This window comes from Polyodon spathula, chromosome 2 (assembly GCF_017654505.1).
Source record: "Polyodon spathula isolate WHYD16114869_AA chromosome 2, ASM1765450v1, whole genome shotgun sequence".
In the NCBI taxonomy this organism is placed as follows: Eukaryota; Metazoa; Chordata; class Actinopteri; order Acipenseriformes; family Polyodontidae; genus Polyodon; species Polyodon spathula.
Genome location: NC_054535.1, coordinates 89,469,502 through 89,585,982, shown reverse-complemented (window position 1 = coordinate 89,585,982; position 116,481 = coordinate 89,469,502). Strand labels below are relative to the sequence as shown.

Below are 116,481 nucleotides of genomic sequence, written 5' to 3'. Positions count from 1 at the left end.
ATAAGCAGCATCTGCCACGATCTCAGGCTTCCTGCACTGGCTGCCTATACCAGAACCTCCCAGCATCTCCATAGCTGCAGTCTGAATAGCTGCAAGGAGCACAGTGAGCAGGGTTAAACAAGGCTACAGGACCCAACATACCCATAGACAGCCTACTGCACAAATGACCAATGACAGAAGTCAAACATCTCGCTGTGAAAAATAGTAGCTTAACCCCTAGGCCTATAAATCCTTGTGTACTTTATTAGACAAACTGGTCATTTACAAAAAATACGTTTTCAACACCACAACCAAACAGCCTAGGTCCAAAATGGAAATAACACAGAAAAATGGCTCCAGCAGCACACTATGCTACAGATGTCAATAAAGGGCCTATTTTTAAGGAGTTTGATCTTTTATAGTTTGATAAAAAATCTGCTATACTGTACCTGTTTTGGGCCATAAAGCGTTAACCCCAATTTCACCTCTGAATTCCTCCGCCATTCCCAGGACAGACATAGACATTCCATATTTTGCTATTGTGTACGCTATTGAATACAGGAAAAAAACAAACAAAAACACAACAACAATAAATACAGATTACCACGACTGAGAAAAGTTTAGGTTAACACGTTTTTGTCAAGACTGTCTATCGCTATTAATTTCAAAATAGTTTGCGTTTTTTTTTTTTTTTTTATGGAGGAAGGGTCTTAAAGCAGTAAAGTGAAGTGGTGAAATATAAAACAGAACATATTCTTTGTGGCAACATTTCATTAAATTACAAAACGGGTCTCTGTTAGCCGAGCCATCAGTTGTTGCTCTTTCCGTCTGTTTTTTTTTTTTCTGGTGTGACAAATTAAAAAATAAAGAAGCGGTTTCAAAAACTGAAGTGTGTTATATCAAGATTTTCCAGCATATTTAAAAAGGTATCATAAGCTGACATTCACACCATAAACAACAAAAAAATCTGAACTATAGGATTTGGTTAGGTGATTCATGTGCTATTCATGTACTTTCTAGATTTTATTTGAAAAATGCAGCAGGGCTACTGGTACCTACCAGTGTGGTTCTTGAACCAGACAGGGTTCATGTTGAGTGGAGGACTCAGGTTGAGTATGTGTGGGTTTTTACTCTTCTGTAGGTATGGGATACAGAGCTTGGACCTATGAAAACAGGTGTGTGGTACTTTAAAAATCATATATGATTAAATTAGCAATCTGTGCCTACTTGATAGCCGAAGTAGGGTCTTTATTCTCAATGACACCATTAAAATGCTCCTGTATGCAATTACAACTTGAATGGTCTGGTCTTCAAAACTTTTTTGTAACCAAAAAGTAAACTTCTAGTCAAGACGTTGTCCAAGTTTGAATTTGTGGCAAAAACCAAATTTGTGACAGTAGGTAGAGGACCAGCTCCTGTGTTGCTTTCAAATGGAATGATCCTAAGCAAAGATGTCCTGTACTAAATAGAAGATGCTTCTAGACAGTACAGTGCAAAGTCCAAACAGTTTGACAGTAAACCAGTAATCCCAATGCTCCTGGTCCAGTCTCATCCTGACTTCCACATGCTTTGAAATGATCACGGGGAAATGAAAAACGCACACTTGCACCTGCCCTTCAATTAGATCCCTGCTGACATTCCTGAATGTGATTATGAACCCATTAGAGCAGCAAAAGAGCCACTTTCAAATTGACAAGGCATCCCTGTGGGCTGATGGAAACCATACGTGGAATATAATCAACTTGGTCTGGCCAGGTTGTGCAGATACTTGTTTGGATATAAAAAATTGGTAGATCAATTTAAAATGTTCTATTCCAACCAACCTCTTCCCTTTTTAGAAGTCTCCCTCTAACTTACGTAAGAAATTTTTTGTATGGGAACCGTTCATATTATCTTAGTTCATAACAGCTCTAAGGTCTGATAAGACATCAGTGGCCTGACCAACCTCCCCTTCTCTCTCTCAAACGGATTACACACAACAGTCATATCATTTTTATAAGGTTTAAAGTGACCCCTTTTCCTTTGAGAAAATGAGAAACTGATTGCAAGGCAGTTCAATTTATGAACTCAAAAGCCATTGCTGTCTAACATAACATATAACATGCAAACAACTGTTAAAATGTTCACAAAAATGGTCTGCATTAGAGCCGATTCATGATAACATTTTAATATACATTTTTAGCTGAAAGCCTGAGCGGGGATAAAATAAATAAATAAATTGCAGCACACACACTATTTCACAGTACAGATGTTACCAAAGACTACATATCAAGAGCAGACCACAAGATTTATTCTCTTGCATAACACATTAATATATATATATATATATATTATATATATATATATATATATATATATATATATATATCTAGATATATATATTACCACACTGTTGTGTTGTGCGTTTGTGTTTTTGACACAAACAAAGGACGCACCAATCAGATACCTGGACCACCACATTCAGGGACTCGGTGGTGTTTGGCTAAGAGAGCTCCCAAAACCGAGACAAAGGTTTTGTGTCTGTTTTTGGTTATTTGAGTTGTGTTTTAAAAGTGCACGCAAGCGCTGTTAAAAAAAGAAATTTCCTGCGTCCTGGGGCCGTTCTGAAAAGGGGGGGCAAATCTCGGTGTGAGGATCTTTTACAATATATATAAAATTTTATTTATTTTGACAGTATTGCTGCTGGAGGGAGCATGGCTGTGATGTACTAGGATGTGACCCTTATAAAACAAATCCTCCGTCATGTGGAGGACTCTTCAAAAGCTGAAGTTAAGAAAGGTTTAAATATTTATTCCCAATGATGTACAAGTAAAAATATCAAAACAATCTAGAAAACAGCAAGGGAAAAAAAGTGTTGCTTGTACATGTGTCAACTTCAAATTACTTTAATTATTGTTACAATTATTTTTTTAAACCACCATCATATTTACATAATATCCATAGTAGTAGGCCAGTAACATACCCCCCACCCCCCCACTGTAAATTCTAAAATTAGTGCCATCATCGTGATAAAGTTGAGGACCATGACATAGTGCCAATAGAAAGTCTACACACCATACTCCACACTATTGAGGGAAAAAAAGTTTGAGAAAAAATTATATATTAAAAATACAAAACTAAAAGATCATTATTGGATAAGTCTCCACCACCCTGAGTTAATACTTGGTGGAAGCACCTTTGGCAGAAATTACAGCTTTAAGTCTGTTGGGATAGGTCTCTACCAACTTTGCACACCTAGATTTGGCAATATTTGACCATTCTAGATTTAGGTTGTGGCTCTGACTGGGCCCTCAAGGACATTTACCTTTTTGATCCTTAGCCACTCCAGTGTAGCTTTGGCTGTGTGCTTTGGGTCATTATCATGCTAAAAGGTGAACTTCTGTTCCAGTTTCAGCTTTCTTGCAGAGGGCAGCAGGTTTTCCTCAAGGACTTCTCTGTACTTTGCTCCATTCATTTTCCCTTCTATCCTGACAAGTGCCTCAGTCCCTGCCGATGAGAAACATCCCCATAACATGATGCTGCCACCACCATGCTTCACAGTAGGGATGGTGTTCTTTGGGTGATGCGCTGTGTTGGGTTTGCACCAAACATAACACTTTGCATTTAGTCCAAAAAGTTCAATTGTAGTTTTGTCAGACCACAAAACTTTTTGCCACATGACTACAGAATCGCCTGAATGTTTTTCTGTATACTTCAAACGGGATTCAACCGGGGTATCTTGAGTAATGGCTTCCTTCATACCAGCCTCCCATACAGGCCAGATTTGTGGACTGTTTGAGATATTGTCACTGCACACTTTGGCCAGTCTTGGCCATAAAAGCCTGTAGCTCTTGCCAAGTTGCCTTTGGCCTCTTGGTAGCCTGATCAGTCTCCTCCTTGCTCAGTCATCCAGTTTGGAGGGACGGCCTGATCAAGGCAGGTTCTTGGTGGTGCCATACACCTTCCACTTCTTAACAATTGTCTTGACCGTGCTACAATGGATATTCAAGGCCATATTTTTTTTTTTTTTATACCCATCCCCTGATCTGTGCCTTTCAACAACTTTGTCCTGGAGTTCTTTTGAAAGTGCCTTGGTACTCATGGTTGAGTCTTTGCTTTGACATGTACTACCCTGCAGAGGGAACCTACAGGAACTGCTGAATTTATCCTGAAATCATGTGAATCACTACAAGTTAACACAGGTGGAGGCCACTTACCTTGGTGTGTGATTTTGAAGGCAATTTGTTACACCTGAGCTAATTTAGGATTGCTATTACAAGGGGGTGGACACTTATCCAACCAAGCTATTTCAGTTTTTATTTTTATTAAATTTCTACAAATTTCTAGAATATTTTTTTCACTTGGAGTTGTGGGGTAAGATGTGTAGATAAGTGAAAGGGGGTGTAGACTTTCTATAGGCACTGTATATGAAAAGTATGTGCAGCATGGCATAAATTAAGAATAAGCAATTAAATATGTCATCACAATCTGTGCGACTCTCCAGATATAGGAGACATTGTAAGTGTGGCATAGACTGATGGATGAACGGACAGACAGAAGCCTCCATGTATTCCAAGAATCTGATACACTCAATAACTTAAGCTAAATAATGTTAATACCAATGTTCATGATAATTGAATAAGAGGCTCTCCAGCTCTATAGACAATATCATTCCCAGCAGTGGATAACAATGTTAAGTACTGTAATGTTATAGGTCAAGACAAGCCAGGTCAACAGTGTGGAAATGCACACTGACCTAAAGCAATAATCACCACTGAACCCCAAAAGACATCTTTAATTGACTGCACTTCTAAAAATCCAATTAATTTTGTTCAGTACTCACGTGAGATAGGTTCCCCTCAAGTTAATCCCCAACATGAGGTCCACTTTCTTCATGGGAGTCTCCAAAGTGCCAGTTAAGCTAATAGCACTTGCATTATTTACCAAAATGTCTATACCTGACAAAGAAGAATAATTGAATGGAGAAATTTTATAAGCGTTCTAGTGAGGCTTTGGGAAAAAAAATTGTTTAAATATACAACTTTGACACACTTTCAAGAACCAATTTGGCACTCACTGTTTAAATTATTTACGCTGAAGAGACAGACGTCAAGATGTAGTATGTAGATTGCACATTCTTCTGTACTTTTTAGACTAGATTTGAAAACATTTATAACTATTTTTTTACTTTGCGTTTGAAATTATGATTTTTTTTTTTTTTTTTTTTTTTTTTTTTTTAAACAATCCATTATAGATTACCAGGTAAATGTATAAGAAACTATGACAGATAAGATAAGACAGATGTTAAGGTTAAACTAATATGTTTCTTATAAGTTTTACCTTAAAGATTTTAATTTTTTATTTTAAATGCAGCTTGCTTTAGTGGTTTGGATTAAAATAAAATCATGTCTGCCTTGGCTAAGTCCCAATACTAATGATTCGTAGTAATGGCTCATATTCTTGTTGCTGACATGCTTTCCACTCAGTTGTACCACCTGTGACTGAGGATATGCAGAAAATGTTTTGTTGTTGTTTTAGACTGATGTGGAGTTCAGATCTGACCACAAATGAGAAACCACCCTCCTGGAGGTCTTTGCTGACACTATGATGGTAGTCTGAGATATCACTGTGGTACAGTGATAATCTACCCTTGAACATCCCTGTATTTGTGTTGGATATAGTTAGTGCTATCTTGTTAGTGATTGTGCCTTTATTGTTAAAAACGCTCACCTATAATTAAGAAGTGTTGGTAATACTGTATATATGTACGGTGAATAAAGATGGTAAGAAGTACTTTTTTTATATTACTATTCTCTTTGCAGATTTTTTTGTTGTTTTCACATTAACTGTGAATATTCGTGTTTTGCTTATATTGGATCATTTGGAATTTACCTTATTTCATTTTGTAGCATACAATGTAATTTTTTTCTCTTAAATGTACACATTTTTAGCAACATGTGATCCTTTTAGTTGGTTTTTATGGTATATTTAAGCCAAATTAAGTCTTTTCTGACTGGTAATTATGGCTGGTAGGTACAGTGAAAATAAATGATTTTGGCCCTGGTATACACAGCCAATATCTGGCACTTAATTTTCGTTTTTTATTTTTGATCGTGTCACGTCCCTTTTATTGAACCCGCGCTGTTCAGTTAAACTCTTGTGAAAGTGTTGATTGTGAAACAAGTTCACTGTAGTTTTTTTCTCCCAATAACTTGATTGTGACTTTGATTAATGTAAAAAAATTCAGCTCCTTAATTTTAATTCAAACTGAATGCAAACAGCGAGTAAAGTTAAATTGATTGATTTAATTAAGAGGAAACTTATCTGCAAAACATCTAGCATTTTTGCAATGAGTCATTAAGATTTTAAATCCAGGAAAAGCAACTGAACTGAACTCGCTTTTTGTGTTTTCAGTTATCAATGAAAGAATCATAGTCTCCATCAGGTTACGGAAAAACAAACGAAAGTGATCTTGTGTCACAATCGACGCTTTTCCAAGAGTTTAATTTTCCAAGTCAGCTCAATATAACTTTAAAAAGGGCCATAAAAAACTTAAACGAAGAGCCCTGCATATACAGTATATACTCTACCGCACTGTTACCGTACCATACTGTATAGATGCTGGTTTGACTGCATGGTAAGTTACAATAATCAGTTTCTGAAAGCTATACATTTTACAATAACTTGACATATGGTTAAACTTATTTACTGGCAAGTCAGCTGCCAGTCTTTTTACCGTAAAAGTGTACTTGCCTCCAAATTTCTTCACAGCTTGCTCCACTGCGTGGCTGACCTGCTGCTCATCTCTCACATCTACGATACACGGAAAGGCTTTTCCTCCAGCAGCTTCAACTGTAACAATTCAAATGTGGTTGGTTAAGCTCATTATATATTTGCTTTAACAGTTTAACCATTCCCACCATTAGAATTTATTAGAATCTATTGTATTTTACAGCACTAGAGAATCCCTGTGAACTGAAATCAACCATCTTGTGGTTATCCTGGGATTATCCTTAAAAACAGGAGGCTGATGTAATCCACAGGGACTCCTGGTGCTGTCAAATTTTCCAGTAAAATTCAGCAGTAGGTTGATCAAATCAACCCCTAAGAAACTTTACAAAAAAGCTACTCCAAGATAACTTAACGGTTTTCAATGTCTTATACTGGGCATATTATATAACCAACATTAGACATACTATAGTACACTGTTTCAAGCTCTCTTTTACATCCCATTAGTGGGCGAGTCTTACTTTCTTCTGCAGCTGTGTAAATTGTTCCTGGCAGTTTGGGATGAGGCTGTGCCGTCTTGGCTGCAATAACCACATTGGCACCATCTTTGGCAGCTTTTAAGGCGATTGCTTTTCCGATACCACGGCTAGCACCGGTGATAAACAGGGTGCATCCTGCCAGTTTACTGGAATTAAAAGGACAGAAAATAAGATTCTTAACTTGTTAAATAGTGCTCATCTCAGATTTAACTCAATGCTCCACTTGGAAGTTGTATCCTAAACTAAGGTCATATTTCCAAACAGGGGCAAAATCTTGAAAGATATTTGTTTAAATTGCAAATATGTTAGCATATATACAATATTTCCCCGACAATATAAATAACTCACACCCCTCCTGCAATTTGATGCTGTCCAAGGTTCACAACCCTCCTCTTGTGTCCATCACATTGGACAGTCATTTAGTAACTTCCTTTATCAGTGTAACTTGCCAGCCAGCAAGCCTAACTGGGGCGGACAGAGTCCCAATTAAAATCAGTCAGATCTTCATCTGCTGCTGGTGGAAACAAACAGGAGTGCATTTAAATCACTCAGTCAGTCTCAACGGAAGTTGGAAGCGTTGCATAATTGCCAAGGTTTACAAACGCAAGACCAATGGCATTCCAACATTTTTATTGACAAGGGATTCACCCGCAGTGTATTCTATGATACAAATGCAAAGTTCAAGAATATTAAATAGGACAAAATATATACCTCATGAGGTTAATTAAGTTAGTCCTTCATGCACCAAACGCTCTTTATAGTTCTGCAACATTAAGTTTTGCAGATTGTTTCTATTTTAAATGCTACAAACTGAGCAGAAGGGGTTTCTTTTTTAATATGGCCCACAGAGTTATGAACTTTGGCTTACATTCTACCAGGGAGTATGAAGTGTGGAGGCGTTTTTATTTATTTTTTTAAAACACACACGCACATATATATATATATATATATATATATATATATATATATATATATATATATATATATATATATATATATATATATATACACACACAAAAAACCATGAATAACCGTCCCAGACCAATGCAAACTAGTAGTTTTCATGTGCGGCAAATCTTATTAATACTGCACAATATATTTGTAGAGATAGCTACTCACCCCGTATTTGGCAACATCTTCAACTTTATTCTGAAAAACCGAACAACTCGCAGAACACCTTATTCTTCTGAATGTATTACACAAGGGCAGCCTTTCACAATGACAGCGTGCAAACAGCCACTGTGTTTATATATTTGCAGATGCAATGCCCTTTGCTCTACTTTTCTGCACCAGGCTACGATTCCGCCTAAGGTCAGACAATGTCGTGTTGCGTTTTAGGATTAAGAAATAACAGTATTCATTTAAAAATCACATGTGAATAATCAAATACCTTATAATTACATTGTATTAGCACAGTATTAATAACATTAATTTAAAAAAAAACTAATTAAAAAAACACTGAAATCGCTGAACAGGAAGTATTTGTAAAAATAGGCATGTCTTCGGTCGCTAGGATTTGCTCAACGAAATGTCAATCAAGTGTACATGCAGGACTGTACAACGATTGTTGTAGTGAGGCGGGATTTAAGTCAAAGCTGTTCAACTTCAAATTTACTTTTAAGTCTTAGGTGGCAGTACATACATTCTGTGCACTACAACGTTAAGACATGTTTGGTGAAATGTTTATTCTGTATTTATTTAAGAGATGTTTGTTTTTATTTATTTTATTTTATTTTATATAAGCGACTTAAAAAAAATAAATGGTAAAAATTACAGAAGTAGATCACAACCTGCTGAAAATCCGGCACTATACTGGTGGACTAGAGACCAGTAAAATATAAAATTGGAAGAAATACTTACTGATACCCAATTGTAAAAGGGAGCACGTCTACAACAACTAATGTAATTAAATAAGCATTAATTAGACCACGACCAAGCCTATAATTCTGCTTTTCAGCAACATAAGCTGTTTATTTTCTTTTGTAACATGCTCCATAAATTGGTTTCTGACTGGCAACGTGTAGTTGTCGATGTGTCATAAAATACGGTTTAAAAATAAAAAGGAAAAAGAAAATTGCGCTGCCTGAACACAGCATTGATCAACAAGTGTCTGCCCTGACTGGACCAGTCTCCTAAGAAGGAGGGTGCGCTTCTCCATCCCCGTTCAATCAATTCGTTAATACTGGCTGCAGAGTTGCTGAGTTGTTGAAGTACGTGCCTTTTACAATGTTATGATTTTACCTATTAACTTTTAAAAAATACATATGTTGACATTTGGGTTTACTGAGTATTTTGAAGGGGAAAAAAAGAGAGAAGCTGTAAGTTCCTAACAAGTTATAATTCTAAATTAACTGTATTTTTGTTGTTGTTTATAGTTACATTAAATTCATCATTTGTGTTCATAGGTGTCGCTTTTTATTGATTGAGTATTCATTTTTTAATTGACGTACCTTCGGCTTCTATACTTAAATACATCCGAGTTCCACACATTTTATTTCTTGTTAAGTGGTTTTCAATCCACAATATTAAGGTAAGTTTAATTGACTTATATTTAACTTCAGTGTATAATTAAAATATTGTCTACAAATGTATGTTGAGGCTGAAGTTTTAAAAACAAATATATTGTACAATACATTTTGTAACATAGTACATTATATTTCTCAATATATTTAAATATATTTTCGTTCCATAAGGGTATTTGTTGTTTGTTAAAGTATCAAGTAAGGTACAGGTGCAGTAATGGTCTGTACCTAAAGTTTGTATTTATATATGTAGATAATTATTTTTAAGTGAAGAGCCTGGATTAGCTAGTTTTTTGGCACCATTGTAATGTATGTTCAATTTATTTTTCTGTTAGTTACAAAAAATACTGAGAAATAATGTGGGCTTTTTGAAAGTTTATTTCTAAATTTTTATTTCACTTCAAAGAAAGTGGAGCATGTGCAAAAGATTAGTAAATCTAATCCTACAATGTATCACTGTTTCATGAGGATTGCAATGTTTTTATTCAGAATTCATTGATACATTTACACTATACAGTATGTCAAAATGAATGTACATACATGAATTTAATCTAAGGGTGTTTCCCTAACATGACAAATCACGCCAATATGTAAGCACACACAGATATGCTCATAGATTATTAAGATATTAGCCAGCAGGTGGGGTTTTGGAGGAAAGCTTTCTGTTGGTTTTCTGCATCATTATGACAGTTATATAAAGTTTCATAGAAACAAACACACATTAAAAAAAAAAAAAAAAGTTTTTTTTTTTTTTTTTTTTTTTTTTTTACAGCAGTTCCTGTAGGTTCCCTCTACTGGGTAGTGCATTTCAAAGCAAAGACTCAACCATAAGCTCCAAGGCGCTTTCAAAAGAACTCTGGTACAAAGTTGTTGAAAGGCACAGATCAGGATGGGTATAAAAAAATATCAAAGGCCTTGAATATCCCTTGGAGCACGATCAAGACGATTATTAAGAAGTGGAAGGTGTATGGCACCACCAAGACCCTGCCTAAATCAGGCCGTCCCTCCAAACTGGATGACCGAGCAAGAAGGAGACTGATCAGAGAGGCTACTAAGAGCCCAATGGCAACTTTGCAAGAGCTACAGACTTTTATGGCCAAGACTGGTCAAAGTGTGCATGTGACAACAATATCCCAAGCACTCCACAAATCTGGCCTGTATGGTAGGGTGGCAAAAAGAAAGCTATTACTCAAGAAACCCCACCTTGAATCCCGTTTGAAAAAATACTCAGGATATTCTGTAGCCATGTGGCAATAAGTTTTGTGGTCTGACAAAACTAAAATGGAACTTTTTGGCCTAAATGCAAAGCGCTATGTTTGGCACAAACCCAACACCAAAGAACACCATCCCTACTGTGAAGCATGGTGGTGGCAGCATCATGTTATGGGGATGTTTCTCATCGGCAGGGACTGGGGCACTTGTCAGGATAGAAGGAAAAATGAATGGAGCAAAGTACAGAGAAGTCCTTAAGGAAAACCTGCTGCCCTCTGCAAGAAAGCTGAAACTGGGACAGAAGTTCACCTTTCAGCATGACAATGACCCAAAGCACACAGCCAGAGCTACACTGGAGTGGCTAAGGATCAAAAAGGTAAATGTCCTTGAGTGGTCCAGTCAGAGCCCCGACCTAAATCCAATCGAAAATGTGTGGCATTACTTCAAGATTGCTGTCCATCAATGCTCCCCAAGGAACTTTACAGAGCTTGAACAGTTTTGTAAAGAAGAATGGTCAAATATTGCCAAATCTAGGTGTGCAAAGTTGGAAGAGACCTATCCCAACAGACTCACAGCTGTAATTGCTGCCAAAGGTGCTTCCACCAAGTGTTAACTCAGGGTGGTGGAGAATTATCTAATTATGATCTTTCAGTTTTGTATTTTTAATATATAATTCTTTTTTCTCAATAAACTTTTTTCCCGTTACCAGTGTGGAGTATGGTGTGTAGATAAGTGGAAAAAAATCCTCATTTAAGTGCATGAAACTCTGAGGCACTGTGTCACAAAGAATGCTGTAGTGGGCGACGTCAGACCAGAACCAGGGACCAACAAATAAACAACAGAGAGGTGGAGTTTGGTGAAGCTGAGCGATTGCTTTTGCTCAGCATTTAATAATTGAACAGAAAGAAAATAAAAGGTTGTAAGACAAACAAAACACAGGACACGGCACTTTAGCCAAAAGAAAGAGACAAACAAAATGGACTACACAGACAAACACGGTTAGCTGATATTATTATTACCTCCGTCTCCAATCCAGTTCTCCACTCACCAAACACACAACTCAGAAAGTGAGTGAAAACATGCTGCTTTTATGCAGCTGTACCGAGACTCGATTGCTAATCAATCATTCAATTGGAGTCTTGGTACAACTGCACATGAATTAATAAGTGAAATTCTCCGAAATTTCTGTGAAATTACTGTGAAATTACTACATTTTACCAGCAGGTGAAGTGCTGTGCAATCCTCGTGACTAAATACAAATATACATTTTAAACACTCGTGCTCGTAACCCATATTACATCCCATGTACCAATGACTATACACCCACATTAACACACAACATGCAACATACAACACTGAAATAGACACAGGGGCAGGGCAACATTGTCACACACTGACACAACAAAATGTGAAAAAAGTTCAAAGGGGTGTAGACTTTCTATAGGCACCGTATATATATATATATATAGAGAGAGAGAGAGAGAGAGAGAGAGAGAGAGTAATCTGCAATTGTTTTCTCCCAATTTGGCATATCCAATTATTTTTAGGCTCAGCTCATCACCACCTCTCATGCGTTGCACCATGCCAGTACCATGGTATAATGTGTCATGCCAGTGCAATGCTATTATCATGGTATAATGTTCCATGCCAGTACTGTGGTATAATGTTACATGCCAGTACCATGGTATAATGTGCCATGGTCCTGACCAATTTACCATTAAAGTACCATGGTACATTTTCCATGGTAATACCATGGTCCTTTTTGGTATGGGTGGCTTGGGAGTGGTGAAAACAAACACATGCTGTCCTCCGTATCGTGTGCCGTCAGCCGACCACTTTTTTTCACACTGCAGACTCACCATGCAGCCACCTCAGAGCTACAGTGTCGGAGGACAACACAGCTCTGGGCATCTTACAGGCAAGCCAGCAGGCGCCCGACCAGACTACAGGGGTCGCTGGTGCGGGGTGAGCCGACGACACCCTAGCCAACCAAAGGCCCCACCCACCAGGCAGCACTAGGCCAATTATGCACCGCCACCTGAGAGCTCCGTCTACTGTCGGAAATTATATTAATATATTTTATAACTGTACTGCACAACATTGTGTCTATTGCCTGCTTACCAGCCAATCGTACAGGTAGAAAAACGTACTAGGCAATACAGAGGAATACCAGCGATTACTGCTTGAGAGGCAAGTTACTTGTTAATTTTTCATTATTTGTGGCATAAAAATTATATAGATTTTAAAACAAGACTACAGGCAACAACTTCATTTTGTACAGGAAATCAGTCTTGGAAATACCTTCATGTGTTTAAAAAAAATAAAAATAAAAAATCTGCCACCAGGGGCACCACATTTTTAATGGGAATGGCCAAGGACATCACATTAGATCCCAACTCCTAAATTAGCTGTTTAACATGTATTCTCAGATGTGACATGGCTAGAGGCCACACTGAGCAAGTACAGTAGTAACATAACCAGTGCCATCTGGTGGCAATTGTTTTATACCATGGAACCCTGTTCCCTCTGGTCCAGTGAATATATATTTTCAGTACAGTAAATGGTTGATGCTGTCCAGAGTGACCAAGAAGCTTTATGTTAATCCCCTGATTGTTACCTCTGGCTAGCCCCGATTAATGAGGTGTTCACAGTGTGTATACAATTCAAATAAATAAATAAAAACATACAAAACTACAAAACAAAGGCCTTTCACTCTACTATAACAAGCCATCATCCACAATCACAGTGCAATGGAAAGGTTATTGATTCAATTTACTAACATATAGACTTATTAGCTGTTCAACAAACCCCTCATTCATTTATTGAGATTGACTGTACAGTAAGATAAAAAGAACACAATGACACCAGCGCTATTTGAATGGTCATGGCAATACCTTATTACCGGTAATCCATCACATGTTGGTTCTGCCTATTGTAACCATATGATGTCTTAATGTGCAATACATAATTTGTTACTTGGCTCTAATGGAATTATGTACTAGACAAAGGATGCTTCCCTATCAGAAATCCAGTTAATGATTAACCAAACTGGTTCTTACTGGTGACCAGTGGATAACTTAACTCTGAACCCATACTGTTTATGCTAATATTTCCCCCTTTCAAATTAACTAAGGGGCTCAACAAACAACAGTTTAGCATGGCAGCCTCTAGTAGTCAGTGTGTGTTACTGTTTTATCATCTGCCTGAGGAAAGGTACAGGAGAAGCCATTTTGTGTCGAGTTTTGTCTAGGCATATCTGTGTATTGCTGTGATCACGTCAACAGCAGGAAGCGCGTCTCTGTGCCAATGAGAGTATAGTGAGTGTGTGTGAGTTTGAGAGCTGACCGCTGTAATGTGAAATACCACCACCCTAATCCATGTCCTCATCTTGCTGAACCAGTACTGCAGCTTCATTCCAGCCACTGTTCCTTCTTTCTGTGCAATGGATGGGTAAGTGCAATCTCATTCCACACTCTGACAACCTAAATTTGATTTACAAAATAAGTAATTATAATATATCAGTCAAGATAAACTGTACAGCACCTTCGTCCCTTCAACTGCACTTTTGTTGTAATCGGTTCCCGCAATTCTTTTTTTCGCGTTTGGCCGCTGTTGAGACTTGAGTGTTGATCGTATTTTTTATAATTGAAGGAATGGAAGAAAAGAAGAGTGGGAGCTAGCATTAATAGTTTCTGATAGTGCGTGTTTTCTTTCAAGAGTGGGGTTTTGATTATTAATAAATACCTACGCATGTTTGGTTAAGAAAAGGGAGGTTCCAAACAAAGTAAAGAAAGCCGTGAAGTGCCGCACCATACGGCAGTGTTCATTGTTTGAAGGGATTTCTGGAAATCTTTGGAAACTTTGTGGAAGTGTTGGTCTTTTGTCATTGTTGGTAAGACGTGTTTATGTTAATGCAAAGTGATTCGAATATTTAGCCACTTCCTTCATTACAAATCTACAAAATTAAATTTCCTTTCGTTTTGTTGTAGCGGATATATTATTGGTTTTATGTTTTGCTGCCATTTTGATTTTGTGTCTTGGTAGGGGCGTTACTGTGTACCGTTCCACAACAAAAGTATCAACACTGATACATAATTTCATTTTAATATATATATATATATATATATATATATATATATATATATATATTGCAGGTACAGTTTAGTGATAAGCAGCTTAAGTAATTTTTGTAGGTTTCATTGTTTTCTCTTGCTGTGTAGTATTTAAACAAACAAAATATTTGTTTAAATACTTACAGTAAACAGAAGGGCTTGATGGGCGGGGGATCGTCATATAAGAATACTTAAAACTATAAGGTCATGCTTGCATATGTACCAGTAAATTTAAACAATTCACATGAATACATCGTATTTATCTATATGGACAATGAAAAGAAGTTGATGGGTAAATGTTATATTTAACGTGGCAGCAATATATAGATAACGCCATTCCTGACACGAAAGAAAGTAGCTTGCCACTAACACAGCAGTCTCTGTGTATAATGAAAACATGCCTTATGTTCCTAAAATTGGTGACGTATGTTGTTGTGCATTAATAGATTTGAAAAACCCTTTCCATTCTTCGGGATCAGGGAAGTACATGTGATTGTTTTAACTTCAGAATTCTAGTGGATTTAGCTAATCGCTCGAAATTAATGTTGCAAGGATGAATATTCCATTTGATTAATTTGTAAAACATGCATCAATATTTTAGTACTTTCTGATAGGTTATATAACCTGACTCAGTATGTGATAATGACATTTACCACACATCTGAAGATGGTCTAATAACACAGGCGTTTTATTTCAACCTATCTGTAATGTTTTGATTCATTAAGTACCATTCCAATTCCAATCTCTTGAATTATGTTTGTGGGGGACAGAGAGTTTGTATTTGCATTGGCTTGTTTTGGCTCACCAGTTCCAATAAATCGTCTCATTGTGGCACCTGATCAATCCAACCAGGGTCCATTATACATGTATTCAAGTTTGAGGTTGTGTGTCTACTCTCCACTTTGGAATTTGTTTACTTAAGGTTTCCCAGTCCTGCTACAGTATCTGTAACTGTATATGTAATCACATGCATGTACACATGTCCTCTGGCACACCTTGATGTATAATAAAGCAACAGCACCAGAGGGCTTTTCATGATGACTTTTCCCAATATGGTCAAGTTTAAATTTTTAAGAAAGAAAACAGAATCTAATAAACCCTACCTGGGCAGTCAAAACAAAAATAGATCCCAAAGAATAAATGAAAATAAATACATTAAACAGACTCCTGTTTTATGATGTTTGATAATAAATGGAGTGTCTGATCCAGCTGTTTGGATGGTCTGCTCTCGTTCCAAGGCTGAAAACTGATTTATTATTGGTTAATTATAAGTAGTCTGGGGTCTTTACAGAAGGAGTTGTGAGATCAGATTCTGTGGGGGAGGCAAACAGTACTTCTAACCAATGAGATTCCCTTAAGAATCCCGGTACAGAAGGACATTACTTTGAATTCAACATTCAGTTGTAGGAGTAAGATTAAACAAAGCTTTTTGGGCAACTAGCATTTTGAAAACATCTGCTTATTCATTAATCCATGCAATGAATCAAGTGTGCCAGATGTTTAATAAGAATGTGCTTGGGTCAAATTAAATTAGTGTTGATTATATGGGGAAAGTTTTTTTTTTTTTTTTTTTTTTAACAGAATACTAATGTTTCTCTTTCAATATGTCAGCAGTTTGGGGGACATTGGTGCACAGCGCAGATGAGAATGACTGTCACTCCACAGAGTGATTTACCGCTGAGTGGAATAACATGACATTTCCTTAGCCTTTAACTCCCTATCATCTTAATTGTTGCTTATGTGCAGGGATCCTAGGAATCCATTTGCTGAGGAATAACGTGGAAAACATGGATTTTCTATGCAGGTGGAGAATGTTTTAGTTTTACACAAGGCGGGGCAAATACCATGCAAGGATTTTTTAATTTGTTTGGTAATGGATTCATTTATCATATATAATCATCAACACAGGGAATTTTACTTACGTAAACAGACTTGTTCAATAAAACTGCTTCTGGTGTACAGAGGTCAAAGTTGAATGAGGCACACTGTCACATTCATGTTGAAACATAGCTGCAGTTTACTTCAGCATCCAGTGTGTTGTTACTACTGAACATGCTGTTTAACCCTTTCAGGACCGAGCATTTTTCAGTGGGATGCTCTGCCAGGACCAGGGTTTTTTTTTTTTTTTTTTTTACTGTATTTGACTTTTTAATAAAAATTCGCTAAAAATCTTTTTTTTTTTACAGTAGCGTCTTGGAAATGTTGTCCTTTTTTCAGAACACCCTGGGGAACATAAGTACTTCAAAAACTATACAAACCTTTCGCTTTTTTTAAAAATGTTTTAACACAATTTAAAAAAAAAAAAAAAAAAAAAAAAAAAAAGTATGTAAATTATTTATTATGTATTCTGCTCAGAGATACATGTATAAAAATGTGTTATTCTATGACGCGAGGGACCTTACAATACTTTCTGAAAGTTTTGTTGAAATATTGATGTTTGGGCAGATTACAAGACATTGTTTCACCTGAGTGATTGCAATGACATAATACACGTTTATTGTCAGGGTCTTTATAAGCAATAATGGACACTACTCTTGATTTATTTTCTCACAATAAATGTTTATAAATAAAAATAAGTCATTCCTTCTATTATTGTCAGTAATAAGGAAAACAAAAACTTCAGTTCAGTTCATGAAGTAGTATCTGCTTATATCCACTCATTTCTTGATATTTATAAATGTTGTATTTTAAAACTAACTTGGAGATAAACTAATATGTAGGGCTGCCCGAAGGTTTGTTCGCTAGCCAGGGATTTGAAGATTGTTTTAAACCTTCGAAGGTTCGTCAGGCGGGTTCACGCACTGTTTGTTTGGTTTTTTCTTTAGTTTCTGTAAATGGGAAGAAAAAACAATTTGACAACGTGTGAATACTATAAATTGCACGTTAAATGTTACTCGCATGCAAAATTCGATCTTCTGATTTGTATAGTGCAATTACGTAAACAAAAGTTGTTAAAAAATACGTACAACTGGAGCAGGGTATAGTATCCAAAGCAGTGGGCTCGTACCTCTAGTATTGCTTAAATAAAATATGTACTTAATACAGAGTGTACAAGATGGTGTAAGAGAAGTGCTATGGCAGAATATGTTTGAAACATACAAAATATACGCTAAGCCAAACCTTTAATTTTTTCATTCTCCATCTCGACAGCAAAGTGTGTTGTGTAGCTTAAGCTGTATTTAAAGAAATGTCTTGAAACCTCTCTGCTGTTTATGATTTTTTTGTTAAATGCCCAGACAACCAAAAAAAAAAAAAAAAGTTGAATGCAAACTGTGCAAGCAACTCATATCATGGAAGCATAATCAATCTCTGGGGTCACTTGACAAGCATAAGTTCATATTATTAGTGGTATTATTCATATTTTTAGTAGGAGTAAAATATGACTGATAACCTTCTTCTAACAAGTAGCTGTGGTGACGTCACCAGTAAATTATGCAAATGATTACCATCAAAGGTTTGAACCTCCTTTGGTAATGTGTTCAAACCCTTTAAAGGTTAAAATGTACTCTTTTGTTGCAGCCCTACTAATATGAATACAATTTAGATTTTTATTATTAGGCCCTACTAGACAGAAGTATTTGTAATGTGTAAAGTAAAATGGTAAGTTTGTTTATATTATTGATTGATGGCACTGGTGAGCTTGTATCTTCTTTAGAATTTAAGTGTACCAATAAATACTTCCTGTGTTAACTGTTATTCAATAGTACTGTTTGTCTGCAGTGGCTCTCAAAAGTATTCACCCCCCCCCTTGGATTTTCCCACATTTTATTGTGTTACAACATGGAATCAAAATGGATTTAATTAGGGGTTTTTGCCACTGATCAACACAAAAAAAGTACATAATGTCAAAGTGAAAAATAAAATCTATAAATCATTCTAAATTAATTACAGATATAAAACAGAAAATAATTGATTGCATAAGTATTCACTCCCTTGAGTCAATATTTGGTAGAGGCACCTTTGGCAGCAATTACAGCCATGAGTCTATTTGCATAAGTCTCTACCAGCTTTGCACATCTGGACACTGCAATTTTTGCCCATTCTTCTTTGCAAAATTGCTCAAGCTCTGTCAAGTTGGATGGGGACCTTTGGTGAACAGCAATTTTCAACTCTTTCCACATATTCTCAATTGGATTGAGGTCCGGGCTTTGACTGGGCCACTCCAGGACATTGACCTTTTTGTTTTTAAGCCACTCCAGTGTGGCTTTGGCTATATGTTTGGGGTCATTGTCCTGCTGGAAGATGATTCTTCACTCAAGTCCCAGGTCTCTTGCAGACTTCAGCAGGTTTTCCTCCAGGATTTCTCTGTACTTTGCTGCATCCATTTTACCCTATATCCTCACAAGCTTTCCTGACGTAGAGAAGCATCCCCATAGCATGATGCTGCCACCACCATGCTTCACGGTAGGGATGGTGTTCTCAGGATGATGTGCAGTGTTAGGCGTGCGCCAAACATAACGCTTAGTGTTGAGGCCAAAAAGCTCCATTTTGGTCTCATCAGACCATAGAATATTTTCCTCTTGGTCTCTAGCCGAGATTTGATGTGAGATTTTTCAACAATGGCTTTCTTTTTGCCACTCTCCCATAAAGGCCAGTTTTGTGAAGCACCTGGGCTATTGTTGCCATATGCACAGTGTCTCCCAGCTCAGCCATGGAAGACTGTAACTCCTTTAGAGTTGCCATAGGCCTCTCGGTGGCCTCCCTGACTAGTGCCCTGAGGATGGCCTGTTCTAGACAGATTCACAGTTGTGCCATATTCTCTCAGTTTCTTAGTAATGGACTTTACTGTGCTCCGGGGGATATTCAATGCCTCAGAAATGTTCTTTTTTCTTACCCCTGATTGGTGCTTTTGAAGAACCTTATTCCAGATTTGCTTTGAATGTTCCTTCGTCTTCATTATGTAGTTTTTGTTAGGAAATGTACTAACCAACTTTGGGACCTCCCAGAGACAGGTGTATTTAACCTGAAATCATGTGAAACACCTTAATTGCACACAGGTGGACTCCATTTAACTAATTATGTGACTTCTAAAGACAGTTGGTTGTACCAGAGCTTGTTTAGGTGTGTCATAGCAAAGGGGGAGAATACTTATGCAATCAATTATTCTCTGTTTTATATTTGTAATTAATTTAGAAAAATCTGTAGATTTTATTTTTCACTTTGACATTATGGACTTTTTTGTGTTGATCAGTGGCAAAAACTCCTAATTAAATCCTATTTTGATTCCATGTTGTTACGCAATAAAATGTGGAAAAGTCCAAGGGGGGTGAATGCTTTTGAGAGCCACTGTATCTTATGATGGGGTTCGATTTTAGCTTTTTATTTTAATTGCGAAGTAACGCAGATTTTTGTTTATTATCTGAGAATTTTTTTTTTTTTATTGCGGAAAACTAGGATGCCTACTTAAGTGTAATTTTTCTGGACCTTACTGCTTTGTTGTGTGATTGAAATTTAAAATGTATTTCAATCCAGATCATTAACCAAGAGGTGGCTGGGGAGGCTGGTAGCCTTCACGGTCGGATGTTTGAAAAGGATCCTCGCGTGCAGTAAAACAAAGGGGTCTTGCTTTGATCTTTTAGCAGATCTTGCATGGCCCACATATTTAATTCATGAGAAACACCCGGCTTTAAATTAATTAATTCTCTCCTTGAAGATTTGCCATTAAAGTAAGTTGAGTTGTTTTTGGTTGTGCGTTCCCAGTAAAAGTAAGTCATGTTGTGAGATGGAAATTTAGTAGTATCATGCAAATAGGCTGTGTAAAACAGATGCACTATTAAATTTAGACCCCAAACACTACCTTTTTAACAATGTGTGGTTTTTTTGTTTGGTTTTTTTGCTGCTTTAGCCCTGTAGCTCCTTTTTTAGAAGGGCTTTGCAGCATTCTGTCATTAAAAAGGTTCTTGTAAAACAGAAGTTCCTGTGGGTGGAATTTTGCTAAGACTCCAAGGTCACTATTCCAGTTTGACAATAATCAATGCACCTGTGTTTGTTATTTACTCTTAGGTTGCAATTGATTACTCGCAACAAAAAAAAACAAAAAAACAAACAGGATTCACAGTGTTCATTTGTGATCTGTTAAGTTTGTAGATTTCTTATGGGAGAGTAGTTCTCTTCTTGCAAATCCTATTTTAGCGTTAAGTATTTTATCTGTGTGATTTATTTATGTTGCCTTTCAGAATCTGCAATGTAGTGTAGTCAGCCTCAATGACCCCTCTACTTTTGGGACTATGCAGAATTCATACAGGTTTAAATGTATGAGCCCAGCTACAGTAGTCATGCCTACTACAAAGCATTTGGTTTCACTTCTTTAACCACTGAACAGTGGTACTGTTACAGGTTGTGCGTCCGCCTAACCTAAAGCAGGATGCAGACCTTTCATCTTCTGGTTCAGAGGCCAATGTGCTACTACCTGCTGAGAGCACAATGTGCACTGTCCCCTACTATAGTAAGCAACCAAATTCAGCTTTTTAACAAGGTAGCACAAAACTCTTCTCGATGCTGACTTTCAGTGAAGGGTGGTTACTGCTTGCTTTTCATAAGCATTATTTCTGCTTGAGAAATGTAATGCACTTTATAGTTACTGCACAGCAATTTGATCAACTGAAATGTACATTTCTAAAGAAACTGTTGGCCAGTTTATTTTTCCCTGTCTACCCAGTTGGCTTTAGGGATTCTGCACTGGAATGGCTGGTTTTGCAGAACCTGATGAGCACTAGACTAATTTACCTGAGGTAACATTGCAAAAGGGTTTGAGTGTTAATCAGCACCTGTAAAACTAAAGTAGACTAAAATACAGTAAAATGCACCTTTTTAAACATATTGATGTTGCAGATTCACAAAGGAAGAAATCGAAGGGCACAATAAACCCACACAGTAAAAAAAGCTAAACTAACATTTAGAAATTGTGTAATTAGATTCTGCACTGCTAGAAGCAGGGATACACATTGTGTAAGCAATATACAGAATGTTCAAAATGAGCCATTCATTGAAAAGCAATTAAATAACACCATGATTGAATCAAAAAATCTTGAGTTTAGCTTAAATGTTTGGTAGTAATAAACTACAGTTAAGTGTGTGTACGCTAAAATTTGACACCCCCAGGGTTCTCCCCAGGCCTCTTCAAAACCTGATCCGACTGTCTTGCAGTTACTACTGTGTCTTTAAGAATAAGGATTGAATGCGCTCAGGGTTGCCAGATTTCTGACAGAAAAATAGCGACCTTGTTCTTCAAAACAAGCCCAAAACGAGTGCAACACATGTTAGAGTATGGGCGTTTATGCAAATTGCAACCGTGACTAAAAATCAAACCCAATCCCGCTTATTGTAAGCGGACCTGGCAACTGATTGTGCTTCTAGCAGACCAGATCACTTGCGCATTGCTAGGTGAAAAAAAAAAATCTTGGAACACATGACAGCTGTGTTACATCTTGACACAACATTTAACCCATCAGGGAGTTGAAGTGGCGGGTTTTCTGTGTTAAGCACATCGAGAGGCTAAAACGTTTAAAATGACTGCTAAAAAACTAACCAGTTATTTTCAAAGCAAAAATAGTGACAATGAATGCAGGGTTTTGAAAATAAGCCGACGATTGGCGCAATCCACCGCCTAATATGATATTTGCGCAGGCTACTTTATTAAACGATATTAAGATTATTTTCGGATATTATCATTGTCCCCCCCCCCCAAAAAAAAAGAAAAACGTATTCCTTTTGTTGTGATATTGTTAAAATATGTACCCAGGCGCTTGTGAGAGATGGTGGTTGTTCATGTATAGAGGCTGTACACCTTTAAGAAGAAAGGCCTGCTGGGATATCAGCTGTTGTCAGCTGATATACAAATGCTTAAGTGCAGAGGTGCTGGATTATTGCACTCCGGTTTCATGAAACAGTTACGATGGTGACCAAATGTGAGTACTGTTGTGTAAAAAAAAAAAAAAAGTTTAAATGAACAGTGGTATTCAAAAAATGCAGAACAGAGAAAAACAAAAATAGACGTTCATTAACAAAACGTCCTGAAAACGTAACATAAAGAAAACATTTTAAATGAAGCAATAAGCTCATTCATTAAGCTAAAAAAAAGTTAGATTTTTTTTTGTTTTGGGTTTTTTTTGGGGTGAATTCCAATAAACTTTTATGTTATCTTTCCCCAGTCAAATACATTTTTTTAAAAAACTGGACAGAATACATGGGGGGAAATCTGGGTAAAATCATACTGCATGTACATTAAAATTCTGATCAGAAAACTGAAATGGCTGAAAATCCATTACAGTGGTGCCCTCCAGATACAGTAAAAGCTGTTTTTTTTAATGTTGTAGAGTGTATGGTAGACAGAAGTTCAGTTCATTTTCACGCAGCTGTAAATAACCAGGGATTCAGTTGTTTAGATCTCCTGGCTACTGCAGGTTTTCAGTAGAACTGATGAAGACTTCCTTGAAATTGCAGTTAGCTGCACCAGTGCAGTGTTGGCTGCCCATGGGAATATTCCAATGCCTTACTTTTTTAAAATTCTTAACATGTTTGTGTTTCAACAAAATATGTGATAATTTTATCAACTAAATATGGTTGCCCCAGCAGAAAGATGTTGCTGCTTTTAGTTGGAAATTTACGCTGGGTCCAAAAACGTATCATGTGAGGCCTACATGTAATGAGGACCCTCTGTTGGTGGCTTATTTAAAACCACTGTTTTGTTCATTGAATAAATGTATATTTGGGACAATTAATGTCATTTTGCATAATGTGGCAATTGCTTTTATGACGACACTTTTATTTGTATTCAATACATACACTTATTTTGATTACGTGGAAGGGGATGCAAAGTAATTGGTTGTTTACAGTGTACATGCTACAACAAGTTGTCAGGAGTCTGAATATTGTAATTTAGGTGACGATGTAAAAAGTGGACAGGATGATTTTGTGTTGATTTACAAAACCAAATCCACAACAGCTGTAGGTCAGAACTCACTAGAGTTGTACCCTGTTTAAGCTTGAAGAATTAAAGGCACGGCATGTTAAATGATGTACTGACTTTATGTAAACCTAGCGTGCTAAAAATAGCCTATGCAATCTTGTGCAGTCAGTGGTTTTGAGAAATAATGAATTGCATAGCAGGGTACCGTGTGCCTGAGCACAATAACTGAGGCTAAGTCTTTGTTTAATTATTTATGTAGAGCTCTTGGTGCTTTTGATCAGTTAAACGCAATACTGTGACATTCACTTTACAAACAGCCTTCTCTCTTTCTTTCTCCGAAAAAGATCTTCAGATGCGACTTGAGCTAAAACGTTTTCATCTTCAGCTGGTAAGTGTAAACAGGGTATCGGCTCTCCTCTTGCTACTGCAGCTTGAACTTTGCAGTCTAACCCCTTTCCATGTAACTCTTACTACAGGAAACATTTCACATCTCATAGCATTCTCTATTTATTAACCTTTGTTTTTTTTACACTGAACTTTTATTTTGCTGCTGGCTGTGAAATAACCAGCTTTCTAACTTCTGGTTTCCCATTGTCTCTCTTCCTTTATTCCACACAGTGTCGTTACAGATCTTTTAACAGTCGGTTTAAAGGTAGGAATCTGATTTCTCCTCCTCACACTATTTTCTTTTTTCAGTTTCTGTTTCTTTCTTTGGTAAGTTTTACCCTGTCATCTCTAACGCAACTAATTGTATTTTCCATACAGTGTTTGTGCATTCAGTATGTTTTTCTCTTTTTCTTTTTGTACACCCTGAGATTATACAGCTGTATAGTGTTGGGGGGGGGGGGGGGGGGGGGTTTGCTTGTTTATGATGTCACAGAACCCCTCCATGAAATGCAGCCCATACATTACTGAATGTCTATCTATCTATCTATCCATCCGTCCATCCATCCATCCAGTAGTTACCGATAGGGGATTATAATAACCGAATGTAAATCTTTTCCCTTTGAAAAACTAGGTAGGAACCTCACAACATAACAATAAATCATTTTTTTTTGTTTGTTTTTTTTTAAATGTGGTAAAATAGCTCCAGTCAATGATAATCTCTAAAATCATTAAAGAGGGGTGCAGTGTTTCACATTCCTGAATTCCTGACGAGAATCTAAATTGTTCCTACAAGGCAGTCTACATTTGCAGTGTCTAGGTATATTGATTTGTAGGTGATGTGAAAACTGTCAAATAAGCGAAAATCAATTTCTAGATGGATATTTGGAAAAGCAGCCAAATTAATGATTTCCACCTTTTGTTTTTTTTGCTGCTGTTTATCTAAAAAGGGATGAAATACACCGTAAAATAGAAGAGCTTTGTTGGCAGGGAAATTAATTGGTATTAAATGATAGTCGTCACTTTAGCAAACTATGCTGTGAACAGGGGTGTTTCTTATGGCCGATTACTTAAACCACCATTTACAGTACAGTGCATCATATGAGTGAAATAAGTGGAAGTCATAAGAATACTTTGAAGATAAAACACCAAATAATGTATATTTAAAAAAAAAAAAAAAAACACCACAGTTGTTTGCGAGAACCTCACTTAATGGGAAAAAAAAAAACATTGGGTTATTCAGTTGAATTGCTAAATAATGCCACTCTTTATTCTTAAATTAGGATGCTTTGTGTGCCAAGATTGTAAAAACCAGCATTTCTAACTTTACATAGTAGTCACTTTTAGCCTGTAACCTGCAAGGGAGAGCCCTGTTTTTATTAATCAAACAGCAGTAGTATTTGATTCCTCTGTGGTTTTGGATTAGTTTAGTAGATTCAGAGAGAGTGTCCTTTTTGTCTGTGTTTTATTTATTTTATGTTGTATATGGTGTTGCACTGTATCTGACAGAGTGAACAGTCGTGTCTAAATTGTTCACAAAATAGATTTGGATGGACAGCCCAGCCGTTATTGATAGTTGCCATTCATTTTAGTTGAGGCAGGACAAGGATATGGAAGGTGTCGTTGTATTTGTAGTCCTCCATTGTGTAATTGAGTAAAGGAAGCCTGCAGCTGCTGAAGCCCTGTCAACATCCTCTTCAGTAAACAGATTAACAATAACAAACAATAACATCAGCATGTATGATTTGCATAGAAATTATGTGAGGAAATTGGAATTAAAGGTAAGCACTATGTTTGGTATGTATTCATTAAAAAAAGACGAGAGAACCAGTCATTTTTTTGTGTGGGTGTGTTTTTTTCTCCTTTTTTTTTTTTTTTTTTTTTAATAATAAGGAAGGTTTGTGTTGCTGCGGGGCCATGAACGGATTTAAGTTCAGCACCAACTCTAAGTAAAACGTTGTTACTGTTTATTTAGCACTAGTAATAATCTGCAGTGGTATTTCAAAATAACAAAATCATGGTTTCACTTTAGTGAAGTACGCTAGAATGGTTTTATTATTAAAAACGTGTTCTTTATTCAAATTTATTTTCAGATTTCATATTAAGCTTTTTGTGCTCATTCAATCAAACCAAGTAGGAATTTACTTGCACCATTTAGTCATGTAAGACTGGCAAAAGTAAACAAAAATTATTATTATTATTGTTATTGTTAACTTTGTATAACATGCACATGTGTAAGCCTGACTAAGGCTAGCTATTTATTTATTTATTTTTATTTATTTATTTATTTTTTCAGTTACGTTTTAGACGGACTTGCAAAGCATTAATCAAAGGCATACAGTGGCTCAAAAATATTTACCCCCTCCTTGGACTTTTCCACATTTTATTGTGTTACAACATGGAATCAAAATTGATTTAATTAGGAGTTTTTGCCACTGATCAACACAAAGTGAAAAATAAAATCTACAAATTGTTCTAAATTAATTACAAATATAAAACAGAAAATAATTGATTGCATAAGTATTCACCTCCTTTGCTGTGACACACGTAAATAAGCTCTGGTGCAGCCAGTTGTCTTTAGAAGTCACATAATTAGTTGAATGGAGTCCACCTGTGTGCAGTTAAGGTGTTTCAGATGGTTTCAGGTTAAATACACCTGTCTCTGGGAGGTCCCACAGTTGGGTAGTACATTTCCTAACAAAAACTACGTCATGAAGACAAAGGAACATTCAAAGCAAATCCGGAATAAGGTTCTTCAAAAGCGCCAATCAGGGGTAGGAAAAAAGAACATTTCCGAGGCATTGAATATCCCCTGGAGCATAGTAAAGTCCATTATTAAGAAATTGAGAGAATATGGCACAACTGTGAATCTATCTAGAACAGGCTGTCCTCAAAAACTGAGTATCCGGGCAAGAAGGGCACTAGTCAGGGAGGCCACCAAGAGGCCTATGGCAACTCTAAAGCAGTTACAGTCTTCCCCGGCTGATCTGGGAGACACTGCATACGGCAACAATAGCCCAGGTGCTTCACAAAACTGGCCTTTTTGGGAGAGTGGCAAAAAGAAAGCCATTGTTGAAAAAAACTTGCATCAAATCTCAGCTAGAGTTTGCCAGAAGGCATGTCAGAGACTGAAACCAAGTGGAAGAAGACTCTATGGTCTGATGAGACCAAAATAGAGCTTTTTTACCTCAACGCTAAGCGCTGTGTTTGGCGCACGCCTAACACTGCACATCATCCTGAGAACACCATCCCTACCGTGAAGATGGTGGTGGCAGCTTCATGCTATGGGGATGCTTCTCTGCTTCCAGGGCCTGGAAAGCTCGTGAAGATACAGGGCAAAATGGATGCAGCAAAATACAAAGAAATCCTGGAGGAAAACCTGCTGAAGTCTGCAAGAGACCTGGGACGGGAGAAGAATCATCTTCCATCAGGACGATGACCCCAAACATACAGCCAAAGAAAGCCACACTGGAGTGGCTTAAAAACAAAAAGATCAATGTCCTGGAGTGGCCCAGTCAAAGCCCGGACCTCAATCCAATTGAGAATATGTGGAAAGAGTTGCAAATTGCTGTTCACCAAAGGTCCCCATCCAACTTGACAGAGCTTGAGCAATTTTGCAAAGAAGAATGGGCAAAAATTGCAGTGTCCAGATGTGCAAAGCTGGTAGAGACTTATGCAAATAGACTCATGGCTGTAATTGCTGCCAAAGGTGCCTCTACCAAATATTGACTCAACGGAGTGAATTCTTATGCAATCAATTATTTTCTGTTTTGTATTTGTAATTAATTTAGAACAATTTGTAGATTTTATTCTTCACTTTGATATTATGTACTTTTTTGTGTTGTGGCAAAAACTCCTAATTAAATCCATTCTGATTCCATGTTGTAACACAATAAAATGTGGAAAAGTCCAAGGGGGGTGAATACTTTTGAGAGCCACAGTAAATATGGAAGTCAAAGTTCATTTCTGGTGTCTAATTGCTTCCACCGCACAGGATGTGATTATTGTAAATAACGGTCAGAAGTATGATTTGTATCTACTGTGTTGTACTTGGCAAAAATGCATATCCTAAATTAAAGTAATAAAAAAAAAAAAATCAAGAAAAAGATCAACACACAAAGAAAGATAATAAGTTACAAAAAATGTCAGTGCCTTACAGTAGTTAATGTAGCTATCTTTTAAAGGATTTTTTGGTGAGATCCATCACTGTTTGGGCAAGACTTGCAATTTGAGTAACTCCAAATGACCTTTTCTAGTGAGAAATATCTTATTAAAGCTGATTGGATATTAACTCGAAACTGAAGAACACTGTTTATGATTTTGGCATGTAATATTTGACATTTGTCATTGTTCCCATTTATGCATTAGTAATGTGTGACTTTCAGTCCTGTGCTTGTGGCAGGCTCCCTTATTATGTATCTGTATCAGTTTGTATTACTTATATATACGTAATTTTCTTAATGAAAAAAAAATCCAAGCAAATCTAGTGAAAGTGTGTTTGTTATTTGTTGGGCCTGTGTTCCATGTTTGCATTCTCTGCCTCCCCCTGAAATTAATATGTTTAATCTGGTTCCTTGAATGAACTACTTCTTCTTTTGCAGTTGCTAGGAGTTACTGATTAAACTATTTTTGTCTAGATAAAACCAATCAGGAGTTTTTGCTCGTTCTGTTCAGAAGATCCTGGATTCCAGGCCTCAAGAAAGCAGCCAGGCTTTGTTTCAAGTCCAGTTTAGGCCTTTAATAATCTTTGTTGTGTCTAGCATTTGTGCACCTCCATGACTTTTTTTGTACCTAAACATAATAAAAACAAAATATTTTCACACAAAAAATAAATAAACTAGAGAGATGTGTAGATCTATCAGATACTAGTTCTTCACGGGTGAATTGCAATGAACTAAAAAAAGCGTACTAACTGGGGATGATCCTGTGGTTAGTACAGAGGACAGTAGTCTTCTAGACAGTCTGCAAGTTTTAGGATGTTCTCAACTGCAGCGAGCGTAACGTGTCTTCTGCTCCTAGAGGACTGTAAAACAAGTTTGAGTTAGTCTCGTGGTTCTTTAGACCAGGGGTGCCCAATCCTGGTCCTGGAAGGCCGGTGACCCTCCTGGTTTTTGATCCAACTGTACACTAAATTGCTTAATTGGTCCAATTAAGTAATTTAGGGGACAGTTGGATCAAAAACCAGGAGGGTCACCGGCCCTCCAGGACCAGGATTGGGCACCCCTGCTTTAGACTAAACTGCCCCGATGCTACTCTCAGAAATAAAACCATTTGATGTGTGTTTCAGTGTTATTACACAAAGTGGTATTTGTCGAATTGAATTGAATTGAGTTTGAATAATTCTGAATGTGTACATTGACATTAATTTGTTCTAGAAATTTAATTGACACCTATAGCTCTCTCTCTTCAGTTCTGAAAGGGTAACTTAATAGCATATTTTATAATATGTTTTATTTGAAAATGTGCTGTAAAAAGTGGCTATTTGCACGTGAAGTGTACTATTATAATTACAGTATGAACAAAATGTAAGAATATCTAAAGTAGATCTTAAGAATGATAGTTGAAATGTGCAGTTGAGAATGCAGCAGTCCACTTACTCCCTTCCCCTCCCCACTCATTACCATTATCCTGACACAAAGTAGAAATGATCATTTTAACCCTGAAGTCTGAAATATTGGGGTTCAACCGATCCCAAACTTTTGTACTTGTATTTTTTCTTTGCAGTTGGTACAGAGTTGGAGATCATCCGCAGTTAGTACAGAACTAAGCAATAAATTCTGAACTTTGTTGCAGTTGATCACATTTGACTGTATTTTGTTGTATCTAACCCAACAGTGACACAGTAAGTTACAATGTAGATATCTAGTCTATTTGTGTATTGAAAGATTTTGTAAATATTAATGTCAGGCACAACTCCATTGTAAACCTTTATCCATATGCTGCGAATTGAAGATGTGAACAACCTAGATGAAATAGGACTCCATGTGGCAATGAAATGACAGTGTTGTGTATTGTTATTTTTTGCAATATTTGCAGACACTAAAAAATAACAGCTGTCTACATGGTCACTGACACATTTTGTGTTTTCTCTGGTATGGCAGATGCAGTATGAGACCAAATGTAACGACTTGTGCTGTTTATAGAAATTTAATTTAAATAATTTTGAAGTGTGTGTGTATATACATACAGTTTGCAAATTAGAGCAGATCTACTGGGACAATCCTACCTCATTATTGCAATATTGAGGATACTGTCTGTGTGTTTTATTTTTCTAAATTTATACTTTGCATAATAATTTGACAAAATAATGTAACATCCTGGAACCTTTTGCATAATGTAGTACATATGTTTTTCACACAATCATAGAAAACTTGTTTAAGGACAGATTATTGGATTTCCAATATTAATATTTTTACACTGTTAACTCTTTCAGCACAGAGGAACTTTACAAAAAGAGAACCCTTAGAAAACTTAAAATACAAATAGGCATGTATATAGTGTATATGGACATACAGTACACACGATTTAGTTTTCTGGTCTACTGTATAAATGTTGGTATGCTTCTTATAGTACAGCAGCGGTGAGCAGTTTTGAGTGGAGTTACCTTTCCTAGGCCTGTAGACATGGTTTTATGTAGAATTAGATTTTATTTGCATTTTCCAGCTGTTTATTTAACATATATTCATTGTGCTGTATGTGCGAGGAAAGGTTTTCTTGCAACATGTACTGTATTTGGGAATTTCACATGATGACCTCATTGAACTGAGTGAAAACTGATCAACAGAGGTCAGCCGGCATACTGTAACCACGTACTGTATTTAGAATTACAAACTGAGATCTGTAAATACAGAAACAACAATTGCGCAATCCAATAACCTAACCATCAGAAGCATTCTAGAGCCCCCACTTGAAAATCTTCCATACACTGGCCTGCTACGGTTTTAATTAAATTTTATTTATTGTGTACCAAGGTGGTTTATCTTTTTTTTTCTCTGTTTGATCTTCAGTAAAGCATGAAATCTGTTAACAAAATACTGTGCATTTTTACTTTCATTTTTGCTGTTGTACTGTCTTTGTTGTCTGCTTGCTTTTGATCTGTTCTTTTTCCTTGGTTTGATGAGTGCTTGCATTTTATGGAAGAAACTAATTATTCAGATCTTCATAACGTTTGCTGCCCCTGCATTTTACACACTTTTTTTTCATACAGTGCTGACATGTTGGAGGTAGCCTAACAATTTTGAAAATAAAAATGTACTGAACAAAAAAAAAAAACTCTTAATGACAGTTTCTATAGCAACCTAAAAAAGCCCTTGGTTATATACCAGTATTCCTTTCTAATTAAAATTGCTTGAATGTAAAGACCACCTCTTGTAGTAATCAGATTTGTAATGGAGGTACACTTATTGTTATATCTTTGTTTTGATTGAGGTCTGTTCATCTGATTGTGATAACATGTGATGTTATGGTTGTTCCTTTATCAGGTGTTTATTGGAGCGTCATTATCTAATGGCCATGGACCTAACCTATTAATACTTTGTGTTACTCAGGAGTGGGGAATAAATTGTTAATTGTGTTTTTACATATTTTTTGCAGACAAATACACAAAAGAACCCTATTTTTATGATACAAACTATTGTATGTTGGTATCAGTGTTCAGTCCAATTCAATAGACGTCTATGTCTTCAGAACCACCACATTTTATTAAATGTTGGTTGCAAGTTATTCCACATGTTGTGGGGTTACAGTATGTATATGGTTGCAATACCATTTTAATCAATCCAAAATGTTGGATTTTGTCATATCTCGGTATTTGTAATAGCTGATCAATTATTTCACATTCTTGATGCACATCAGATGTTTGTGTGTAGAAAGAAAATGTGGAAAATAGAACTGATGTTGAAAGTTTTAAGTGTTCCTTATTTAAGTGTGCTGTTACTGCTAGAGTCTGGTAATACATGGTATTCTCTGTGAGCCAGTCTGATTTGTTAAAGGTTTCAAATTGGAGAGCCCTTTTTTATGAAGAGAAGAGATGGGTGGATAGGTGGCAGCTGCTAATCAGCACTAAAGCTTACATAAAGCATATGTTTGAGTCAGACTCTCATTTTCCGGAGAAGATAAGAAAAAAATAAGCTTTGGTTACAGAAAGATTTGCTGCTCACCGTCAATCTGGGATTCCATTTTTTTCATGTAGTAGAAGTAAAACCAAATGCCTTTGGCTTCTAATTACAAACAATCCATCTGAGTGTAAGACCCAGGTTGCAAGCCAGTGGATCTGGACAAGCATTGTGAATAAGCTTCTTCAGTGAATTCTGTAGTGGTGGGGCCTACTGCTGTAAAGTACACCCCCAGTAGACCTGCAAAAAGGCCTTTCTTTTTGATGTAGGCAACGCTGTAACCTGGGATCACAATCCTCTTCTACTTGTGGTTTTTGAAATATGCGTTATGAGGAGAGGTGGGGGTGGGAATGAAACCACTTTCGGCCAACTCCTTTTTCCATGATCTTTAATCTGCTGAGATTTCCTGCAGCGGTCCTCCTAACCAACTTCCTGCTGTGTCAAAGACCAAACACAGTCCCTTTCCTTTTTAGTTGTCTGGGGCCGGACCGGCAGTATTTTCTCATTGTAAAACCTACTGTAAGCGTCGCATGATAGAATCATCTACCCCCTCCGCTGTGGAGAATGGATGTCACTGCCAGGTATTGTAACAATCACTCTGCCAAGGCATTGTCTAGGAATTTCTGCTCATTTTGTTCAATTGTGACCAATGGTGGGAAAACTCTAGTGGTTTTAAATGATGGCACCCTTCCAGATTGTCTTGTAGCCTGAAAGTTAAAACTTAAATGTATCTTTTGTAAGTGTTACTTATTTGGTAATGTTGGTTGGCCAATGCACAGGAGTTGCATATATATATGATTTTAACAATGGAAGATACATGATCCCTGTGACAGGCTGGCGTTGCGGTGACATCAGGCCAGAAGCAGGAACTGAAAACATACAGGCAGTACTGCAGTTCAAAAGACACGTTCTGCGCCTTTTATTAAAGAACAGGAAAATAAATAAAATATTTTAACAAAAACAAACACTGCTCACAGAGCAAAAATAAATAATTAAACAAAATAAATCACAAACACAAATAATACTTAAGGTCCGGGTGGGCAGTAGCCTTCACGGTTTCTTTATATTATTTTTCAATTTCTCTTTCGCGCCTCGCTCGTTCCTCCTCTGAACACCACACCTAGAGAGCTGCAGGTTTATATACAGGTGACCACCTTCTGCACAAGGTTTACTAACCTCGCCTCCTGCCAGAACATATTGCAAAATAAAACAATAACAAAAACACACCTCACTTCACCGTATACATAAATGCAATAAATAATAAATAAACAAACACAAAATAACACGGGTGGAGGGGGAGACCCCGTTCTAAAAATAAACACATTTTTAAATCATAATACAAAACTACATTTTACAGCAGGGCTTTGCCCTGCCCCCTTTTTAATAATGTGCAGGGCTCTCTACCACCCTGCTACAATCCCATTTACATGTGAACACTCCACCCTTGGTGTTAACTATATTTCAGTAGCAGCAGCAGTATTTGCCGTTGGTGTCTGTGTGAACTTTATGGTTTTCAGTCTCTGTATTTTCTTCGATATTTTACATTGGGAAAAACTACAAAGCCAGTTTTAAAATTCTTATATAGAGAGGTGTATTTGTGTTCCAGATTTACTTCAATATAGAGAACCGCTTATTCAGTTGTGACAAAACTTGAATCTGAGGATACATGCAGAAATCTGCCTGTCTCTATTGCAGGGATGCAATTTTAATAGCCTGGTTTTTCCACAGTGGGCAAATGTAGGCCACTGTCTGTTTTAGTTTTTCTTTCAAAATACAATTGAAGATGAAACCTAACACACAGTCTCAGTGTAGTGATATACAAAGCGTGAAATTTAAAGGGAGTTAAAGTTGGCGGAAAACCTTATGTGCTATTTTCAGACATAAAAAAAAAGACAACGGTAAGAAACAAAAGCTGTGCCTTATTTATTTATTTATTCATTTATTTTTTTAATATCCGGCAGTTAACGTCTTCTGGATGCCAAAAAAGTGGAATTTTGGAATGTCGGAAAAAGCAAGTCTTCTGCAGTCTTTAGAGAAAGTACAGGAGACCAGGCACAGACCAGGGCAAAGCTTATGTAATGCAGCCAGATCAATGGGTACCCTGAACTGTAACTCGCCCCAGCAGAAAAAGCAGTATGTTTGGAGTCCGAATAGTTTAGTCTTCTGTGCTCTCTGCTATATTAGAAGAAAAAATCAGATACGTATTAGCATTTTGGATATTTTATTTGGGGAAAAATGTGGATTGAGGTGTGCTGCAGATACTAGCCTTTTTGCATTTGTTAATCGTGTGATGTACTACACCTTTTACAGTTTACCTAGGTCCTGTACAAAATTTGAGCAGTATTTACAGCTTCCTTTCCTAACCTGTTTATGTAATTTATTTTATATTTGCCATTTTTCATGCAAAACTGCAAGCAGTGTGGTTGTTTGTAAGTTTAGTCGAACCTGTTCTTTGGTGCTTTCTCTCTTGCTGGGTTTGTTTCCACAGATTGCTGTTGCTTGGTCTTGCCTCCGTTGTTTTGCTCTTCACTGTGTGTTGAGCTATTGTCCACAGGGTTTAGATTTTAGCTAAATTAGGTGTTTACAATGAAGCCCTTTTCGCACTTTACAGAAAGATAATCCTAGTAGGGCTTTTAATCTTCACATTTTCTGTTGTTCAATTTATCATCCGATCTACAGTACAATCGAGTAATCACACCTGTTTGCTAGTGATGTGAAATTGTATTGAAAGACAATTGCATGTAATACAAAGTAATATGATGCTTTTAGTGCAAATATTTCATAATGCCAGCTAATGGTTTAATATACAGTAGTTGTCATTTGACAATTTGAAAATATTTGCACAATAAACTTGTAGTACTTCCATGAAAGGAAAGCACTGATGAGCAAATTGTCTTTTTTTCAATATTGTGAAATATAGACAATATTGTGAAAGATATTGTGAAATATTATACCTTCCAGTTGCCCCTTTCCCAAAGTCTTCTGAAGTACCTGATATTCTATATTACCTAGATACTAGATACTCAACTCCGTGGATTCTCTATGAGGACTTCCATCGCACTGCGCGCAAAGGGTTATGGGATATAAAGAGAGTTCAGGAGAAGTTTTCTATGAAAGTCAATGGCGCGGTGTCGGATTGAGCTGATTTATATCATTGTTTAAAAATCTGAAAAAAACTTATAAATATTTGGCAATATTTGACCATTCTTCTACAATATTGTTGCCACATGCACACTTTGACCAATCTTGGCCATAATGAAGGCGATTGGTTACACCTGAGCTAATTTAGGATTGCTCCTACAAGGGAGGTGGACACTTATCCAGCCAAGCTATTTCAGTTTTTATTTAATTTTCTACAAATTTCTGGAATATTTTTTTACTTGGAAGTTGTAGGTAGGATGATGTAGATAAATGAAAAAAATATAACTATTTGAATGCATTTTAATTCCAGGCTGTAAGGCAACAAAAGGTGAACATTTTGAAAGGGGGGTATAGACTTTCTATAGGCACTGTGTGTGTGTGTGTCTGTATATATATATATATATATATATATATATATATATATATATATATATATATATATATATATATATATATATATATATATATAATGTAATTAATGCTCACCCTTTATAACGCCATAGTTACAAGACTCTGCTATTTGAGTGTAGAAAGGCTACTGTGATGGCATCATGGAGCAAATGGGAGCCACAAGGCACGTTATAACGGGGGTGTGTGTGTGTGTGTGTGTGTATAATATATAATTGTGTGTGTGTGTCGACTCCACTTATTTTCATATTGGATAATTGCATACATCTTTTTTTTATTGCATAGCATGCAGCTGGTCCTGTTTTTTAGTGCATCGTTTTCTATGATGTATGATACGGCTAAATGCATAATTTGCTTAATTGCATGAAGCTGTGTGGTCCTGAAGTCCATTGTCCATTGTACATTGCATTGCAATATCAGTGATATAGCGCGCATAGCACCGGCAAGACAGCTGGAAAAGCCGGCAAGAAAGACACAGAAAATGGCAAAGCGAATCTGTAAAACTTGATCTTCAGCACACTACAAGCCTTCATGGAGGCAAATGGTTGTCAGTCTTATAAAGGTTTTTTACAGTTGTTTATCAGCTCAATCAGCCGAATACTGTCTACGTATTTTTTTGCTACATTGTAGTCAAAATCTCCAACAAGTTATAGTGTATATGTATGTATTTAAATTTGTGAGAAATACCAAATACCATCTTATTCAAAATTTAAGGATTAAGTTGGGTACATTAGGTTTTAATGGTTGGTGGTATTCTTACAAATTTAAACACATATACATGGTAACTTGTTGGACAATCCAACACAACAGCTAGTTTTTTTTGTTTGTTTTAAACGGTAGATCCTTTTTGCTTCAAACCACTATCTTCGCTAAACCAATAGCAACCTTAGACTGGTAATATTGTATTATATAAAAATATAAATGTGTGTGCGTGTTGAAGCTTTAGTATATTTTAACTGAGAAAAGTTTGTGCTGTACTTAATCTTCATCATAAAGTAAATGTCCTCTTCCACTATGTTGGACGTTATTTTTATTTATCACAACAAACTGCTGTAGACTTGTTGCCAAGAACTAGGTGTTGGGGGTTGTATGCTTAATAACTAATGCACCAGTGAACCAGCATTTGTAATCGCAATAACGCCCTTCTAAGTTATGACCTCATTTTTGACATGGTCTGACTTTGACATTGTCTCATAGCTGTGTTCTATGATTCTCTCAGCTCCCGGGGGTCTCCTGTAACTATTTCAGTGCCACAGTGTTTTGACCTCATTACTGCGTCTACAATGGAGACAACATACTTAGGGCCTCATTTACTAAGCAGCGGTAATTTAACCAGAATTTCAGAAGCAAAAGTGCAGAAATTGTAATTAGCATACAAACTGTGGGTGGCAGCAGGTCTGAAGTTGTGCACGGTATTTATTGTATTGACAACAGGTGAAGGAGCTTGCTTACTGGTGGCGGCAGGGATAAAAATATGAGACGGATCAAAGAAAATAAGCTGAAATAATTTAGTTTCAATTTAAAATAATATTGTATTATCTATCTGTCCTACAGCAATGAAGCAAAAAGCCAGAACCCTAACCACTACTCTGCGTACATGTACAATGCGTAGCTCTCAGGACTGCAACTCCAGATCACAGTTGTAGATCGGACCTCTGTTTTTTTTTTTTTTTTTTTGAAGTTAAGACTATATTAACCTAATTTTTTACTATTTTTTAAAAACATGTACATGTAGTACACAGGTGTATTCAATGATTTTCATAAAATTCCATTCCATTCACTCCTGCGTTGACATTGATAGGATAGATTTTTTTTATATGTCCATTTTGCTTATGAGAGTCACCTTGTGTCATGCCCCTGGCTGTACTTCTGTTTTTGTTCAAGTTCTACTTCTAGTTTTGTCTGGTGTAATTGAAGACACTCTGTTTATAAAACCGCTACAGGTGTACAAATGATTGGTATTGCCTGTATCACATTCTCTAGGCTTCCAGTTAAGCCTTCTGCATTGAGTGGTTTGGTATGGAGGAGAAATTACTTTTTTTTTTTTTTTTTTAATCAACCTACTGTAATTACTTACTTTAAAGATGCTGTGTAACATTCATTTGTTTACCTTTCCAGTTCAGTTTTTTTTGTTTAGTGCAGTGGTTCCCAACCAGTGTACAGTGAGAACTGTCCAAGTGTGCCGTGAAATTTTGTGCAAAGGTAATGAAAATCAATGTAAAACAAACACGTTGTTTCATCTTAAACCATATTCAATCCAACCAAAATTACAACTCATAAAACTTGTGAAAATTAATCCTCAATTATTTTAAAAGCGAGGTATCAGTCTTAATTCTAAAACATGATCATTCTAAACGCAGGTGTTTGCCGGATCTATTTTATATCCCCTGATCTAAGAGAAAATGGATAAGTTTGTTGTCAAAAGAGGCAATTCCTCCGCATATTCAATCGCTGTTGAAGACTGTGTATTCTGTGGTGGGTTTGAAACATTAATGCATTTGATCCTTGTTTAGCTTGTTGTATGCATTATGTTGCAAACCTCTCTAGTAAGACCGTAACCTAGTAAATGTGATGTTTATGAGCAATCTATTCAGCTGAAAAAAGCCGGTGTGCCGTGGAATTGTTTGTCTCATTGAAATGTGCCGTGTTACTGAAAAGGTTGGGAACCACTGGTTTAGTGACTCTTCACTGCACACCTGACAGCTGCATACGTTTGGTGAAGCGGCTTATCCAATTGCTATGAATCTGGACTTACTTAGTTCTTTCTTGAGTTTGGTTTGGGCAATGAATTGTAAGTAGTCTTAGGCCCCAAAAGTCAACCAGTGGCCCTTGCATATCAGCCCACAGGGATTGCAAATTGAGTACTGCAAGGAATCACACGTGGCTTACTTTTATTCCTTTATTAGATCATATTATTAAAATAGTTAATTTTACAATAATACTGGGAAGATAAACAATATTTTAGCCAGGATATGATTTAAAAAAAAAACATATAAAAGTAAATCTCTTATCAAAAATAGTAAACTAAGTGTAGCTGACCAATATTTAAGGTGCAACACAGAAACCAGGATCAGAGGACCAGTTGGAAATTAAGTGGAGATGGACTAGGGACAGAGGGTAGGAGACACTTCTTTGCACAGAGGGTGGCAAAGGTATGGTATGGGTTACCTAATCATGTTGTTTATGCTGAATAACTAGGATATTTTAAGACTCAACTTGACAAAGTTTTCAAATCAATCAACTACAGTACTAGGAACCAGACAAGTCTCTTGTTCATACAGTTTCTTATGTGGCAGGTAGGTTAGCTGAGGTTACACACTCCAGAGCTAGACTAATGAAGGCAACCATACACCCAAGGGACTGGTAACCTGAATATCATTACGTTCTGCATGTTTATTTGTTTGAAGAAAGAATATACATTTAAACCAGTATATCTTGGCATCCAAATAAAAAAATAAAAAAAAAATGTAAAAAGCAAATTGTGCAAGCTGTATTTACAGATTGCTGCAGCTCGAAGCATTCAACCTAGCAGGTGCAAACCCTTTCAGTTGGGTTGGTCTTGTGAGCTCTTTTTGTTATTCAAAAATAGTGAATAAGGTTATAAGTTTTAAAAAGTTTCCATTGCAGATGAACTGCACTTGAAACCTGCATGTTCCCTTCTGATCACAGGCATTTTTAAACCACAAAAGCAAGGTATTGAGAAAATTGGAAACACTGATAACTTGCATTAAGTTTGCTGTTCATAAGCCTGTATTATTGTAGCCCTGTTTTTCAGAGTGTGATTTTTGTTTTATTTAAAAACTAAATAAATAAATAATCCCCAGGGGGCTCCAAAATAATTAGCACTAACAGGAAATTTGTGTTAATTCGTATTATAAGAAGTAATTTACAATAAGCGACTGCTAAATTTGGCTGGAACCATGTAGAACATTTGTAGCATCAGGAAATTTGTGTAATCCTAGTTGTTTTAATGAGAATGGACTGTGCTCTGATCCCTTGATGACTGTTAACTACATTTGTAGCTGAAGAAACTACCATAAGGTGATAAACAAAGGCTTCTTGCATTTCCCCACACAGGTGGATGATAAGCACTTGCTCATACTGTATCACCCTGTCAGCACAAACCAATCAGCTACTGATCTCCCTGTGCTTGGCTTCTGTCTTGGTACAGCAAAAAGTCTCAGGAAAATGGTATGCAGTTAAGGAATGTATTCCTGCAAAAACAAGTACTGGAGAAAACCTGGGGGTAGGAATGTTTTCAGCGTCGCTGCTAGCTGTATGCGTGAGAATTTGTCAAGCAGCTGTTTTTTGTTGTTTTTGTTTTGTTTTATTACATGGCCCTTAAGGAGCAGCTTGGTTGTCCTGACCTGCACTCATCGTGAGTCACTAGAAATGTGTTGGCCTCTGATTTACTGGTGACGTCACCATATCTATTTTATATCGTTTATATTTTATTGAAAATTGTATTATTTTACAGGTAATCCATATAAATGAAAACAAATATTTTCATGTATTTTAAAAATGTTATATAGAACAATAATCAGGTTTTTATAAATAAAAATACCCATTGTTTTAGCTTGCGTTGCACCAACTGCAGCTGACTTGGACAAAACAAAGCTTTATTTAACAGTCTCCGTTCCAAGCAGGTTATTGGTCACAGTCATATTTTACTGCTACGACTACTACTATGACAACTTTTTTTTGGTTGTCTGGACATTTAACAGAAAAATGATATACAGCAGAGGGGATTCGAGACATTTTCTTTCAGTACAGCTTACGCTACACAACGCTTTGCTGTCAAGATGGTGAATGAAGAAATTATAGGTTTGTCTCTGGATAACATGAGCTGGAGGAGGAGGGGCGGATGGTGCTCAGTTTTTTTAAATTAAAATGATTAGTTTATATTTTGTATGTTTCAGACATATTCTACCATATCACTTCTCTTACACAGTCTTGTACACTAGGTATTCAGTACATATTTTACTGAAGCTGTACAACTGCTATAGGTACCGCCCCAGTGCTTCGGATACTATGCCCTACTCCATGCACTGCAGCGGCGCCATGTAGAGTTGCTACCGCACGTAAAACGATTTGAAACAAGTGGTAGTGGATTTTAGTACAACAACTTTTGTTTACATAATATGCATTATACAAATCAAAAAATCCAATTTTGCATGCGAGTGACATTTAATGTGTGATTTTATAGTATTCACACATTGTCAAAAAAACACACAGTGCGTGAATCCTTTGAATTCCTGGCTAGTGAGCCTTTGATCACAGCCCTAATATCTATCTATCTATCTCTATCTATCTATCTATCTATCTATCTATCTATCTATCTATCTATATGTATACATATATATATATATATATATATATGTGTGTGTGTGTGTGTGTGTGTATTTTTGAAAGCAATGGCCTCCACACAGGTGTGGCTCATGCGTTAATTAAGCAAGTAACATCCCAGCATGCTTGGGGTTATGTATAAAAATGCTGGACAGGCCTGGTTGCCTGGCTGCAAGAGGAGACCTCGGTGACTTTGAAAGCGGGGTGATGGTTGGGGCGCGTTTGGCAGGCGTTTCAGTGACCAAGACAGCTCAACTTGCTGATGTTTCATGCGCATCGGTGTCTAAGGTGATGTCGGCATGGAACTCCGAGGGAAAGACATCATAAGCAAAGGACAATAGTGGGCGGAAGCGCATAGTCCAGGATCGTGATATCCGTGCATTCATTTAAAGTGCAAGGCGAAACAGGTGAGCAACTGCAGATGAATTGACTGCAAATTTCAACCTGGGGTGCGAGCAGCCAGTTTCATAAAATACACGGTCCACCGAGAACTCCACAGGGCAGACACCATAGTCTGGTTCCAGTGTACAAATCGCTCATCACACCTGGCAGTGCATGTTTCCGAGTCGAGTGGTGCAAAGAGCACAGGCAGTGGACTACCAAGCAGTGGAGAAATGTGATATGGTCAGATGAATCATCCTTCATCGTGTTCTCGACAAATGGACGAGTGCACGTGTGGCACCAACCTAAAGAACTCCCTACAGCCCTGAGTACTTGGTTCCAATAGTGAAGGGTTCTGGTGGTTCTGTGTTGTGGGGTGCATTTTCCTGGCATGGTTTGGGTGCATTCATTCCCTTAGAAGGCAAGGTAATGTTAATTGCTACTTAATAGTACTGAGTGATCATCTTCACCCCATGTTGCAGCATTTCTTTCCTATCGAGGGGGTGTCTTACATGATGACAATGCCACCATCCACAGAGCACGTGTGGTCGCCCAGTGGTTTGATGAGCATGACACGGATGTTATCCATATGTCATGGCCTTCTCAGTCACCCTATCTGAACCCAGTCGAGCATTTATGGGTTATTCTGGAACGACAGCCGAGACAACGTTTTCCACCTCCATCAACCAGGCGTGAGTTGATTGACTTTCTCTTCGCAGAATCGTGCCGCATCCCTCCTGCAGAATTCCAGAGGTCGAGAGGCTGGTAGGCTCTATGCCACGGCGTACTCAGGCCGCACGTGGTGGCCCAATTCCGTATTAAGTGACTTTACGTTGGTGTTTCCATTATTTTGTCCACTACCTGTACATACACACAGACATCTGAAATTAATATGTAAGGTTGACAGGCATTTTTATTGCATTTTGTTTTGAATCTATTTGATGCATCCAATAGCAAACCTTTGAATTGCTTGCTACGGACATCCCTTTGGTAGACCTTATGTGAGTAAGATATATTAATCTAACAAATTTAAGTGTAATAAGAGGATATGTAAGGTAACTTTGTGAAACTGTATTTGTCAGTCTTTTTATGTAGAATTGTAATACAGCTATATTGCTTCCCATCACAACACACTTTGCTTTTCTGAGATCACAAATGCAGAATGTCTTGCTGTATCTGCCTTAATAGGAGGTTTGGTTGGGGGGGGGTACATTTGAGGGGAGGACCCTCAATTCCTGTACATCTTAATTGTATTCTTTTATGATTTGATTAACTTTTGCAGCACAAAATATAAATGCTTAGAGAAGCTAAATACTTGTTCTAATACAAGACAATGCCATTTGGCGTGTTTTGGGCCAGAATATAAATAAATGTAAATATTAGCTATGCTAATGGAGCTGAAGGGAGACAAAAGTCTCTATAGATGAGGTTTTCAAGTCAGTCTGAATGCTGAAAAGTGCTTCTGGTTAAGTGCTTCATCATTGAACAAAGGAAGTGCCAGTTCAGCATAATAATGCAATTCCATTGCTCAGTACTACAGTAATCTGTAATGCTGTAAAGAAACTATTTTTGTTTGTTTTTTGTTTGTTTATATTGTTATATATATATATATATATATATATATATATATATATATATATATATATATATATATATATATAATAACACATAAGGTATTGTGTTTTATTTAATATAACGTAAACTTTCAGTTTGTTTTTTTTTTTTTTCGTTCACAAAGAGCCAAGTAAGGTCGAGTTCACTTGGTTTGATTCCACTCCCCAACAAGACCACTTAAAAAACTACGTTCGCAAGACATAGCTGTCCTCCTTTATGACTTCACAAGGTTTATGTATGCAGGGAAAAAATAACTTGCAAATATTATAATTGTATGGGGAAGCAAATCTTCCAGTTTTTACCTAACCTTACACAAACACATACTCAAAAGGGGTTTCATGTAAAAAGATTGTTTTCCTACATCAGTGAATCTTCTCCGAGGTGGAGGTGGTGGTGGTGGTGGTGGTAGTAGTAGTATAAAAAAAAAAAAATTAAAATGATGTTGCTTCTCCTGCTGTGTTTTTATAGGTACAGTGTTTGAGAAATATGAAATAAATATAAAGTGCCTCTAGAAAGTCTACACCCCCTTCAACTTCTTTCACATTTTGTTGTGCCTCAGAGTTTCATGTGTTTAAATTAGGATTTTTTCCACTTACCTACACACCATACTCCACACTGTTAAGGGGGAAAAAAGTTTTTATTGAGAGAAAAATTATATATTAAATACAAAACTGAAAGATCATAATTGGTTAAGTCTCCACCCCCTTGAGTTAATACTTGGTGGAAGCACCTTTGGCAGCAATTACAGCTGTGAGTCTGTTGGGATAGGTCTCTTCCAACTTAGATTTGGCAATATTTTGACCATTCTTCTTTACAAAACTGTTCAAGCTCTGTGGACAGCAATCTTCGTAATGCCACAAATTTTTGATTGGATTTCGATTAGTGCTCTGACTGGGCCACTCAAGGACATTTACCTTTTTGTTCCTTAACCACTCCAGTGTAGCTTTGGCTGTGTGCTTTGGGTCGTTGTCATACTGAAAGGTGAACTTCTGTCTCAGTTTCAGCTTTCTTGCAGAGGGACTCAAGGATTTCTCTGTACTTTGCTCCATTCATTTTCCCTTCTATCCTGACAAGTGCCCCAGTCCCTGCCGATGAGAAACATCCCCATAACATGATGCTGCCACCACCATGCTTCACAGTAGGGATGGTGTTCTTTGGGTTTGTGCCAAACATAATGCTTTGCATTTAGTCCAAAAAGTTCCATTTTAGTTTCGTCAGACCACAAAAATTTTGTGCTTGGGGTATTATTGTCACATGCACACTGTGACCAGTCTTGGCCATAAAAGCCTGTAGCTCTTGCAAAGTTGCCATTGACCTCTTGGTAGCCTCTCTGATCAGTCTCCTTGCTCAGTCATCCAGTTTGGAGGGATGGCCTGATCTAGGCAAGGTCTTGGTGGTGCCATACACCTTTTACTTCTTAATAATCGTCTTGACTGTGCTTCAAGGGATATTCAAGGCCTTTGATATATTTTTTTTATACTCATCCCAATCTGTGCCTTTCAACAACTTTGTCCCAGAGATTTTTGGAAATGCCTTGGTGCTCATGGTTGAGTCTTTGTTTTGAAATGCACTACCCAGCAGAGGGAACCTGCAGGAACTGCTGAATTTATCCTGAAATCATGTGAATCACTACAGTTTAACACAGGTGGAGACCACTTAATTTGGTCTGCGATTTTGAAGGTGATTGGTTACACCTGAGCTAATTTAGGATTGCTATTACAAGGGGGGGTGGGCACTTATCCAAGCAAGCTATTTCAGTTTTTATTTTTAATTAATTTTCTACAAATTTCTAGAATACTTTTCACTTGGAAGTTGTGGGGTAGGATGTGTAGATAAATGAAAATAGCTACTATTTTAATGCATTTTAATTCCAGGCTATAAGGCAACAAAAGGTGAAAAATTTGAAAGGCACTGTACAACGGCAACGCATAGGCTCGTAGAAATTCAAAAGTTTGTCTAAAGATATCCGCACTGTGGGACGTCTCGTTTTGGAAAATTTCAACATTGGTCACGGGCACGGTGCGGGGGACGTAGAAATTCAAAGTTTGTCATATTTATCTGAACCACATATATATGTAGCCTAAATGTGGCCCAGACGTCAACGTTTTTGCAAATAACTGCAATACGTGCTCCTAACAGTTCGTAGTAAACACAAAGAAATTTACACATTTAAAATGTATATTATCTGTTATGTGTTGCGTGTGGTGTGTTGGTGTAATGTTGGTGTACGGGAGTTAATTGGTAACACGGGATATAAAATGGGTCTGTGTAACACACGAGTGTTTACAAACTTCACGTATATGTGTAGCACGGGGAATGGCACTTTAGGATTGCACAGCACTTCACGTAAGTTTGTAAAATTTGTGAGCACTTTCTATAGGCACTGTATTTGCCGTTGCGTATCCGAGCATCTTTAAGTTTCAAACAGATATGCTTATCTGACAATATATATGGAGCTCCCTGCAGAGGCAAAACCTTTTAAGTGACCCTGAGCATGAAAACGTAGTGATCTTGCAAACCTGAACAGTGACTTTGAATATGTATGTAGGCTAGCCCAAATAATTCTCTTATAAAACAAAAGCCCTGCATAAAGGTTAGTGAAACAAGCAATTTCACTTGTTAAATATCCAATTTTTCCTTTACAGCCCCCGTGTTGAATTGCAGTGCCACCATGTATCTATTTCGGTTCTCCATTCTTTATTACCCCTCTAGAATATTAAAGGTAATTCTGCACCTTGCTTGGTCCTCCCATTGTAATCCTAGTTTGCAAGTTTCTGTTACTTTTCAGTTATTATCCTGCCTAAAACTGGAGTGGAAAATAAATTAAGAACAGCACACGAACCTATACCTTGATGACTCTTACTGTTTTTATTTATTTATTTATTTTTCCTCAAAACACAAAAGATTACAGCATTCAAGCTCAAGTGGCCAACAGACCTGGTTAGTACTGTGTTGTAAGCTGAGTAATACATTCTCTAGGCTTCTCTTAGCAGAAAACAGTGCGCAGTAAAGGCTCCTTCCCAGCTGTGTTTCAGGAATTCGCATGTCTATAAAGCTTTAAAATGGATTATTTGTCACTGGTAATTTTAATTCAAACTTATACCAGTAAAAGAAGTTGGTCTGGATATTAGAACATGATGAATGCAGGATATTAAACAATGGATGGGGCCTTATTTAAATATGGATTTTATGGTAGTGCTGTGGGTAGAAAAGCAGAGGGGTGATGTGTGACCAAAGTGGGTTTTTTTTTGTTTGTTTGAGACCAGCCACATAAAGATGGAATATCAGAAATAAGTTTCAAAACAATTCAAACAAGACACAAGGCCAACTTGGGCTCGTTTCATTCGTGAACGCAAATTTCACAGCTCTTCTTCACTGATGTATGTGTGTATATATATATATATATATATATATGTGTCAACTATGTCCCAATTTTGGCTGGTCCTAATTTTATTTTGTAACTTGACCCTGTTTGTAGATATCCCACCTTTTTCCTTTTTATAATTATATTCTGACTTGGCTGTGTTTGTGCATGTGAAATTTTATGTATTTCCGTTTGCACCTTAGTGCTACAACGTCAACTAATAGGCCACCCTTGGCTTCAGTCACTCCATGAAGATGATAATTATAGTATGGGCTGAAGGCACTACCTGTTTACAGAGATGTAACTTGTTAGTTATTTAAAGAATGTTTGCATTCTGTTTTTGGTAAGATTAAATCAAGTAGCCCTGTAGCTTTTGAATTTAAAAAATAATTATTTAACTTGTTGTTATTTACAAAATGCCCATTTCCTAAGTAATATATGTATCATAACATACGTACAGTAGATGCCGGTTATTAGCAATCCTGATAGACTTTCAGTTAGTAACAATATTTTCACTGGAACCAATCCCATCCCAAAGACTCTAGTGTTAATGGATTTTGGAGATAGCAACTGTCTGCCGCTTAATGACAATTTTTTTATTTTTATTTTTTTACTATTTCTATGGCTATGGCACACACATTAATGCACTGCAGCGTCTATTTATGTGTCGGTTTTCATAACGCAGCTGTACATTTATCGAGTCTGACTGTCGTCTGTCATCATGGCTTCAAAAGGTGTAGACCTTGCTTAGATTCTGGAGGCAATATGTGAACCCGGTGCTAACAAGTACAGGTAGTAGAAACGTATGGAAACTCAAAATCTGTTGTATCCTGCATTTTGAAATTGTCAACGAAGCTGCACGCAAATTTAGAGTGATTTACAGCAGGAGGTGGTGAATCGTAAAAAAACAAACAACACTGGACAACTACTTCTACTAAAATGATACTTCTGTATTAAATGCAAGTCCTGTATACCAAGTCTGTTTACTGTATTTAAGGATACTGATAGTACGTTGTTGTAGTACTATGTGTACAATACAGCACTGTGTACTTTTTTGTTTCACACATCCATGTAGTGTTAGTAAACAGTTGTTTGTTCTGGTATTTTGTGTTTTTCGTGTTTATTTTTTAACACTGAAATATAACCAAGACGTGTATTTCAGTGTGCTGTTTCTACAACCACAGTATACATAATTTTTCCATATACATACACTTAAATGTAGCTTTTCGCTTTTATAACAATGTTTGGTTAATAGCAACTTTTAGCTGGGAATCAAGGGGTTGCTAATAAGCGGCATTTACTGTATTTATGTGCTATTGTATTGCCCCTTTTCACACGGACGAGTTATGACAGCTCAGAACCGGCACTGATGTGGCATTTTGGCCTGTGTGAATTACCTACACCATCACAGAGCCATCATGTTTTATGCCATCTCTGAAGCACCTCTGTGACTGTACAGACTAAAATGCCGACATGACACTGAAGCATCTTAACTTCTGTGTGAAGCGCTATAGTGCGCATGGATTGAAAGTCAACATCCCACATGACTGTATACCAGACATGTTGGGTATTTTTGTCATTGATGTTGCACACTTTTGTTCAAATACAGTGGCTGATCAAGAACGAGATAGTAATTGGAGACGGGAAGAAGTTAAGGAATTGTTAGCTTTACAGTAGTGACAGCTACTAAACACATGCAGCACTTTGAACTGTACAGTAGAATTTTTAGTGCTTGGACAAATATCCGAATACTTGAACAGATATTTTTTTACATGTATTTGGATACAAAAATCAGATGTTCATATTTGCTAGAAATGACAAAAATACTTTTCACTTGTTTACTGCCTCAGCAGAAACTGCGCAACAGTTTAAAAAATGGCAAATGAAAAAGAGCTCTGTGTGATATGTGAGATTAATGTATAAATAAAAAAATAAAACACAGTATCAACACAGCAGCCCTTGTGCCTCTATTTAAAACATTTTAGACAGCAGAAAGTAAACAAACCAGATTATGTGTGCACACGGATAGTGATCTCTATGGAAAGCCGTCTGGGTCATAAGGAAGTGTTGTGCTGCTTTAGAGCTAGTCAGAATCTCATGGGACAGAAAAATGGCAAGCACCTCATTCTGAAATGTGCTCAACTTGATGGAAATGTTGTGTAGTGATTTATATAGATTGTATACATTCTATATTTTTGTTGCCAACATAAGTTGCCGTTATGTGGAACGTAATAAATGAGAAACAAGTGTTTTATATTTTACAGCACCATTTCCATGTTTTGTTTTATTTGAAGTGTTTAAAGTTACATTTCATTTTTTATTTACTTGTTCAACAACAAAAAGCCACTTTTAAACCTTATGTTATTACTTTATGAAAATGTGTCTATGGCCACTGTTTACTGTGAAGAAATGGCAAGGAATGCGATGTCAACTTTGTATGTACGATTTATTTTGAGACAATGTTTAACAACGTAAAACAACGTTTAACTTGAACAGATATTCACAGATATGCCTTTCTATATATACACATTGTCTATAGAAAGTCTACACCCCCTTGAACTTCTTTCACATTTTGTTGTGTAAGTGCCTCAGAGTTTCATGCATTTAAATGAGGATTTTTTTCCAGTATTCTATACACCATACTCCACACTGTTAAGGAGAAAAAGTTTTGTTGAGAAGAAAATTATATATTAAAAATACAAAACTGAAAGATCATAGTTGGATAATTCTCCACCACCTGAGTTAATACTTGGTAGAAGCACCTTTGGCAGCAATTACAGCTGTGAGTCTGTTGGGATAGGTCTCTACCAACTTTGCACACCTAGAATGGTCAAATATTGCCCAATCTTCTTTACAAAACTGTTCAAGCTCTGTCAAGTTCCTTGGTGAGCGTTGATGGACAGCCATCTTCAAGTCATGCCACAAATTTTCGATTGTATTTAGGTCGGGGCTTTGACTGGGCCACTTAAGGACATTTACCTTTTTGTTCCTAAGCCACTCCAGTGTAGCTTTGGCTGTGTGCTTTGGGTCGTTGTCATGCTGAAAGGTGAACCGCCGTCCCAGTTTCAGCTTTCTTGCAGAGGGCAGCAGGTTTTCCTCAAGGACTTCTCTGTACTGTGCTCCATTCATTTTCCCTTCTATCCTGACAAGTGCCCCAGTCCCTGGAGACGAGAAAAGATCAATTTTAGTTTTGTCAGGTTTCTTGAGTAATGGCTTTCTTCTTGCCACCCTACCATACAGGCCAGATTTGTGGAGTGCTTGGGATATTGTTGTCACATGCACACTTTGACCAGTCTTGGCCATAAAAGCCTGTAGCTCTTACAAAGTTGCCGTTGGCCTCTTGGTAGCCTCTCTGATCAGTCATCCTGTTTGGAAAGACTGCCTGGTCTAGGCGGGATCTTGGAGGTGCCATACACCTTCCACTTATTAGTAATCATCTTGACTATGCTCCATGGGATATTCAAGGCCTTTGATATTTTTTTATACCCATCCCCTGATCTGTGCCTTCCAACGACTTTATCCCGGAATTCTTTTGGAAACGTCTTGGTGCTCATGGTGTAGTCTTTGCTTTGAAATGCACTACCCAGCAGAGGAAACCTACAGGAACTGCTGAATTTCTCCTTAAATCATGGTAATCACTACAATTTAACACAGGTGGAGGCCACTTAACTTGGTGTGTGATTTTGAAGGTGATTGGTTACTCCTGATCTAATTTAGGATTGCTATTACAAGGGGGGTGGACACTTATCCAACCAAGCTATTTCAGTTTTTATTTTTAATTAATTTTCTACAAATTTCTAGAATATTTTTTCACTTGGAAGTTGTGGGATAGGATGTGTAGATACATGAAAAAAAATATAAAACATTTTTAATGCATTATAATTCCAGGCTAAAAGCAGGAAAAGGTGAAATTCAAAATGTTGAAAGATGGTGTAGACTTTCTATAGGCACTGTTTGTGTGTGTGTGTGTGTGTGTGTGTGTGTGTGTATATATATATACAGAGGGTGGCGGCCTTTATACGAGGACGACCTTTATTAATAATACTACGAATTTCAAAAGCTGCAATATTTTATTACATAATTTATGACATTTTTTGGAAGTGTCGCAGTTGCTTATTTTCTGTAATACGGTAGCCTACCTGTATGTAGCAGCATGTGGCTAACCTACTTTGACTACAGTAAATTTATCAGTGACAGTTACCGAGAGCCTGTTAGGTGGGAGTTGGAAGGGGAGAACTGTACAGCGACTCAGGAGTGTGCATTGGTTAAGGGGCAGGACAATGCTGGTGTGGCAGTTAAATCCAAGAGTGTGACCTAGATTTTTTTTCTGCCAGAATTACCTCAAAATATCAGTCTGAGTTCTGTAAAAACTACAATGTATCCTGCTTGATTATTTATTAATTTTTTTCAATGTAACTTGTAAACTTTCTTCAAGAGAAACCGAAACTAAATCTTCTTATAGATAGTAAACACATTGTTTTTATTTGGACGGGATTGAGTATGGGAATTACAATTGAACCAAAAACAAAACAACAAAACCACCTATAAGAACTTCAGAAGGACTGCTGTTCTGTATGTAGTTTATCTTGCATTTTCTTTCAGAACTGTACTACCATAAAATAATATGTGCTTACTATGTGTGTGTACATTAGTTTGTAATTTACATGCTAGATTGAGGCTCCCGTCTCTTTGGGGCATTACATGTATATAGTGTTGCACGTTTATTATTTTACTGTGTTTGTTTTTTTTAGTAGGGTAAAAAAAAAACCTTTCTTTTATTGATAGTGGCGTTTATTCGAGGGCGGCCTCTTACAAAGCTGATATATGACTGGCGTCAATACGAGGGTGTCTTTAATTCAAAGGCGGCGCCAAATTGAAGTGTGTGTATCTATATAATATATATATATATATATATATATATATATATATATATATATATATATATATATATATATATATATATATTATATATATTTTTTTTTTTTTTTTTATTTTGGGCTGCGTTTTTCACAGCTGCAATCCAGCCTTAAGATATGGTTTACCTTGTTTTCTTAATATTAGAGTCACAAGGCAACTCAGTGTTTATAGGTGCTGTTTGTTTCCAAAACGTAGATATTGCATTTCAACTTTGAAAAGCATTCTTTTTTTATGTTACGTTGTTGATTTTTGCTGAATCATTTAAAGTGTATGCCGTTTGCGGAAGCATAATATGAATGACGTGCTCTGCGCGTATCCGTGGAAGATTCAATATTGCCGGGCACGTATTGTGACAAGTGGAAGATTGTTTACCTCACAACAAACGGGGGAACTGAATTAAGTACTACACACATTCCTTTGAATTTAGGACGAACCAATTAAAACCATAATTTTCTTATAACAAAAGCCCTTTAAGGGTGCTTAATACAGGTTTGAGTCCATTGCTGGGTAAGAGAATTGTGGCCGCTGGTCGCGTTAGACAGGTAGTTGCTTAATTCAGTTAAATAAAAGCACAAATATCATTGGGAGGAATTTAAAGTGGTCACTTAGACCAGGTTGTCGCTCAGTATAGGTGGTCGCATGAGCAGGTGTGTGTGTGTGTGTGTGTGTGTGTGTGTGTGAGTGTGTGTGTGTGAGTGACACACAACGTATTTTTTGTACCTGTTGACAGTATATACAATAGGTAGAACTTTTTTTGGATGGTCGATAAGACCACAACTTTTGATACACTGCAGTTGGTATTAGGCGGCTGAATGAAAATAATATTAATAATGGATCCCCACTTAAATATTTTAGAGAGAGAGAGAGAGAGAGAGAGAGAGAGAGAGAGAGAGAACAGGGAAGTTTATAGTACACTACAGTTCTCACTACAGGCGCTAGAGAAATGTGTACTATAAACTTGCCTGTGCTCACTTTGTCCTCTATTTTATATATATATACTATAAACTTGCCTGACTTTGTCCTATTTATTATATATGGTTATTTATATATATCATAATATATATATATATATTATATATCATATAATATATATTATTCGATAAAAACCCGTGCGTTATTTCGATACACGAGTAAACAGGAGTATATATATATATATATATATATATATATATATATATATATATATAGATATATATATATATTTAATTTGGGGCATGTTATTAATACCCAAGTGGTATTCATTTACCTTTCGTGGAGTCACAGCTTCTTCACATATTCCAAATTGGACTGTTATTATATTTTTTAATTTTATTTTTTCACACAAGTGCTTTATTATTTGTATTTATTTATTATTATAAATTATTATTTACAGTTTTAAGTGTCCTTCCATTTTTTACATTGAAGCAGCCCTTATAGAACACTAACTGCAATGATATTGCCACTCCCTCACATTCCAGAATCTTTCTACTTTTTTAATGCAAGCAACCTGTTACTGTTGCTCACCTCTGGGCGTGCTGCATTGACAGTGTGATAGGTCACTACAAAAAAAAAAAACTTACAGGATTAGAACATTTTCCAGGCTTCTACGGCAGTTATTTTCAGAGTTTCTGACCTTTCAGTTTGGTACACTGCAGTTCTGAGAATGCGTTGAGCAAATAGCAATGTATAGTCATGTTTGTGCTGTTGAATTCTATTTGAAAACAAAGTTTTTCTCAATGGTTTAGTTGTCCAAACTTTTCAGAATGTTTTAGGTAAGTGAACAAATATTTGCTATACACACTATAGATGTGTAATAAATATTTGTAACTGATTTGCCTAACTATACATTCAATATATGTACGCTATGTTATTGTTTTTCTGAACAATATTTATATTTATTTTTTTAATGTAGCTATATTTAATTTGAAATATAGCTACATTAAAAACACACGTTTATTATTATTATTATTATTATTATTATTATTATTATTATTATTATTATCACAGTCAACAAAATGACTAGTTAAATAAAATTTATTCTGTTCGTTAAATATATCGAATGATAGTACTTTCGCGAGGGAAGTTGGTACCTCTGAGACCATTGAATTTCTCGCGTCTTGAGCGGAATTACCTTAGGTCTTCAAAAAGTTCAGCAGTCAGAATCAGCTGCTTTGTCACGGCAGAAGCGTCTTATCCTCAAAGAACGCCGTCTTTATTTGCTTTCTTATTCTCTACGTGTTTATGGCATTGTGATATTTAATGGTATTGACTCGTACATGATCACATAAATTACAGCAAAACTTTAAGAATACTATCTCCCCATCCTCATGGAGTGAAGTCACATGATGAATAAACTCGGAAAAAAAATGGACATGGTATTCTTCAATTACTATACACTTAAATGTGTGTTTTTGACTAATGTGCTGATTACAATTTTACAAGTTTCAAAACGCTTCAGATGATTTCTGAAATGGTCATTTTTTTAAAAGTGAAATAAAACAAAAACCATCAGTGTGAATATTGTGATTTTTTTTTTTTTTTTTTTTTTTTTGTATGTTTACCAGAGAATTTATACGTCTAAATAATGCATGAAGATAGTTCTTCACTAATTGCTAGTATTCAATTATACGACGACTTAAAAACTGTAAAGTTTATGAGCAGCACTCTCTACAGAGGCAGAATCGCCAGATGCCTGCGTCGCCCGCCTGCCCTGTACCAGTAGATTCACTGGTGCCCGGGTAAACTCTGCACTAATGTGACATGCATTTTTACAGAGGGAAATCAGAGACTCAGCTGCAAGACAGTCACAAATGTGCTTATGGTAATGCTTTGTAAGAATGGTCTCAAAATAACAGGTTTACTTCGAGAGGCTGGAGTCTCAATTTTGAGATTCATATTTATGATAATAACTTGCGAAAGTTAGTAAACTGTGTGTGAAGGTTGTTGCCAGTTACTGTGAAAAATGCGTGCATGTTAGCCTTAGAGTGAATGCTGACCACTAGTATTCTTAAATCTGTCATTTTCATTTTCAGAGGTTTTTTTTTTTCTAAATAATTATACTATTAAGGCATTTGGAAAATGTTAACTTAATTGAGCCTGACGCTGCTGGTATAACTGACACCTGACTGAAGGCTGTTTCTTGCAAAGTGCTTTAATGTGTTGTCCTTGGCAGGAAATTATGTTAGTTCTTGCAGTTAAAGCTATTTGAAATACCTTTTAAGGACAGACCTATTTAAGCTCTTCTGTACAAAAGCAGTATGAAAGTACAAATAACAATGAACTAAAATTAATTTCTTTCAGATGCTTCAAAGTATGGTGCACATACGTTATATATTGTATCCCTCTTGATAAAAACAAACCTTGTGTTTTTTCCTTACTGGTTCTGCTTTTACATAAAGGTACTTGTGCTAAACAGGGTTTTACATTCGTGATCTGCAATAACAGCACGCTAATAAAATACCTGAAAAGCAATATTTCCAGTGGGAATACCATAAAACCATTTCAATAAATGAAATGTACATTTACAATACAATCATCCATTACAGACTTATTTGTGTGTTGCTTTTATGGATCAGCATAAGCATTGTAGGAAAAAATTCAATGGTTTTAGTCTATTGGAAATCTGGGAGGAAACACACTTATTAGGACACAAATAAATGCTGCTATGCAGACGATTGGGGTTCAGAAAGTCTGCTATAAGTGTTAAGTTGTGGACGAGTACCTGCCCTGAGCTTTTTATTTATACTTGGTGATTATTACTTAAATATATGTAAGTAGGAATTCCCAAACTAAATTTCTAGACTGCTGTGGCTTGTAAAATCAGGTTGCAAGCACAGTCACCACATAGATAATGATGAAAAGAACAACATCATTAAAGAACATCTTTTTGAGTTGTCATGCAGCACTACACAGCTAAAGATATACCTTACAGGACTTTCCCCTACATACTGTTATAAGGGACAGTATTTGCCTCAAATGTAGTGTGGAGGGCTTAGGAGAGTGCTGTCTGCCAGAGTCTCCCTCCTGCTCCCTGTCAACAGGCCAGATAATTGGAGTGCAAAACTGCTTTTGTTTGGCTAGCCGTATCTGGTTGCCAATCGAGTGGAGAGCTTCAATAATTGATACAGTAGACAACAGAGCAGGCGTAGGCACAGCAACCCCCTGCTCCCAGCCAGTGAGTGTGCCTGCCTGTCTGCAGGACAGCTGTTCACAGTGTAATCCAAAGACGGTGGTGTTTCTAGGGAGATTGCTAATCAACCTGTTGAAGCAGTGGCTGTTTTTTTTATGACGATGATGCCTGTATCCTTTCAGGCAAGGCTATTGGGTTGCGTGTTCTAGTGACAGATTGGCTGTCTCCTAAGGTGAATTTGTTTATCTACAACAAAGGTGTTTTTTTTTTTTTTTTTTTTTTTTTCAGTTTATTCCACTGTCAAGCTCAGTCTTTACTCCCTCCTGCCCTCTTTATCTCCCTCCCTTTGTCCTTGATATCTTCCTCTTTCTGCCTGTCTCTCTCTCTCTGCTTCACTATCATACTTGCTTCTCTGGGGCAACCTTCCTCTCTTGTACCCTCCTGGCCTAAATCCCCCCCCCCCCTTTTCACTGCATGCTTAATTTGCGTATTACTGCTGTACCCCTCTTCAGCTTCTTTGCTGTTCTATTAATGGATGTGTCCAGAGCAGACGACTAGACTGCAATGCTGTTGAAGTGTAACAGGTATTCACTTTTGTGTTATTTCAAACTTGTGGTGTTCAAATTAACGCTGTAAAGGTTTAAAGGTGTAATGGGAGGGAAAACCAAATCATTGTAAATAAAACATTGAGAATATTTTAACTAACAAAAAAAAAAAGTCATTTTGAATTTCTTTTTTTAGTCTTTAGAAGTTAAAACTGCAGCACTGGCAGTTCTCCTTTAAACTACTTGACGAGGCACGGTGTTCATGAGGGGATGGCTTTAAAAGGAACATTCTTGTATTGACTGTTTTTTTTATTACATATTCACATTTTGGGAATAAAAAAGCGGATGCCTACTGTTTAGCATGACGTGGTATTTTAAAACAGATTAATGTGAAAGCTTTACTAGGTTCCTGTATTTCTGTCATTCTTTCTTGAATTGGTAATTAGCCTTAAAGTAGTTTTTCATTTAGGTATCTGGTGACTAATGCTGTCTGTCTCAAATCAGTGTTTGTTAAAAACACTTACTATGCTGTTTGAGCCATATGATGTTTTGAACTAATTCCACAAGCTGTGTAGCACAGTACAGTAATATCATTTACACTGAAAGATTGGCTTTTTGCAGAGCTAACAAACATTTCATACATAACTTTTTATTTATTTATTTTTTAATATTGTGTTTATCCACAATATGACCTTTTAAGGCTAGCTATGGTAACTTAGTATACTCAGTTTAATTAGAGTGGATATACTTTTTAGAGAGAGCTGTCAGAAAACACATTTCCCTACACCTGACGACAATGTTGGTCATGCGCTATGCCTGTGAGTAACCAAAACTGGTTTGGTGCCCACAACCCTGACGTGATAAAAACGAAATGCATCTGTTGTAGCACAGCACACAACCCTTTAAAGTGTACCTGAACGTATCTTGAAAGCAAGTACATTTACATTGCTTTAGAACCTGTATTGATCCACACGTTTTGACAGCAGTGACCAGACTGGATTGAATTTTGTTGGTGGTAAAGTTTTCTGTGTGGCAGGATTGAATTACGTGAGTACAGTCAACTCTCGATTTATCTGGGGTAATTTTGGGGGGGGGATTACACGTATTAAAACATGGAAAATGCAAAACATATTAAAACGCATTAAAATTATTCTAGTTCATTAAAATAGTCAGTCACACTTGTTTTTGTTTAATCGATTGGCTTTCCTTTTTTTGAATATTTGTCCGTAGCACTTGTAGAAATAGTTTGTCATTCAAGGGGGAGTCATCTTGCTGCTCTGTATAATCCAGCAGTGTTTCAAATCCTCGTATGTTGCGTTTGTCATTGATTTCCTCGTAGACAAACTGCTTGAAGAATCAGAGCTACTTGCGTAGGAAATTAACTCCTCCTCCCCCTTCTTTTTTAAATCACGAACCGTCTGTTCACTAATTCCACACTTAAAGTTGTTTAGCAGAACTGTCTGTTTTCAGCTTCTCAACTATTACTTTTTTTTTTTCTTCCTAATCATCAAAACCATGTGTTTTAGGTTTACTTGCAGATCATATTTGCGTCCACGACGGCGCTGGGTGATTGACATTGATCTAATAATAGAAACAGCGCATGTTACCTTTTTTTCTGTCACGGATAATCGACAGTTGACTATTTGACAAGACAGCTATAGAAAGTGACTGTTTCTATCAGGTAACTAAGAAAAACAGATATTGTTTTCTAAACAGTGAAATAATAAATACTATTAAATGGTATAATACTATTTATTTTTTTATATCATATTTTATATAATTATTTATTTCAGCAAAAAAGCATTGTCGATTGTTTCGTGTGCAAAAACACACAAAATTTTGCTGACAAACTTGTGATCCCGAATAACTTGAGCTTTAAAGCCAATTAAACGAGAACTAATTTTTCTTTTACCATACCATTAATAAGTGTCGAGTTACAAGTAAAGCGAATGGTGTAGAGGTAACTGGGATTGACTGTGTATGTGTGTCTGTATGTGTTTGTGTGTGTATATAGATGTATATATACAGTGGCTTGCAAATGTATTCAGACCCCTGACCAATTCTCTCATATTACTGAATTACAAATGGTACATTGAAATTTCGTTCTGTTTGATATTTTATTTTTAAACACTGAAACTCAGAATCAATTATTGTAAGGTGACATTGGTTTTATGTTGGGAAATATTTTTAAGAAAAATAAAAAACTGAAATATCTTGCTTGCATAAGTATTCAACCCCTGTGCTGTGGAAGCTCCCAGTTTGCACCGATGAAAGAAATTGCCCTAATGAGAACACAGTTACCTTACCATTGACCTCTGCCTGTGAACCATTAAAGTTGCTGTCACATTTTCTGGATAAAAACCCCACTGTTGAAGGATCATTGGTAAGGCTGTGAATCTGAAGGAAAATGAAGACCAAAGAGCATTCTACAGAAGTTAGAGATAAAGTAATACAAATGCATAGATTAGGGAAAGGGTACAATAATATTCAAGTGTTTGGATATCCCAGTGAGCACAAATAGAGTGGCAGACATTGATGTAGCAGCAAAGGTCATCCAAAATGATCTAGACAGCATTCAGAACTGGGCAGACACATGGCAAATGACATTTAATAGAGATTAGATAAAGGGGCATTCGGAACAGAAAATAGGCGGCACATTTTTACACCAAGAATCGTGGGAATCTGGAACCAACTTCCCAGTAATGTTGTTGAAGCTGACAGTCAAGAAGCTGCTTGATGAGATTCTGGGATCAATAAGCTATTAACAACCAAATGAGCAAGATGGGCCGAATGGCCTCTCACTTGTAAACTTTCATTCATGTGCTGTGTGTGTGTGTGTGTGTGTGTGTGTGTGTATGTGTATATATATATATATATATATATATATATATATATATATATATATATATATATATATATATATAATATAGGAGAGGGAGAATAATAGATGGGCTTCAGTGAGTTGCAGGAAAATAATTCCATCTAGGGTTTATGTAACGTCAAAAACTACGAGACCGTTGGGTTGAGTAGTTTATAAACTGCCTATTTTTTATAATAAATGGGTATTATCTGTAATAAAAAAAGACAATAAACAGATGTTAAGGTTCAAATTGCATTTAATGAATAACATAAATTAAGTCAATATTAAATCTTAAATACGATTTTTGATAATTCAGGAACGCTAAATTAAATTGGGTAGATATTGAACTGCAAAAAATAACATATCTTTTAAGGAAAAGGTGTTTCAGTGGGGTTTGCTTTTGATTTTTTTTAGTCACTGTCAGAGTTGGAGATTATTTGTCTCGTTCGCTTGGTTGGTGCTCCCCTTGGTGGACAATGATTGTAAATCTTCAGAGACAGATTTGTTAAGTGCCTGAAAACCACAAATTGTTGAGTGATTTAAAACGAGACATTTTGTTTGAAAGTGGTCAGGGTGCACAGGAGTTAAATATGGGTCAAAGGTCATGTATAATCTTCTAGACCAGTGGTGCACAACTCGGGTCATGGAGGGCTGGTGTCCCTCCTGGTTTTTGTTCTAACTGTACCCTAAATTAGTTAATTGGACCAATTAAGCTTCTGATAAGGTCCAGTAAAGTACTTTAGGGTGCAGTTGGAATAAAAACCTGCAGGGACACCTGCCCTCCAGGACTGAGTTGTGCACCACTGTTCTCGTCAAATGTGCCATTTCGAATGGCGCAGGATGCAAATATAGCCTTCATCCATGTATTATATATATTGTGACAAAGTCCGGGGAAAGATGATAGAGCGTAGATATATAGGACCATGAGTAACGCGTAGCTTCTACCCTCTATAACAAGTACAGAGAAAATATGTAGTCCTGTGAGTTTCTTAATGAGGCAGTAGTTAGTTGGTCTGTGGGAAGGCTATGTTTTGTGTGTAGTCCTGAGAGAAAAAAACTAAAGAAAAAAAGGTATAAAAGTTCAGCTCCAAAAGTTAGGACTTTGTTTTGTTTTGTGTTACTGCGGTGCTCCACTGTAAAAAGGGAATGGACGCTGTGACAACCTATTTGCTATCGTGAGCTGTGTTTTATATTGAAATAACACAGTGCTGCTATAATTGTGGGCAGGTCCCTTCATGAGTTGGAAATGAGAACAACTCTATCTTGGAATTTTCTTTTCCCCACAACCACTTACACAGCACAGACGTGTTTTGTTTTTTTTATGTGTTTTTCTTTTTGTTTTGTGTTTTGGTTTTTTTCTCTTTATTGAATGCAACATTAATCCTAATAATAATACATACAAACACAACATGTACAATGTGAAAGATGTCTACTACACAAAACGAAAGCAGGTACAAGTTCCTTCCTTGTGGCAAATTTTAGACAGACCATGTTTGTCACACAGACTAGTGTGTTTCCACACAGAGGTAATATAGCTTACACAACACTTCATTGAGCTTGCGCTGGTACATCAGACAGTATATGCACAAGCCAAGAGATGCTCCAGAAGAATGATTTTGGACTTAGCAGAGTGGCATTATGTAAATGTTGGGACGCATATGGATTATTATACAATTACCAAATACATTCGGAACAGCAAGGAGGGATAGTTTTATTTTTCATGTAGTGCTGTGTACCCTTGAATTGACTCGTTCATTAAAATAATAGTATTGCTTCACTATGGCTGTTTAGCAAGTGCAGTTACAGTTTTCCAACGGAAGGGCAATACTAAGATAACACACTCTCTGTAGCAAGGGTGTATTTTCCATTCACTAGAACATTTTCCATCGTGCCATTAATTTGGGCAGCTCTGAATGCCAGGTGTAGAGCAGACAATGCTCCCTGGACCATTTTATATTTACAGTACTCATACGATTCACACAATGGACTACATGAAGAAAACATTATTGCTGAATTGGAAAGGTTTTTGGAGCACAATGAGCACTTTGTTCATGAATTGCATGCACGTACATTAATTATTTCACACATGCATTGACAATTAGTGTTCCTGTCCACCACCACTGTAAACCTGAAACAAAAGGCTACAGTACTGATTCTATGGAGTGCTGTTTATTATTTGCCATAGTTGACGTTGACCAATTAAGTTCTGCCTGAATTTTTTATTAACTAGTAGCATAAGAAAAACAACTTAACACAAATCAGTAAACCAATGCTAGGCCTTGCATGTATATTTGTATACCATTTTAAAAATGTATTTTCGGTATACAACACTGACATAGTTTCCATATGTTACTTAGTACTGAAAGAATTAGCTGTACATTCATTTTAATAAATGCTTTTTATAAATCGCAACCTACTATATTGCATTTCTAGCGTGCCTTTGTGTGAGGAGTTAAAATCAGGCTTATTATATTGTCATGAAGGGTTTTGGTACAGTAAGTTCTGATCATTGTTATATTATACTCGCATCCAATGTGAGATACCATTGTTTTAACAAAGGTTTGTGTTTCCTTGTCAGCTTTAAAGTCTTAAAGCCTTATTTACATGTAGTATTGCAGGCAGGCGCTGGCTGTGTAATGGGGTTTCAGCTCCAGAAAGAGGAAATGCTGTTCACTGAGCCAGCTCAACTGGAATTTGGTGGATCAGTCTGGCTGGACCATAATCTGAGCTGAGATCTCTTATCAGCTACTTCAAGAACAGGGTACACTCCCTACATTGGATGTCTTTTACATAAAGAATACATTTACTTTTGTTTTTTTATTTATCTTGTTTTTTTTAAATAAAGGTATTTCTTCCTCTGTGTATTTATTCACAAACAACTTGATAAAATAAGCATTAAAACATGTGTTGATACAACAAATACTCCTGCTTTGCAGTACGGAGTAATTGATTAAAATCCCTTAATTACAGTTGTGTTCATTTACTAAAACATATTTTCACGTGGGATTGTGGCTGGAGCCATGAATTGAATAAATGATGAATTAAGGCTCCAGCCTGTATTATTGTCTCAGACTGTATTATTGTGAGTTTTGTAGACCTTTTGTTTTGGTCCTTGTTCCTTTTATTTTGTTGATGTGCTTTATTTGTTGTGAATAAACGTGTGCATTTGCACTTCACTGCAGCTTTTCTGTGTCTGTCTCCCTTTCTGGTCAAAGCAGCATTGCCAGTGACACTGTCCTGATATTAAGTGGAGTAAATTCAGCTATATGGCTGATTTAAATGTGAGTGATATTAATTAGTGTGATACTGTAATAGCCAGTGGTTTTATCAAGAGCTAGTCTCCATTGACCGCTATTGTTTTTACATTTAAGAAATCTTTGCTACACAAGCACAGTTAGGCTTCCAGTGTAATTTGAATGTGTGCCCTTGCTATATGTGTCACTGTGAAGATGTACATTGAAGCATAGGTATGTGTTGAAAAAGTGTTTGGTTATTTACTAAATTTTATAAATGTTGAATGTATGTACAAATATTTGTGTAACTAAGTAATTTACTGTTAATAACATTTTGTGCAATTAATCTACTGTTAATAACATACATTAGGTACAGTAGAGTGCAATAAAACATACCCCAGGCTTGTGATCCTGTCGAGCTAGTTCAGTGTATGTCATGGACATGTGTGGAGTATGTTAGACTGGACAAACATTACGTTATATTTCAGTTCTTATTCTGCTGTAGTGATGGTTGATAAATCTGTATTGGACACAAAATACCACATCTTAACCTACGTTGTTGCTGTATAGGAGCCTCTCTACTAGATCAGCTTCAAAACTGTAATTTTTTTTTTTTTTTTTTGTATGTGCTAAGCTGTAGTTATTTCACGGTAAATACATATACAATCAGGATTTAAAAAATATGTATTAAATGCGACAAAAAAATTGTAATTTTTTTTTACAGTTATTATACAACTGTTCCTTAATATTTTTAAGTACTTACCTGAAAAATGGTTCATGCTAAAATTACAGAATATTTTGTTTTTTAATGTCCATCATTGAACTATTATTATTATTATTTTTTTTTATTATTTATTTTTTTTAAACACGTGAAGTTTTCCCTTCATGTACTGGACAGACTACTCTTTAGCAAAAATAATTCCGATCTTTGATGCAACTGGTTTCTTTTTCATTGAAGATGTTTTAAAGAAATTGTGCAACGTCTTCAGTCATTTACCAGAAGCAAACTAAACCAGCTGCCAGGTTCCTACATGTGACAGGCAGTGCGTCAGTAAAGCAAATGTTTGTATTCGTTTTAAGTGTTAAAAAAAAAAAAAAAAAAAAAAAGAGGCTTCACTTATGCCTGTACCTTCAGACCTTAATGGGACCACACAAACAAAGCTGAATGAAAATGTAATGATATTGGACAGGGGAAGTGTTTTTGCTTCATGATATATACAAATGCAGTGATTTTAATAGTGTGTCAAATGGCTTTATGCATTTTTGTTCACATTTGAGAAAAGGTGAAGTGTGATGAGAGATATCCATGTGTGAGAACAGAAGATCTAGTTCTAAAACCAGAATTATTTTGAAAAAAAAAAAAAAAAAAAAAAATGTAATTACCTGTGAATTGTGCTAACTATTCCCAGAGCTGGCAACGGCTGTCATAAATTCTGGTCATTGAATTGAGACGTGGTAGTGGCAGAAGAACTTCTTATCACCAGAGACTGCTAAAAGAAGCCAGTGTTGTGCTGTATAGCCAACATTCATATGTAATTAGTTTAGGTTTACAGCAGAATGATAACAAATTGTATTAAGGTCTGTGGCTCAGAAATGAGACATGCCCTATCTTAATCATTTTTGTAAGAGGAGGAACATATTGAGGTGTGAGGGTAAAGCACATTAATGCTGTTCGAACCTTTTGAATCTTCAACTCAATTGTTTAAGAGGTCAGGCAAGCATTCTGGGAGCTTGAAGATATGTAGGCCTATTATTCCACTTGCCATTTTGTTGAAGGCCTTTTTACAGCCATATACGATAAAAAAAAAAGGTTTTGGTGAAGGTGGTTAAAGATGCTGTTGACACTCACCATATTTAAATATAAACCATAGTATTTAAAATAAGAATCCCTGTTTTATATAAACAAGCTATAACCTTGCTTATCATTTTGGCTGGTATTTCAGATAAAGTGGAGCAAGATGCTGTAAATAGGCAGGTACAGATTTTGTTGTGAATAACTTTGACTTGTATGCTAATAGTGATGTATTATAGGAGCCATCTATTCAGTTTATATCTTATTCAGCTGATTCTGGTATTTCAGGTGATACTGAGGTCCCATACAGTAGAACAATCTCTTTCCAATGGGTATTAGAGGACAACCTTTTGTCAGACTTTCATGAAGAACCTGTTTTGGTCTGTTTGTCATTAGTCGTAAGCAATGAGGGAATAAAAAGGTGTGTCGTATTACTTTAATCTTGCAGGGCCTCTGTTGGCTCCCACTTAATTTATTTTTATTAAATATAAAATAAGAAACAACCTTCTCCTATGTAATGCTTCTCTAATCCCTTTAACGAACATCCTGGCATTGTGCTGTTATTTTCTGACACCCGATCTTTGTTCCTCTTTTGCTTTTATCTCTTTATTGTAAAGTTCGGGATTGGTGGCGATACATTAATTATGCCTTTTTCTTGGATCGACCTCAAACTTGAAATCCATCAAATTAAAGAGTGCTTAAACTTTTCTTCGGGAATTCGGTCTTCCTTAGATGGAATGTTTCCTCTCTTGCATTTTGGAAGTTTTAATTAAAATGTACATAGCAAAGCATATATTTTTTCTGACGTTTGCTTGGTTTTATAGTATACCGGTAGTGATTTATACCTGTGCTTTTTATCATTCTATTAACTATGGATGATAACTTTTTTTGTAATACATACATACTGTTCTTAAATTACATATATCAATAATACCTACTACAATAAGAGTTTTATATTTCCATAAATGCTGCTTTATGTAAGCATTGTAAAACAAAAAGCATTAAAAAAAAAAAAAAAACCTTTATGTGTTGCTAAGTTTAATAAATGACAAAAAACAAACATTGTTACTACTAATCTGTGCACGATTGTCAGACTGACAATTGTTCTGTTTTTGTGTATTGTGAACTAATATGCAATTGGGAGGGAGTGGGTGGTGCCAGACTCTTTGTTGTCAGCTGGGTTTGAACCAAGCCCTCCACAGTTGAGTAGCATAAAAGGCTTCTCAACTAGTCCACTGAGCCACCTACCCCATTTGCTATCTCTCGCTAGAGACACGATTTAGCTACCCAGAGATGTGAACAGATTTTGCAGTATTTTGGGGTTGTTGATAAGTTTTTGTTTTTGTGCTTTTCAGCGGGGATCTGACGAGCTTCTTTCTTCTGCTTTCACTAACGGCCCTCCTACCATGAGCAGTTCTACTCCATCTACAGGTACTGTGAATGTTTCAAGGGGCTTGGGCCTTGATATTTCTTCACCTCATTATCTGTCTGCTAACCAAGAAAAACATGCCTCCTTCACAGTGCATATTTCTAAAACAATTAATTAAAAAAAAAAGGAAGGGGAGATAGATGTGGCCAAACAAGGACTAGAGGGCATATATGAAAGTTGAGGTAAAGCAAACACAGAAACTGCAACAAACATAATTTAGAAAACTATTTTGGTTGTCCTGCTTTAAAGGGAAGTTCCATTATTTCAGTAAATTGAATTGAAATGCAAAGTAAGCCATCAGGAACGTCAAGATTTCATCTCTTTTTGTATTAGTCACTATTACTCACTGTTTTCATAAATAAGTAATATGTATATTACAATTTCAATGCTGTATACATCAGACCTTACACAAACCTGGCAACCATGGGCCTGATTTTCCACTTTGGGCAAATTTGCCCTTGTAATACATCTACTACCAAGAGACAATTTGCCTGTGATTTGCCCTTTTCTGCGGGAAGGTACAGTGGCTTGCGAAAGTATTGACCCCCCTTGGCATTTTTCCTATTTTGTTGCCTTACAACCTGGAATTAAAACTGATTTTTATTTGGATTTCATGTAATGGACATCCACAAAATAGTCCAAATTGGTGAAGTGAAATGAAAAAAATAACTTGTTTCAACAAATTCTAAAAAATAAATAACGGAAAAGTGGTGCGTGCATATGTATTCACCCCCTTTGTTATTAAGCCTCTAAATAAGATCTGGTGCAACCAATTACCTACAGAAGTCACATAATTAGTTAAATAAAGTCCACCTGTGTGCAATCTAAGTGTCGCATGATCTCAGTATATATACACCTGTTCTGAAAGGCCCCAGAGTCTGCAACACCACTAAGCAAGGGTCACCACCAAGCAAGCGGCACCTTGAAGACCAAGGAGCTCTCCAAACAGGTCAGGGAAAAAGTTGTGGAGAAGTACAGATCATGGTTGGGTTATAAAAAAATATCCAAAACTTTGAACATCCCACGGAGCACCATTAAAGCCATTATTAAAAAATGGAAAGAATATGGCACCACAACAAACCTGGCAAGAGAGGGCTGCCCACCAAAACTCACGGACCAGGCAAGGAGGGCATTAATCAAAAGAGGCAACAAAGAGACCAAAGATAACCCTGAAGGAGCTGCAAAGCTCCACAGCGGAGATTGGAGTATCTGTCCATAGGACCACTTTAAGCCGTACACTCCACAGAGCTGGGCTTTACGGAAGAGTGGCCAGAAAAAAGCCATTGCTTAAAGAAAAAAAATAAGCAAACATGTTTGGTGTTCGCCAAAAGGCATGTGGGTGACTCCCCAAACATATGGAAGAAGGTACTCTGGTCAGATGGGACTAAAATTGAGCTTTTTGGCCATCAAAGAAAACGCTATGTCTGGCGCAAGCCCAACACCTCTCATCACCCCGAGAACACCATCCCCACAGTGAAGCATGGTGGTGGCAGCATCATGCTGTGGGGATGTTTTTCATCGGCAGGAACTGGGAAACTGGTCAGAATTGAAGGAATGATGGATGGCGCTAAATACAGGGAAATTCTTGAGGGAAACCTGTTTCAGTCTTCCAGAGATTTGAGACTGGGACGGAGGTTCACCTTCCAGCAGGACAATGACCCTAAGCATACTGCTAAAGCAACACTCGAGTGGTTTAAGGGGAAACATTTAAATGTCTTGGAATGGCCTAGTAAAAGCCCAGACCTCCGTCCAATTGAGAATCTGTGGTATGACTTAAAGATTGCTGTACACCAGCAGAACCCATCCAACTTGAAGGAGCTGGAGCAGTTTTGCCTTGAAGAATGGGCAAAAATCCCAGTGGCTAGATGTGCCAAGTTTATAGATACATACCCCAAGAGACTTGCAGCTGTAATTGCTGCAAAAGGTGGCTCTACAAAGTATTGACTTTAGGGGTGGTGAATACTCAAGTTTTCTGTTTTTTTGTTTCACAATAAAAAATATTTTGCATCTTCAAAGTGGTAGGCATGTTGTGTAAATCAAATGATACAAACCCCCAAAAAATCAATTTTAATTCCAGGTTGTAAGGCAACAAAATAGGAAAAATGCCAAGGGGGGTCAATACTTTCGCAAGCCACTGTATAGGCACATACAGTGCCTATAGAAATGCTACACCCCCTTTCAAAATTTTCACTTTTTGTTGCCTTGATATTTTTTTTCATTTATATACACATCCTACCCCACAACTTCCAAGTGAAAAAAAATATTCTAGAAATTTGTAGAAAATTAATTAAAAATAAAAACTGAAATAGGTTTCAATAGCTTGGTTGGATAAGTGCCCACCCCCCTTGTAATAGCAATCCTAAATTAGCGCAGGTGTAACCAATCGCCTTCAAAATCACACACCAGATTAACTGGCCTCCACCTGTGTTAACTTGTAGTGATTCACATGATTTCAGGATAAATTCAGCAGTTCCTGTAGGTTCCCTCTGCTGGGTAGTGCATTTCAAAGCACAGACTCAACCGTGAGCAACAAGGCATGTTCAAAAGAACTCCGGGACAAAGTTGTTGAAAGGTACAGATCAGGGGATGGGTATAAACAAATATCAAAGGCCTTGAATATCCCATGGAGCACGGTCAAGATGATTATTAAGAAGTGGAAGGTGCGTGGCACCACCAAAACCCTGCCTAGGTCAGGCTGTCCCTCCAAACTGGATGACCGAGCAGGAAGGAGACTGATCAGAGAGGCTACCAAAAGGCCAATGGCAACTTTGCAAGAGCTACAGGCTTATGACCAAGACTAGTCGAAGTGTGCATGTGACAACAATATCCCAAGCACTCCACAAATCTGGCCTGTATGATAGGGTGTCAAGAAGGAAGCCATTACTCAAGAAAGCCCACTTTGAATCCCATTTTGAAGTATGCAAAAAAACACGCAGGAGATTCTGTAACCATGTGGCAAAACATTTTATGGTCTGACAAAACTACAATTTAACTTTTTGGGCTAAATGCAAAGCGTTATGTTTGGCGCAAACCCAACACAGCTCATCACCCAAAGAACACCGTGCCTACCGTGAAGCATGGTGGTGGCAGCATCATGTTATGGGGATGTTTCTCATTGGCAGGGACTGGGGCACTTGTCAGGATAGAAGGGAAAATAAATGGAGCAAAGTACAGAGAAGTCCTTGAGGAAAACCTGCTGCCCTCTGGAAGAAAGCTGATACTGGGACAGAAGTTCGCCTTTCAGCATGACAATGACCCAAAGCACACAGCCAAAGCTATGCTGGAGTGGCCAAGGAACAAAAAGGTAAATGTCCTTGAGTGGCCCAGTCAAAACCCCGACCTAAATCCAATCAAAACATTTGCAGCATGACTTGAAGATTGCTGTCCATCAACGCACCCCAAGGAACTTAAAGGAGCTTGACATTTCTTTTTTACAAAATTGTTCAAATATTGCCAAATCTAGGTGTGCAAAGTTGGTAGACACCTATCCCAATAGACTCACAGCTGTAATTGCTGCCAAAGGTGCTTCCACCAAGTGTTAACTCAGGGGGGTGGACACTTATCCAACTGTGATCTTTCAGTTTTGTATTTTTAATACATTATTTTTTTCTCAATAAAAAACTTTGCCCCTTAACAGTGTAGAGTATGGTGTGTAGATAAGTGGAAAAAAAATCCTCATTTAAATGCATGAAACTCTGAGGCACTTACACAACAAAATGTGAAACAGTTCAAGGGGGTGTAGACTTTCTATATGCACTGTATTGTAAGTGATTTAGATGAGAAGCAGTTCAGCCACAATGTCTGTCTAGAGACAGAGCCAATAATGTGTGGATTGGTATCTTTTATGGGCAAAGTTGAGACCTTCAAGTTAATTTGAGTGGATTTAACACATTACACTGTACGTGGTTATGGTGTCAAACTATCAATCACTTACTGTCTGATATTCAAGCATACAGCTATTTGTATGGCATTATAAAATAGGTATTTTAAATACTCTATCCTGATTGGTCAAAACAGGTCACATGGGGGTGTTGATATTACAGCATATCACCATGGGTCGGCACTTTTTCCCTAAAACGAGCAAATCACTGGCAGATATCCATACGCTAGAATTTAAAAACAAAAACGGCAAACATATTGGAATTTATCGCAATAAACATGACCGACAAGATTTATGTAAATGTTGAACTTTTGGGAAACCGAAGTGTACATGAGATATTGAATAAATCTGTATCGGACACCAATGATTAATTAAAGTAGTGAAAAAAAGCAAAAGTAAGTATTCAAATAAATTCAAAACTCGACATTCTGATAGCTGTTTTTCTCCCTGAACTACGGCGTTTCCCTATCCCCATTTTGAAAATAAATAGTTTAAAAGCTTTCTTTTAAACTTTCAGCTTTTCACAAAAGATTTGAGTCCCTCTTAAAAGAGACTTTGGGGTTAAAATGTGTTTTATTGCTGTTTCTTGACACTGGCCCAGTAGTTCGCCACGTTACCAAGCTGTAAATTGCAGTCAGTTTGATAATTCACCGGGTATTCCATCCACTCCTGTTACTACCCTGGATAACAAAGGATGATTTAAAAAAAAAAAAAAAAAAAAAAAAAATGCACTCACCTAATTCTATTGCAGGTCTTGTGAGGAAGGGTCTGCGTGATTAAAAGGGAGTCTTATTTGTGCTGTGTGATTTAAAGGCAGACTCATTTGTGCTGTGTCATGATGAAAATGGGCAGTAAGATTTTTCTTTAAAATGTAATGAATAAACCAAGAAGTACAATGAGTCAAAACTGCACTTTCAATGGCAATGTTCAGTTCAACAAGTGAAATATATTTTTTAGTTAATGCATTTTTTTTTTTTTTTTGTATGTTTTAAGGGACTGTTTTTTCTAAGGTCAGGCAGAGGTGGAAGGATATTTAATTAAAAAAAAATACTTTTTTGTTAATTAAAACATGTTTGTTTTTTTTTTTTTTTTTTTGGTAATGCTGGTTGATCCATTTTATAAGAGCAATAAGGCATTTCAGGGCTCCAATAGAGTTTATCCTTGTGTCTTTATTTAATGAATCAGGGGCCAGGCATAAATCTCCAGGCTTCATAAAAGCTAATTGCATTGAATTACAATTAGCAGAATACATCATTTGACTGCAGAGTAGTATTGAGCTTGTTAAGTGATCCATGACTTTCAAGATTTATATGAAGAATTTTCCACATGGAGCCAGGTGGATGTTGTAAAGGATTTGGCTTCTTTATCAGGTCACTGAATTTGTTGTGCCCAGTGAGGAGCAGCTAAGCTCAGTTCAGGTCATGTCTGTCTAGTTGTGTTACTGTTCTCTAAAGGTTATGAGCAGTCTGGTCTTAGCTCTGTGCATATAGTTGTATTCAAGAGAAATTTCCTAAATCTGTGCCAAAACGGTTTGATGAAGTCTTTATCAATGTCTTCATGTATTGACTCTCCATGGTACAAAATCTGAACAACAGAGCAACAAGTTAAATGGCAAAGGGATGACTCCTGGCATTACATTTAAAGACTTGTAGCTCGATAGATTTAACAAACCCTAACTTTTCAATTCAGGGATGTTGTGTGTGTAATTTCGGTTTAGTACAGATGACAAACATATTTTAAATTACATTGTGTGTGTGAAAATATAAACTGTTAAGGAAATACAGGTTATGGTGTGCCATCCAATCATTTTCATGAATCTTCTGGCATTACATAAAAAGGATTAAAAAAAAAAACACCAAAAAATGTTATGCTGCAGATTTGAACAAAAAATACGCTTTTAGTTCGTCTAATTTTGGTGTACTACTGCTACTTTCCTGACTAACACGTTTTTTTAATAAAAAACTCACTTTTATTTGAATTTCATGTCATCACCTATAAACACATTCCTGTTCTGCTACAGGTTTAGTCCTGGTTTTGGTGAAAAGCCTTGAGCTAAGTTAGCCACACAGTAGGTCACTTTCTGTTAATGCACACCAGATAGCCCCTGAAATACTGCAATTGGACTACCGTTATATTTATATTGACCTCAATTGGCCATCCTTAAATGGGGTTTAAATAATCTTCATGGTTAGGGAGGTGTTTCTAAAGAATGTGAATGAATCTGCAAGATAGCAGATAAGGGTTGTTTTACATGTACCAAGAATTTCAAAGCATTTAAGCAACTTGTAGAATATAATTCCACTAATGGATTACAATAAAACCTTGCAGGCACAGGCATACAGGTGTGACAACCAAGCTAGAGCATGTCAGTTTATTCCCAAGATATAAAATAGCTACAATAGCCTCTAATAGCTCAGCGACTCAAAAGCCAGCACCGCGAAAATGGGTTTATTCCTCTTAATTAGTCCCAATCTTGATTTATAGAGAGAATTCTTTGGATGAGGAAATCAGACAATGGGCAGTTTTAAGGTATACTACAACTTAACTAGGTTTACAGAACTATACAAGCTATTTTACATTTCATGGTGGAGTACATTCATCAACTTTGTTTATTTTTATATGGTCCCCTATACCTAAGAGTCATATCTTAATCTGAATGTCCAGGCATGTCCAAGCTGTTGGAATGAAAGGCATCAACTTGTTACCAGTAATTGAGTAACGTGGGGTCCAGCTTCTCCTGTGGCAAGCCAGTGAATTTTGCAGTGCTACCAAATTACTTTCTTCCTGCAATAGCAGCATTATGAGTGGTCCTCCATGCAGCAGAGGGTGCTCACAGACATATTAACTGCAATGGGGACTTTTTAGACTTTTTTTATATAAACATGCTTTGCAGTATAATTACCAGGTCCCCACCCTAATCATTAGGACAGGTAAAAGAACAAATGGTACCAGGGATCTCCCCAGGCCTTTTCAGTCTGGCGTGCCGCTCGGCTGAAAAAACCTGATCCACCCATCTTGCAGATGCTACTGTGCCTTTAACAATAAGGATTGATTGTGCTTCTAGCAGACTAGATCAGTTGCACGTTGTTGGGTGAAAAAAAATCTTGGCACCACATGACAGTTGTGTTACGTCTTAAAAAATCAGAGAGTTGAAGGGGCCGGTTTTCTGTATTATGCACTTCGAGAGGCTAAAACATTAAAAATGACTGCTAAAAAAATAACCAATTATTTTCAAAGCAAAAATAGTGACACTGAATGCAGGGGGTCAAAATAAGCAGGCGATCTGTGCAATCTACATCTAATACTATATTTGATCTGGCTACTTTATTATTAAGATTATTTCCGGGTATTATCATTGTCCATTTTTTGTCGTATTATTGTACTGTAAGGCGATATATATAGTACATAATAGCTATACACATGCACCAAAAAAAAGTATTCCTTTTGTTGTGGTATCGTAACTATGTACCCAGGTGCTTGTAAGATATTGGGGTTTAATTTATAGAGGCTCTATGCATTTAAGAAAGAAAGACTGTTGTCAGCTGACATACAGATGCTTCAGTGCAGAGGTGCTGGGTTATTACACAGTGGTTTCATTCAACAGTTATGATGGTGACCAAACGTGTATGAGTGCTGTTGTGTAAAAAAAAATGATTAAAATGAACAGTTGCATTCAAAAAATGAAGAATAGCGAAAAACTAAAATAATCTTAACAAAATACCCTGAAAATTTAACATAAAGAAAACAATTTAAATGAAGCTAAAAAGGAAGTGCAAGAAGAAAGAAAATGTAGAACATAAATCACGACCAGATATAGCCAATGAAAGACAACACATTATTCAAGTTCTTTGTCGTATTATATATTTAAGGTAAGGCAAGTTTACTTTTCTGTTAAAAGTGCTCCCGGCTGTAATAGAGTTCTGCCGCTCTGCTGTACAGACTAATAATAGTCTTTATTTTTATATAGCGCCTTAATAGTGGCCCACCATCAGAAAGCGTCTCACCCGAAAGACAGAGCACAAGGAGGTTATGGCTGGTTACAAGCCTGCTTTTTTAACCACTGGACCACACAGCCTCCTCTAGAATTGTTGGGGAGAACCCTTAGTACCCTGTATGACTCATTTTGGTAAATACTGTAGACAATAAACAAACAACTCTGGATATGATGCAGCAAATAAGCTGAGGTGTAGAGTGCGTCTTGAAACGTTTAAAACCATGAGTAAGTCTAACCATGAAAGGCTTTGCTTTACTGCAAGTCTTGCTTTGTGACTTATGTGCACCTAAGGCAACCACTCTATGAATGTTAGGAGTGCTTAAATTAGAATATGCTCATGTTGTGGGCAGCATCTTAAGGGTTTATTTGGTTGATTACATGATTAAACCAGTTGTAGTAGAGCCATATCAAATGGATCCTGTAACATTTTCTACATTTTTTTTTTTTTTTTTTTTTTTAAACTACCCCTTCTTTCTGGAGGTTTCAGCTCAAGTACCCCTTTACCATTTTCGCTCAGCTGAATGGTACCACAGTTGCCATAAAAGGCAGAATAATCTGATTTAACACATTCAGGTTTGTTTTTTTTTTTTTTTTTTTTTTTAAATATAATTTACGTCACAACAGTTTAGGAATGACGCACTGCTGGTTTAGGACAGAATAACAAACTAATTCTTAAAGTCTTTGGATGCACAAAATCAAGAAACAGGATTTGGAAATCTCTTTGGAAATTTCTCGTTTGCTTTCTATTCGGCAAAGTTATAAATAAATAGTCTGCATTCCTAAATGTTTAGCACGCTAACGTATTTACTTTCTGTCTTGGCATAATTATGTGTGCGATTTAAGATGTTTACAACATAAAAAACATTAACCTCAAGTTAAAACTACAGTAATTAACAACCTTATTAAAGCCAACATAAAAATGATCCCAGAGACTCTCTAGAACTTTCTTTCACATTGCACATTGTGTAGACCCTTTTGTGTTTTCTTTTTTTGTTTTTGTTTTGCAAGTAAAAAATATATCAATGTTTTACTCAACAAACAATAGACAGAAAACAAATTTAACCAGCCACTATTTCTTTGCAGCTACGGCTTAAAAAAAAGAATGGCAAAGTATTAGTATTGTGATTTGATTTATTTTTTAGGTTTACTGGGGCATTTATACTTCTAAAAAATGAAATAAGATTGTGCTTCATTGATTTAGTACTCAGTTGCATGTTATATATTAAAAGAGCAGCGCAGAGCAGAACTCTCTATAGTCAGAATTGCCAGGTGCCTGCTTCACCTAATATCAGAGTGGAAATCTGCTCAATCAAGCGTGCATGCAGGTGGATGATCATTATGAAACTGCTATGCTAACCATTAAGCTGCTAAACAAAAATTTAATATTCATGCAGTGTGGTTTAGAGATAATATATAATACCGTTAAAAAATCAATTCAAGGTCATTATATGTACTTTCCTTTTTATTTTTGCATCTGAGTCGTTCTAGGTCCCTTGAAGTTCCCCCAGTTGAAAAATCCCTGCTTTAATATACTCCTCACATTTCAGGCCAGCATAGCAGTAGGACTGAAGCATTGCACTTTTTGTTTTTACTAGTATTAAAATGTTTACTGAAATGTAGAAACTAGGTGAACGGTGAATTACATCTGGGCAAGGCTGAAGTACTTTTCTTGTACAACTGTAACAAAGACAACCTTTGTGGATCATTAGAGTAGATACATTCGATACCAAATGAGCCAATTTCCATGAAGATCCCCATTTGACCTTCAGCCAAACTCATTTTGGTGATAGTGGCATGTATATAAAGCATGATTCGCAATCACGGCATAAAATGCCCTGCTCCGCGTCACTGACAGGCTGAGAAATGTCATCCAATGCAAACAAGCTATGTTGATTTCTCACTGAGAAATTTCACACCACAAACTCCAGTTTTTTTTTTTTTTTACAGGACAGAGACCTCCTGGTAAATAAACGCAGGTAGTATCCTGTGCTGATTTTAATACGATCTCAGTAGGGCATGTCAGTGTCAGACATCTATTAAAAGTCTGATTTTAAATAAATGTTTGTGTGTTTTATCTACTGTCAATGTATGTGGTGATTTTGTTTACGCACACAACACTTAGTGTGGTTCCAAGCAAACCAGAGACAAGGATTGCACCTCACCCAAATCTTACATGATGTAAACACATGGGTTATATTTTAGAAATGACAAGCTCATATTGTGCCATAACTCCTTGTTTTTGTGGCAGCCTTACTCTCTCAACATGTATTTACAGGTGCATTGGAAGGATCCTGTGGATTCCAAGCAGCATTTATGTCAGATATGGAACATTTCAAAATCTGCCTAACTTTAACCATCCAGATTTCTTTACTTAACACACACAATTTTGTTTTATTTAGTACAGTATAATGTTGTGTTTTGTTTTATTCTAGTTTATTTACTTCACTTTGTGAATTCTGCTTGGCACACAGTGGACATGGCATGATCTGCTATGGGCTGGACTAAATACTGCACTAACTTACTCAAAACAGCAGAGCAGAAAATCAATCTAATATTATATTTAGGCCTATACATGCCCAGTTTTATTTATTTGTCATTTAAAATGCTTTGGAACTATGTGATCAGTTATCCCAGGGCAAGGGTCAGCAACCTATGGCTCGCGAGCCATACCTGGCTCTTCAAGTAACCAGATATGGCTGTCGAGTCTCAAAGTCATTCACAAACACATATTTTAAATTAAATGTACTATTAGCGTCATCACACAGCTACAAATGAGTAACTTGGGATGTGATATCTCGCTTTATTTATTTATTTTTTACATTCACGTACCCACTGCTCTTATTGGTGCTTGTATACGTGGAGTCTGTTTCATCATGTTTTGCAGTAAATACGAGAGATGTCTTGGATGAGTCAACAGATGTCTGTAATGTTGCCCCCCATATAATATATATATATATATCATATATTATATATATATATAGCCCACACACACACACACATTATATATATATATATATATATATATATATATATATATATATATATATATATATATATATATAATCACACAGTACCTTTGCCTTAATAGCAGCCTCACTAACACAAGTCATTCGGTTAACAAGTTTCAGCAGGAAATCGCCTGACATGTCTTCTCAGCTCTTCTGCAGCAATTCCCAGAGATGTAGGACACTTGTGGGTAGCTTTGCTTTGACTCGTCTGTCCAGTTCGTCCCATACAAGTTCTGTGGGATAGACGTCTGGAGACTGGGCAGGCCAGGTCATTGGATTGAATTGTTCTTCACTTCTTCGCCAGATAGTTCTTGCACAACTTTGAGATGTGTTTCGGGTCATTATCTTGCAGAAAAATGAAGGACTGCCCAACTAGCCGTAATCCTGATGGAATGGCTTGCCTCTGAATTATGCTATGATAGCCATGCTGGTTGAGCTTGCCATGGACTTGGTAAAGATCACTCTGTCACCAGCAAAGCAACCCCAGACCATGACACTGCCTCCTCCATGCTTGACAGTGGGAACCACACATGCAGAACTCATGCGCTCACCCTCTCTGTGTCTTACAAATACTTGGCGGTTGGACCCAAATATTTCAAATTTTGAGTCATCGGTCCATAAGTCCGACTTCCACCCCTCAGACGTCCAGTTTCTGTGTTTTTTGGCCCAGGCAAGTCTCTTCCTCTTATTCTGCACTCTTAACAATGGTTTCTTTGCAGCACTTCTTCCAGTTAGGCCAGCTTCATGCAATCTCCTCTGAACAGTTGATGTTGAAACATCTGTACTTCTAGTAGCGTTTAGCTGAGCTTGTATTTCTGGGGCAGTTAATCGCCAGTTTCGCAGACTTGTGACTCGAATGAACTTGTTCTCTGATTCTGAGGTCATCCTTGGTCTGCTTGACCTTGTTTGGTCCTCACGAGTGCCAGTTTCTTCAAATCGTTTGATGGTTTTGGCCACAGCAGTTACAGACACTTGCAAAGTTCTTGCGATTTGTCTTAAAACATCGACTCAGTGACCCATATTGAAAAAATGAAATTAAGTGACGGCAGTATAGATTCTTGAGCTATAGAGGCAGAAGTTCTGGCAGCTGCAGACCTCCTAAATAGGCCCATACACGTATACACAGACTAACGATTGTTTTAAATATGAAGGCACAAAATAAACTATTAAAAATAAGAACGATCCAATTAATCTTTTATACAACAATAACCATTTCTCAGTTATTGTATTTAAAGACACTGAAACCAGAGGAACGTCTGAAAACTGTGCCATCACTAAGAAAGACAATCAAAATACATCTAAAACAGTAAAAATAAAACAGTTTAAAGTAAACAATAAAATGTAAAATAGAGAAGTAAACAGGACTAGGACAGATAATTTAAAACAGAGAGATAGGAGACCCAGAAATGGAAATGGTACCAAATACACTAAAGATAAGACAGAAGACACAGTGTTTAATTTATCAAGGAAAACTTTAGCCACATCCCAAAAAGCAGTATTGAGTAAAGTTTATACCGACTAAAAAATACATTGATAAAGATAAACTGGCCACTCAATTAAAGGAGTGGGAGAGACGCATGATATTTAGCAGAATATTTTTTCCAATGAAAATATCTCCGATTCAGAGGGTAATTATGAGCATGGGATTAAGGTTAATAGTACAAGGACGTGGACTTTTCTGGATGGAAGAGACAAGTGGTTAGACATGTATATTGAAGTAGTTAAACAAGAAATTATAGTAGGACTAAAGAAAAAATGTAAACTTAATTTAACCAATATTGAAGAACAAGCTATGACTGAGTTGTTAAATGATGATGATATAAGTATAAGACCAGCAGATAAAGGATCAGGAATAGTGATAATGAACACAGGTGACTATATGAAATGTGTAGAATGTGAATTAAAGAATACGTATGCATATGAAGAAGTTAAAAGCAATAGGATCAATAAATCGGTAAAAGAGGTTAAGGACATTGCAGAGAGACTATACAGTAAAGGCATTATATCAAAAGAATTAAAAAAATACATGCAGCCACATAATGCAAGAACAGGCCTAGCAAGAGGAAATCCTAAAATGCACAAAGAAAATCACCCTATGCGAATGATAGCACCATGTAACAATTGTTTTTTTTTTTTTTGTTCCTGGGTAGTAAGTGTTATTTCCTAATTGCTTATGCCTCAAAAGTATAGAAAATGGCTATTATTCCCCACAAACATTGCTTTTGTGACCAGGACAGTGATATTTCAAAATATCACTATTTCCAATGGGAAAACGGGCAAATGTGTGTCTTTTTTCGTTCACAAAGTCAGAAAAAAACAACGTATGAATCCAAATTAACATGTATTTATACTAAAGTAATACAAAAATGACTACAAAAGATTTAGAAGTGAGTAGTTTTTCGAGATTTACGATTATACTGTAAATACAGTATAATCCGTAAATACAGTATAATCGTAAATCTCGAAAAACTACTCACTTCTAAATCTTTTGTAGTCAGAAAGAGAACCTTTAGAATACATTCGGTTTGTAGATGATATTTTTGGGGTTTGGACACATGGAGAAGAATCTCTTTTCCAGTTTCATAAAATGGCAAATGAAATACACAGTAATATTAAGGTGGACCTTCGATGGACAAGAAAAGAAATATAATTTTTAGATACATTAGTAAAACTTGAAGAAGATTCAATTGAGACTGACCTCTTCTATAAACCTACTGACATGCACCAGTATTTACACATGTCCTCTGCACTTCCAATACACACTAAAAGAGCAATCCCAAAGGGGCTAGGAATAAGAATATGAAGAATATGCTCTAAAGAAAGTGACTATGTAAACAAAGACATGTTTTAAAAACAAATCTTAAAAAAAGAGGATACAAAGAAAGAATTATAGAGACAGAGTTAAGTGGATAAACTAAAAAGAGATGAACTACTAGATTATAAAAACAGAGATAAAAAGGTCAAGAGAGTCCCATTAGTAATGACTTACTCTAAACTTTTGCCCAGTATTTCTAAGATAGTTTGGAAACACTTGCGGATTCTACATAATTCAGAAAAAATGTAAAAAGTATTTCTTAAAGCCCCAGTTGTAGCATTCAAAAGAGAAGCTAATTTAGGTGATATTCTAGTTCACAGTAAACATTAAAGAATAATTGACAAAATAGGTTCTACAAATACTTGCACTAGTACATGTAAAGTTTGTAAATACATGGACAAAAGTAGAAATATAATTAAACATAAGAACACCACATATCCACTAAAAACTAATGTCTACTGTAATGTTGTTTATGGAATAGCCTGTGAAAAATGTGATGAAATAAAATATGTTGGACAGACTGGAACAACTTTATATAAAAGAATTCAGAACCACTTTTCATTAATTAGAAATAAAAAAAATGAATGAACCAATAGTACAGCACTTCACCTGTCAAGGACATGACATAAATGATGTAAAGTTTGTAGTATTAGAACAGCTAAAATTAGACTGTGACATATAGAAGAAAGTAAATGGATAAATAGACTGAACACAATTATGCCAGCAGGACTCAACAGAAAAGAATGAACTAATTAATTCCAATAAATATATAAAAGTTAAAAATAATTAAATAAACAAAAATATTTCAAAAGTTGTGCATGCTGCTGCGCTGGGGAGACCATATCAAGGCTGATCCTCAGAGCCAGCATTGCATGATAATAGAAATATAAGTTTACATAAAATAATGTTAATTAGAATGAATATAGATTTAAAGATAAGTAAAAGTGATGTCACATATAGAACACCATTACATCATGTAAGAATAAATCATGGATTTGAATATAAACAGTAACAAGTAGTTGTCATGCCGTCAAACACCTATAAATACCTCCAATGTTTTGATTCAAACACAGGCTCCTTTGAGAAAGATATGTACAACATATCGAAAGTTGGGCAGCTGGCTCATATGAATAATGTGTGCGTGTGGCAACTTAGTGTTAGAAGAAATGCTTGCAATTCTGCCAGTGGAAAATCAAACAAGAGGTGAAGACCTACTTAAAACTGTTAGCGAGAAGCAGATCCAGTTAGGGAAGCTGGTTTCTGTGTGACTGACGGTGTACCCAGCATGATGGTGAAACACAAAGGATTTGTTGCTCTTTTGTCAGAAAAACAGAAACATCCCATTTTAAGCTTTCACTGTATTACGTACCAGGAAGCTTTTATTGTCTTGAACATTACAGGTCATTTGAATCAACTTAATGTTAAACTTCAAGGCCAAGGAAACACCGTCCTGTCTCCACAGCAGGCAGTTTTTGCATTTGAAACCAGATTGAATCTGTTCATCAGAGATATCGAGACTGGCAGACTGACTCACTTTGAGTTGTTACGAATGTTTCAAGATTCACGCATGGTAAGCCCCTTTCACACAGGCACCCCGAGTTCTGGCCACCCGAGTCATAATCCTGTGTAGTGTGAAACCACATACCTGGGTCGTACCCAGTTTAACCCGGGTCTCGGCGACCCACCTCAGGATGTGAATCTACTTGCTTTGACCCGGGGTGAACGAGGCAAAATGCATGACGGTGGCCGGAATAACAAACAGCCAAGTCTGCGTGAAGGTTTCACTTCTGCAAGGAATGCTTTTGCTAATTCTGTTTAGCCATATTTTTGTTGTTTTGAAACACGCCATGAGCCAGATTACAGCAGGAATGATGAATGATGCGCTAATCAATCCAGAGAAGCTTGGATGGAAGCGTCTGTAAGTAACAAGGTGCTTCCAGGGCATTGATATGCGCATTATGTACTTGCGTCTGTCACCCAAGTCAACCCTGATTTATCAAAAGCAGTGTGAAATTGCGTAGCTGACACCAGGTCCTGACTTGGATAGGTTCCAACCTGGGTAGAGCATGCCGGTGTGAAAGGGACTGCAGAGAATCCCAGCAACAATCTGGATCTGCAGCAACTTGTTGCGTTTACATCTGATCGCTAATGTCATTCAAGTCTCTTTTTGTGGAATCAGCGCTTTGTTCAAGTTTATGATTCGTCTCCATGAAACTTATGAGGAAACACTGGACTTGAGGGTGATTCCAGGCATCTCAATTGGAGATTTAGAACTGGAAAATAATCTCATTGGAATGATCTTCCACTTACATACAACACAATGCAGAATGTCCGTTTTGCTCTTTTAACAATGTTTGGCTCCACCTGTATGTGTGAACAGACATTCTCCCACTTGAATCGCATCAAAAACAATTTAAAGGTTAACATAAGAAATCCTGAATGCTTGCATGAAGCTAAACTTGATCAGCTATGAACCAGACTTCAAAAAAAATAGCAAAACAATGCAACAGCAGGTGTCACATTAAAGAAACTCACTGTAAGAAATAATCACTTTATTTATTTATTCATTTATTTATTTGTTTTTTGCACTTTAAAGTACATAATTTGCGTGTTTATGATTGGCTCTTTGCAGACCACTCTAAATTTCCTTTGTTTGGCTCACTCGCACAAAAAGGTTGCCCACCGCTGTTCTAAACGTTTAGTGCTGAAAGAGTTCAAGTAAAAAAAAAAAATTGACATTTGACCCTTTTCTCAAACTAAACATGTTTGATATCTGTCTATGAAACAAAAAAAATAATGGCACAATCAATTTTCACATAAAAAATGAAAAGGGAAAAAATATATAGAAGTGAAATTCCTGATAAGTGTGTGGGGGGGAGAAGAGGAACTAAATAATATATTACTTTTTGGATAATTCCCAGTGAAGACTATGCTTGCTGAGCCTAGAGATTTGTTGTGGCTTATTTGTGTTATTTGTTTTTTACATGCTGACAACCTGTAATTTATTTTATATGTACTATCACACTTAAAGCTTAAGATGCTTTTGTTTTAGCCAACTTTGCTTCTTCTGTGACAATATTTTTGTGTTCTTTTTTTTCGTAGGGGTTGGGGGGGAGGTGTCCACTTGACATTTTTACTCGGTCTTTTACCTGTTCTAGGAGAAAATGTCAGGTCACTGTGACGTCCTGACTAGGCTCTCTGTTCTTTCAGAATGTTCAGTGTATTCATTTCAGTGGCGGAAGATTAAAGTTAATATTCCCTTTGGATATTCAGTGCTGTCTCTGCTTGTTAGTTTGCTTTGCCTTACCTCAGCGTTTTATTATAGTTTAGGTAGTTAAATTGAAATGAACTTTTACCGTGCTGCTGGCTTGATTGATCGGTTTCATAGAAAAGCTTATCAATGTGCCAGAGGCAGGTACATGTTTTTTACATCTTATTTTTCATTTGGCTATTTGTGCTGAACCTCATTTGTTCTTGTAACAAAAATGTGGTTTTTCAAGTATGAGTAACATGTAAGGCTGTCTAATTACATCTTATGAACTAGAACCTTCTATGTGTAATCCCAAAGTATTTCATGCCCAATAATTAATAGTATGTACAAATAAAGCAGTTATTGACATCATGATCATATTAAACGCCAGCACTGCATCTAGTGAGCTACCTAATCTCTGTATCTTTTCCAATCGATACAATAGCACACCCCTTCCCCCCTTTCCACAAGTAAATACCAATATCCTGTTAAATTACTTGTTTTAAAAGACCACCTGTAGTTTGTTGTCTTTTAGAGATCAGAATGTAACTGTTTTGTCCCCTTTTCTTGCCAGCTAACAGCAATGACAGCAGCAAGAAGTTTAAAGGAGACAGATCACCCTGCGATCCCTCCCGCGTTCTTCACATCCGCAAGATTCCCATTGAAGTCACAGAAGCAGAGGTCATCTCGTTAGGACTCCCCTTTGGCAAAGTCACCAACCTGTTGATGCTCAAAGGGAAAAATCAAGTAGGTTGCTTTTTGTCTTAACTTCTCTGCCACTTTTTTCAGTAGACCGAGATTATTTAGTATGTTGGGCTAGTAGAAAACATGCTCTGATAGAGGAAGTAACTCCATGATAACCCAAATCTCATGTAAAAGGGTAAAAGCAAGAAAATGCTAAGCGGTGGTTTGAAACTGTAGGTTGACATTGGACACATTTATTTCCCCAGTTGGATTTATGCAACCTCAAAAACAGTTGCTTTAAGGTTTTATCCATCTAATTCTGCTACAGGACTGGAGTGTGGCTTTATGTCCAGGGCAGGGCAGAGACTTGTATTGCTGTTTCTTGTGCAGGACCTTCTATGTGGAGAAATTAAGGATTTTAATTTCCTTTATCATAAATCCAACACTTTTCACACAGACTAAAATTGGGAAAAAAATGGAAAACAACTGAAGCAACACCAATTGCCACTGAACAAGTAAAATAAAAACCAAGGTTTTTGTTCAGTGGCTGGTTTATTTACACAGATGTTCATTTTGCTAATTGCGTTTCTCAGTTATTTATTACCTTGATGCTAAGCGACCCTTGATTTGTCAAGGTTTCCTGTTTCCTCTTTCTTGCTGCCTTAAATGTCAGGTCATAGGTTGTTGACTTTGGCAGTTTAGCATTTCTGTCTAATTAAATGAACACATTTTTCAAGTGGGCCATGCTTTGTAGATCACAGCAGAGCAGATCAGAGAGTAGTCGTTGCTATATCTCTGCATTCGTTTTGTTCTCTCTTAGTTGATTACTAGTTGATTACGGCCTGAAGATCTGGCCTACAGGTTTGTGAGAAAAAAAAATAAAAAATAATAATAATAATAGTAGTAATAATATGATGAATACGTGTGTGTGCGGGGGTTGCACGAACTCCAGCCTGTCACGGCATCGGGTGCATGCCTTTCTCAGGAAGAAGAGTGCGGCATTTCACTCCTGGGTGCAGTTTGTACAAGTCAAAAGAGAGGACTTCACTGCAGAATCAGCGCACTCTCGACCAGTGATTATCTGGAGGGCGACTTACTTGAATATAGCATGGGATTTAGAAGCAAGCAACGAGTCAGGTTGAAGTCAGATGCGGTACCTTCAGTGCACAGCAAATGTTTTTTTTTTGTTTTGTTTTTTATAAATAGATCATTGAGGTTTGATAGGAAACAACCATGAACACAGATACAGGTGTATATATATATATATATATATATATATATATATATATATATATATATATGTGTGTGTGTGTCTATATCAGATATATATATATGTGTGTGTCATATATATATATATATGTGTGGTGGGTATATATATATGTATATATATATACACACATATATATATAATATATACATGTATGTATGTGTGTGTGTATAAAATATATATTATATATATATATATATATATATAATATATATATATATATATATAAGTTCAAATATAAGGCAAGGTTGGTTTTTTTTTTTGTAATGAAAATAAGATTTGAAAAATACAACTTGCTTTCAAGTGTATATTGTGTACAGTATACAGTAATGAAGATGGATACAACTAGCTGCAGTGATCATGTGGAAAAGAGTGGATTGAAAAGGGGTCAAGTGTGAAAGTGATTATGAAGAAGTTATGGTGCAATTTTTAAGAACATGATTATCAGAAAAGCTGATTCATCCAGCAGTTCTCGTGCTCCTGAAAAATTTGTGTCACCTAAAACACAGACAGAGACAAAACAACTGCTATTGAATGCCCACTCGGAGGAAATTGTTTTGTGCGCTGTGAGTTGTCTGTTTCTTAATTTCCTTGCTTACCTAACGAGTAAGTTAGTTACAGTATTTGTTACGTTACTATTTTCCACAGAAACTTATGGTCATAACATCGGCACTCACTTTTAAAATTATGTAGAGATTTCAGTTTTTGTGTGTGTCTCATCAGGATGCAAAACATGTAAGTAGTTATGTCATTACCATATTGGAATATAAACCTGTATTTCTGAATTACAAACAACTATCCAAACTTTTCTGCGTCAGAACATCTGTACCACTGATGTAATGGTGAGTAAAGAAACATTTATCTTTCCATATTCATTGCTGAAGTTGTCTTATCTGCTTATATAATGCCGTCTTATCAATCCTTAGGTCTACTGTACATTATTGTAATGTTTGTAATTTTTCTTTGAAAAGATTTCATAGTGTCCCTGTCAGTGGTCTGCTGTTCTGTGACCAGTCTGTGGCCATGTATTTTGTCTGATCACAGACAAAATATGACAAAAATGGGTATTATAGGCCATAACAGACAATCAATAAACTGATTATAGAGTATAGATACTGAAGCGTATATTATTAGTAGTCAAACACATACCACTTTTGGAAATTGCACTCACCATGCAGTGTTGCCAATCCGCCACAGGTTTTGCTGGGCCCACAACTGTTTATTTTCGATCCCCATTTAGTCTGTTGATCAATGGTCTCCCACTGCCTTGTCAGCAGTTCAGAAATGTAGGGTTATGGCCCCTGTTCCCTAAAATTAATTGGGTCTTCGACTTCATCTTCTATGTTTTCAGCGGCAGTCGCCATGTGTGTTTTACCTTTTCATACGTAACTTTTGGTTTAATTCCAGCCAGCATGATTTTTGAGTGGGTGTGGCCATATAAAATCCATCATGTCTTTTGTTGTTTATTAATATTTTTTAACCGTGTAAAAAATTTAATTTCTATTGATGAAATCTATACAGAAATGTATTGGTGTGTTTGACCTGCAAGATACACTTTAAGTTTTAAGTCTAGGGTTTAATTGATCCACCATGGATACATATATTTAAAGTAAAAATACAGTTCTTATTTAAGTGGGATCAAAGGTTCTTAAACAGCTGTGAACCTATATTTAGTTAAAACATGTGAAACATTTTAATATTAGAATGGTTCAATATTAAGCTTTGGGTTCCCCTATATTTTCGATGGTGCCTGCTTAACAGACTACTTGCAGATATAAACAAAAAATATATTCATAAGTTACATGCTATTTAAAAAAAAAAAAAAGTTAGTAGACATGAGCAATACTTCAGAAATACCTTTACCATGTATTACAGTACCTAGACAAAATATAATCGCAAGCATTTAAACAACAACGTAACCCTAAGCTATGCCCCACGGATTAAAGAACTTGTAAATTTACCTTCCTTTAATGACTTGGAGGGATGTGCAAGGGAGTAGTCTTATGAAGAATAACAATCCCGCAGCGGTTGTTGTTCCCTGGTCCTGCCTTTTTGACTTTTGAAGAAATAACACAGTTTTGTGAAGGAGGAAACTAATAATCCTGCAACAATCCTTGCTCCGTGGTCTGGCTTGGACTGGGTTGCAAGGAGAAGCCAAGCGTTTACACCTTGTTCCAGGTGTTTTCACAAAGAAGCAGCCAAATCTCACTCATGCCTTTGTAGTGCTGCAATAGTGTTTTCCTCCTGGTTTCAATAAAATGTTTTTGCCGGTCGAAGAGCAGAGTTCCTGGTTTTAATAAAGTTCACCAGCAGAGTTTATAGTAGAGCAAGATAACTGCATCAATTACTGTGACAACAAAAACAAGACAAATCAGCAGAAGATGAGAGAAGCTTAGCCAATCAAGCCATTTTGTTGTTGTTGTTTGTTTTCCAAAAGCACAGGCTGTGACCTGCCCATAGATTGAAAAAAAACAAACTTATTGACACAGACCTATATGTCCCCATCAGATGATTTTTATTGCTTAATTAATGTGTAAGTCTGTTAGGCATATCGGAGATGCAACATTTCATACAAGGTAAATTTCTCGACGTCTTTCTTTCTTACCAGCTAGGGTGTGAAATAGTGTCTCCCTCTTTTGGAGTGTATTAAAAGTGTCTTGTTTGAGGCTTTGTTATTCAGACTGGTACGCTATCCCTTTTATTTGCTTCAAAGTGTAAACGCAGACCTGTAACAAACACTTCTGTCTCCTTGTAAAGGAAAATGTTTCTTTTAGAGGCTTTGTTAAAGAATTAACTGCAAATGTGTTATAAATAGTTTTTTCATCACAACGGTTTCATCTGCACCATGTTTGCAAAGATGTGCACACATGCAGTTGGTTAACCAGAAGTGGCAAATATAAAGTTGAACCTGCAATCTTAACTGGATTTCTGCTAAAATCACAGAGCAATGTTAATAAAAGAGGAGTCAGAAAGCAACTTGAGAACTGGATCACTTTTATGATGTGGTACCTCAGCACCACCACTGTAGAGATCTAAAATCCCTCAACCTATGTTTAACTCGTCCTACATAAACTCGTTCATAAATTGGAATGCATAAGAAAGTGTTTGACAGAGAAGGGTGACAAAAACAAAATAATTGCAACAGACTAAATGCATCCAAAGTAATAATAAAAGGTAGGCGACCAAAATGTGTTTTTGGATAAATGTCAGTACCACTTTGTTTACCTAACTGTGTCTTTAGCCTGTTTAGTGTGCTGCATAGTGGTGTAGCATAAACACCATCATATAGCATAAACACCCTTTGATAGTCTGTGTTTGACTTACTTTTTATATATAATGAAATGGAGAAAAAGTATTGTGTCTTCTGCTTATCTTTTTGAAGTGAAATGCCAGACAGTGCCGTAAATAAACCCTGATAAGGCCAACGATATGCAAAGAGCTCTGCTTTATTCTGCTCGCTGAAGTACCCTTTCATATTTAAATGTGGGGATTTATTTATTTATGTATTTATTTTTATATATATCTATATATGAACTAAGAAAATGAAACACAAAATTGTGATACTTTGACACATAAATTCAGCATGAAATAAGTATGTGTTTATGAAAAGGACAATAGTAGTAGTAATAAAAGTATTTTTTTTAACAAAATAGTTAATTTCTGTATAAGTGAGCCAGGCATATTTTTGTGTAGTGATTATCACCTAAAACTGCTCTTGAATAAGCCTACAACTGAAGAGTTTTTCTTTTGTTTTTATGGAATAAAAGGCAGTAAAAATGGATATTCACATGATGATTTTTTAAAACAATAGTCAAAAACTGAACTGGGCTGAAATAAGCCACAACTGTAACAGCTTTAGATAGTCTTTATGCTTGTGTTCAAACTGTACACTACAAAATAAGAGCAAGCTCCTAATGTCCCCTTCATAGCTGTAACAAATTATACATGTAGGTCCCTATTTAAAAGATGAAGTACAGTAAAGCACTTCAGATGGCTGTTTTCAGGGATGGAATATGACTCCTGATTGCATAGCAGTTTCTTATGAAGTACAGTAAAGCACTTCTGATGGCTATTTTCAGGGATGGAATATGACTCCTGATTGCATAGCAGTTTCAGACATTCAGGGTTTTAATACCAGCTTAGCCACAGTGTACTGTATCGGTAACAAGCTAGTGAGTGTCTTATTAAATTCATAGTTAAAGATGGTGGTGATAGATGTACAAGTATGTACAACTTGCATGTCTTCTCTTGGAAAGTGTAAGAAAATGCTTCTCTCCCCAGGCTTTTGTGGAAATGGCTTCCGAAGAAGCAGCTATCACAATGGTAAACTACTACAGCACTGCCACGCCACACCTTCGCAACCAGCCTGTCTTCATTCAGTATTCCAACCACAGAGAACTCAAGACAGACAACCTGCCCAACCAGGCTGTAAGTTTTTTTTTTTTTTCAGCTAACATAATAAACCACCAATGTTTTAACTGGGTGAATAAAATTAGCTATACTGATTGATTAACCCATTATTCCTCATATTATGATTAGTATTATGAGTCTCATTATGATTGCTATACTGTAGTTGTTGATGCTGTTAGTGTAATTCTTAGTTGTCATTTTTCTTTCTTTTATTCTGTAATTGCCTTGCTTACTACGAGATAAACGAATCAAATTTCCCACAGGCAGCTTTTGGGGGATGAATAAAACTCCAGTGAATGTCGCACCCCCTTCTGCTTGACAGCAACTAATAACATTCACACAACTTAATGCACCTTTGCCAGACAACTCGACACATAAGCAAAAACGCAAAGTTGCAAAGTAAACATAAATCTTATTTATCCGTAACTGTAAACACTCAATCATGAACTCAGATTTAATAGACTAACAAAATATAAAAAAGTAACCAGTCTTGTATTCGGACATCCTGAAAATGTTGTGTTACCAAGGAGGGAAAGAAGACTCTTATTTCATAGCAGTTTTATCTTTGAACTTTTTGTCAGTACAGTATATATCACAGTAAAGCATGGAATGGATCAAACTGGTACAGGACACTTGTTTCCAATCCTTGTTTTACTTAGACATACTTCTACATCTGTGCTCTGAAACTCTCCTTTCGAAGTATAGAAGATGTCTTTGATTTAGGGATGAAACGATTTTTCTATAGTATGATATCGTGATTACGAATATTCGTGATAATCATATCGTTAACATTTTTAATTATTTGATAATCGTAGAAAAAGATAGTCACATACTCACTAAACGTGGCTGGAAGCAGAACAGATGCTTTTCTCTCCAAATAAAGGTAAAATCATCGGTGTGTACTAGGGCTGCTACGATTAAATGAAAAATCAATTTTTTGATCGATTCCATTCCTCATTATATACATGGATATAAATACTGCATAATCGATTCAATAATTACATTTTTGTAACACACATAGTTAACAACATTATTTAAGTTTGTCAATGAAACTGCGCTGAACGCCCTACCTTGCTATTTACAGTATTCCTGCCACAGACAAGCAGTGAGCGTGCTCTTCTTCTCCTGCTCGTGTTAACTAGCATCTGATTTACTGGTCCCATCCTACCAGAGAATCTGTTTTGAAAATTCTTTGTAAGTACGCCACTCTGTGTATTCACTGTGCAAAAAACAACAACAGCAAAAAACACCACTAAAGGAGCTCTGCATGAGTGCAGGATGCGCCCTATAGCCTGGACGTCACCGGTTCGAGTCTGGGCTATTCCACAGCCGACCGTAGACAGGAGTTCCCAGGAGGCGGCGCTCAATTGGCTGAGGGTCGCCGGGGGGAGGGTCTAAGTCAGTCAGGGTGTTCTCGGCTCACCGCGCACCAGCGACCCCTGTAGTCTGGCCGGGCGCCAGTGGGCTTGCCTGTTAGCTGCCCGGGAGCTGCGAGGTCCACCTACGCTGTAGCTCCTGGGTGGCTGCATGGTGAATCCGCAGTGTGTAAAGAAACAGGCGGCTGACGGCACATGCTTCGGAGGACAGCGTGTGTTCGTCTTCGCCGCTCCCGAGTCAGTGCAGGGGTGGCAGCGGGCAAGCAATATATAGTTTGCGCTGCTTTGGAGTTTCAAAATTAACTGTTATATAATGAATATTTAACAATACTCAGTAACGTTCAAAATAAATGAATAAATAAATGATCATAAAGTGATGTTAAACTCAATTTTGGAGTAAGGATCAGAGGGTATTCAATTTGTGGCAAGTAAATCCTATTATTATTATTATTATTATTATTATTATTATTATTATCCTGGCTTAACATAATTTCTGCATTGTGTTTCACAGATAGTGAAGGTTAGGTGGTACAGTATTAATAAGATGAAATGCTGTCTCTGAATTAAAAAAAACAAGTTTTTCTTAAACTCGTGTCTACTTTATATAGCTTACATTCCAAAGTACTGTGATCTGTTTGGAATACATACTTTAGTAACACTCCTGTAGTATGTTGAACTTGCTAGGCTGGTTGCGAACTTGTTATTTTTTTCTTTTTATTCAGTTAAAAAAAGTAATTGAAAAACAACGGCTACTATCGCGATAATCGGTGTGTCGTGAAAGAGTGGGTGGGCTCTCAACTGTTCGTATCGTAGAAATTTACTGTCGTTTCATCCCTGCTTTGATTCCAGCGAGCCCAGGTTGCTCTGCAAGCAGTGAATGCTATGCATTCAGGAAGCATGACTCTGGCAGGCTCTGCGTCTGCCAGTGAGGGTCCCCTAATGTCCGGGCAGAGCCCTGTCCTGCGTATCATTGTTGAGAACCTCTTCTACCCTGTCTCTCTCGAAGTTCTGCACCAGGTAAGCGTGTCTCCTTTTTCCATTAAAATAACATTGCACCCCTAGAGATACACATACAGTATCACAGTGGAGAGCCATTGAGGGCTGCATCGAGATATACCTACTAATGTGCCAGCCTGCCCTTTTGTTGGCATATACAATGACTCTACCAGTCTTTTTATGGTACCTGATTTTCGTCTTCTACTTCTCAGTTCAGAGGTAGTACAGTATGCAAGCCTTATTATGTAACCGTCAGATAGAATTAGGATAACTTATTAACATCTGATTTTAAGAACTAACAGACCACATTTGTCCCAAGAAAGACAAAAGGACAATGCTGTGGCCCAGATTATTTTTTCAGAAACTAGACCATTTCTAAATTCACTACTTTTATCTTTTCTGTAATTTGCCCTATTGAAACAATATGGTTTACCTCTATGTAGGGACTAACCAGCTGTAAAACCAATAATGTAAATTCAATTAAAGACACTGCACAAGTCTCTAATAGTTTCTTGGTCAATTCTCATGTTCCGTCCAACAGATCTTCTCTAAGTTTGGGACAGTTCTCAAGATCATAACCTTCACAAAGAATAACCAGTTCCAGGCCTTGCTACAGTATGCCGATCCTGTGAATGCACATCACGCCAGACTGGTCAGTACAGCTTGATTTATCTTCTTCCTTTTAAAGCACATGCACTATTTAGGGACACAGTCTTTAGCTTTATTCTGCTGCTTGTGTTAGAGTAAGTAGTGGGATTTCCGAAAATTTAGTGTTGCACTTCTAACTTTATAGTCTGTTTCAGAGCTCTTTTCAAAATGTACGCTTTAGTGCACTGGAGTTTGAGATCTGTCCTCTAAATTACTGCAGGAAGAGAGAAAACGTCATGGATCATTATTGCTGTGTTACCTGTTTTGACATTGTGGGCAATAATCCTTACGCTATCAGTGCACTAGAGCGGCCATTTTGAAAAGAGCTTTGAAACAGACTTTAGAGTTCTAAGTGTGCAAATTTGCCAGGATGTTAACAATTTAAAAGAAAAATGACAAGTATGTTATTTAAACAGTTGTAGCATCACGTGGGGATGTGTAACGGTATATTTTTTGGAAGCAGCAGGTTCATCTTGTTTTTGTATAAATTGTGGTATGGATAGTAATTCATGTAAAGAGTCCCAGACAGAGTAGTACTTTACATGAAATCAGCACACACATACAGCACCGTGCTTTCTCTACATCATGTCAAAGGGATATGTGAGCAAAATAGGGGCCGTCCGCACTCTCTTTCAGAACAGGGCTCCTTAACGTTGTCTGTACAAATCCTCGTTCTAAACAGGCAGGGCTTTATCAGAGGCATTAGTCCACACACACACACACACACACACACAAAGCCCCTAGCACACAGAACAAATTAGAGGTGCCTTTGATAAATCTATCAGGACAGTGACTGGGAACCTAATGATCATTATTTAGATAAAAAAAATAAGTAATTGTTCCTTTCAGCTATGGGCGTTATCCTTTGTGTTCCTGGCAAGTTGTGTCAGCTCCCTGTATAATTAAATTTCCTGGGAGAAAAAGAAGTTCCTTCTACTGGATTTAAATAAGGAAGGAATGATGGTCGTGTGCATCATATGTGACTAGTGGGAGCAGGATTCTCTTCCCAAAAGGTTGTAACAAAGACAGGTTGCCAATGCTTCGCTGTGTAAGTGAATAGGCTGCAACACTTGCTGTAGTGCAAGCCTATTGTAGGGTTCAAAAAAATAACTATTTTATTATAAATAAACACAAAAATGAAGGGGCACAAGGGCCGAAACAAAGCGAAAAATGTTATTTTTGGAATATTAAATGAGAGATAATGTTGATCTATTTCTTTTTGAAGTTTAAGATTTTTGAGAATTGTAGGGCAGCGTCAAATCAAATCCAACGACACTGTGTGAAAAATTGTTTATTATATTGCGAGTTTCAATAGGTGCAAGGGGCTGTAACTTGCTGTGTCCTTTATTTGTATCAGAGGTTCCATTGTCTGTGCTATCTGTTTGGCTTTGAGTTGAACTAGACATCCTTCTAGATGGGGTCCATTTGTTCCTAAACAAAACCAGGTAATGGATACTCCTCTTGTGTGGATGTGATGAACATGGAATGGTTTACTCATTTCAACAAGAGCCTGCAGCTGCTTTAACTCTTTCCTCCCACCAGGGGTCGCTGTGGAACCAAACCGCACAAATGGGCATGGAGTCTAGTCAAGCTGATCATTGCACCAGGACACAGAACTATTTTATGAACACTGGAAAGTTGTGTTTAAAATAAAATTAATTTAAAATAAATAGAATAGGCGAGTCTATTTCACATTTGACTTTATTCATTTTAAACTTGATGTTTGCAGTACTTTTTTGTTGGCTTTTATTTGTAGCAATCAGTTGTAATGGTAGTTATCCCATTTAGGATCTCTAAGATTGAGCTGAATAAGAGAGAAGAGCTGCACCCACATCATGGTCTCGGACCTTCCACCTGCATCACTGTTTTCAATAAATAACCATTTACGTTGTGTTATTGTTTTCAAGCCTCCCTATTAAACTTTTTTTTTTCTGTTATAAAATGTAATTTTACTTACGGCTACATTCTTTTTTGTGACATAAAATCAGTATGGCAGATTATTTTGTCCAGAAAAAAAGAAATTATAAATGAGATTATAAAAACTGTAAACTGTAGGAACAGTGAGAAAGGCAGGCTTCGTTTTGCTTCAAGGTTAAAATAGAATCATGATCTATTCCTCATTCTCTAGGCTTTGGACGGGCAGAATATCTACAACGCATGCTGTACTCTGCGGGTCGAATTCTCCAAGCTGACTTGCCTTAATGTAAAATACAACAACGACAAAAGCAGAGACTTTACTCGGCTTGATCTTCCATCCGGCGACGGCCAGCCCATCATGGACCCCGCCATGGCAGCTGCTTTTGGTAAGGAAACATCCCTGCTTTAGTGTTTCTGTTTAGCTGAATTTCTCAGCTAAACCAATGTTTTTTGGGCAAGTTCATTTAATTAGTGTTCAATATCTGCATCATTCAGGAATTACATCTGGATTCCAGCACAAATTACAAAGAGCACCTGGTGCAACCATCCCAACCACCTGTATTTAAAGTAAATGCTGGTCTGCAAATGCAGAGGACCTAAACTTTTAGTACCTTACTGGTCAAGTTCCCTTCCTGTTCATTTACTATTGAATATTCAGAATGCAAAAGGAATGACTTCTGTTGAGCTCCTCTGTTATGTTGAAGAGGACTGGGCTCCAGGCCTTGTGCAATACCATCCTTAATGATTATAAAAGCTGTCACAAAAGCCTATCTGGCAGTGTGGCAGGCTGGCGAGTGGATAGAGGCCCAGAGACAGTCTGAAGTTCAAAAAAATAACTATTTTATTATAAATAAACACAAAAATGAAAGGGCACAAGGGCCAAAACAAAGTGATTTTTTTAAACACAAAAAGAAAGACAAAAAGCAAAACTTACAAAAATAACAATTTCCATGCTGGGCAATGCCTTCACTGGATTCAAACTTTCCAACAACCAACCTGCTTCCTCAGCTCCCTCCTCCAAATGAGAAGCAGAACCCTACTTTTATATCAGGTGGCTGGGTGCTGATTGATCATTAATTAAACTAATCATCTAATCAACCCCAAACACCTGAACACAATGAACCCAGGCAGGGAGGGGAATTTAACCCCATCCCTGCCAATTTCTAAAGAGCAGAGCTGTGCTCTGCCACAGGCAGGCTGTAGTTTGTGTAAGTGATATTTTTCACTCCATGCTTTAAAGGGAGGGGATTGTAATTATATATTTCCATGTTGCCAATTCTAGCCCACAAGGCCGTTGTTTTCAGTTTTGACTGATATCAGTTCCCAACATGTGTGCCATTTTAAAAGAAAAGCCTTCATCATAATCACTCAAGTAATGAATGAGGACAGAACTGGTGCCCCTAACGGAATGATAAATTTATTATTAGCCTCCATTTGTTATTACCCATCAGGGGAGAGTAACGGATGAACCACTTTTTGTCTCAGTCTCGTAAATCAGTTGTGTTCCCTAGTAAAAGAAGTGCTGCAGACAGATAAGACGCACAAGGGGGGATAATCAGTCCGGGAAGGAGGAGTGAATGGGCTGCTAAATGGAGCAAAGCCTTCAGCCACCTCCGCCTTGTCATGTTCACAGTTATAAATTACTTGAGGGGGTGTCTTGCACTTTGCTGATCTACATTGTTTGTCAGTTGTGAGTGGGCGTGTACAAAAACAGGCATGCCAATTCATAACGGACAAAGTTGTAGTACAAAGGTTTAGAATTAAAGACCAATAGTTTTTTTTTTCTTTTTTAGTTTAAGTTTCAGTCATTGGCTAGGTTTAAATGCACATGAAAATGGACTCTACAGTCATGACTGTGTGATGTTGTTACGCAACTACATGGTGAAACAACAAAAGAACGTCCTCTGGTCAGCGCGACTTGAAGGGCAGGGTCAGTCACTCTCTCAATATAAATAGGTGTAAAAACCCATGTAAAGATTTCAGCAGTCAAGATCCCGTTTGACTGGAGGAATCTGACGTTATTCCTCAGCAAAGCCGTACCAAGCCACGCACGCACACACGGACAGACGGGAAAGAACGCAAAATACACTGTAAATGTAAACCTCTTGTATAGCCTATTATTAATGTTTGTATAGATGCATATTGTTAAGCACAACTAACAGAACTTTTAGCCCCATTTATTATTATTATTATTATTATTATTATTATTATTATTATTATTATTATTATTAGTAGTAGTAGTATTATTATTAGTTAACAACGTGTTGTCTTTCGTTGACTGTATCTGGTTGCGCTTTTTTATATTTTACATTTTCTTTTGCGTGACTGTTTTTTCTTAAGGTAAATTTCCGTGCTTATTTATACACTCTATGATTTGACAGCGGAAAGATAACATAAGGTTATTGGAGTTAGAAAAAAAAAGATAATTAAATTAAATCCAGCAGGTGATATTGGAGGCCGTACTCTGTTTTCATTAACCCTTTCACAGCCAAAAGTTTTGTCCTAGATGCCCCCTCCCCCGTAGCCAAGCATTTTATGACAGTTTTTACCACTGTCTTTTAAAGTACTATAAAAACGTATTTGAGACAGTAGAAAAAACTTCAGCAATTATTGCTAAAATAGTAAACCACTGCAATAAAAATAAACAGGAACGTATTGATTATGATATATATATATATATATATATATATATATATTATATATATATACTATATATATATATATAATATATTATATATAATATATAATAATTATGTGTTTACACACAGGTGAGACTAACAATGTGTAATATTACAACAATTAATTAACCTTTTAGGAAACTAACCGGTTGGACGTCTTGCCAAGATTTTCAGTTTTCAGTGGTTTGATTTCATATGCACAACAAATCAAAACAGAAGCAATGGAGTTTTATGATAAATCTGTACACTACTGTGTATTCTTATATCATATGTCATGCACTGTAAGTTGAAAATACGGCAGCTGTTGTGCAGATCCCATAAAGTAGGGCAGTGGGAATGTATTTCTATGTAAAGGATTAGTAGGCAGCGTGAGGGACAATATTGGCAAGAAGAGTTTTCTGCATCAGATACCTGGAGGTTTTACCATGAGAAGCCGAGGCACTTGTATCTGCTGACACTATTTTAAAGAACCCACGTTCTTTTACTGTAAAATCGCGCACCCTCCCTTTTTGCTTTTTTTTCCCACCAAGAGCACTAGATCATGTTTTTGATGAGAAATGTGTGATACTGTTGAAGACAGCGTATATGGTAGCCTATTTACAAAGCGGTTTGAGAAAGTCTAGATTACCATCTGCTGTAGACCCAGCCCTGATTGCATGTACGTGTACTAATGTACAGTACACAGTGCAGTTGTGATTAAAGTGTGTTCAGTTACTCAGTACCTGCTATGAGGTGATCGTTAATTGACATGTCGTTCAGTTCAGAAATAAGTGTCAGTAGGAGGACTACGCAGGCTTTATACACGATACAGTTTTTTTTTAACCAGTGCAGTGCTCCTATGTTTCTCATTATGATTGATATGCTGCGTTTTAAAAGCAGAGCTGTACTTAATTTTAAAAGATTTGGAATGGGCAGCGTGAATTAGTTTGAACATATTTAATAAATGGATCATCCTGATCATAAGGGAATACAGTTGGCCCTAAGCATGCATATACAGGGTTAGAAACTATCGCTCGCCCGTCCGCCCGAGGTGAATTAAAACTCATGAGGACTACTTGATGCCTGTGCCTCAGTAGTCCTCACGTTTAAAAAAAAAAAAAAAAAAAAAAAAAAAAAAAAAAAGCTGGAAGTCAGTATTATAACATTCGTAAAAGACTAGTACCAAAATGTTGTTAGTGTCTAACCCTGAGAGAGGTGTGTGTGTGTGTGTGTGTGTGTGTGTGTGTGTATATATATATATATATATATATATATATATATATATATATATATATATATATATATATATATATATATTATATATATATTATATATTCAATGTATTTGTATAAACATATGTATATGTACCGACACATAACGGCTGTGCTTTTAGTTATAGCAAGTATGTGACAATAGTTTTTAGTATTTGCTTATTTAAGGGCCTTGATCTTTTAATAAAAAAAAAAGAACAAGTTGCTTCCGCTTCGAGTCTTTACTCAAACCAAATCGCTATGGATACTTTATGGCAAATTGTTCCCAAGCTGTACCATGTTACCACAAGGTAACAGAAGTTAGAATCTCAATGAAAGTGAAGGCAGAGAGATTCCACTTGTCATGTAATCAATAATTGTAGTTCTTTGTTTGTCTAACAGGTGCACCAGGGATTATCTCTTCACCCTATGCAGGGGCGGCTGGATTCTCCCCGACCATGGGTTTCCCACAGGCTGCAGGTAAGTTTCTCTTAACTGTGCATGCTGGTTTCCACTAATCGTTTTGGCATTGAAAGTCTTGAATTTTCTTGATATTTTCTTACTAGGCACATTACTGTAAGTCATGCTTGGGTTAGGCAGCATGTGAACATTGTGTTGAAATTGTAATATTTTAGTAAGCACTGGGAATTGTTTGGTCCTCGTACTCCAATAGCTGGCCCATGGGCCAAATGTGGACCACCACAACGTCCTTATGCAAGTGCATACAAAGCTGACACCTTCAATGTAAATATAAAATATGATTCTATGTGTAGATAATATTATGCATGGCTTGCTTTCCAATGCCACTACAATAATGGGCAGTAATGTAACCACCTGGAGTAATATAAAGAAAAATTGAAGTAAATGTTCATTGACATAGATACTGAGGTAACCCTCCCCCGATCAATCACCGTGGTTACCACTTCAAGTATATTGAATGAGTAAATTTTAAATTACTCTCTAACTGCCTCTTTGTGATTGGAAGTGTAATTTGCTGTTTTATAATTGCAATTCCCCAAAATAAAGGGTTATATTTCAATAAAAATGATGCGGCTAAAATAATTTCATCTTGACATTACACATTCTTCTCTTTTACTGAAATAAACCAGTTCTACACAAGTAAACCAGTTAATATCAAGTCCATCATTTTATGTACAATGTATTTTCACTTATGTGCAACTGAATTAGGTAACTTTGTAATGCAAGCTTCCAGTTTTCAGCCAGTGGTGTCACCAGGGATACAATTTTAATTAAGTGCTTCTGCTGAAGAAGTGTAGCATTAAAATAACACCGTTGAATAAGAGGCCCCTGAGTTGTGTTTTTTTATTATATGTATTATTATTTTTTTAACTTAATAGTGAAGGGTATTTTAACACACAGCTCATTGTTTTGCAGTAATCATACAGTATAACCCTGAGTTTTATGGTCTGTCACCTGTTCTTGCCTACCAATAAACTCCAGAAAGCAACAAGAGGCACAAGTATTCAGTCTCTTTGGTGCAACTGGTTCATTCAGGTTTTTCACAGTATGAGAGGCAGGATGGTATGCAATTAAATGTTTGGTTTTTCTTAAGATATTCCGTCTGTGCACCAAAACTATGAACTATTCCATGTACATAATTAATTCCAAACCCAGTGTCAAATTATCTTCTACTGACCGAAGGTTGCCTGCATGACTTAAAAGGCTCTGTTGGCATAGAGGCACTGTCACCTTCATCTGAACCTCTGAATATTTGTAATTTGTTTTCTATTAACAAATAAAAAATGTAAATATGTAACACATTAGTGCCCAAGTTTCACATAAGATTTCATAACATTCACATTTTTTAAATACAAATGAAAACCATACAGCGATATAAATGATTCCCTATTTTTATACAAAGACATACCAGACGTTTCGGGGCATAACTGGCTGGCCCCCTCATCGGTGTGGTTGTACAGAACAAACTTGGCGACATCACCCGTTTATACTGGAGGATGTCTCCCACACCATCAGTGTAGAAAGCCAGGATGCAGCCACCTATTATGTGCCTCAGGTAAACTCCAAGTTCAGTAGAACTGCTTTGTGTTGTTGGACTCAAAAAAGAAAAAAGTAAATATTCCAATATAATTCCAAAATAATCCCTTTTATTAAAATTGTAGAGATAAGCAAACCAAAAAAAAAAGTGTTTTAACTGTGCCCTTTGTATTATTTTTTTTTATCTTTGGCAAACTCCCGAGCTGATTTATAATTTGCTTACCTTTCGATGGCTTAAGTACCATTGCCACTGCTCCCATTATGTTTGTGCTATACATATTAACAGTACGTCAATGATTTCCGGCAACAGCAACACCGAAACACACTGGGGTCTATTCAGTTGATTTAAGTGGCAGTGGATCTGATTATCGCCATTGTTTTAAATAATATTGTTTTTGTTGTCTAAGGTTGTGAACACGGGCATAGCTCAGTGCCGTTCCTTGCTCTGAGAAATAGTTTTCAAAATTCAAATTATATTAAAAAAAAAATAAATAAATAAACACACAATGCTTTTTTTGGGGGGCGGGGGGGCAGCAAAATTGATTATTTCTTAAACAAAAAACTTTTGGTTTATTTTGTTATGTTCATTACATAGCTAAGGAATAGTTGGGGGTATTACATGAGATAAATTATACTGTATTAAGATAGCAGTTGCAGCAAGAGCTAGACCCCCTCCCAGCCCTCCCAGAAATGTGTATCCATGTTTGCTGCAGGTTTGGATGGCCTTGTTCTTTCTATTACAGGTCTCTCAATGCAGACAGTCCCTGGAGCTCTGGGCCATCTTACTATCCCAGCCTCTGCAGTTGCTGGCCGCATGGCTATGCACAGCTTGGCCCATACAGCAATGCATTCGGTCCTGCTCGTCTCCAATCTCAACCCAGATGTAAGTCACCTTTCCCTACATTTAGTATTTTGCTTCAACACAGGCTTGTCTGATGTCTGAGGGGCATTGACATCAAGCTGTCTGTTAGTCTGGTCCCTACGGTGGACTGCGGGCCAGATAGAGACAGGGACAGATAGTTCACCGATATCCACTCTCAAGCTCCTAGCTAAACACTGTTTTCAAAAGTTTAAACACCCCTGTCAGTTACGAAATGTAAAACAACCTAACTGTACTGAAAAGGACTTTAACGAAATGCCTCATGCGTTTATTATTTATTCTAATTAACAGCTGTTTTTTTATAATTATTTGAATATTACCCCATAATTTTATTAAATAAAATGTACGTTTGTGAGAGTTTTAAGGCCGACGTCAGAGGTTATCCCAATTGTGTAGATTTCTTTAAAAGTACCACTATGAAATAATTTGATGCTGCCACCAAAAGTGTGAATTCTCACTCCCTCCACCAACGAGAATGTCTGTATATAGAAACCATTCAACCCATCATTTGTTCTTATGTTAGTGTTTGTAAAGTGTTATAATGCTATGTAAACCTAAGCAAAGTGCATCAGCCCAATGGTGCCCATGTGGTGCCTTTAAATACATGAGTCAAGATTTAAATGTCAATTATTCTGCCAAATGTGTTTGTCAAATTCAGGGAATGACGAGTCTTGTCTTTTATTCTTTCCTGCAGAGTGTATCGCCCCAGGGTCTTTTCATCTTGTTTGGTAAGTTGCCTAACATTTTTATATGAGGGTTATCGCTTGATATTCTAATGTTTCAAGTACATCAACAGTGTTTTCAGTGAGTAGCCATCATTTGTGGCTTTTGTAACATAATATGCAGCACAAAAAAACGTCATTACAACTGTTGTTTCCTTGTTGCTGAAAATTAAGATCTGAAACATAATTTATAATGCTAACAATAACTTTGTCCACACTTCGGAGGTGTTATGTTGATGCATTAGCAGGCGGAGGTCACCTTTACAAAACCTTTTTTTTTTTTTTTTTTTTTTTTTTAATGTCAGGTTCCTCATGTGCATTGAGCTAAATATTTCTCTTTTAAAAATGTAACTAAAAACTCTCATGCTGTCACTTATCTTCATGTCTATCTGTAGGCGTCTATGGGGATGTTCACAGAGTAAAGATCCTGTTTAACAAAAAAGAAAATTCGTTAATACAGATGGCAGATCCAACTCAAGCACAGCTGGGTAAGTGAAACGCTTCTTTCTATCCCAAAATACAGAAAACAGATTTCTGTGGTTATTAATGCAATTTACATATGAAACACTGGTGACTGCCTATCTCCCTCCCACATCAGAGGGATGGCTGCTGTTTCTATATCTATTGCAGATTATAAAGATTAAACAGTTCAAGTAAGTAATTTAGTTATATGCATGATGTACATGATGGTGTCTTCTGCAGTCTCTTCTAAATTCTATTAGTTAGCAAGCACATAAAACACTAAAGCTCTATTACATATTTAATGTGAGATGATTGCCACATTTGCTTTATGAAAGCGTCCTTGAAATTCTCATCAGATTTCTTATTAGATCTCTGACTGTTATATAATACATTGCTGTGACATTAGAGGGGGATTACATACTCTTTCTAATTTTAATAAGAACTTGGTAAAATGACACCATGCAAGTGCAGTTGTCCACTGTTGAACATTCCAAAGAAATGGCCTCAGTTTTTCACAAACCTCATTTCACTTTTAAATTATTATTATTTTTTTTTATTGTATACAGTAGTGTTAATACGTGGGTCGATAAGTCACACCTGGAGGAAACCCTAAAATGGATTAGTAGACAGTATTGCTTCGAATTTTTAAAAAGCACTTTTTAAACCAATTTTTTCTTCTCAAAAATAGCTTGCGTCTTAAATTCATGCAAGTTTTAAAATCTCCAAAATAAAATGCAACTGCCCGAACACACAAACAGCAACATGACTGGCAGTTGAAGGGTTCCGTAGTAGGTATCCTGCAGACTGGACGCTCTCCTCCTCGATGTAAACAAAACAAGATTTCGCTCAGCGACTGCCTATGTAGCCACGGCCGTGCAATAGCCTCGAACTGGCGCTGCTGCGTTCTTAAACAGACATAGGTTCCCTGGGTACTCACCCCAGCCAATCAGGACCTCCCTGTTAGCTCAGTGGGCAAGCCTTCCTGTGTACCCCTGTCACAAAGCGTCATTAGCTTCCTGAGGAATTTAAAGGGAAGCTTTTACAATTTCAGCGTTTCGTTATTAGGCTCAATTCTAATCAGACCCCCGTAATACCACAGTTCACAAAAAGGGAGAAAACATGTGCGAGTAATTACAACTTGAAATGAGAAGCAACACATAACTGTATGCTCTGTGTGACAGCAGACAGCTGCAAACTGCCTCCATATGTAGTTTTATATGAGTAAATGCATCTTTTATTGTATTAATTTTTTTTCTTCAAGTTGAGGGTGGGAAATTTGGCCTGATTCTTAAATGTGAGGGCATCTTAAATTTGAAGGAATACGGTACTATACAGATAAAGAGGGTTGGTGTTTAGGTCCATGGTTGTTCAAATCAGGTCACCCGGTCGCCAAATACGACCTTCAATTTTAATATGGCCAGTAGATTTTACCATAGTCGCCACATTGGCGACTAATCATTTACAGTATATACAACAGAACTTCGGTTCGGTAAAGGCCTGCTACCCACCAGACGCAATGCGACAAGCAATAGTGTGCAGCAATGCGTCAAAATGAATAGAACCTATACTTCTATAAGTATCTTTACCACAGACGACGCGACATGCGGCACTGGAGCGATGTGAAATAAATAGGATTGAATCCTAATTTTTTTGTGATTTGACGCATGTCAACTAGGGCATTGAGCAATCAGAGAACAGCTTCGATGCACGTGGGTCCAGCAGGATGAAGCAGTATCCAAAATGACGGAGGAAACAGTAATACTTGTCGTTTTTAAAAAATACCCAGGGCTTTATGTCAAAGGTCATCACAATTATAAAGATACAGATTTGAAAGAGAACGTATAGGAGTCCATATATTAGGTCCATATATATATAAGGAACTGGATAAGCCTGGTGTGTGTGATTTTTTTTTTTAATTTTTATTTATTTTTTGCTGTATGTGTTGAAATGCCATCAGAGAAGACACTCATAATTACTACATCATGTTGACGAATATGTACCAGTTTTGATCGTAGTTTTATCAATATCAGTTTAACAGTTGTATAGATCTGGCAGTTTTCCAATCTGTCGCATTGTCTGTCTGTCGCTACTGATTGTAGGAAGTTGTCTGCAGTTCAGGAGAGATGGCTATTGCCAACTTAAAGCAAATTAAGAAACCAAAAAAAATCTTTAAAAGCAAATAGATTCCCCTCACCCTAACAACAAGAAGGGGAAAAAAAGGAGTGTTGAGGAGGATGTGCTGCATTACAACACAGACAGGGGTTTAAAATAACTACAATAGTTATTTTTTATATGCAGTGTCTTTTATATGAGGGAGCGCATGCTTGCAGATACTGCGCATTGTTGTAGCTTTTAAATGCATTTGAGTTCAATGAAGCAAGCTTCATAAACGCAATGCTTACCGGCTGTTTGTTTAAAATAGCCGAAGCAATATTCAAACTGAGCTGCTTATCGGCTGTTGGCAATATCAAGAAAGAGCGCAAAGTACCGTGACAGAGATATTAAGAAAGCAGAACCAGGGAGGCAGGGACTTCTAGAGTTAAGAAAGAAGCCATCAGTTGCAGGTTACTGTACATTTACCATTTTTTTTTGTTTGTTTTGTTTTTTAAAGCTTTGCATAGAGATGGCTTATAGTAAACCGCACAGCAACACTGTGTATTTGTAGCCTAATTAATCTCATTTACATTTGCATACTTTTAAAGAAAAAAATGTCCCAATGTTTAAAGGAGTTTGCATCTTGTTTTTGTTCACTACCCTATTTATCTGTAAATGCATTTTCTATAGAAGTTCACAAATCCGACTTTTTCACATATCTGCCTATACCCCAGGCCACAGGGGTTCGGATATCCAACATTGTACTGTAGTTTCCTGAAATTTGGTTGGTTCTCTGGCACGTCGATTGTAAGTATTTCCATAAAACTTCACTTGGCCACCAGGTTTTGAAAGCTAGTGGCCAAATGGCCATCAGCATACAAAGTGATTTGTCCCATCCTGTGTCCATCATGGTTTGGTCATTAAAATATGCCTCCTTTTGAGGTTCTGGTACTGTATATTTTCCTGTAGTTTATAGTCTTAAAACACATGGTAAAATTGATATGGTGAATCTTTGCAGAATTCCAATACTTCCCGTTCACTCCATAGTTTACTCACATTTTACCAAAACGCAAACCTTATGGTAAATGGTGTATTTGTTAGTTTATTTGTAGCAGTGACCCTATTGATAAATTGGTTGTTTTGTACCATTTTAAACATTTTACTAGTGTTTTTTTTTTTTTTTTAGTTGATCACAGTCATGCATATTGTCTTCTTTTTATGTCATTGTAGCAATGAGCCACCTCAATGGGCAACGTCTCCACGGTAAAGTCATCCGCGTGACCATCTCTAAGCACCAGATGGTGCAGCTTCCCCGTGAGGGGCAGGAGGACCAGGGACTGACCAAGGACTTTAGCAACAGTCCGCTCCACCGCTTTAAGAAGCCAGGCTCGAAGAACTTCCAGAACATCTTCCCTCCCTCCGCCACCCTGCATCTCTCCAACATTCCGTAAGTGTCTCTGTGGAAAAAACACTGTAAATGTCTGAGTTCAAAAGATTCATGATGTACAAGCAACACTTCATATGAGCTGATGCTTTTTAACTATTTCATCACTGGAGACCTGTATACATGTGTAATAAAAAAAACACTCAAATTGCAGGCTACTGTAGTACAGGAAGACAGCACCACAAGTAAATTAGTTGTGTGTGCTGTATATATGTGTGCTCATTTTTATTTATCTTTCAGTAGAAAACACAAACATTAAGATATAACAAAGCTTAAATATAATTTGACCTGCTGTCTCTGCAACAGTGTTTGGTTCCCAGAGTGGGGGAGCTTTTCCCTGCTGCAGAAGCTACTGTTAACAAACTGAACTGGCTTGCTTTCTGGTAAAGGACCTTTACAGAAGGTTAAACAATGGAATCTGGAAACAGAAACCAATGAGTTGTATTTTAGTTTAAAATTGAAAATAATTGTAGAAAACTGGAGCTTTTAAAATATCTGATGGTAAAAAATGGGACATTTCAGAGTGAACTGTGTAGTAGGGATGAGGATTTAACTTTAAAAATATAAGGCAACAAGCACCTAGATTACAGAATAATTATAGTAATTAGATGTAGACTAAAATGCACTGAAGCTCATATAATTAAAGTAAAAATGGGAATTATTAAAATACAGGGAATATGCAATTCCTTACTCACAAGGTGATTCAGTATATATACCCCAGTGGAAATCTATAATTTCTAGATTTTCTGTAAAACAAAGAATTTTAGGAAAAATCTTTTGTAGCAAAAGTTTTTTGCTTTTGTGGATGAGGGGGGAAAAAGGTTACAAGAAATAGATGTCTACAATTATTTATTTCAGCAGTCCTTTTTGCAAAACTCCCAAAATGATAATTCAAAAGTGTTCATACCCTATGATGCTATGATAGTATTGTCTGCAATATATTGGCCAGTCATCTGAAACCCTCCGCTACAAAACTTGGTTTAAAGTGCAACTGGAAGTTCTAACACAACAATGATCCAAAGCACACATCAAAATCTACTTCAGAATGGTTAAAGAAGAATAAAATCAAGGTTCTAGAATGGCCGAGTCAAAGTCACTATCTAAATCTGATTGACAATCTTTGGTATGAGTTGAAGAAGGCTGTGCACAAGAGAGGTCCTCAGAATTTGAATGAACTGGAACAATTTTGTATTGAAGAATGGTCATAAATCAATAAAGAATCATGCCAAAAGCTTATTGACAAACATCCTAACAATTTAAAAGAGGTCATTATTGCTAAAGGTGCCTCAACTAGCTATTAATTTCATTTTCCTTGTCAGGGTATGAATACTTTTGAATAGCATGTTTGGAGTTTTACAAAAAAAAAAAAATTGCTGAAATAAATATTCTTGTAATTTGTTTTTCCTCACCCACAAAAGAAAGACTTTTGCTACAAAAGATTTTTCTTATAATTGTTTGACAAATTTCTAGAAATTATAAATTTCCATTGGGGTATGTAAACTTTTGACTACAACTGTATATGCCGGTATTTATTGTATGTTCACATAGACGTTTCTGGGAATAAATGAGACAAAGAAATAGAATAGGTAGTATACACATTTAATAATTAAGATTACCAAAAATAAATATTAATGCTGTAGTTATAAAATAGCAGTTTTTGATGAATATGTTTTAATTCTCTTTGTATTTTTCAAAAACAGACCATCAATTACAGACGATGACCTGAAAAACCTCTTTGCAAGCACTGGATGCTCAGTGAAAGCCTTTAAATTCTTCCAGTAAGTTTGATTGTCCATTCCCATACACAATTCACTTCTACAATACTCAAAATAGTGGTCTAATTAATTATGAACAAGTTTGAACCATTTACGGTTTTAGTGATACAACTCTGAACTTATTTGTTGGAATAGTATAATGGTATTTAAAAGAATACAGTACTGCTTTGGGCACAGTATAATTGCTCTATGGAACCTTCCAATAGGTGAAGTTTTGAGAAAAAGCAGTAATCAATATTTATCATTTACTGTATGAATGTGAAGGATCTAAAGTTTAACCTGTCTACAGGAAAGACCGGAAGATGGCCTTAATCCAGCTAGGTTCTGTGGAAGAAGCCATCCAGGCCCTCATTGACCTCCACAATCACGACTTGGGAGAGAACCACCACCTCAGAGTCTCTTTCTCCAAATCTACAATCTAACATCTTACTTTGGATTTCCTTATAAGACTGAACAGTTTTTAGAAAAAAATATATATATATATATATATATATATATATATATATATATATATATATATATATATATATATATATATATATAAAATACATGAATGAACGAATTTATGAATAAATAAAAAGATAAAACGTTTGTAAAAGAAAGCCTTCAGACGAAGACTGAAGCATTTAACAACCAGCTCTGCCTCTGAGACGACAATGAACCCTCGAACGTGTGACGGTCAAGGCACCAATGCAAACGGAGTGTGTGATCAGGGGTTGTTCTCCAGGCAAGACTTCGATGTTCCGCTACAATTCCTCCTACCCAAATGACCTTCACCACAATACTGTTCTGGGTTTGAGCAAGCAGCTTTAAACCCCTGAGCTCAAATACTGTGCAAAGAGACAGCATCCTTTTTACTTACAGGTATTGGTTTTTAAGCAGAAAACAATCTAGGGTGGTTTTTAAAACATGGGACTAACCAGGTTGTAGAACTCAAACCTGCACAACATGCTTCTTTTTAAAATGAAATTCCTACGCATATGGCTGTAGTTATGAATGTGTACCTAAAGTAACAGGTAATCTGTGAATTGCAAATGCTAGAATGACGATTAAACTCTGAATGTTGTATTGTTTTCCAAGAGGGATTCTAAGCAGAGACAGCATTTTTTTCACCCATTTTAAAGCACACACTGTTTATCTTCAGTTTGCCTTTTAGAATAAAGTCTTGCAGAAAACAACCACTAAATCCAAGACAAGTTTGATACGTATAGCTGGTAGTGAGCATCCGTTAAATGTGCTGCCTTCTCTGTTCCAAGGCATAAAGCTCAGTTCTTGTACTCAACCTGTATGTAATGTAGTTTGTCAGTCGTTTACCTTAACAGCCCTTTTCTTACATATACAGATTTGAACTACGTTTTTGCTGAAGTAACTTCCCTTTTCAGCTTTCAGAAACAGTTTTAATAGTGGTAGTTGTACTAAATTATTAAATGTTTCATTCAATTTTAATATGTTTTGGACAGTAGGGAGAATCGCACTTGTATAACTGCCTTGCATTCTCAATCATTCAACTCTACAGCCTTTAGACCAAAAATTATATTGGCTATTTTAAATCTCTCCCACACTGGGGTGGATGAACAGAGAAAAGTCTGCCCACACCTCTGGCAGATAAATTCTAAAGTTGAAATGTAAATAGTGGGGGTGTTAAATTGTAAGCTGAATGAGTAGTTGGTGGCAAGCTCACTCCAGCCTTAACATTTCAAGGGTTTGTCTGGATCCTTTTTTTTTTTTTTTTTGTTTTTTTTTTAGCAAGATAAAGGCCAGGATGGTTGTGAACAGAGACCTGTAGCCACAGGTAATGTTGTGCTGATTTGATCCCCAAAAGAAACGCTAGGTAACAGCTGGCATGGCCAGGGAAGCTGTCTCTTTTTTTATAGACAATGTTTTCTTTAAATAAAGAAAAAAAACAAACAAGTTTACAGTCGTAAGGAAAACAAAAAAATCAGGTCTAATATATCTTAAGGATTGTCAGATTTTTTTAAAAAAAGTTATTTTTGGTAATTTGTTCCTTTTTTTATTTTTAAAAGAAAAACAAACAAATCTGAAACCTCATGGGGGTTTTTGTACCACTATATAATCAATCTCAAGAAACCATGAAAAAATACTTACTGTGTATTTACTTAATTTCATATCTCGTGCCTTACTATGTGCTTATAATCAATAGGTTTAGAGATTTTACCGAAGAATATCTTAATTGTGGGTTTGGTGAGAGGGTTGTCAACTTGTTTTTCTTTTCTGGAATTGTTTCCTTCTGTTGTCATGTAGGTTTTTAGATATGTATTTTTTTTTTTTTTTTTGGGGGGGGGGGGGGGGGTCTATGCTAAATGGTCTTAATTGGAAATGTGTTTATTTTTGTTTGTGCTTTGAGTACACAGACAAGCAAACAAAGCAGAAGTCAAATGTAAGTGTGTTCTGTAGGCTTCATATCCCCCTCAGCTGCCATTTAAGTGAGAAAGACATATTGGATATTACCTACCTTAAAACAATCCTGTTTCAAACCATAACACATTCCAAAAATGATGGTTTTCATGTAGTCTTTTGTGTATGTTACCACAGTGTCCAATTGTAAACTACACTATGAACTTCAATGAAGTGCATATACATTTTAAGAATATTTCATAAAAGCACTATGGCGTTGAAACCAAGATAACCTCACGCCCAGGAGGCATCATAAGGCACAAATTGTAGCTGTGTTTTTTGTTTTGTTTTTCTCATGGCCGTATACCCCCTGAAGTGCCTTATTGCTATTACAAAACACCTATATGTGCACTTTAATGCAGTTGGTAGTGGAGTCCATTCCAGGGCCTTGAACAGCAAAGGCAATGAATAGACATGCGTAGCTTTGAATATGTGAAGGGCTGCTGTGTTTATTGAAGAACTTCTACACAAAGTAAATCTGAGGTATTCAATAATTGAAATGGGCAAGATTACACTTGAGTCAGTTTTCATTCTGTTAGGTGTACATTTGTTCTCCAATGCAACATTGTTGGGCTCGGTAGGTATCCTTTTCGCATCTCCCTCACTTTACATGGCATTCATCATACCTGACGGTTCCCAGTGTCATCTCTAATGACAACCATTTCCTTTCTGGGTGGCCCATCGTATAGGATTTACTGTTTACAACGGTTTACTTCTAGGCTGTCTTTTTTTTAAAGGCTACTTAGTGCTGAAAGAATAAAATCCAAAAAGAAAAATGGTGTTAGGACAAACATGTATATTTTGTTGCATTTCAAACAATCCCAGAAATGCCAGTACTAAAAGGAAACTTGAGTTAACAGGAAAACAAAAGTGGTAGTAACTTAAAACAAAAGCAATAGCTTTATTTTACAGATTTTTAAACATCTTTTGTGTGTGTTTTTTTTGTTGTTTTTTTTTGTTAAATTGGGGAAAGGGAACTATTAATGTTACTGATTTTATTTATAGATTTCCTGCCTGGAAAAAAATTAATGCAATGCAAAATGGCATGTTGTACTGATTGTGCAGTTTAGAAAAGAAATTGGTTTTGCCAGCTGTAATAAAAACTGGATATGTATCCAGTTACATTTTTTTTTTTTTTTTTCCTGAATTGTATATTATTTATTTCCCAGGAGATTTGGTAAGACATTAAGGCATTTTGTGCTACATTAAATGCTGCTAACTTAAAATGGTTCAACATCAACGACCCCCCCCCACCCCTGTATATAAAATATCTTATATATTTTCTCGAAGCCTACAGTATCCACTCTTATTTCATTGTCTCTAGACATCTGCTATTTCGAGTGAGTCTAGCAGGTGGAAATGGCCCATCTGTGTGCCTTGGGTTTGTAATATGTTATTTACTGTATCTTGTATGTTATTCATTTAAGGGTGTTTGTTCCCTGTTTGACCTGTAGTGTGAAAAAAAATCATATTTTGTCTTTTGTTTGTGTAATTGGATTTTAAGATTGCTGTCTTTATCTCAAAAAATGTAACTTTTACATAGGTCCTCTGTGGAGTTTTTCTGGAACCAGAGAATCTCTCCAACAACATTTTTATCATAACGCTGGGGAAGCGAGTTAGACAGGACTACTTGAGATGCTCAAGCTTGAATCTCCTGCATTTTGTAATCTATGGACGCTATTTGCCTTTGTCTTGTTCTGTTTTTAAGACGAGAAACTGCCAGACTAACACGAAGCAAACAATGTCCTACTGTTGCTTGAACAACATGTTCAAGTTGTACACATTTATTTATGGTAATCTTCTTTAGGACTTTTCGTCATACAAGACTTTGTTCTCCTGCTTAATCTTTCCAGTAGGAAGTTTCTGATCATGTCTTAAACTAAGCTTGGCCTGAGTGACTCAGTGATTTATTTTTTAACAAAATAGATCAGAAGAATGACATGTTTTATTTCAGGGTTTTACATTGAAAAAAGGAAGGAAAAAAAAAGAAACCTAACAGGACCAAAGTTTATGTGCCTTTCTGTAGTCGTCTTAGTAACTTGTTTCCTCCTTGCTTTCAAGTACAAACAATACTAATGATTTTCAGTTTTAAAGGTTAATCTTTTTTAAGCAGTCTATCCCTTGAAAAATAGTTGTAGCTTATTTGCATTTAATTGAATTGGTTAGTGGAATTTGTGGTTTACACAACCTGTGCTTCTACCATCTACCTAGAAAGCCTAAAGTACTTTTTGTACTGTAGCATACATTGATTTGGAACTCCCATCTTTTTGACATGAAGGATTATACAATTCGAAGCTAATATTAATCTGTCAATATTAGTAAATGGCGATTTGGGAAGACTCAGTATGACATTAATGATAAGGTATTGCTTTTACACAACATGTATTCTCCAACCCCCTATTTGGAACTGGTTAGGCTGCACTCCTGAATGTACTGGTAAATGCAGGTCTATCTTCAATAAAATAATCATTTTGTGTTGTGGTTATATATTGCTTGTGAGATGCAGTTTTTTTTCTTCTAATAAATGGCACCTGATGTGTTGTTCCAAGCACGGCAATATTATGAATTTGAACTGTTCCCCACTTTTGATGGTAGAGGAAAAGGGCAACTAGACAGACACCGCTGGCATTAAACAACACTAACAGTGACAACAAAAAGTGAAGATGCTTTCCTCAATTCTTTATACACTTGGTCTGTTACTTGAACTGCCTCTTTTATTCTGTTTGTAAGAGTGTTCTGCTAATAAGAGAAAAAAAATGCTGTAAATATTTGTAACAACATTTTTTTTTTTTTTTTTTTTTACCTGGCAAAAAAATAAGTTTTTGGGAACAAGATGGGGGGGAATATGAACTGGTTTTTATATTAAAAATTAAAAGAAAACATGAATTGTCTTGTATATTTTGATAAAGTAACAGTATCTGCTTTCATTTGTAAAGCAGTTTGTAGACATTGAGGGGAGTTAAATTGCTAAAAGAAAATGAGAAGATGAATTATTAAAGAAACATTTTCTAATTGCGCAGTGCATGGTTGAGTGCCGTTTCTGTATTTTGTAAGATCCGTTTTCTAATTGCGCAGTGCATGGTTGAGTGGAGTTTCTGTATTTTGTAAAATCCGTTTCTTTGCATTTTTGTATATTGACTATTAACCCTATTACTACTGCTACTTACACATTTTGGTTTTGTTTGTTTGTTTTTTTGTTTTGCTTTTTTTTCCTAACCAACTTTAATTGTAGCATGCCTTGAATAAATGTCATTACATCTGTTCTTTATTCAGTTTTCCTGTGTCCTTGTCTTTTTATCTTGGGTTCCCTTGTCTGTTAATCTCCGGGGCTCCGTTGTCTGGTAATCTCTGGGGTTCCTTTGTTAATCTCTGTGGTTTTCTTGTCTGTTAATCTCTGTGTCTCCTCTTTCCAGCTGTTTGTTCCTACCTACACCTTGTTTTTAACCTCCCTAACTTGGAAATCACTCACAGCTGTTTGAATTATTATACCATGCAGGACTGTATCTCGAGGCATAATTCAACAGCAAGCTTCTTAACCTAGTTTACTATGTTCTCTATCATGCACAGTCTTTCACATGCCCTTTACCCATCTTTAATTAGGGCAGTTTACTCTGTCATGAAAGTCTGATCACAACCGGAATGCAAGAGAGACCCTCTTATAACCATATAAACAAAAACCATACAGCACATATAAGCTCTTGCGACCCTTTGAACATCATTATGTGCATAGATTTTTCATTGGTTGTTACTATTTTCTAAAATGGAGTTTCTTTGGGTCTCAGTTATTGATAGTTTAAAGGGGAATGTTAACCAATGAACATAAATCTTAAACAAGAAGATGAACATTTTGTGAATCGCAACATCTTTCTAAAACTAAACCTGAACACTTAAAGATTTGAATATGTTTTATCATTTTAAACTCAAACACTGCTAAGCTTTTTTTCTTCTATGAATAGTTAGATTTTTGTGTTTGAGATGAACGTGCAAATTAAACTACAGGGAATGGTGATATTCCATGAAATACAAATGCAGTCATGTCCCTGTGCACAGTATGTATTAGGCAACATGAAGACCTTATAAAACCTGCAACTAAACAGGACACTTGTTCTGTTATTACTCTATAGCAAAACTGTATTTGTTAAAGAAAATATATATTATACTGTACCCTCAAACTGTTCATGGCGACAAGATATGTTCAGAAAAACATATGGTTTTATCAGTAAGAAAACGGATACCTCTTTTAACAGTCTATTACCTTGGAATCAATGGGAATGTGACTTTGCTAAAATTTTATTTTTAGGTCTTTGTTTTTTAAACAATTTGCTTTAGCCAATGAAGTAGACAGTGTGAAACTCTTCTCACCCATCTTCTCATTACATTCCCTGTTACTGAAATGATGGTGCAGTGGATGCAGTTGCTGCTATTAATTACATTAACATTGCAGTACACGATTTAGAATATTGTAATAATTAAAATATATTTAGAACACATGCAAATGCAAATTAGAACACTTGATAGAAGATACCAGTATTTTATGTATTTATTTATTTATTTTACAATCTCAACAACGATAAAACCATAAACCTATTTTGCCTATTTTGCCCATTTGTCCCTGCTGACTTCCACACAACATACTCCTGTCTACTATTGCCGCTGTACTGGAGCGTCTTCGTGAGATTGTCTGCAACTGTATCAGTCATGACATAACAACTCTGGAAACAACCCAACTCAAGATAGCTGCCTACATTCCCCATTAAGATGAGTGAATAAAAGACTGAAATATACATTGCAAAGTCTGTCCCTGTATCCAAGCTGTATCCAAGACATGCTCTGCTCTTGGTTTTTATAAGTTTAGATTCCCGAACGCTGTTTCAAAAGAAGTTTGGGTGATATTTTGTTACATTTTTTGATACATTTTTTTTTTTTATTGAGCAACAATCCTTTGTTTGACTGGCAGGCTCTTTCTAATCTCCCATTCACAGCATGTACTGTGTTAAAAAAAAAGTGGGTATTTTGTACACAAGTGAAGAGTGGGTGTGTCACTGGTCAGATAAGGTTGTTCAGTTTACTGTCTTTTTCCATGGCTGTTGCCGTTGTCATTGGCAACGTAAATGTAAAAAAAAAAAAAAAAAATTGCTGGGCCTCAAATTTGCAATTTGCAACAGGTACTGGTTTGTTCAGTTTGACAATATTTTACATGATAGCACTATATATATATAGACACACATACACTTTGGGGTCAATTTAATCTACAGCAGGGGTCTCCAATCCTAGTCCTGGAGAGCCGGTGTCCAACTGTACTCTAAATTACTTAATTGTACTAATTTAGTGCTTATTAGAAGCTTAATTATCCCAATTAATTTAGTGAACAAAAACCAGAAGGGACACTGGCCCTCCAGGACCAGGATTGTTTAAGGAAAGCCTGGTTTATTACGGCAAGGTTTAGTTCAGTGGTCTCCAACTCTGATCATGGACAGCTACTGCAGGATTCTGGTTTTCATTTCAACCAATCTCTGAGTTACATAATTGAACCAATTATTAGCTTAATTAGTCAAGATTAACAGGTGTTCCAGATCTTTAGCCACTGATGATGTAAAGACACCTATAAAACCTGCTGGAGAGGGGCTCTCCAGGACCAGGGTTGGAGACCCCTGGTTTAGATTGATGATGGTTTCAAAAGCAAGGGCATTCTCATTAGTTTATGTTTTAGCACACAAGTCTTAGGACCAGCAAAATGAAGAATAATTTGTAAACTAGATGTTTTTGAAAGAGACCTAAAACAGTGTTTAGTCAAAAATATCCTTTTTATATTTCAAGTGGTACTAAGTAAAGTTATGAATGGCAGTGTTACAGACCTCAATTCAGTTTTTACAAGTCTATATATAAATATATATGCAAGGAGCTTGATGGTTCTTATATACTAATAGACCAAATATAGCTGTTATCGTGTCTAAGCCAGTGACACAGCACTTCATCAGTGAGGCTATGGTCTAAGCTTAGAAGTCAACAGGAGGGCATCCACTACCGTGGTCAGTACAACCATGTTTAACTGGATTAGATAGATTCCCCTCCAACACCAGAAAGGCGTGGAAACTCATTTTTGAAAACCACGTTTACCGGCCTGTTCTGAATCCCAGTTATCACTGCTGGTCAGAAGTGAAAAGACTACACACAGGAAAAGGTCTGAGATGTGGATAAAAGGAAGAGACCTCACTCTGGAAAAGCCAAAAGAAAATGAAAAGGAATATTGTCAGAATGCTCTGGAACAGTGCTGAGGGTTGCTTTGCCTTGCTTCTGCTTCTCATGATCACAAGAGTACAAGAGGGTCAGGGTGAGAAAACATAAAGACAACCCCTTATAATCGTGTCGTGTATTACATTGGTAGGAAAGCAAACAGATACCTGAGCTTGTGCCTTCATCAATGTTTTATGTCTGGTATTGTCGTATTGAAATCATTGTTTGTAGTTTTACATCAGAATTTAATTTTTGGAACATGTGCAAGAGCAGCTTTTCTGAATGGTAGATAACAATTTGAACAGCAATAAAACTAGTAAGATGTTGCTCAGAATAATAATTCCCGTGCTGTTTTTTTCTAGTTTTAAACCAATTAAATGGTTGTGTTCCTTTCAGAAAATTTGCCTTCTCCCTTGCACTTGTTCCAGTATTTCTTAATTTTTTTTAAACTAGTACTGGGTTTAATTTCTATATCAGTATACTCTCTATTATATATATATATATATATATTATATATATATATATATATATATATATATATATATATATATATATCTATATATAACATAAAAAATGCCATGTAATTCTAACACTACATTGTATTTAGTGAAGTTCTAATAATGTGCAATTATACTAACTTTGCATAATTTAAGGCTTGTCTTTGTTAGTGA

General features: G+C 36.6%; 2 protein-coding genes across 7 annotated transcripts in view; one reads left to right on the top strand and one right to left on the bottom strand.

The window, feature by feature from the left end:
* hsdl2 (hydroxysteroid dehydrogenase like 2) overlaps window positions 1-8,528 on the bottom strand; it is a 17,239-nt gene extending 8,711 nt beyond the window's left edge. Inside the window, exons 1-7 of the mRNA XM_041234037.1 lie at window positions 8,346-8,528; window positions 7,209-7,372; window positions 6,712-6,810; window positions 4,802-4,916; window positions 1,039-1,142; window positions 429-527; window positions 1-89 (exon numbers count right to left, since the gene is read on the bottom strand). The exon at window positions 1-89 is cut by the window's left edge and continues 106 nt beyond it. Of these exons, the coding sequence (XP_041089971.1) occupies window positions 1-89; window positions 429-527; window positions 1,039-1,142; window positions 4,802-4,916; window positions 6,712-6,810; window positions 7,209-7,372; window positions 8,346-8,362 (687 nt within the window). The 5' untranslated portion in view covers window positions 8,363-8,528. The remainder of the gene's footprint in view (window positions 90-428; window positions 528-1,038; window positions 1,143-4,801; window positions 4,917-6,711; window positions 6,811-7,208; window positions 7,373-8,345) is intronic.
* Window positions 8,529-14,199: 5,671 nt separating this feature from the next.
* LOC121303350 (polypyrimidine tract-binding protein 3-like) lies at window positions 14,200-107,631 on the top strand. 6 transcript variants are annotated; one of them, XM_041233996.1, is made up of 17 exons: window positions 14,201-14,410; window positions 24,325-24,368; window positions 24,599-24,632; window positions 65,543-65,618; window positions 83,138-83,310; window positions 88,796-88,942; window positions 91,150-91,317; window positions 91,838-91,948; window positions 94,073-94,247; window positions 98,171-98,248; window positions 99,651-99,803; window positions 100,528-100,667; window positions 101,359-101,392; window positions 101,782-101,874; window positions 105,173-105,389; window positions 107,087-107,164; window positions 107,451-107,630. In XM_041233996.1, exons 4-17 carry the CDS (start codon window positions 65,594-65,596, stop codon window positions 107,581-107,583), a joined length of 1,725 nt encoding a protein of 574 aa, XP_041089930.1. In that variant the 5' UTR covers window positions 14,201-14,410; window positions 24,325-24,368; window positions 24,599-24,632; window positions 65,543-65,593; the 3' UTR covers window positions 107,584-107,630. The 6 variants fall into 6 exon arrangements, with proteins under 6 accessions (XP_041089921.1, XP_041089913.1, XP_041089930.1 ...); XM_041233987.1 differs by lacking the exon at window positions 24,325-24,368 and having other exon boundaries at window positions 14,200-14,410; window positions 107,451-107,631; XM_041233979.1 differs by lacking the exon at window positions 24,599-24,632 and having other exon boundaries at window positions 14,200-14,410; window positions 107,451-107,631.
* Window positions 107,632-116,481: the final 8,850 nt, after the last annotated feature.

Excerpts from the sequence above, each read along its gene's own strand:
- LOC121303350 (XM_041233979.1), top strand. Across the intron at positions 101,393-101,781 it reads GGGTCTTTTCATCTTGTTTG|GCGTCTATGGGGATGTTCAC; the intron begins GTAAGTTGCCTA and ends GTCTATCTGTAG. Across the intron at positions 107,165-107,450 it reads AAAGCCTTTAAATTCTTCCA|GAAAGACCGGAAGATGGCCT; the intron begins GTAAGTTTGATT and ends ACCTGTCTACAG.